Consider the following 144179-nt stretch of genomic DNA (forward strand, 5'->3'; position numbering starts at 1 on the left):
AGATGCTCTAACACAAAGTAGCTCCATTAAATCTCTATTGCCTTCCACAGGGTATCACAAATTTAAATTGGCTGAAGACTTTGCTCTTGAGAGCCATTGGAGGGAACCATGGAAAAGGTACAAGTTTTATCAGCTTTTGTAACAGAATGCCAAAAGAGGAGTGGAAATAGCAGTGGGCTTTCCCAGGAATAGAGGCAGCCCTTTAGGGAGCAGGGAAAAAAATAGCTGAAGTGTTACAGCTCACAAAAGTTTGAGCACTTTGAGGTAGGTCTGGGCAGACTCAACAAATTAATGATAACATCCACTCTCATCCCTGTCCCAGTGTGTTTTAATCCAAAAGCTGAGGAGCAAGGCTTTCTACCTCATGCTCGACACTGCTAGACTCACCCTCTGTGCAACACCTGCATCAGCATGACCAGCCTCCCCAGGAGATAGAGCCACAGGGAGACAGAGACTCCAAGGGAGGAAGGACAGAGTGATTCCTCCTCTCAGGGTGTGACAGTCACACTTCACTGTGACCCCTCTCCCCACGCCACCAGAAGAGACAGTCACACACTGGCAGCTGTGACTTGCTGTTGAGCATCCCAGGGGAGACATGGTTTCTCCAACCCCTTGAAAGTTTCCCTTACCTTGTTGTCTCATCATCTCCTCTCTGGCTGCATTCTTTCTCTCCTGCTTTGCTCATTACTTCTTCAGGCCTGGAGTCTCCTACTAGCATACATAAAAGCTCAGCTGATTTGGTTTGCCTGTAGCCTTTTATAAGGGCTGTGCACACCTGGAGCTTGTTTGTGTAAAGGGGGGGGGAGGGGGGTGTGTGTGCACTCATGCATGCAGCAGCCTTTCCGTGCATCCATAGAGTACATCCACAGAACACTGAGGAGCGCTGTCTGTGTTTCTGTGTATACCCACGTGTCACTATTCCTAGTTTTATACAGGTGATTAAGTAGCTTATATCCATCGGTTCGTGCAGCTCACTTAAACCTTAAATCTGCATATCACAAATACATTTATCTCGCTTCTGTGTTGACGGATCTGTATCTTTTCTTACGTTTGCATTAACATGTAGGAGCTTTGTTTTAAAAGCCAATCTACTTAGGATAATATATGTTAACCTTGCAACAGTCAGACAGCACAGCAAGTATTTGGTCACATAATTTCATGCAGCCTGTGTTTGATTGCTTACATATACATACTGTCACTGTGTGCACTTCACTGCATTGCCTTGGATGCTCGTGCTGAAACCCATCTGTATGGCTCACATCTGTGCATGTCGTGGTTTTCCAAGTGCAGACAGTGCTGAAATGGCTTAGGGCCAGATCTTCAGTGTTCCTCCACCAAGTCAAGCACAACTTTTTCAATATTCTTCAAGTGAGCATGTAGCTCAGTCCTTTCCCTGTGGAGCTCAAGTTTTGCCACTGTATTTCTACCCACTAAGGGGACATCTGCCAACAGTGGGGCTGTGCCTGTGCAAGTGCACTAGTGATGATGGCAAGGGACGGTGTGTGTGGATATGGTCACTCGGGCGATGCCCGTTGTCCCAGTCTGTGGGGACGTCGGCGGAGGTGCGGCGATGGGCAGCCGAATGTTCCAGCATCCTTCCGGCTGGGTGCAGCGGGCGAGCGCGCAGAGCCATCGGGTGTGCGGGAAGGCACTTCCCTCTAGTGGGCAAAAGCACTCCAGAGCCTGGGATTTTCTTGCAGCTGTGAAATATTTTCTTTAGCTCAGGCGGCAAAGCCTTGTGTTTTTAGTGCTGAAGGTCACAGGTTAGATCCCAGCTGAGGACCTCAGAGCCTCCGCGAGCCTTCGTGACAGACGGCTGCGGGGCGGACCAGTTTCATCAGCACGAAGGCACATACGAGCCTTCCACAAATGCACTCGGCTCTGCCTCAACATCGGATCCTGGGGTACCACACCAGCCCCTTGGCTGGGGACAGCATTGGATGAGATGTGCCACATCAGTGCCTTGGCTGGGGACAACAGCAGGTGAGATGTGCCCCTCCATCCCCAGCTGCTGGGCGGACAGCCTCCACACGCCACTGCCTGCTGGAGCCTTTACAAAGCAGAAATCTCATTCCCTCAAATCAGGCTGAGATGTGAAATCTCGAAACACTGATTTGATGGAGAATTCCAGGATATTTTTGATCTAGAAAGATCAAAACAAGCTTATTGAAAAATTCTATTTCATAATGTCAAAATGTTTCGTTTTGAGAATGTCAAAACACTGCAATCTAAATGTTTCATCAAGCCGCATGTATGTGTGGAATATTGCTATTATTTCCATTCAATTTTAGGGTTTTTTTTCTAATATTTTCCTTAAACTGAAGGAAAATCAAATAGGAGGGCAAAAATGTCAAATCAAAATATTTTCTTTTGATTGCTAATTGTTTCAGCTTTTTTCTACTGTAAGTGGCTCTTCCCTTGAAAATATTTTTGAACAGTTTTTAATCAAACTACCCTTTCAGAAGAAAATTTTAAATCCTCGTACGCTCCATACGATTCTGTTGCTCAGTTCTCCTCAGCTAGTTCTATGGGTTGCGCCTTTTTATCTTTGTTGAATTAAAATCTCATGTTTCCTGGCTCACAAATTACTGGGCTGGATAGGCCATCATGTTTGGAAGATTTAATCAGAAGGGTAAGAGTCCTCCTTCACCCAGTCCCTCTGCTGTTTCAGATGGAGGCAGGTGGGAGTAATGAATGCTGATTGAACCTCGGCTGGGAATGAGTCAAGGGAAAAAAAAAATAAAAAAGAAATCCCCATCACTCTTGTGTGATTCAATTACCTCCGAGAACTTTTATTCTCTTGGGGATTTATTCATACGTTCATGATGAATTCAATCTGTGAGGAAATGTAAGGGACAGTGACAGGACCCGGGCGATGCTGCTGTGACGTGAGGACACAGCGGTGGAAGGGAGCCAGGTGGCCGGAGGGAGTCTGCGAAAGTCCTTCTTCTCAAGGTGACACCAGGGACTCAGGCAGAGGGAAGGGGCTGAGAAGGCTCCGTGGACCCTGGGCGCAAGGACCAAGCAAGTGGTGGCAAGCAAGGGGGTGTCGGGGGTGCGGGAGACAGAGGCAGCTGGCTGGAGAAGCAGTGGGAAGGCGAGGAGGCCAGGGAATGCAACTGCAAGGGGTGCTGCCATTTTCAGATGCTTATTTTAAGCTCCAGAATGCAAAGCCTGGTCAAAATATTGTCAGATTTGTGTCAAATTTTATTACAAATCAAAACATAATCCTGGCCAGGGGAAGGAGAGATGAGCGGAGAGACAGGTTCTAATAACTTAATTTAACAAACAAGACATTTTTTCTTTTTTAAAAATAAAATCTGTATTTTCAGGAAAGCTGAGTGATGGTTGGTGAGGCTTTACCCTTGCTTTTCATTCACATTTAAACAGAGAGAGAACTGCTTGGAAAAAAATCTGATCTTTTTCCCCTGAAAGATTCTTCTTTTTGCTAAATAAAATTTGGTTGGATTTCTAGAGCACTTTTATTTGTGTTAATAATTAATTCTTTAACATCACAACTTTAAACTGCCAACCCTCTTTAATTATAGCAAAAATTTCATCTTTTACCAGATCGGTTGCAGAAGGGCTTCCCATCACAATCCCTGTCCAAACATAATCACAGGGGAATACGCCACCTCACTTGGTCAGAACAGGCAGAGATAATTCCCTGAAATTTTAACATTTGTTTTTGTTATACATCAAAATGCAAATGCAAAATTACCCCAGATCAAAAATGTCAAAATATTATTGGCAAGCATCACGATGCTTGATTTTTATGAACATCTTCAACTCCAACAACATTGAGCTATTATAATGAAAAGCGAACAGACAGAAAACATCAAACAATATTTGTTCGTTGTTTCAATATAAGCCATGTGTTTAAAGAGTATGACTTCAGCAGTATCATCAAAATGAATATTTTTACTACAGCCAAAAAAAAATAGTTCCACTTCCACAAAATGAAAAGTGAAATTATGTGTTTATGTTTTCTTCTGTTGAAAATGTGATGGAAATGGAAGCATTAGTGAGCCACGCTTTTGCTTCAATGGAATTATATTTTTGTTTCAATAGAACAATGAAAACAACCCAATATTTTTAATTCTAGACTGAACCTATCCTCCTAACACTCAAGCAATCTTGCTGGAGGTTCTGTGCAGGGGAGGGGAGGTGGGCTGGGGGATGAAGCAGCAGGCACCACGATCCAGCAGAGCGGGGTTTGAACTTTGTGCTCGGCATGTTATTTCCTGGCAAGTCGCATGACTCCAATAGATGTTCAAAGACAGAAATGATGATATGTTGTCTAACCAGCTTTGCAGATCCCGCTGTTACCAGTAGTGGGACTCCAAAGGGGTCCGCAAATGGGACGGGAGGCCCCTGTTTTACTCTCCGTCTCTGCTGAGAGCTCACCACAGCAGCTGGCGACGGACCATCTCTCACCTGCCTTGCTGTCTGTTCCAGCGACAGCGCTTACTTGTTGTTCCTTAAATTGTTGAATTCAATCAAAGCACAGACTGACTCGCAAAGACAGACAATAAAATATTTATAGGTTCCTTCCCTGGGAAATAGGTTGGCCCAGGGAAGAGCCACCCATGTGATGAGCTGAGCAAACCAGAGAGCGAGCTGTGCGAGGACCACAACAAGACTGGTTCAATTTACACAGGAAAAATATAACAGAACAAAGTCGACCTTAAAATTAATCCTTTAACAACATGATGTTTGGGCAGAAGAAAAGTAAGGCTTTCAGAACAGGAACAGGAGAATGGTCTGAAGTTGAAGGAACGCCATTTGAATGAACAGAGGCTTTGTCCTCTGAGGGTGGCAAAGAAAGGTCTGAAAACACTGGCGGTGGGTGGGGACAGCTCAGTTTTGCAAAGTCTCTCTAGATTTTGAAACCTGACATAGTTCCAAATTGCTTGAAAATACCAAGCGTCTGCAAATTCTCTGCATAGTAAAAGTGTTTAAAAAAAAAAAAAAGAAAGAAAGAAAAAACCCAACACTCAAGCAAGTAACATACCTGAAGTTGGATGGCCATCTTATATCCATAAAATGTCTTGTTTCCATTCTTCAATGAGCAAATCTGTGCACTAACAATGCTATTCAAAGTGGAAAGGTTCTAAAAAATGAACAAAAATGTGATACAGTGAAAATGTTGAAAGAGCCAGTTTGCCATTGTTTAGTTTCCCCTGATTTTCCCATATCAGGTTCTCTTTCCAAAATAACATGTTAGCAAAGCAACATGACTTCAGAAAAGGTTTCAGCTTAATCCCAGATCCAGCAAAGCCTGGGTCGCTCGCGTTTGTTCTAGTCAGCCCTGATGAGGATTAGTGAGGTACCTTCTGACCACGCGATGCAGGTCTACCATGGTTAAATTTATGGGGTTAGACACCTTCCTCACTCCTTCCAAGTGAGGAAGAATTGTAGCCGTCTCCTTCACGTGCTGTTCAGGAGAGCATCACAAGGAGCTCACTGGCATCAGGCTTAGACCTTAGAGGCTGTTTGGGAGAACAAGCGCCCAGCAGGGAGGTGCATTTCCATCACCTGTAATTCCAGTCACCAGCTCAAGGCCAAAACAAAAGCGCTGCAGATGGCAGGTGGAGGCTGGACGAAATGAAAAAAGGAACCAGCAGGAAAGGCAAGAAGGGAATCTTAAGGAGTTAAAGGGAAAAGAGAAATAAACCACCAAGATTTGAAAGGCGGATTGAAGTTGATGTGAAAGGAAAAACCCAGCCTAACCCAGCTGGCCCATGGGTGCTGCGAATGCCAGGGGACTGGTCCTGAGGCACCTGTGCCCAGCCTGACGTGCCTCCCTGGTGCCGGCTCAGTCGCACCCTCCTCACACCCCTGTCTCCAAAAAGGCAAACGCTGTCCCTTGATACACTGGCTAGCGGAGACAGAGGAGTCTGATACCAGCAGTCATTGCATTTTTCTCTTTTATTTTTCATATGGGGGAAACATCCTTAAAAGGCAAAACTTTATTCTATTACTGCTCTTACTAATATTATCTTTTTTGTTTTGGTTTGGTTGTTTTCCCAAGGTTTTTTATTAGTATTGTTATTATGCGTGAGCAGAACTGCCAAGGGAGAAGCTGAGCAATTCTCTCAGAACTGCAGATGAAAGTAATGGGCTTCTTAAAGACTTTATTTACATTATTGAACACAGGGAGAACAGAGAGAGCAAGTCAGACAAGCTCACATATTATAAAGACAGCTTGCCTATCCCTTCAGCATTAACCAGGGGCCGGTCAGATCTGCAGCTCAGCCCCTCCCAGGCGCTTTCCCCTGGTGGCTTTGGGGATGGAGCCCAGGTCAACCCCCACCCCCCCCACCCACCCACCCCGGGTCCCCAGGGCAGAGGCACCTCTTCCCCTCCTGTGCCTGGGCACACCTTGTCACTGCAGGTTTTTGTGCCTGAATTTCAGTGTCGGCAGCTTTCCTGGTGATCAGGGGAGGCAGAGAAGCTGGATGGACATCACTGGCTTCCTTGTCTCTCCATCTTTCCAGCCCTTCCTCCATCCTTTCCCAGCTCTGCAACAGGAAGCTGCAATTTCAAATTCTAAAAATCTGGAATTTTCACTCTTAGAATGATTGTAAAAAAAAAATTGCTTTTCTATATCTCCTAGGACTCCAGCAGCCCCCACAAACACAGAAAAAAAATCATAAACTTGTCATCAGAACTTTTCTGAGTGTGATTTATCATAATCTGGAATTATGGCATTTTAATTTCATTTTAAGTGGTTTTAGCTAGCTCTGTGAACTCTATTTTGAATATCTGTGTAGTGCCTGAAATAGGAGATTTAAAAGCACTTCAGGAAAGTTAATGAATTGCGCTTGCTGAGAACTATGTCAGGAAGCAGTGTGTTATAATTTATATTCATCAGATAAGGAAACCAAGACCTGGTTTGGTTAAAATTCTTCTTCAAATATATACTTTGAAACTGCAGCAGAAGGAATAGATCTAGATGTCCTGTCCACAGTCATTTTTTTTCCCTCACTAATCCAGAATCAAAAGTGCTACTGGATGTAGAAGATATTTTCTGCTGTAACATTGTCTGCCCTTAAATTCTTCTGGATTATCCTCTGTTTTTTCCCTTGCCACAAGCTGCTCTTCCTGCAGATATTACCATGAACACAACAGTCCCAGCCGTCACAGGATATTAAAAAGGAAAAAAAAAAAAAAAAAATCAAAAGACTGCTCTTCTCTGATATGCACTGAAATTCTCAGATGATGTCCTGGCTTTTTAGGACATGGCTCACCGCACTGAAAATTCACAGACTGGCTGAAGATTTTAAGAAGAGGCGATGTCCAGCGGAGAGCCACCCGCTGATTCCTGCCTTATGCTGCAGCGAGAGCCAAACTTGGCCAGATGGCTCGTCTCTGCCAGGGACCCTGCGCTGGCAATGCTGGTGCAGCGCTTGGCTCGTTGCTGGCAGATGGGCACAAAAGCTGGAAATACAATTAAAGTGCAAAAAGGGTGAATAGTTGGTTGACACAGCGGATTTCATTCATCTCATGGGTAAAGCAGCCCAGTTAGAGGTTGATCTCAATGCCCATTACATATTAATATGCATTTTATATTCAGGGTACGTTTACTGAATTTTGGTAGCACTGAAATATTACAAGCAGTCCTGTGGCCTGACCTCCTGATATGGTAAAAAAAAATTTAAAAACCCCAATAAGCCATGTTTTCTGTGCTCATGATTTAGTCTAAGAGCAGGGCTCAACAGACATCAAGAAACTGATTTTATTTCATAGAAATGTACCTGTCTTTCCTACCATAGAGAAGTTCTTCCCTTCTGTGTTTATTTTCAAATGTGTCTAATAACACTTTTTGGTTGAAAAATAGAAAACTGTCAAAAATGAAAATATTTTTCAGTAAAGAGACAGTTTTCACGACTTTTTTACATGAAGCAAAAACATTATTCCTTTTAAGATTGCCAAAATTTCCATTTTCTCGCTTTGAAACAAAACCTTCCAGATTTCCCCTTTAAAATTACTTGTCTGTTACAAACTGAAGTAGTTTTTTAGAAAATGCCCAAATCAAAACATGGTATTTCAAAATTGTTTAAATTATATTTTTCAGAGCTCAGTTTTGTGAATGTTTTCATGATTCCAGCTTCTCGTTCTGACTGAGGATGAGGCAGAGTAATGTGAAAAAAAAAAAAAAAAAAAACCACCAACAACAACAACAACAAAAAAAACCAACAAAAAGGGTTTGAAAGACAAGGAAACCATCTTCTCCCTGTTCCACTGAAATGTTGTGCTTCCTATAATACTAAGTGACTGATTAATCCTTCACACAGAGGACAGGAACAGCCTTCTTGGGCTCCCAGGCTTTGAAAGTCAAATCCAATATTTTTGGAGGTTGGGATGTGCAGCTATAATTGCAGAGAGCTGGGCTGCTGCTACCACCGGCTCCCACGTGAAAACAGTGACAGGAACCAGCTCTTGCTGTAATTGTGTTCCTTCAGTTAATTCTGTCCCATTAAGCTTAAAAAGCACAATCACACCACATCTTGGCTCTTCCCCCGGTGGCAGTGCTTAAGGATGCTGAAGGCTCCACCGAAGGAGAGGAGCGCGTTTGCTGGACATAGGTCCCCCAGAATGGAAGTGTCAAGGCTTTCCTGCCCCGCAGAGCCAACCCTGTCAACTGGTGACTGCTTTTTGTTGTTGTTGTTTTTCCAGAAAAGATCTTCCCTCATTAACATTTGCCCTCACTGTAGTTCTTTTATGCTTTCAGCTTCTTCCTCAACCGCTGGATATTTAACCCCTGTCTGCTGGAGTATATTGCCTTTTCAGCAAGAACAGGTTATTGCAATCGAAACAGAGGGATTTGTTAAAGTGTGGAGATAACCCTGTAATTCATCCTTTGTAATTTCCCTAAACCGGACAGTGGGCCGATAACCATGTGCTGCCTGCTCAACCCTTTCAAATGAACTGGCCATTTATTCCCCAAGTTAAACAGAAAACAATTTACGGAGTCTGCAGCCCGCTATGCGGCTAAAATGTTCCAGACGGAGAATGTGTTAGTCACATCTATGGCTGAGTTAATTTACAATTTAGGATCCTGGGAAGGACAGACATTGAGCCGAGCTGTACCCTGTCAATCAGTCTCACAGACCAAGCTCCCTCATAAGAGTGCCCTCAAGAGATGTTTTAAGTGCTTTCAATACCAATAGGCCATGTTCATCTCTCACTTATGTCAGCCTCTCCATTGGCATCAAAGGAACTGCTCTTGATTTACACCCACGGAAGTAAAATCAAGCTCTTCAAGCACACCACCATGTCCTGATAAAAGCATTGCAAACCTTGTACCGAGAGCTTTTCTCCAACCAGTGCTCCAGCAAGACTGAGCCTCCCCTCTCCTCAGTCCTGCTCAGCGAATCCAGGAGAGGTGATGCCAAATATTTCCCCACCAGTACAAGCAAGACCTGGCAATTCCCTCGCTCAGCTTGGCACCAGCCATGGTATTACATTGAAAAACAGTGTACAATTATTTAAACACAAAGCTTTTCTATTCCAGCAGAAGTGGCTGCAATTGCCATCCATGGCATGGGGCAGTCTGTGGCGGGGGATCAGTGCCCTGCTTCTAAAACACAAGCGTCCACCAGAGTTCATGCACAGGAGTCACGCTGCAGAGCCAGGGGCTGGACACAGGTACTCGGGCCCTGGTCGAGCAAGTTGTGCTGCCTCCACATCTGCTGGGAGCTGTCAGATGTCCTGCAGGCTCTTGCTCCTCTGCTGAATTGCGCTAAACCCGGGGAGAAAGCAAAGCTTTAAAGATTTGCAAAAGCCCTTTCCCTGCTCCCACCTCCACCTCCAGCTCCATCAGAGAAAAAAGCACTCAAAGGCAGAAGCCACAGCCTCACACTTTCATGAACACGCTTTCTGTAGATAATTATAGGGACTGCCATATTGAAAGCACTTAAAACATCTCATTCTTTTAATTCATTAATTATATTGCAATTACGCAATTCTCAGGCACTCGCTGGCACTTTGGAAATCAGCCATTCTTGGGAGATATAGCTGGGTTAGGAACATGTGAAAGGGGAGAGGAGAAATGTGAGAGAAGGGGTGGTGGGAGAAGTCAGGGGCTCTGGCAAGGCTAAATGAGTTTGCACAGCAGGTAACTGGAACCCGGTCCAGCCAAAAACCCCTTCCCGTGGTGTCTGCTGGCCTTGCACCCATGCGCTGCTGCTGCTGCTAGTAGTATTGTTATTCTAGACATGCTGCCGCAGATGTCTGCTTAGGATGGATTTATTTCCCCTTCTTACACCAAAGTCCCAGCTTTACACACCTGAGGAGCTTTTTCTGATACTGTCAATAATGTTATTGACTTGGCCTTACAGGGTACTCCGTGGACTGGATGCCCTGGCACTTACAGGGACCTTGAAAGGTTATTGCAAAATGTCAATGTAGATGGTCTCTGTAAGATCCCCCTTCTATTTAAAGTCCTTTGCTCCTGTACTTGAAGGACGCAATGCAGGAAAAGGATATTCCAGGGCAGTCCTGAAGTTTCCCAGCTGACTGACCACTTTATGGAGGCCTTTATTCTTAATCACCGTTGTCAGTTCCTCCCCAAACTAGGGATGGGCAAGCAAAATGTTTAAAATCATTTTATCTGCCACCACACAAACTCTCAGTGTGGCTTACTTCCTCGAAGCACTAGGCAAATATTAATAAGACAGGGAGAGCAAGCCATTCCCTTGCTCCTGAGAGCAGCAAGGTCCCACTATGACACCCACCGCAGATGTAGGGCTGCAGACACAGCCCCCTCATGCTTGCACTGCAAGCATTGCCTCCGCCTTGCATGGATGGGCGCCACTGTTGCAGCTGGAAGCCCCAGGATGTGTCCCAGCTCCGGATCAGGAGCAAACTTGGCTCTGAACCCCACAATTTTCATTAATACTCTGCAGCAGGTGCTTAGTGTGGGCAGGCTGGAAGCCAGGAGAACAGGGAGCATCAAAAAGCTCCCCCTGCCTCACCGCACAGGCACAGCCTGGCAGTCCCCAGTGCCAAAGCCCAGGGGTGATCTCAAGCGTGCATCCCACCAGGAATTCAGGCCAAAGCATCCCCCTTCAGAGGACAAGCAAGACCTACATACAGCTTAAATGAGTGGAATTAGCAGGAGAGCATTTGCCCGTGTGGCTTGCTCCTAGAGGGTTTTGGTCAGGCTTGCTAGTTCATGCAGAAAAGATAAAAAAATGCCCTTTTTTCTGCAGGTGTTTCAGGGAAAGCAGCAGCAGGCAGCAGGCTGCCTGGGATGTAAATGCTCTGTACTGCGGCAGTGCATGGGCAGAGCAGGGAAACGCTGCAGGCAGGAGGGTCACTGATGGCCAGTCCCTGAATATACTGGGAATTTGCATTCCCCATAATTCTCATTTGTTTCATGTGATTTTCGGAGAAAGGGAGACATGCACGGCAGAGTTGAGAGAGTCTATTTGGCAAGGGCTGATCATGTCTCTCTTTCTTTCTCTCCTGCTCTCTCGGGATGTTCGGCCTCTGTCTGAATTGGCTAATTTTGTATTCACCAACCACTCTGTTGGCTGTAGGGAAAGAGAAAAAAATGAGAAGAAGGGGAAAAAAATAAAAGAAAACCCTGATAGGAAAACCTGAATGCAGCAAACAAAGAAAGGGGGAGAAAAAGCTCTGCTTCTATTTCATCTTCAGGACGAAAAAAACAAAACCAGGAGAGAAAAAAGGTGCTGGGACTTACCAGCAATGAGGACTTGGATCTGCTGTGATTCAAAGCCAGTATTTTTCTCCTGCGCATCTCAACCTGACCATGCCTAAGTGTGAAATAGAAAGGTGCAGATATAGGTGTGATGTGTGACATACATGTTTAGACAAGATGGCTTCTGCATTTGAAGCCAGATGAGAACAGTCTTAAGGATAAAAATATATATGTGTCTATTTCTCAGGAACTGAAGCATTAGGACTCCTGTTAATTGCTATTTTGGTCTTATTAGAGAAAGAAACATTCACTAAGCATATTCACATTGCAAATGGGATTCATAACAATTTGTTTGAGTCTGAAACCACTTGTACCTCCTCCTGGAGCAGAGCCAATGCCTATATTTAAACCAAAAGGCTGAGGAGAGCTGACATTGAGGCTGGTGCTGTGTTGGTGTGTTTATTTATAGGCAGCTGTGTGCGGTTTGCGTGCAACAGGAACGTCGGTGCAGGAGGGGAAGCGCAGAGCGTTTGCGGGCGGCTGCGTGCCGGCGTGTCGCTGAAGGTTTGCTGCACGTGTGCACCTGGCTCGGCCGGTGCGTGAAGGATTTCTACTTGCCCGTGAAGCTGCAGCTCTGAGGGGTGGGTGTGGATTTCTGCGTGTGCACGGGCTGGGCAGATCTATAGCCGAGCATCTGCATTTTTTGCATGTGACAGGGGAAGGCACAAGGCAGGCACAGGAACACGCTTGCAGGAGCCTGCTTCTGCTGTCACTGCTGCCTTGCGTGCAGCCAGCCACGGCCTTTGACAAGGGAGATGCTGACACCTGCCCGCTGCAATGACACATCCGTCCAGACACTGAGCAGAACAGTGACACGGCACCCTGGGGTGGGCAAAGTTGCCATGGGCAGAAAGAGCCAGCTCCAAGGCTCCGCATTCAGTGTCAAAGCTGCCTGAGAGCAGCACAATACCTGCCCTGCAAAGCACTGCTCTACGTGAGTTGTACCTGCCCCTTGCGGGTCTAATTCCTGGCCAAGTCAGACTGCAGTTCTCTAGGGGATAGTCTGTTTTTCTGTTTTATTTCTTTCTTCTCTTCTTTTTTGAATTTAATTTTCTTTTTCCCAAAGTCATGCCTGGGAGTCAGGAGCAGGAGCCTGCAGGACGGCAGGGCAGGCACAAGGCTAAAACCCTGCGATTACTTCATAAGATACTTCACTGAAAACACAGAAAGCTCAAAGGCTTCTCTTCTGCTATTGCACTCTGATCACTCTTACAGAGGGATATTTTCCCTCCAGCCCTTCCGGGGGTGGGTGATCTCCAGTGGAGAACTTAGATGAAGGCATCAAAACAACAAAGCTGCTAGAGGATGTGGCAAGGAAAAGGAGTGGCATCAATCTGACGAAGTACATCTGAACCCGCGTGTGACCCGGAGTGACTTTCCAATGATTGCGACTTGTAACATCCGTTACAAAGGATGGCCTCAGCTGAGCTGAGAAGGAGCATAAACTGAGATAGATTTGATCATATCAAACTGTTGGTCTCACATAATACGCTGCTTTTCCTAAGTTGAGGGTGACCCATAAAAACTGGCCACAGTAGGAGGGGCAGGGACTCCAAAATAATGATGGTGGTGAAACAAGCTGCTGCTGGAAGGGCCCATGCAGTGGCTCAAGTGTGGGAGCCAGTCGGCTGATTGCCATCTGAAAGTGTTTCAAAGATAAGATGGGTTTACACCTAAAAAGACTGGCTGTCTTTTTCTGAGAGTGTTTTGTTCACTTAATGTCTTTAATTATTTCTTTTCCTCGGGCAACCAGAAAGCCTGAGGATCAACAAGTCTCTGTTCTCAGCAGTGCTCAGGCAAGCACAGGGAGAGTTTCCATTTGTCATTTTTTTTTTTCTTTTTTTGAGTCTCTGAACAGATGCATCTCTATCAAATTTGGTTAGGTTTTTCTGACAAAAAAAAAATGTCGCTTTTTTTCTTTTTTTCCCTGTGGAAAGTGCTGAAGATTATTTTTCAATGTTGTTTAAATATTTCAGAAGAGAGAAAGAAAACGAGAAAAGCAGCTGGAGAGGAAAAGCCACACTATTTTCTTGCCATGTCAGTTAGTTAAAATCTGAGCTGAAATCTGTCCTAAGCAGAGCCTGGAGACTACTAAATCTATGGCTCTTTCTGCCTCTATCAGCCCTGCATTGTAGGTGGGATATAACCAGTTTCATAAAGAAAGAGGTAGAAATGTTAAAAAACCTGAAATTTTAAAGAGACTTGCATTAAAAATTCAAATTTGGATTAATAAGTCCACTTGTATAAAAGACATGAGAGTTTTGCCTCTTTTTAACCCATAGCTCTGCTATTCCTGGAATAGATTTTATTCTCACCCTCCTCAGCTGGGGCTGCTCCCCAAGGTGGGACACATGGCAATGTCCGCGCCAGCGGAGGAGAGGGCTCAGCAGCCAGAAGGGATGCAGTCCCCAACGGGCTGCTGGTGCTCACCGCACCCGGGGCGGAGGGCAAGGATCTCTGTCCCAGTATCATCCGCTCAGCAGGACACGTGTAAACAGAGGGCAAAACCCCTGGTGGGGATTCAAGGAGAAAGACCGTACAGCGAGGCTGAGCGTGGAGATTCATGGCGATTTATCCTTCTCGAGCAACCTTCAGGAAGCCCAGTCAGTTCATTAAACCCACCCTCTGCACGCACACACACGGGGTCATGCAAGCCCCGGGCACGCCGGCTTGCTGGCAAGCACCAGGCTGAAAGCATGGTGCATTTCTTGTGTTAGAGAGCATTCCTTGCCCTCTGGATGTGCCCCCCATCGTCTCCCACCACCTCCCCAGCCAGGGAGAGGCCTTGGGGGATCACTGCCTCTACCCAGGGATGCAGCAACCCCAGGAAACTCCGTCAGTCGGCAGCTCCAGCGGTGGCAGCCGTGGCTCTGCCGCAGGTTGTGGGTGCTTAAATTATAACTAACTTACATTCAGCCAAATCATGAGGCATTTAGCGAGGCCTTATGCATGCAGGAATAAACTGGAGAATTACTATGGAAGGAATTTGGTACCAACCTGAACAATGCAATCCCTCTGTAGGATTTCTACCAGAAAGCCATTTGGCTTCCAGAAAGTGCCCTGTCCTGGCCACAGGCACCTTGCACACAGGGCTCACAATGGTGACAACAGAAAAGTGCACACTAACTCACCCTGTAAATCTGCTTTTACCACTATTAAGCTATTTCAAAGAGCCTAGTCTCACAGACTGGTAACTCAGTTTCCCCATAAAGAACTCTGAAGAGAGAAAAAAGCTTGCAAACATAGACAGCCCTGGGGTGAAGAATAAATCCATGTCATACAGACATGGCCTGGCACATGAATGATTATTATCCTTGCAGATACACAGACATGCTGCTTCTTTAAACCATTTTTTTTTACATGCAACTAGCCTGTGGAAATCTACTGCACTTGCTAAAAGAAGGCAACACTTCCAAAGGGGGTAATTCAACACCTCTAGAGTTATAATTGTTTCCAAATGCAACATCTTTATCCTATAACACAAATAAACACTTGCTGGTAATGGTGTGCTTTGTTAATTACAATGATTCTTAAAATCTGCCCTAAATATGCATTATATTACAGCAACAATATTATAAATGAGCATCGAGTGACATTCATATCACCTATTAATAGCTGGAGGGTTTTGGCAGGTGGGATTCTGGGATTTATGCAAATGAGGAATGTGTTCTATTATAATTTCAGTGGATCTCCTCTGTAAACTTCTGCTGTGCTGAATTAATGTCTACAGTGCATTTCCTTTTTTTTTTTTTTTTTTTAAGAAGGAAGCCACTTACATATATTATAGGGAGATAATGAATTATTATTATTCAAAATGTAGGTTTGTTGCACTCATTTGCATATAATGTTTAATTTTTATGGAATATTTCATTCTAATGCATGCAAAAATTATCAAAAAAACTCTCCAAATATGCTAATGTAAATTCTATTGCAACTACATTGCAGCCTTTATTTCTGGAACTTTATTATAAAACATTAAAAAACGAAAGCTCAACATTAGGATAATCTTTTAAAAATATGGCAATTGTTCTGATTTAAGTGCTGGGTGAAACTCCCCACACACCTCCAATTACTGAAAAGCCTTGGACAAAAGTACCTGTGTTCGGGTGTGATACAAATCCCCATGAAATCAAGAAAAAGTCATACAGGCCTGTAACTGGCTTCCCCCCCCAAAAAAAAAAAAAAAAAAAATTTGCAGCAGGAGGTGTGTTGTGAGCCACGGCTGAGCATCTCGCTGGGCTGTCCTTCCCGTGTGGGGGTGCTCGGGAAAGCCCTGGACCCAACCTGCCCCGAGGGCCACGAGCTGCTCCCTGCTAGGAGCAGTCTTTTCCACTGTGTCAAAGGAATTTCACCATATACCTCAAGACAGACAATTAGGACACGCTTCTTAGCTAAAGATACTTTTATATGCCCCAGCCTTATTGTCAGAAAATCCTCTGTGGTTCCCTGCTAGTCATCCCTTAACATCTCCTGCTAACAGACCTCCAACAGCCGATGCTGTAAGGTCCCCATTGCTATTGCTGCATCTGCACTGCTGCGGCCAGACGCTGTTAAACACAAGCAGGCTCCAGGGCAAGTGCGGAATGAACCCTACCTGCACTGCTTGGGGCCGTATCCAGACGGTGCACGTCTCCTCCCGGCTCTGAGTGGCACCCTTGACACCCTGCAAGGCAAAGGCAAGAGCAGAGTTCAGGATTCCCACCCGGCATCGGTTATGGTACACTCTTCCTGCTCTTCTGCCTCATACCAAATCTTTCTTCCAAATCTTCCTGTCAATTACCATGACTGCAATAAGTACCCTGCTCTGGATTTACACACGCACACACAGAGGCACACATTCATCTGAGGAAAGCTGTAACGATCCCTGTCAGTCCATATATAAATGTCTTCTCCATTTTTTTTTTCCATAGAGTTCACTGACAGGTCTGTGTTTGGAAAGCCTATCTTTAGACATCTGCTGCTGGAAACCTTCTTTCTCTGTATATAATTAAAGACATTATTTTACAGCATTCACATTTTTACAATCTGGCATCATTTCTGTACATAAAAGCTTTGGTACTTCCATCTCTCCCTTATTGCATTACGCTTGTTTAAGTTCAGTAGTTCTTATTCTGGGAATAATACCGGCGGCTATTCTGCAGCCACAATTATTAAGCTAGGGCCTATAAAAGGAGATGAGTTTTGGATTGCACCTATAAATGATGATATGTGGGTTTCTAATGCTTTTTGGTGACTAGAAGTCCTACATTAGAGGAGCTCCACAGGAAACAAACCGTGCCCATGCTCTGGGTTGCTAGTGAAGGTCAGAAAAGGTTCCTCCTGGGCACACCTGTAAGAGAGGAACGGGAGACAACAACCCCCACCTGAAAACAGTCCTGCCTGCTCCAGACATTCCAGGAGGATGAGGGAACAAGACATGGGAAATTAAGTATGCTACAGAGGTCTAAGCAGGAAACAACACTCGTGTTAGACTTGTAAACAAGAGCGTGGGAGTGGGACTAGAGACTGCCACGCATGACAATGGCTGCCAGCAGGGCGAGTGTAAGTGTTAAACAAACAAGGAACTATAATGATATTTGTTCGAGTTCAGGATATGGATTCTATTCATGTCACTGATATCAGCTGTCATGAACAGATATCTTCATTTATTTGGAAAGGGTATATGCCTAAAGCATGCTAAATATACCTGGGAGTGGCAAAACACACAGGATAGACGTGAAAGGGTTGTGGGGTTCATTTTCTGATAAAGGGAATGCTTTCAGTACTTGGCTGAGCAGAATATTTTCGTATGGATTTTTTTTTTTTTTTAGTTGTGTATGAAAAACCAAAAAGTTTATGTTGAAAGACACTTAAAAAATTAAAGAGCTGAAAATGAACCTTTCTCCAACTTTCTTCCTAAGTGAGACTTTCTCTTCCAGGCCCCCTTGCCGCCCTAGCGCTGGGCACTGTCCTGGGGCGCTGGCTTCCAGCCCTCTGCTTCCCAGGGGGAGCAAAACACCTGGAGAGGAGCAGTGCTGGCCACATGCAGGATTCCTCCACCCCAGCACTATTCCCTTAATCAATCATTAATGGTTCCTCCCCAGCTGAGCAGAGCTGGCTGGGAGAGCTGAGCACAGCTAGATGGCTGAGGCTCCTGCCCCGTCCTTTGTTTTGAGAGCATCAGCACTCTCAAGTGCTTTGAACAGATAATCCTGTTTGCTTTAACCTTGCTGTAAGCGCTCGGTAGCTGCCTTGTTTTTTCTCCATGCTGACTGTTTCTGGCCTGGTACTCCAGGCCTGTTATTACATCCCTGAACTCTCTGTTCAGAGCCAAACACGCCTGGAAATAGGGGGAGAACTGGGGGTGCCTCGCTGACAAGGTGGGGGGATGGCTACCAGCCTTGCCATGCCAGGGAGCATCAGTGTTAAAGTGATTAATTCCTCTTATCCATTACTCTAAATTAGCTAAACAAATCCCTCGCTAGGGCTGTCATACTGATGTTCATCATGCAAATTGTTTCTAATGAGTGGGGCACCGCGGCTGGTGGTGAGCTCGTAAGTCGATGGTTCTGACACATGGTTCCCGCATCTGGCGGACAGGGTGAGCTGGGAGGCAGCGGGGCAGGAGGCAAATGCCCCTGTGCAGCCCAGGATGAGCTTGGCTTAAAACACCTCCACGTGCAAAAGAGAGAGAATAGCTCGCAGCCAGTGAGATGTAGAAAGTTTTATGGAGAGAAGGGTGGGGGCTGTTTTTTTCCAAATGGAAATGACTTAGCTGTGCCTTGCTAGCTAAACCCAAAGCACAGTGCCCTCGGTTTCATTTGATTTCACCTCCCTGAGTGCAAAATCCTAGCAACAAAATCTGTCTAACCTTCTCCAGAAGATTCAGTGAAAGGAGTTTTTCAGTAAATACAAACAGCTTTTTCAGCTGAATGTATTTCTGTGTTTTCTATAGAAAACAGTGATTTCTATATTAATTGTTGGGTTTTTCAAACTACAAGCTTTTCAGCTAACAAAAGAAAACATCTTGGTATTCACTTTTTACTTTTTTTTTTTTTTTAATATTATTACTTCCTATTGGAAAACAAACACATAAAACCTTTGCTCCCAACCACGTCTGCTCCTCCACTGACTTCTTGAAGAAGTCACTGGTTTGACCTGCACTCCACTGAACAACCCTGGAAGGATCACAGCAGCTTCTCAGTCTTCCTTTTTTCTCCCCTCAGTGGACTCACATACATATTCTTAGTACAACTTCAACCTCTGGCAGGATTCAAACATATGCTTCAGGTCAAACATGTGATAAGCTTTTTGTTTCATAAGTAATGATTTCAGGAGATGCTTTTGTGGCCTCATGCTGAGATCACTGGGTGGGGTTAGCAGAAGATTTTCAAAGGATGCAGATAAGCACCAAGTGGGAATTTCAGATGCCCAAGAACATCTGCTTGTGATGCACCCTAGGCATGCTGCCAGCTTAAGCACCTTTGAACGTCTTAGTGGGTGTCCATTGGCATTTTTGGCACTTACTGTCTTTGACTCTCTACCCTGAGTGTATTAAAATACCCTATTGGATTAACAATTATTCTTGAAGTCATATTATTTCTTTTCTGGAGTATCCAGGCAGCAACAGACAATTTATGAAAATGTTTGCAAATTTTTAATGTTTCACTCACTTCAGCATGAAGACTTATATCAGGAAATATGTTATTCATTATTCATTAATCTTTTTCCTTTCCCCCTCCTGCCTTTCCTGTTCAGAAGCGTCATGTGTTGCACTTGACCAACCATAATGAATAATGAATTACTAGCAAACAGTCTAAAGCAAACAGTAAAAGCTGATAGGTTGAAAAATTATTTGTCCAACCTATTTGGTGAATACTTACAAATAATAAACCCATTTGTATAAATCAGAATCAGCTCATGACAAATTTGCTAACTGGACTAAGGCTCTGGTTCAACAGTGTTCAGCACGTGCTGGAGTCAACAGGGTTTTCATTTGTGCATATAATTAAGTGGTTAAAATATCAAGTAACTTGTTGATTCAGAGCCTGGTGTCTTAATGAAATTGCCTACAACAAACAGTCCCATACTTCTTAATGAACCCAATCCCCAATGTTTAATCTTTGGAAGGATATTAAGAGAGGGGGAAAAAAAAAAAAAAAAGCGACAACAAAACAAAACCCAAACCTCAGAAGACCCCCACAACATTCCTGTATTTGTTTTTCATATCACTCAAAGGCTTGCCTGCTCTAGTGCAACACTCACACTCTCTGCGTTGACAACTGGGGCAGCCTAGATCATGTTTTCCACCCAGCATATTTGTGATGCTGCTTGAAACTCATGAAATGTCTCTTTGGACTGGTAAAACACAGATCTGAGCTTGTTTAGCCCTGGGGCGCTGAAGCCAGGTTCCTGGTAACAGTAATTCCTGGTTCTTCAGTTACACGGGCAGCCTGTCCTGGAAAAAGAGACTAGAAAGCTCCTTTATGAGAAGTCAACGCACGAATCCATCAGCCCTGGGGGAGTTGATGGTTCAGAGGAAACACTCAGGGTGCTTTGTCCAGCATATCAACTTCAGCATTTGATCTGAACCCCCAGAGTTTTCTGGCCCTTGAGAATGTGCTTAAGCCCACAGAGTAGCCAGAGCCTTGTAGGAACTTCCATTTCACGGTATCATCTTAAGGGAGATTTAGCTGTAGTTTTAAAATTGTCGATGTGGTTTGCAATACAAGAAAGCAAGGAAGACAATGAGCTTTACTTTGGTTTAGATACTTCAAACAGGCAGCTGCTGGGTTTTTTTAAATACTCTTTCCTGAATAATTGCTTTTTAAAAAGGGTGAATATTAACTTTTTTAAAGTGAGAAACTATGACCAGCATTTTTATTAACTGATGTACCTGTTCCTGTGTGATCCTGTTACCGCGAGTACTAGTGTTATATTTATTAATCAATCTGTCAGAAATGGTTATGTCAGCAAAGACAATGCAGATTCCTCTGGATGATACCCATCTTCTAAAGTTTTGAACTCCACTATTCAAATTTTAGAAGAAATAATCAACCTTCTGGAGCAAATATCATCATTGTTAGCTATTCATTTGTTAGAACTCCATGGAAAGATCTGACTGACTGTAGTGGATTTCAATGGACACAAATATAAAACTGCTAGAAATCGCTGATGTAACTCCAGATATTCCTTTGCACCCAGGGAAGCCAAACAGCTTTCCTTGACCACAGTTCAGAAGAAAAATCGCATTTTGTTACATTTTTCTCTTACAAGAAATTTTGATTACAAAAGCATTAGTGAAAAACCTATGGGAATATATAAATATATATATATATTGCCACACACACACATATGTAAATGTGTGCAGAAGTTTTTCTTCTGACTACCTGGAGGCTTTTCAGCAAGCTAGCAAGAACAGCCAAGTCTGGACAAAACAGGAGCCCACTGGGACGAGCCTGAGATCTGTTCCTGTGCCAGGATCAGCCACTGCAGCTCGGGGAGGAATCCAAAGAGAAATTCATGTCCTTATGAAGCTGTGATTAAATATTCAGTACCACCAGTGGGAAAACCAAAACAAGATAGCAAAACATCATTTCTTTTCTCAGTCTGTTCAAATACAGAAATCTTTGGTGGCAAGGTAGAATGACTTATGGATTCTTTGGAAATGGAGTATGTTCTTCTTACATAAGATGCAGGGAGCAGAAGGATTATGTCTGTTATAAAATAATGGCTTCACACTTGATAATGGCCCAGCAGGTTCCTGAAGATCTCGTGAAAGCTGGAGGGGCCCTTTACGTTCCTTCCGTTGCAGATGAAAAGTCACACTCCCCATGGGGAGGCCATGTTTACCTAGGAAATGTGGCTCTGGAAGCCAACAGATGGCAGCCGTAGCGCTTCTCTGCCAAGGCAGCGTTGCGAACACCATCACCTCTGCCAGCTGGTAGCCAGGCGTTAGAGGCAGATGTAACCAATTAGCAGAGATACCCACGCCTCAGCCACTGGCTGGATTTGCGATGCGTGAGATTGATGCATGACAATGAAGGAAGACTTGTCCAAAGTCCTTCACGGGCCACCGGCAATACTCCTACAGAGGGAACCACAAGCTGCTTGAAGAGGCCAGTGCAGCTGGACCAAACCTGCTTTTCATTCAAAACAGGCATTTGCTTAATCCCAGCTTTTTCATTTAAACCTGTCATATAACCGAAGTTTTTGTGCAAGGTGGAATTTCTGGTCAGAAACAGATGCTGAATGCCAGAAATGGTTAAGCTGGAGAGGTAGGAGGCGCAGTTTCAAATCCAGGACTTCAGTTTGGGGGTTCATTCCAATGGTCTCAACAGTGGGTTGACTATTAATGGCTATTTCTATAGAATGTTAGACCTTTCACCAGAGAGAAATTGGTCTACAGCGGCAACACAACATCAGTGCCCATGGCGTTCCAGGGCATATCCCAACATCAGCACTATAGTCGCGTTGGACACTTAGGTTCCTTCAGAGATCTCTTTCTATGGCAACAACACAGAAGTTCTGAACTTATGAAAGCCCTCTCTCCTGGCAACAGCTCTGAGACAGAGCCTCTGAAAAACCATGGAAGCCAACTTGCCAACTGAGCAAATCCTTAAGCATCTATGACATCATAGCATTTCTGATATTTGGGCAGAGAGACGAGGTGACACCAATTACTGGACTATCATACAAAAGAAAGAGCAGGTCATCATGCCACACTGCGACAGAGAGTTGTGGCCATGAACTGCGAGCTCTCGGGGGCAACAGAAGCCCTTACTGTCTTTGTGCATCATAAAGCACAAAACGGAGCCCACTCCCAGTCGGTCCGTTAGCTGCCACAGTGAAATAACAACATTCAGATGGGGAACTGGGTGCAGAACAGAGCTCAGTTTCTGTCAGCTGCATGGATGTGAAAAAAGCACCTGAAAACCCTGTGGGAGTTGTAACCTGCATTGGTAACCACACAGTGCCCATGCGGGGGAAATTGCTATGGTGGTCACCCCACTGAACTCTAAAGGACGAACTGAAGAACTACTCACATAGAAAATGCATATGCATACCATTCCAAGAACGTTGCTGCCCAAGCTGTAAAGAAACCAGAGCCTGAAAGACGTTTATAATAGCAAATACTTACAGGAAAATTCATTGCAGTAACATCTTCTACCTTCTCAAAGTTTAGTGGCAAACAAAGCATTCATGGAGTTCAAGAAGGGTCTGGCAAATTCCAGCCACCTGGTGTAAGAGGCCCTGCTGAGGCTGAGCAGCTGGCACTGGTTGGGGTAATTGCCAGGAGGAGGGCAGGATTGGGCCACTGCCTGTGGGACTGCCGGGGCACCAGGGGCTGGGCTTCCTCAGGGTGTTTATCGGGTGTGCATCAGTAGTTCCTGAAGAGGCCAATTACCTAAAGAAAGAGAAAGGGTTTCTAAATACTGCTAGTCATTGAGCTAAGAGATCTTCAGGAAGGATTAGAAAAGATGAGGGATTATCCAGGAAAGCAACTGATCTTGTTGAAAGCCTGTGTTTTCAGGGTGCAAAATAACTCTCCGACTCATTTAGGAGTGAAAGCTTTTCTTTGGGGTATATTGCCCATGAATCAGGAAATTTTTGTTCTGCCAGTGCATGTACACCACCTGGCACAGTGGGTTCTGTGCTGTGTTTGAGAGGGTTAGAGTAATAAAAATTTGTTTTACATTATGTTCTATTTTATAAGGGTTTTTTTTTTAACAGATACAAAAAATCAATTAAATTCAATGTAAGTGGAAGAGATCTACATCTGACCTCTCTCTACTGCAATGTAGAACTGGTTAATCCATTGGAGTCAAAGGGAATAACCTTGTGAAGTAAATGGGCTCAGAATATGACCTGACATTAGCGTGCTGGGGGTTGGGATTGTTCTGGAATGACATCAATGTACTAAAGAAAACAGTGCCAATTAAGTACTCTGAATCAATTTACATGCCCATGGTGTTACCTTTGACTTATGCTTTCAACAGTACCCTTGAGATGACTGTTTTCCCTTGTGATGGACAATTTCCAAGCATATTTATTTGGATATGATGAACTTGAATATCATGAGGAGGTGGAGCTGTTGCATGCTATAGTAGATGCTTTCCAGCCAACAAGTTTAATTTTTCTCTCCCTCTGTCTCTCATACTTCCTTCCAGTAAATGCAATTCCTTGTATGGCCATTACAGTATAAGTTTAAGCCATAAGCCATTCAATGTCATGATAACGTGACTTTACTGAAAAACAGGAAACCTGAGAATTTCCCAACAACCTGCCTGGATTTAGATTAGAGCCCACCACCATCGCTAACACAATATTCCAGCTGCACTAAACCATTTCAGCAGGAGTGCAGCCTGCTAGATACCTCCAGAGGGTTTTTTTCATCATTTTGTGCTTGTATGGCCATGTATCATTGGGGGTGTAACATCCAGCTTTAAGGCAGACCTGGAGCTAGCCGGGCTGCTCTAGTAGGAGCCACACAAGTGCTTTATGTTGCCCTTTTGCTATCCTTTCTGAGTGAGACTAACATGGACCTCTTGCTTCTGTACAGGAGGGAAAGATGCAGATACACAGAGATCAAGCAAGTAGAGTGTGAAAAGGAGCTCGAGAAGTAGTGTAGGAGGAAAAGGAAAACCAAAGACTGGGTGAATTAGCTCCCAGATGATTTTGAAGGGTTGCCACCTCCATCCCACTTCCATGCCCAGAATTCACTGGGTGGTCAGAGCCGGCATGGGTGAATTGCCATGGGCCTGTACTGGGGAAGGGAAATTGGGAGGGCTCAACCTCAGCACATCCACACGTATGGTCTTAAGGGAAAAGCTTGTGGGCATTTTGGGAAGAGTGTGGAAAAAAGGCATCCCAAGTGAGGTGGAAAGCTGAGGCTCCCTCTTACAATCCCTATTCCAGGCCCCTCAGGAGAGTCATTACCTCCAATTTAGTTTCCTGAATGTCAGCAGAAAGGCTGTAATCATTTGTTTGGCAGAGGCAGGGCAGGCCAGGATGTTGGTGGGACCTGTCAGGGTGTCACTTCATCTCTCACACACTTTGTTAGAGGCTGACAGCCGCTTGCCATTACCATTGCAGAGCCAATTATCCCTGCGTTACAGGAACATGCCCCAGTTGGCACCCCCCCTTCCTCACCCACTTGCCCTTCCGCCATGGATCATTAAAACAATTTTGCACACACAAAAACACACACACACACACACAGACAGCTGCTCAGCTCAGTGGATTAAGCCAGTCCCAGCTGTGGGTTCCTCAAACCTGTCACCATGGGCAGGAGTACTGTAGAGTGGCAGGGAAAGATGTACTTTTTTTCTGTTTTAGAAATCATGAGATATTAAAGGCTTGTGTTTCCCCCTGGGTTTAATTACACTGAATGCATTTAAACTCCTCTAATAGGTAGTAAATCTCTGAAAATCTGCAGAACAGAAGAGGGTTCATCACCTTCACACAAGCTATGGGGAACGTAGCTCTTCATCCCAAAGGGATTTCTCTAGCATATAGAGGGGGGAGTGGTGTGTTCTACCAACCTGTGGGCCTTGATCCTCTTTGTTCTACATCAGGATGTTGGAAGAGGCTTGAAGTTCCCTGTCACTCCTTTGCTTCCTTGGCTACTTGCCCCCAGCCCCGAGAGGCTTGGGCAGCCAGGGCTTTCCTGTTCACGGCCACACCACAACCCTCAGCTTTGGGCAGCGGTGTTGGGGGTCTGTCACCCACTCGCACTTTATGCCTGCCCAGCAGCCGGAGGGATGAGCTCTGCTCCCATGCCCGATGTTGCTTTTCTGCCTCCGTGCCTTGTTTCCACTGAGTACACATGGCTGATGTCACCCTGCCTGCTGTGAGGTTGAGATTGCTGTTCAGGACAAACCTTGCTCTACTTATTTGTAAACTCCCTGGCCTCTGGGAGTATTAGCCAGACTATCTTCTCCTTCACCCTATCCAACTGTACCATCTTTCTCTCTGTTTTTTCCCCTCTTTCATTTTTTTTTTGCCTTGCCACTTTTGTAAAACAACTTAAATGTCATCTTTCTGCAATTACCCACAGAAGAGAGAAATGAATAGGAACATTCCCACAGGGGTCCCTGTCTTAAATGAGGCTTTTGTTGTTATAAATTGTTACTCAAAGCAGTACAAGCCTTTGGAATCACTCACACGTTCCTGGTAACTTGATGCATGGGGCTTTGAATTCAGAGAGCTTGTTTGGAGTCTGCCAGCTTTTCTGGAGGTATGAAATCTGAAAGCGTAACTCACAGCAACAGCAGCAGCCCCTTTTCCTTGATGCTGTCTGCCAGCTCGCCGGCCACAAGAGACTTTGAGTTGTGCCCACCACAGCCTCCTTGTCTCTGCAGCCCCGCTGCATCTTGCCTTCCTTGCATCTGCCTCAAGTGACTGAATCAGGGAGAAAACGCTCTAGAGGGGCTTGACAATTTTCGTTGCTGCCTTTGAATCCCAGCTCCCCTGGTTTAGGAAGGATGTTCCCCACCCCAAAAGGTGCAGTATTGCCTAGTGATTAAAGCAAAAGGACTTGGCTTGAGGAAGGTCCAGTTATACTTTTGCTGCTCTGCAGATGTTTTAAGCCTCCTTTGGTGAAGGGCTGCACCACCCGTCCCAGCATCTCAGTTTCCCCATCAGAGACAGTGGACAGTATTCCCAATGCATGGGGGGAGGTATCAGGGAGATTAACACGGAATTATTTAAATCCCCCTCTTGAAGTCTGGAAGAAACCTAAGTGTTGGCTAAACTCCACAGTGAGCTGCAATCCTTGCTTGCAGCACCTGGACAGAAAGTCTCATGGGAGGGCTAAGCTTTGTAATTGCATGGCTGAGGAAGAGAGCTTCTGAGCTTATTTTTTTCCCCTTCCTGGAAGATTTAGGCATGGAAGCATAAACACTGAACTTCAAGCAAGACTGTGGAGAGAAATCTCAACAGCTGCACAAAGCTGAGCTGTCACACTCCTGCACGAGCTCCCCCATGCATTGCTCTGGACCTCAGGATGCTCAGTACAGCAAACCAAGACCCATAGATCATGTAAGCCCACATCAGGGACCAGGGGGTCCCCTGAGAACGTGGGCAAGAATATTTGCCTACTGCTGCCAGATCATGTAATTTTTTTCTACTCCTGAGGAAGGAACGGATAGGGCATGGGTGCAAAGCACTGATATAGCCAGAGCCGCAACGCCAAGTTAAGCTGCCAGCCTGAATTAAACTGTGTAATGAGGGTGTCATTCACTTTTATAAAGCTTAGGGAGGTGAGAGGGAAGGGAGACAGCCTGACTGTCATGCCACACGTACAGGCACACACCCATTTCTCCTTCCTCTCTTTGTCCCTCTCCCCACTGCAGAAAGAAAGAAACAAAGCTGACTGCATCTTCCCAAACAGATCACAAAATCAGCATCCTTTGAAATGGGGCTAAAAAAAGATATTAAACTTTAAATACCATTTCTTTCCATGCTGCTAAGCAGCTTATTTATCACAGCATGAGCCCACCTTAAGAGCTGTGACGACAGAAAGCTCTGCTGGTAATTACTGCAGGGAGCCAGCAGGCATGAATGAGTCACCACAATGCCAGTGTGCAGCAGACAAGGTAAGGGGAGACAGACAGACGGGGAACAAGGGCCAGCCAAGCATGGTGCCTTGAAACCCTCTTGGGAAGATATGCTAGTACATCTTCTTTGCCCCTTGCCAGGAACCAGCTCACCAAACAGACTGGTGCCACTGGAGTTTTCTCAAAGGAGCATCCTTTGAGATATAGGTCGGTTCCTTGGGTATGTGATGCTGACTTCCCAGAGGAAAATGAAGTCTTCTCGTAAAGAAGGTCCTCAGCTGCCTTGGTCTGTGCATGCATCCAAGCTGTGCCCTTCAGAAATGGTCCTGAGCAAAGATACCCTTGGTTTGTTGCTGGCTGTCTTCCCTGCTAGCAGGCATGCTGCCTTCATCAGCAAGATCTGTCCTCACATCCCTGCACGTCGGGGGGAATGGAGCCACTTCAGTGAGATGAGTGACATCGGAGTGAATCTAAGGCGACAAGCTGGGTCCGCTGGGAAGGGAAGGCAGCTCAGCACCAACAAACCTTCACAACTCCTGCCCAGACATTAGAATATGTCCCCTTCTCCTGCGCAGTGCTTCAGGGGTCTGACAGCAGGGTCAGCCCATGCCTCGCAGCAGAAATAGTAGCTCTAGAAAGGCGACATCATCTCCCCTTGCATCCTGGCAGATGGCAGTAGGTGCCATCCTTCCACCATCCTCCCCCAGGGGAATTCGTGGCAGATGTCATCCCCTTTTTTTTCTGTAATTGGCTGCTATTCCCAGAGCAACTTCCCAGGTATTTTTAAGAGGACTTTACTATTGCAAAAAATCAATCAAAACATTATCAGCATTTGGTGATGGATGCTGCACAACCATGCACAGTGCTAAAACGTCCAGGGCCAAATTGCTGATCTAAACAGCCAAGACACGTTGCAGAGGAGAGAAGAGACACAGCAGGGAGAACTGAGTTTCCCACATTCACCTCCCCGTTTGGCGGCTGTGGTGGGGGCAGGACTCAGATCTCCTGTCTCCCGTCCACCAGGTTTCCTGGATCCAGTAATGAACTGTTTCTCAAGATGGTAATTAAATGGCACACAGGCCCTGAGCAGTGTCTGATTTAGCTTCACACCTGTTGGGCTTAGTCACCAGCACACACTCATCTCCCAAGAACAGTGCCTGTTACCTGCGCCCTGATGCATCCAATGTGGTTTTAAAATATCGCTGGGTTTCTGACTGAGCTCCTCTGGGATTTCTCCAGATCCATCTCTCCTGCCGATTGCGCTTAAATGATTGTGTTCTCTGAAGGCTGAAAACTTTGTGGCTTTTCATATCTCCTCATGAGGGAGCTCTGGGCTCCTGTCCTCCTCACAGGTCCAGATCCATGTCACACCCTTCTGCAAGCTTTGGCATTATCTCTCTGCTCTGGCTACTCCCAGGAGCAGGTCTTTAGGCTGTGAAGACACAGAGGCAGTCTTTGGCAGCCAACCCAGCAGCAGCAGATGGAAGTATGAAGTGCAGGAGGAAAGCTACAAATGGCCCGATATGAAAAACCTGACACTTCTGGGCTTGCACATCATGGTCTCTTTCAAGCTGTGCGATAGTGCTGACTTCTGAAAAGGGCTATTTTAGGCAACGTCTCATGGTATTTGGCCCTCTCCACAGACTGGCCATCACCTGTGTGTAGAGATCACAGTTCACACAACAGTAGCTTCATCACCGCTCATGTCCTTCGCTCCAGTGATGAGTTACACACAGCATCACACAGAGCATCATTCTGAGCAGCAAGGACAGCTGAGGTGGCCCTGTGTGCATCTTTTCCCAGGAATGATTCAAAGTAGTTTTCTAGTGCATAAAAAGGTCTGAGGCCCACAGGTTACTCCCTGTCCTTTTGCACAGCCATGACCTTCAGGAGGTTCAGACAAGTGCAGAGCCATGTGGCTGCTCAGCTGGACTTGTTAATGGCCGTCCTGCTTCCAACAGAGAGGCCTGAGGGGAAGATGGCTTTGACTCCAGAAGGGAAAGGGCTATTTCCATGGACAGTTATGAAGATGGTGGCTTCGTGCCATCCCTTCAACCTGAGGTCTATGCTGGAAACTTCCAGCAGCCCCAGCAGGAAGAACTTGGGTCTGGCAGTGATAGTAATGAGGTCCAGCTGGCTCCTTGGCCAGCAGCTCTCTGATGCTATGGCAATAACAGTGCCAAGAGCTGGTCGGGGCTGGATGAGTGAGGAGGATGAGAGGTGGGGAGGCATGAGCACAGCACCCACCAGCCTCAGAGATGCTCCATCACTACAGTGGGATGGCTCTGTGGCGTTGGGATGCAAGAAAGCTGCACCCAGAAGTCCTGGGGGCAAACACAAGTTCCCCCGTGGCCTCTAGAGTTGATCTGGGTTTGGAGATGACCTCTGTGATCACAGTTTAGTCCTTTCCCAGTTCAGCCTCTACAGAAGGTCGCAAGCCCTGATCCTGAGGGGCACCCCCGTAATTTCTGCTGTTTCAGATCATATGAGATCATCACATAGCGTCCATCTGCCGTCCCCGCTCGCGGGTGTGATGGGGCAGGGCAGGGCAGCGAGACTGGCCTGTGCGTTCCAGACCTGCCCATCCAGGTGGCCAAGGACAGGCACAGGACAGGGGAACCTTCACGTTTCAGGGGGACAAGGCGCTTAGGGAGGCTGCAGGGGCAGGAGGCGAGGGGGCTTCCCCCGCTGGTGTCCCCGGGACCCTGCGGCGCAGCTGCTGCTGCAGTTTTGCCAGGAGCCACCGGGGGGCAGCTGAGGGCGGGAGCCGACCCCGACGCTCCCCGCAAAGGGGGGTGCGGGGGGCTGCGGGGGGCTGCCCAGGAGCAGGCTGCAGCACCGCGGGGGGGGCTGCTGCCGGGCGCAGGTCGGCAGGGAGCTGGGGAAGTGCAGGCTGAAACGGTTCAAGCTCTCCGTTAAGGAACGGGATTTTATGTCCGTGCGGTGAGGAAACCAGTTAGAGGCATGATTTAATCAGTGGGCTTTAGCGGGAGCATTAAGGGACCTGGAGGTGGCATCAATAAGGCGCTGCCGTGGTGGCCAGGGTGGGATGGCCACCTCCCAAGCACAGCCTCTCCGGGAGGCTTCAGCCCCCAGCCAGGTCAGGGCTGAAGCTGGGACAGGGCAAATTGCAGCTACAGCTGACACGAGCCGGGTTTGGAAATAAATCAGGTGGATCTGATAGATCCCTCAGGACACCAGGGTCAATCCTTCCTTCCCCACTGATATTGGACAGGGCATCACGGGGGGTGTCACGCCAGTGACTGCGGGGCCTGCTTTTCTCTGCTTGAAAGGCGCTTTGATAAAAGCATCTAGGGCACAATATTCATCTGTGGTTCATGACCATCACTGCCTCTGCCCTCAGCACCGCTGCAGAGCCCAGCAGGACCGGCCCAGCTGCTGCTGGAGCGCAGGGCAGCCACCGGGATGGCTTCACCCCGAACAATTCCTAATTGAACACTTTGGATTGACCTCTTGGGTTGTGTTTACCCCTTGAAGGTGCCTTCAGAATTTCTGTCTCCCGAAACACGGAGGGTGGTGGGGCAGGACATTATGACAGGAACGATGGCTTGGAGACATCACAATCCATGTCTCTGAGCAAGGCGTAACGTAGTCCCAATCTGCTTGCTTGCAATGCAGATCGCTGAGCTATTTTATTGCAAGGGGGAAAGGCAGTGAAAGTCTCTGGTGAACTGATTTTTCCCTGCTTTAATTCCTTCTGCAATTTTACTTATTCCTCCCATTGTCTCTCAAAAATCCAAATGGCATAAGTGCAAACTCCTTCCCCGCCCCCCCCCCCCCCCCCCCCCCCCATGAAGCAAAAGCTGTATTTCAGTGATCGGTGAAACAATGCTTTGCACAGATCATCTGCAAAGTGCTTAAGGACCCAGCAGGAGGAGAGGTGCTGCATGAAAGTAAAATATTACGGCACCAAGATAAAAAAGAAGGGAAAAAAAAAAAAAAGAAAAAGAAAAAAGAAGAAGACTTTGCCATTTGGAAAGAAGTCAGTGCAACCTTTCTTTTCCCTGGGAGACACCAAGTCCCAGCTTAGAGGCAGGAAGTTGAGTGCTCTGTCTATGGCAGCACTCAGAACCAAATAGCATTTGCTTGCTGTGAACTCACTTTAGTTGAAAAATGTAAGGTTGCCGAGGGAAAGAAGTCTAAAAGGAAGATAAATGCTGAGGCAGATGATTTAAAATTCTTGGGCTGGGGTTACAGCCACTAGGAAATGCTACTCCTGCGAGCAAAGACTTGGATTTAGTTCTGTTACTGATACATCTTGCATGGCCATGAGTATGTTGTCATCACTAAAATGGGCATCATACCACTTCTTTCAGGAGTCTGTAGAAAATAAATACTTTGTAAGCCATGATGTACTCACATGCTACAACAATATGAACTACGTAAATACCTAAAATAGATCCATTCCTGTCAGCAAATATCCAGACATTCTGAAATCATTCTCATCAGCTCAATTTCCAAAGATAGATGGTTCCAGACTAACCTCATTTCTCCGAGGAAATGATTATTTTTTTTTTGAAAGAGAGAAAGAACAGTAATGTATTTAACTAATCTTGATTTCCATGTAATATTTTGACGGAGCCATATCAGTTTCATTAGTTTTGCTGAGAATTAACATCAGACTTGTAAACTAGTCTCTGCTAGTGATTGAAGGAGAGATAACAACAAGTAAAACTGAAAGAGGAGTTGGTTTTTTTGGACATTAATAAAGATTTCTTTGCGAATGACCACGGATTGCAATTTTTCAGCTCTGATCAAAGATTTCTTTTTTGGGAGTCCAGAGGCAAGGTTTCACAGAGGCAGGCAGGTATTGCGCATACGAAGATGTGGATGATCTCAAAGGGTGGAGTAAGGGGCCGGCATGTGATGCTGTAATTCAGTTACATGTGTTGGGACTGGGAACACATCCTCTGCAAATGTCAGGAGAGGAGAAACATCAAGGTGTACAAGCTGATCAAAGGAGGGCTGTGAATCACCAATGAGTTTTGTCCATGAAAATGTCAAACGATATCCTAGGATGTACCAGGCAAAGAATTCCCCAAGAGATAGGGAGATATTAATACCATTATGCAAAACCTTAAAGTTCTTTTACCAGGAACACTGCATGACAGCTTTGGTCACCCAAGGTCAGAAAAGATAAACACAACATGGATGGATGCAGAGTGACCATTTGAAAGGCTCACGTTCCCTTCACTCAGCTTTAGAAATGTGACCAGAAGAGTTTGGCTTGTTTGGGATGCAATGGCTGAGGGGAGGTGGTATATCTCTCTTGGGCAAGGGAGCTAAAGACACAGTAACCAGTGAACAGTAAAAAAACCACCAGTATCAGCATGAGTAAAGCAGGGAAACTGGAGTGAGGTGCCTGATAATCAGACCAGTGATGTTAAAAGCACCAAGCGATTCTTACCCTACTTCAGCAGCTTATGGATGAGAGTGCAACTAACCCTAAGCAAAGGTGTCTTTTCCAGTTTATCCCCTAAGAAAATTAAGACTTCTCATTCAGCTACATGATTTTCCATGCTCCCTGCTGAAGCAAAAGGAAAACAGGGGTACTGCCTGCTCCAGTGTCAGCCCTCTGCAGCCCAAGGGATGAAGCAACTCTGAACATACCTGAATATCTCTCTTGCCTTTATTTTTCAATGAGTTGGCCTAGACTGGTCTCCCTTATCACCTGTGTGTCCAAATAAGCAATCTTTCTATAAATCCTTTCATAAACATGTAATCTGTACTGCATCAAAGTCTCCTTTTGTATAATCCCTAAAAGGGACTTTCACATGAGAAAAATATGGTCCATTCTCTTGACATTCAGTGCTGCATGGGTAGTCTTCTCAATCTCACTAATGCCCAATAAGTAAAGGATATTTTTGACAAGTCCTGACTAGTCTGAGATACACAGAAAAGTAATAAAACATATTTCAAAAAGAGATCTGTTATATTTTCAGATCACAGTAAATCTTAACATAAGCCACGTACAATACCAAGCAGCTGTTTCTTCTGCGCCATACAAATGCAGACAAGCTTCATCTCCTACCCAGCAACCCCCAGCCCGGCTGCATCAGAGAGATGCTGGGAGAAATCTCCCTCTGTTCAGCGCTTTGGAAAGGAACAGCCACAAGGGCTATGGAGCTGCAGTGTGTGGCTTGGAAAAATGAGAGGTCTGCAAAGCAGAATTTTAACTCCCAGAAAAAGAGCTCAGACCCACAGCAGGGTCCTGGAGGAAGACATCAATAACAAGGCAACATGCAGCTCCCAAGCCAAAGGCAACCACTGTAATTAAGATGGACTATTTGCCTGCTGCTTGGAAGAAGATGGCTCAGGCAGTGGGTGAGCACAAGCTCCTTGGAGGCTGGTGCGACCCCAGGGGACATTTCATCTGGGGCTCCCCAGACGGAAGCAGAATGGTTTCCGGGGCAGAACGGGTGCGTAGTGCTTTTTCCCTGCTGATTCAGCATCCCCAGCCCTGCCAAGCATTTGAGCTTTCAAGCCATTTACATCCAAAGGCAATTGGAGGAATCGTGTGACAAGCTTCATCCCGAGATGCTGGCAGATACCCAAGACTGACTTTGTTACTCAAAGATTATGTTTACAGTGAAATGATTTAGGGATTGAGGGATTATCCAACATGGGCCCACAGCCCAACACCTCCAGAAGTACCAAATACCTAATGATTCCTGACAGCAGGAATCAATCTCCAGGAGCTGAGATTCTCTCTCTCTCTCTTTTTTTATTTTTTTTTTATTCCTGGGATAAAACAAAACTGTTCTGTTCAAACAGCATTGTCTACAAATCATTAATAATGGCAATTGGCTGATTTACATCTGGCATTACAGAGGTCAGAACAATAAAACACAACTCTATTTTGCAGCTAACACACACTCCCTGCTATCCTTTATAAGGGCTGTCAAAAGCCAGTGCATGAGGAGAAAGCAAGGGGGGACTGCAAGGAGCCAGATGGGGAGGACCAGGAATTATTAGTGTTGGGGGGATATTGCAGGAGAAAATAAATGGTGCATTTCTAACAGGTTGGGGGGATTTTTCTGTTGTTGCTTTTTTAAAAGTTTTATGGCAAAAAGAACAGGGCTCTGGATTGTTTGGGAGAGGACCACTGTGTTATTCCTATCAGAGAGCAGGATTTTGCTTTGCTGTTTGAAGCCAGCTATGTTATTGTGTATTTCCCAGCGGAATCCCCCAGTCCTGTTAAGGAGATCTGATACCAAGTGTCTTTAGACCAACGTTTGCATGAGTCCAGTAACTGGAGAATTTCTTAATGAAAACTATTTAGCAGCAATGGTTTGTAGTGCTACCAGACCTTTGGGGTTTGACTTGTTGTTTGGTTCCGTATGTGAGTCGCTGCCTCTAGTTAAATGGGAGCACTCTAGTCCTCTCCTAACACCCCACTAGCACAGTGTTTCTTCCAAGGATGTGAAAATATGAAAACAAAGCAGCGAGCAGATGACCACACCAAAGGCTAAACTTCCCTCTGCTCAGAAACCAGTTTTTATTGGGTTTTTAATGCATGTGGTCTGATTTATTTTTGGGTTTGGAAAAATCTGACCTTAAATAGATGTACTTGAGCCAGGAGATATCAGGGACAGAGCCTGAAAGCTGACTAAGGGACAGATCCTACAAGCTGGTGCACACAGCTGCACTCCAGCTGACTGCAAGAAAAGCAGACATCCCCGTACAGTTTGTTTGTTCAGATTATTAGACAGCATAATTGGTGGCCAGTGCTAGATCTTGAGCTGTTTCTTCATTGTAGAAAATCACAGTTAATAAATTACTTTCTCAGTCATACTCCTGACATTTTTTTAAAATACCATAATGACTATTGTGTCCTTTCTATATGCAAAGACCTTCCTTCCCAAAAGCAAAAATATACTCAAAACCTAAGCAAACACACATAAAAAAATTGCACTGCAAAAATCTTCTTCATCTTCCATGTATCATTCTGATCAAACCCCTGGTAAAATGCTAGACAGCAGGTCACAGCCATTTTCTTAAACTCTGGGGGCATCAAATTTTCCTGTCCATCCTTCAGCCTTTCAGGCTGCTTCCCTTAATGATGATATTGATTTTGATTTTAGTTTCATCTAGTTTTAGTCCATCCCAGTGATGGACTCCCACTGCTCCCAACAGGAGATTATGCTATACTCCGGCAGACCTCACTGATAGGAATCTTTTCCTGACATCAACTTAAGTTTTCTTTTTTGTTTTGTTTAAACTTTTTGTGCTTTGATTGGATGAAGTACTTAAAGGCAGGAGTTAGGGGTTACAGAGAGAGGAGGCGAGGCCAGACGAGGTAAATTGCCAACCTTCTAAAAAAATGTGCAAAAGTTTCCTCCCAAGACCTGATTTCTGTTGCAGCCATAGATTTTATAGAAAATATATTTGCTCAGAATGCTTTGTAAGGAAAAGAAAGGAAAAGAATCACTGTTTAGGGGAACCTGAGCCCAACAGGAGACATATTGAATACTTTCTGCATGGGAAAAAAGCATGTCATTAAGACACGAGTTTTGGGTTAAATTTCTATATACATTTTGCAAAGAATTTTAAAATCATGTAGACTTGGCTATGAGTGTTTATTTGGGTCATTTTGCTATTGCACCCTCCTATATTCCTGTACTGCTTTAAATGCCAGATCAGTCAGATGAAAACCACCTAGGCCACTATCCTGTCTCTAGAAGTTAATAATAAAGATGCCAGGGAAGAGCACAGGAACTACTGCTGTTCCCACGGGTCATCCTAAGCAATTATTTCTTGTTTTCATGCATGCATTTCCCAGCCTGGGAGTCCTTGTAATCCCCTTTCCTACTCCTGGTTAGGCTGGGTTAGATCAGTGCAAGGCAGGCTGAAGATCAGGAGATAAACCAGTTCAGAAATCTTCTATATTGCCCATTTTAAAGCCGACTGGAGTTGCCGATATTGTGCCCAAAGAAATATAATATCTGAGTTATTTTGTGATCCTGGACAGCTATAAACTCACATCAAAAGAAGTCAGACATAAAGATCTCCACACTGTGATCTACTGAACTATGTGAGCTACTGGAAAAATCTGTGAAGAAAATTGTTTGGGAGGAGTAAACAGTACTTAGGACGTGGAAACAGCAGAGGAGGAAAAGAAAAATGTAGTTGGGCAGGAGGAAAGATATGAAAATCCTTGAAGTTGAACTCGAGATCCACTCAGGACAGAAATCACATCTCTTTTTAAGGCCAAAGAAGGCCATTAGGATGATTGCAGCCTGACTTGCTGCAAAACACAAACAGCAGGAGCTCACCCAGCCATTCTCTCATCAAGCTTAAGAACTTGTGATTTTAATTCAAAAGTACAGCCTTTGGAAAAGTTAGTCAGCTTCACAAAAGAGGCTGACTCACCATACCTCTTAGGAACCTGCTCTGACGACTAATTGCTCTTATTGTTAAAAACGAGCCTTTAATTTGCAACATCAACACTGACAACCTCAAATTCCAGCCACCTCATCTTGGTCTTTTATCTGCTAGAAGGAACTGAAGAAGTGGGTGTGTGCAAAAGGAAGAGAGAAAAAGAGATGCTAAATCTTTCTATGAAATGTTTTTGGTGTAAATAGTAGACTGAGGGAAAGGTAATCCACCGCCACATGCAAAAAAATGCAAAAATGCAGCATGGTGACCAAGGCAGGTACATTATTAGGGCATTACTGAAAGAGGAAGGAGAGATCTAGATTTAGGATCATTTGGATTTCCTGCTCTTTTTGACCTTTTGGGGAATGGGAAGTCAAAACCAATCTCTATCTTGTGTTCCTTAGGGAGCAGGGAGGGTTTGGAAGGAGAGTGCTGATGAGAAAGGTACTGAGATGCAGGGAAAGCCCTGGCAAGAAGGTGGGGATTGAAAGCAGCAGCAAGCCAAGGGGCGATGGCACAGGAACAGGGACCAGGGGCAAACGAACGGTCAGATGAAGAGATTTGGTCTGAAGAGGTGAATCAAAGCATGGTGAAGGAGTTGGAAGCATGAACAAGGAGCCAGAAGAAGGCTAGATAAGATTATGTGGCATCTTCTGACTAATTCTATGCTTCTAGCTAACAGACCTAAATCCTGACAGCTTAACTTGAAAGCAGCAAATTTCAATCTTGTTTTGCACAACAATAACAGAGGAATATGATTCAGACAAACATGGCTTTTGCCTTTTGCAAGAACTAACAAATAAGACCAAATTTAAAAAGTAAAATTTAATTAAAACACTGTAAAGCAAGGGCTTCCCCCCCCCTTCTACGCAGTTTATTACTCATCTGTGTAAAAATACTGCTACTAATGAAAGACATTGCCCGTATACTCTGCACTTTGCATGACAAATTCTTAAGTCACAAAGAGTCTGTTAAGAACAGGTGAATTCTGGCAAGACATACGCTAAATCCACACAAATCAAGAAACTTGATTCCCTTGACAAGCACTTCTGTATCCAGCCATAACTGTGTCCCTTCTAAAAACCCTTTAATATGACCCAGCATATAATTTTGGTGGCCGGTATGTATCAACAGCTGATAAGATCAGAAATCCTTGTTGACTGGAGGGAGTTGAGGTTCATGCCCCAGGTCACTGAAAGGTAATTTCCTTTAGCTTTGCAATAAACTCTCTGTATTGACCTAAGACCTCCAACATTACGAGTGGTTAACAGCATCCATAAAAATAAAATGTGGGTACAAAATATCTGAATTTGAGTAGATTTGCTGGAATTTTATTAATTTATGAAAGTTGAAGGTTATGCCATATGTCACTAGAAAGTAATTTTCTCTGAATGTGCAATAAGGGCTTAGATTTGATTTATGACCTAAATATTGCAAGATATTAATACATCTCCATGCCAGATGATAATGTACATGTAAGGAAATGTACCTTTCCTACCCTAAAATTGCAAAAAAATTCTTTAATTTACTAGGATAAACTCAATCAATGGCATTCATTAATTTTTGAACACTGAGTACTTACGTGGAATGTCCCCATCTCTCAAACAGATAGCTGTGTTATTCCTGTATGAAATACATCCAAAATGTTTCCAAAAACTGCTTCAGAGACTATATATGTGGTACCCACGTGTATATCTACTAAGGTTGTCCAGACTTGACATACTTCTAGAAACAGACAATGTTTGGGACCCTTGGGATCCAATTTAGATGCTGTTGGGGATTACAGTTGCAAACAAATAAAAGGGAAACATATATTCAGAATCTAGTTACAGAAGCTAACAAACACATCAGGCAGGTTGGAGGGAAGGGCTCCTTTACAACTCCAGGGCAGAAATTCATGAGAATGCTCTGCAGCTATTTTAAAATTTACCAATGTGTTTTTGTGAAATGCAAAGATATCCCAAACTTTGTTATCTAGGGACAAGAGGTAGTTCACTATTTTCTGCTGTTTGCTCATAACTGCATTAAGTCCAGTGATTTCCTGGAGAGATGTTAATGTCTTATTTATATACTGGGTAAACAATACGTACTTTTCTACCTCCAGAATAAAAGCTATGCACCAGAAATTCTCATATTCCCTGGCTATCAGTGCATAAAATCAATCTCTATGCCAATTCCTCTTGGAACTGCAAGTACAGACTAAATAATAAGGGTTTGTTTCAAATAAGAATTTCCATCCCTTAGGAAACTCCAGTCTTTCAAAAGGTAGTTTCATCTTGAACCAGGAGATGTTAATATGACAGTCACCTGACCTAAGGGAGGACCACAGTGTGTGATGGGAATTGAAGTCCAGGTGAGGAATGCAAATCATTCCCAGATCCTCCCGCAAAATCCATTTTAATGTTGTTCCAGTACAAAACACAGTAATTTTGATTTTGCAGGTGGCCGCTTTCATTTTAAATTCACCTCTTTTCTGCTCAGTGGCATTAACTCGTCCTAAACGTGACGTTAGCACAAATGGAAAATGCGGTACAGGGAAATGATACAATTTCAAAGGTTAGGTGGGCATTGTTCAAATGCATGCTGCTGCGCGAGTCAAGTTTTGCTTCACGGTTTATTTATGCCCTGTATTGGGTTTCCGTGGCCAGATTTTGGTGGTGGTGGTGGCGGTGTGTGTGTGCGTGCGCTACAAGGGTGGCTTCTGTGAGAAGCTGCTAGAAGCTCCCCCTATGCCTGATGGAGCCCATGCCATCGGCTCCAAGAGGGTCCTGCTGCTGGCCAAGGGCAAGCCCATCAGTGATGGAGAGGGTCCTGCTGCTGGCCAAGGGCAAGCCCATCAGTGATGGTGGCAGTCCCTTGGGCGTAATGTATTTAAGAAGGGGCAAAGCCGCGGTGCAACTGCAGCCAAGGACAGCATTAAGAATATGAGAGCAACAGCCCTGCAGGCCCCCAGTGGGTGCAGGAGGCGGCAGGAGTGTGACGCAGTGACCGCAGCGCCAACCCAGTGCCCTGTGCTGGTCGTGGGAGGAGGGAGAGAAATGGGGAGTGAAGTTGAGCTGGGGAAGATGGGAGGGGTGGAGGAAGGTGGTTTTACATTTGGTTTTATTTCTCATTACCCTGCTCTGATTTGATCGGTAATAAATTAAACTAATTTCCCAAAGTCAAGTCTGTTTTTCCTGTGTTGGTAATTATGATCTCTCCCTGTCCTTCTCTTGACAATATCCTTATCCCATGAGCCTTTCGTTACATTTTCTCTCCCCTGCGCAGCTGAGCAGGGGAGGGACATTGCGGCTGTGGTGGACGCCAGGTGTCCAGCCAGGGCCAGCCCACTGCGTGTCCTCAGGTGCCTTTGCTCTCTCAGCAGGGCCCATCAGAGCCACCCTCGTGCCTCCCCAGCAGCCGCTCCAGTTTCCAGCGCGAGGCTTTCAGCAAGGCCGATGTTCACCTCTCTGCCTGTTGCATTTTCTCCCTGCACCCTCGCAGGGAGCCGTCTAAAAGGCCGTCAGGCTCTGGGAGCTCAGAAAATGCTTTGCACGGATTAAGTTTACAGCGAAGGCATGGACCAAAGGCCTTAAATGCCTTGTGATTGCCTGCCGGGAAGCCGATGGACATGTGAACAGCGGGGGTCCCGTCAAATGACAGAGGAGATGGGTTATTATTTCACCTACCCTTCCCTGCCATCCCAGACCTGTTATTTCAGGGCAGAACAGTCAGCAGAGGAAGCGGAGCCTGACTCCCAGCTCCGTTAGCATTTCAGATGCAAGACACCAGGTGGCTGGAGTGACGAGAGGCTGTCACAAGCTGAAATGTTTGCTGTATTGAATGAGAAATAACGCTGAGAGAAAAGTCTCTCCCTGCCAAGGTCCATCTCAGACCCATTGAAGGTGGCGGCGGGGGGGAGTTACACAGGTCAGCAGCCCAGTTCGCTCCTGCTTTCTGGTTGTGGTGTGGTCAGAGGCGTACGCTACCAGCCCAGGCTGAGAAGCGTGGGACAAGATGTTGCAGTTGCTGCTGAATTGAGAAACAGCATTAGCAGAAGTGAGTGACTGACGGCTGATTTGTCCTGAGCATGTCGGAAGAATGAGCCTCCTCCTGTAAATTGTTTCTCCCTGCCTCCACCAAGAGAGGGCTACTGTTCTGGTGAAGTGACAGATGTGGCTAGCGGTCATACAACTAAGCAAAAATGCTCCCAGTTTCAGGAATATATGATGATGTGTTCTAATATCCAAGGGTAATTTCTTGCTATTTATTCTCCCTTGCCCCTGGCACATCTGTTATCTGTTCCTAGTTTTCCTCTTGGGTAGCAGACTCCAGTCCTTTCCGTAGTCCTTACAAGTCATAAACAGAACAGTACAGTATTTCTGCAGAAATACACACAAGTACAGAGGTATTCATGCAATACTGCATGTGTCAGTAAGATCCCAGAGCCATTGCTGAGGGCTGGATCATCACCGTTACGCAGACACAACTGTGACCGTAATGCGAGGGTAAATGAGAATCCAGTTTCACAGAAATTTCAAGCAGTATTTTTTTCACTTAGGAAAAGGGACACACAATTGTATTTTGTCATTTCCCTGACACTACTCATCTTAAGCTGGGAGTGGGTCATGTATATGCTAGGTGCTGTACATAAAGAATGAAAATCAGACACTGTTTCAAAGACCTCTCCATCTAGGTATAAAGCAAGGAATGCATAAGAGAGACAGCAAGGTTAGGAAATAATAAGATTATGTGGGTCAGAGTGAGAGATCAGAGCCGTGGGTTTTGCAGATATCATAACGGTGAGTTTGATTTTGGAAGCATTTGGGGGGAGCATGATGAGATAGCCTTGTAGATGTTTAAAAAAGCATGAGGAATAGTATGGGATAAACACAAGGATAACTTATTTGAAGGTGGAAGAAGTGGGCAAGCGAGGACTGGCACCAGGGGCCAGCTGACGGTGAGTCTCAACCTTTCCGAGCTGAATAACAGATGAGGGAGAGAGTGGGTAAAGATGGACCATGAAAGCAAGTATGTACAACCTATGTTTGAAGTAACAGCGAAAGGGTGCCGTCAGAGGGGAGGATGCTGAGGGATGACACGCTGACAGCAGTGGGCTGGGAGAGGGATCCTGAAAAGATGTTTGAGTGGAGCCAGGCTGGATTTATTAATACCAGAGGAAAGGGCAGTCCCTGAAGTCATTATGAGATATGAAGTGAGAGGCTAGACAAAAATTTTGGCTCCAAGGCAGGAGAAGAAAGGTCACATCTATTTAGAAATGTTACAATGGAAAAGGCTTCTAGAGGCGCAGCCTGGATGTGAGGCTTTGGACTGTAATCTGGGCTGATGCCCAAGGTCACGGGGCCAGCACAGGAATATACACATGCAGGAAATGAGAGGCAGCAGGAAAGCAGTGGGGTAAAAGTTAAAGTCTTTACACCAGCCTTTACAACCCTAAAGTGATTGTTAGGCAGCCCCAAGGAGGTGTCACAGATTTCCTGGTAAAGGGATAGGAATAGAGAAACCATTGTTATCCCAGAGAAATAATGCAGGTGGTGTTTATCCAGCGTAGAAATGACAGCCTGATGCCTTACTAGAAATTGCATAGCACTGATTTGTCTTTGGATAATTGTTCATCTTATGTGTTGCAAGTTACTTGTTGGCTAACATCCAGGACTCCTCAGACTAGCTTTGGCATCCCCTGTCTAAGCTGTGACTATTTTCATATTCCACATGTCTCAGCCTTCACATGGGCACATGGCATGTAGAGGGTTTGCTTCTGCAAGTGGTAGGTGCATCTAAAACAGGGATGCCACGGCAATATTGCCAAGAGATGCCGTTCTGCACCAGGTCCCCATGAGCCAACCTGGACCTGGCTGTGGTGATGGATTTTGCTCTCTGCAAATGCTGATAGCTGTCATTACACTGCTTGATGAACCGTGCTTTTTATTTTTCTATTTTTCATTATTCAGTATTTGTTTATAATAGGAACAGATTTTTATTATTTTTCTTTCTGCAGGCAGAGAAATAGATTTCCACAGCATGGAGTATAACACCTCCATAAACACAGGAGCAGGACAGCCTGTTTGGTTCCCCTTTAGCCCTGGATAGAAACCTTACGACCACACTTTTTCCAAGGGACGAGTCCATGTCTTCATGTTCATGTAGTAAAGGTCACACAACCTGGCCTTTCAACAGGTGAACCTCTCTGTGGATCCTGATCAGATCCTTCCCAACCATATTTCTTAAAAACATCAACAGAGCAGATGGCAGCCAGAGTTTGCAGCCTTCCACCCCAGCTTTCAGAGCCTCTGGCAAATAACCGTGAGCTGTAACTTCGAAACAGCTTCGCTTGACAATGAAAGTCACACTTTGTTTTGAAAATACCCTAAGCTTAGAGAAAAAAAGCTACAATAAAAACTCCGTGCCCATAATGTCTATCCTTTGCATTTACTTTGCCTTGGTGTCATCTGCTCTCCTGGGGAACCACTACGGCACACGTGCTGCAGCCCCCGGCTTTATGCTTTTGACAGCTTTGTCCTCTTCTTTGTGGGGCCGGTCCTTTAACAGATCACTGTCTTTTGATCTCACTCCTCTCAGCTTTGTCAAAACAGCCTTGTCAAAACAACCCTGTCACTGGGATTGGGAATGAGGAGCCCTTCACAGCTATAACCCTCCCAGTTACGTTTGAGAGTTTACATCTTATCTGGGCCACTCTTTCATATCTCCTGTCTGTCTTTTTCTCTCTTTTGCTAAAATGATGAATTCCAGCAGGGTGACTTTAAAGAGGTACACCGAGGGGCATGTAGTATTAATGAGTCATATTGCAAATATATCCTTATTTTCCCTAAATTTTATCCCCGCAGTGTCTGACCACCTCATGGGACCAAAGCATGACAGGCAAGTGTGAAACTAAAGGCATGTGGAAACTATGCAGCTTTTGTTAAAAGTCAGAAAGGTTGTCTGTGAAACTTGACTGATAGGTTTTATTGGTCCTAGACCAATGCATCTTAAATAAGCTTAACTAAAGTTTATGCTAAAAGCATCCAATTTTCATGTAGCTGAAATAATCAGGATGAGCCACTACTATCCAAGGGTATGACTCCCTTTTAGGCAAGGGGCATTTCAAGAAAATGGAAAGGGAGGAAAGTGATTAGAGAACTTTTAAGCTCAGCGAGCAGGCTTCTGAAGGAAACACTTTGGGATTTAGCCTCTTATCTGCAGTTTTCCACTTTCACTAACACTTAAGAGAGATAGGATAACTAATTTCTTCTTTGTTTCCATTATAAGGAGCACATTTTTCCAATATAACCCCTGGAAAAGGTATCATCAATCATTGCTCTTTTAATCTGGGAGTTCTGACTTCCAAGAGTTTGATGAATAGGTCCAGAAGTTACTGTGGTTTGTGACCTTCCTTTCTGGACAAATGGAAGGAGAAATTCTGAATCTCTTATACTTTATACCTCTGTGACTTTGATTGGGAGTCATGATGTAGAGATTTAGGAAAAAACCCAAACAACTTGGCATGGTATTGGCATGGAGGAGAAGAATGTTTGGCTGAAAACTAACATTTGACACCAAAAAAAGTAAAATATAAACTCCACAGCATGTCCCCCACAAAATTTGTGACTTAGAGCTACCTGATAGGATTTTTTTAAAAAATTAGTTTGAACCACTTTGTACAGGATTTTATATAAAATTCAGTTTGCTATCTACTAACAGACACGTCCAATATCTTAATAACTGATGCTAAGAAGCAGCGAGGTAGCCTGACTCCTTGGCTGCACAGATCCAGAGGGCTAACCCTGCAGGGTGCCTTAGTCCACCAGCACTAAGCACCCGCACACTGGGGCTGGGACACCTGTAGCACCGAGGTGTGTCAGCAACTGAGACCCAGGTGGGACAACCAGTAAAACCAACTGGTATGTTACCACTTTAACATCAGTGGATCTTAGAGAGCGCAGATATGTCTGAACAGCTGCTTGATTTTGGGCACAACAGGAGGTATTAGTAAGGGTAAAAATATTCCAGCATCCCAGGCTTCAGACTTTGCGTCTTTGATGGCAGAAGATGCCTCCGACCTGCAGCAACCGTCACATGCGAGTGTGATCCCGTTGTAATTCTTCAGGCTTGAATCAATCATGCCAGCAAAATCAGTGCTTCTTTGATCAGAACAGCTCACTGTCCCGCATGGCTGGAGGTATAAAATCACCAACCCTCCTGTTCAAAGTAGAATGGGCATTCATAAATCAGGCTGGCAGACCATAAATTCATTTACCCAACAGAGACACGGTCAAAAGCACCTCAATGGGCTTTTAAAGGCCTTTGTGCAAAGCTGGAAATAAACAATGGGTGGAGGGGGCATGAGGAGAAGAAAGTGGCATCTGTATCCTCTGCTGGGGGAGGTACTGGTGGTCTGGGGTAGGGTGGCCTTTCCTCACTGCTTGGTGCCGAGGGGCTTTGGGAGCCAGGACACAAGTGTCTCACAGCTAAAGCAGAGATGGGGTCAGAGCAGGGACTTCTGAGTCCCTTGGCAAAAGGCTTAAGTAGATCTGTCAGAATCCTGCTTGGCACGGCTGGTACCAGCTGTCCCTCCTGCCCGCTTCTGCTGGTCCTCAAAAGCAAAATAGGAACCAGTCTCTCAGCCAAGTCCCAGTCAGACAGGGGACCTGGAGGTATCCTCAGTGAGGGCTGTCTCAGGCTGAGCATCAGGAACTCTCCCTGGCTGTGTTTCTAGGCCACGCCACTTTCTTTGCATCTGGATTTAGTGTTGTGGGAGTGGAGAAAGACAGTCAGACATCCAGATTCAAGTCTCAGCCCAGTCTATAAAAACAAAGTCACTTAAAAAGCCTGCATGCAGCCATGCAAAACACAGCAAATGAAACCTCTCAAGTGTATCAGAACAAACCTGAGACACAAAGTTTCCATGGCTTTTTTACCTTCCCTGCTATCCGACTTCATCTGGCTTGAGAAATATATATATTTAAACAATACCACAGGTATTGTGGTACTTTTGTGCCAGTTTCTTCTAATAAAATAGCTCTGCTGAAATAATGCAGTGCCTGAGAGATGGGGTGTAATATGGTTAAATGCTTTTACAATCCCCCATTAAAGTGGATATAAATTCATAAAATATTTATAGCATTTGAAAAGCGTTCATTCACAGATCCATCCAGAATGCGAAGCAGGCCCAGAGCAGCGAGTGCTGAAGACAGATGTTGATACCATGATGTTCCTCTTGCATCGAAAGAAGATGGACTTAGGTGAAATCACATTGCTGAGAGTTGGGATGTTTGAGATCAAATCCCGTGCTGCAGTTTGTTTTAATCCAGTTACCAAACCAAGTAGTGCTCCGCTTTCCTGTGGTGTATGATGGGAATAACAATCACAAGCCGCAAGGATACCACATTTCTACTGTTCCCATCATGAGTCAGGGGCATTAATGAGCCTTTGGAGTGGGGAAAAAAGAGCTATGGTTTAAGTTTAAGTGATGAGAGAGGGGTTGGTTGCTTTTGAGTGGGTGCTGAGATGACCTGATCCCTTTCTTGCTCGAAAGCCGTCTGGCTGAATGGCTTCCTGTCCGTGGCCAAGGTAATAGCAAAGCTGGCTGCATCCCCCTCTTTGGAAGTTACAGCCCAGTCCCCTGGGTATCAAAATCAGCTGGCACTCCTCCAAAGACTGACTTTTTAAAAGGGGAAAAAAAACACCCACAAAAAACCAATGATGTATCTCTGGAGTTGTTTTCCACCTGAGCAAAGCATGTGTCTGCGTTCTTGCATCAGGTCCTGTGTCTGCAGTCACAGACTGCTTGATGCGATGTCTGGGGAAAGATGAAAGCCCTGGAAAGTTTAAGGGCTATGAAAACAGCTCCAGGATTAGAAGAGGTGGCTATGACAGGGACTAGGATGAACTGCCCGAGCAGAATTAAGTCAAGACCTAGTGTTAATTCAGCAGCTTTAAACTCTCTGACAGACCCAGGGACAAGGTTTTGACAGAAGTAGTCTACAGCTCCAGAGGAATAATCACCTTGACAAGTGATGGGAACAAGGAAATCTTCCACTGGCAAGGAAGAGATGGGAAATGACCTCAAACACAGCACCCCTGTGTGGCTGTGTCTGAGGTGTCACACCAGAGGGGACTTCTGTACATCACACAGGGCAGTCCCAGACTCATCTCTGTCACTAGGTCTTGGAGAAACTCCTTTGGAGGGAAGCACACAGGAGAATTTAAGATCTGTGGATCCCCAGGACTGCCACAGCACTGCCTAAACTAACCAGCTGCAACAAGGCTTTTACCATCCCATCCCAGTTAACTTCAATAAGTAGTTCCCATGCCTGGCCCTGGCACAGCCACCAATCTCCCACAAGGTTTCAAAAGTTTACCTACTGTCCATTCTGTTTCTCCATCCTCTTCAGGCCAGTCCACCTGCTTCTTGCTGCTGCATCCAGGTTCTTCCTTCTCCTAGCTCCTCTTCCAGCCAGCCTCTCCTCACCCAGGCCCCTTTCTTGTCTCCCACATGCAGGACACTTGCTCTCCTCCCTCTGCTTCTTCCAGGTCTGCCTTCATCCAGAGCACCTCTTCCACCCCCTTAGAGCTATTTAACTCCTTAGCGGGAACCAGCCACAGCTGCACCTTATCCACATCAACCAGCCCACCGCCCCTGAAGCCAGCCCACAGCTGTACATTATCAATGTTAATTAACCTGCCTTCGTTCCTCTGTAATTCCTCTACACAGGACCGTTATCCCAGGGTTGAAATCCTGCAGCAAACATCCCAGCTGCTTCCAGAATAAGTCTGGGGAAACAACCCAGGACAAAACGTTCTCTGCCCTCCTGTGGCAGTCTGTTTTGAGCAGTCATCATCTTGATGCCTCCTGCAGGTATTGGAAAGCTCCTAGTGATTCCTGTTGATTAGAGACCCCAATTCTCGTTCACACCGGTTTTACCTTCATGTCACTCAATTGACTCGATGTCAAAGGAGATGGGAACCTAGGTTCCTATTTCTCATTTTGCAAGAACAACTAAATTAACCCTGGGGTCAAAGCCAAATGCCAGCCTTTCTGAACTCCTCCAGGATTCAGTGGCTGTGCAGCAGTATTGCTGTAAAAGTACCCAAGCTCACTTTAAACCAGCAGAACTCTGAGCAGAGTGGGCAAATTTATTTTCCTTTTTTTTTTTCCCCCAGGGCTTTGTGGTCCTCATCAACCTCCAACCTGCTGTTATCTAACTCTAGAAGGCTTGTTTCCCCTGTATACAGACCTTTAATATAGACATCCTCTCAGCTGGATGCTGTGGTCAGGACTTTACCCGCTATAAACTAGGAATAATTTCACCCAAGCTGAGGAGTTTCTCCAAGTTTCATTGAAAAAGCAGCTTCTTACTTCCCAGCCTGCACTCAGCTGTGGTGTTGCTATTCTGGATACGCAATTACTGTATCACATCTCAGAGACTGCTGCACATCAGAACTGAATCTCTCACTGGTGCGTAAATTAGAGTAAAACAGAGCTTTGGGATCCATTAGGGGAAAAGTGTCAATCTAAGGTTATTTTTTGCTTAGGTTTGCTTCCAATTTTCTTCACCTTGTTCTATCCTCCAGCACAGCAGCAAGTTGTGTATGTTTATTAAATGCACTAAATATTACCTTATAAATATGTATTTACTTAGTTTGCTTTAATAAATATATATTTACAAAGACATATTTATACATACATTTATAAATATTAGTATAAATAAATATCTATTTATACATTAGCATTTTAAAGAAATGCATCTATTAAATGAATTAAATACAATTAAAAGCTTACTATTTTCCATCATATTGGCAGCCGATCTGTCTGTCTCCCAGCTCTGAACTGCTATCCCAACTTGCCTGTGTGCTAAACCCTCAGATCCCACACTCTGGAGAGTTTCTCTCATGCTGTACAACAGTGTATCTGTCTGAGAGGGAGCAGGAAAGTCGGTCTGATTTATCGCTGATGGGGAGCAATAAATTTTCTTTAGGGGAAACACAAGGATGTAGATCATAGATGTGGGAACTCTGGATCAATATTTTTTTCTTTTCTCTTATATAGGGTGTAAGTAGCCACTGATCCGCTCTCACCGGAGCGAGCAAAGTGAATCATCTCGCAGTGTTATCTTCTTCAAGTCTGCACTACTACAGAAAGACAAGTCCAAGAAGCGCAATGATTTTTGTTTTTTCTTTTTCCCTAACCTTTACAGTGGGTTTTCTTAGGCCCACTAAATACTTAGCAAATATGACCTGTTCTCTGTACAGGAAACCATCCCTGTGGCTGGTGTAGCTGCTCCTTCTACCTAGTATGTGAAGAACAGCATTACAATCACTCTATCATCATCTCTTCAAAGATGAAGATGAAACAGCATGTTCCCAGCAGCTGAAAGAGGTGCTCTAGTTAGAACCTGAGTGTGTGAACTCAGGAGGAGTGGGAATCCCCTGCAGTCTTCCCCAAAAAGACAAGTTCCCCGAATGTCCTTGCTGGAGAATAGCGAGTCCTCAGTGCCGTGGGCCAAGCGATGTACTCTTTGCAATAATACATTGTATTCATATAATTCACACAACTTTATTCAAGACTTTTTCACTGCCTTTGTCTTCAGGATTACTAGACCACTAAGGGATTAGATGAGCGATAGCAGAGATAACAGAGGAAACATACCAGGAACCTTTTATTTAGAATAGCTGTGATCATGCCTTTTAGATCCTGGACATCTCCCGTCCGAGGATTTAAGACCTCTTACCAATGCCTATTACCTGGTAAAGAAGATGTGTTGCATTATAATCATCAGAATCCTCTTGTTTGGTTAATATCACAGATTAAACCCACGCCTGAGCCTGGAATTAGAACCTGCAACAGACTCCTGCTCCCTGTCCCCAAAATTACTTTCCTGCAGCCCATCTTCTCTGCCTCTCTGCCCTGTAATGCAAGAAAAGCGGCAGGCATGTGGCTTTCCCCCTAGTCCTGTGGCAAATCACCACGGAGCCATGGGGTAACCTGCTCCGTGCTGTCAAGGGCAGGCTTGGGTAGTTGTGCTTTCTAGTGTTAATGGATGCTGCCTTTGAAGGACCATATACACTTTTCCTACACAGCAAATGCAGAATAACCTCTCTTTTTCCCCTCCTTCTCCTCCTTTTCTCACTTACAGATGCTGACTGCACAGCTGGTAAAATAGATAGGTCTTTCTAACCCTTTCATGCATGCTCAGTGAGTCCAGGTAGCTTTATAAATATGGTAATGGTTTCCAGAGCATGTCTGGACTGGAAATAAGACAGAAAGCCACAGAAGCTGGACTTGGAGAGATAACTGCAGAAGCAGCTCCGCTGCAGGAGAGACTAAATTGGCACTCCAGGTCAAATTAACTGCCTCCTCCCTCCCTGCCACAAGTACGAGGAAAGCTCTTGTGCTCACCTGTTTGCTGATTACATCCATGAAGAAAGCAGCAGCTCTTGTTTAGTTTGTTACCAGAAGGCCCAAGCTTGTGATAAAATGTATTGATTTATACAATGGGGGATCCTGCCCGGCACTTCAATGCAGTTGTCCTGCTGAGAAAATTACAGATAAACTCCTAATTTATTCTCCCTTTAAGGGAGGGGGGAGGAGGGAAGAGAAAGGGAAAAAAGTGCCCCAGACTCAACAACCACCTTCTGATACATGTCCATGAAAAGGTCAGCTTTTACTAGTCTTCTTCTGAAGGCTGATTCCCTGGAGGTATCATCCTGGGGTTGCTCCCATCAAGGACTGGACCATAGTAAACGGTGCCCCCAGCAGAGCTTTCCTACAGAGGCTGGCTCATGCTGGCATCTCGCTCAGGTGAGTGGGACACCATCCCCTGGGCTTATGGTGGCAAGGACATGGCTGTCTGTGCCCAACGCCACACTCAGGCATTTCCAGGACTCTGAAAAAGTCACCACCTTTTCTATAGTGGAGAATAATCAATCGCAACTGATGGTTTAGCCAAGGGGAGAGTCAAAGAGGAAAGCTTTGAATTCTGGGGCAGGTTAGAGCAGTTTAAGACAAGGGAGTCTTAAAAAAACCAACAAAACAAGGGAGTGGCAAGAGGAAGGAGATGGATCTCAGCTTCACAAGCGATGCCTTTGACAAATGTTTGAGAGCTAACCTTGCCTTAAAAAATTAATATTGCCCAGAGCCCAGAAGTAAAATGAAGCACTACATCTAACCTGCCAGGCTTGTAGCGCTGGCATCGTGTGTGTTTCTCTCCTCTTAGGCACTTGTTTGTGCTGGGATTTCAGGATGACTGACAGCAGAAATGCTCACTGAGGGAAGGACGCTGCTCCACAGCCCTGGCTTCCCTTGTCACTTCTGGCAGCACCAAAGCTTGTTGACCAGTAATGGGTTTAGAAGGTGAAGGATGCCGTGCTGTGAGGGAAGAGATGTTCAAACGCATCCAGTGGGACAATAATGCAGGTCCCGTAAACTGGTTTTGGGACTTCCAGCATCATCAAAGGAGCCCTACGCTGGAAATGAAGGGTTGACGTGGATTAGCAAGCAAGTTCAAGGTGAATTCACCTTGCTCCTGTGACACTTACATGTATATCTACTCTGCTTCTTCCTTTCGATGTCTGATCTGGCCAGGTCCCTTCTCTTTTTCAAATATACTTTGTTTCTTTCCCATTTTGAGAAAAACTGAGCTCTTAAGTTGCTGGTGTCAATGCTGTTGGCACTTTGCTGTGTCTTCTTGATTTCTGCAACATTCTTTATACAAAAAGCTGACCAAAATATGTATGTTGTCCCTGTTCTGACAACGGAGCAAAAGTTTATGTATCTGAGTACCTGCCTGAAAGCACAGACAGCCCTCCTGGCCATTCCACTGGGGCTTGGTGGTTCCAGCTATTAAGAAGGCTCTGAGTCTTTCCAAGCTTGAATGGCCTGGCATGGCATCTCCCAGGAATTTTAATTCTGTTGCTCTGGCAAATGCACACAAGCAACGTTTTCCCTACACATGCATTTATCTAGAGGCAAAAAAAAACCCGAGAGAAAAAGATGGAAAAAATACAGCAGAAAAGAAAGAACTTGGAATTTCCTGAGATTTTCCTTGATAATATAGGTATAGAGTACAGACCTTCTCAAGCTTTTAGATTTATTTCCTAAGGTTCAAAAAAACAGCTGGAAGCCCTACTCTGTGCAATATTGCTCTAACCTTCCCTTTGTTTCTGACAGTGATGAATTTTATCCTCTGCACTTAAAAAATCTTGCCCTCAGGCATGCTCTCCCTGGATAACCAAGAGAAAAATCAACCAGATGTCACCTTTCTGTCCACAGCCCTTGCTTTGGAGGACCTCCAGCCCAGCCCCAGCCGCTGTTCTGCACCCTAATCCTTCCTTCATGCAGCTCTTGCCTAAGAAGGAGAAGGAAAGCACTAAGGAGAGAAGATGAAGGAAATATTCCAGAATAGATGGTCAGCTTTCTCCTCTTCCCAGCCCAAAGTGAGCCTGTGCTCTCTATATCATTGAACTTGATGACAGCGGAATTGTCCCGGTGCCAAAAGCTCTACTCCCATATAGGCATCATCAGAAGGAAACCAGGGCTGGATGCCGATGATGTTTTTGTCTCTCTCGGTACATGTGGCTCAGGTGGGAGGGCTGGCACGGGTTTCCTGCCACCATATATCTGTCAGTGCCTGCCCAAGACTTTCCACACATCCTGCATCCTGGTGTCTCATTCCAGTTGTGTTTTCCATATAGATATGCCACTGTTTTCCACCCTGATGGTTGGGAGAATAGGCTCAGCAGAAGCATCATGATGCCTGTTCAGGGCTTTCCTCCTGCCAAAGTTAACAACTTTCCCCTCCTCAGCCTTGACATTTTTTCATTTTTGTGTGCTCCTTCAAACAATTTGTTGGCCTTGATTTTTTTCTTCCTGAATCCATGACAGCTATCTTTAATTAAATCGCAGTTCCTTGGGTGGTTTCCCTCTATCATTGCTGATTAGCATAGCCAGTATCTATAACACCCCACAACACACACACTGCTGGAATCAAGATTTACAGGTCTTGCGTTTCCAAAATCTCTTCTCCATCTCTCTCTAAATACAAGTGTTACCATTAATAATGACAAAAGCATGGAGCTTCTCATTCCTTTGAGGCCCCAAGGGCTTTCCAGACCATGAAGGGAGCTAGGCTACCCACCCAGCACCTTGCAGAGCGCTGCTCTCTGTGTGGAGAAATGCAGCATGTGACATGTGGTGGGAGCATTGCATGACAAGAAAGGGCTTCTTGTTCAAAAGCTAGGGGATCCCAATGCTGTGATCCCCCTGCGAACACACCTAGCCAGCTTGTGCCGCTGGGTGAAGCTTGTGTCAGGTATATGAGGCAAAATATGAAAAGCAGTGGATCCTGCGCTTGCTCTCACCAGCTGCTTTTGTACAAAAGAAGAGAGGATTACCATCAAGATTTGGCAGAGCCACCCTGGCTAACACGGCTGCCGTCCCTCTTCAGGTGTCCCAGGTGCCCCCAGTCCTGACTGAATGCAGCCATTCACTGCACATTTTTCCCCTGAAAGGCCAACCCTTTTCTGATTCAGCCTGGCTCCACCTCATACCCTGCTGCAACTGTTTGCTTAATGCTGTGTCTGAAGGAAAAGCATCAATTACTGAATCACCCACCTCACCTCCCACAGCACCACGGGCTTTGTAGCCTGCCCTCAGCCCTCCATCAGCTGTGCCTGATGCTAATTAGGTTATAGCATGACTGTGGCTGAGGGCATTATGAAGGACATTATCGCTGTATTTTAACCCCATCGGTATTTCTCTTGATACATTTCTTTCCCTCTTCCACTCCTTTCCTTGTGTTCCTTCCTTTGATGACTTAATTCTAGGGCTCCACAGGATTGGGTTTTAGAAGGTTTTTCTTTTCTGCAGACACACGTTGCTTTGCCACAGTCTGATTTACTTCAGAAATTTTTCTCCTACTTCCATCACATTTGTTTTCTTTCAAAAGATGTAACTGCCAAAATGGAATCAAATTTGATGTGATTTCTATTTAAAATAGTTTGATTGCAGAGGAAAAAGGAGGTTAAGGATACAAGGAAATGGCCTTAAGTTACACCAGGGGAGGTTTAGATTGGATATTAGGGAGAAAATTTTCACTGAAAGGGTGGTCAAGCACTGGCACAGGCTTCCCAGGGGTCACCATCCCTGGGGGTGTTTAAAAAATGCCTAGATGTGGTGCTCAGGGACATGGTTTAGTGATAGACTTGGTAGTCCTGGGTTAACAGTTGGACTTGATGATCTTAAAGGTCCTTTCCAACCTAAATGATTCTATAATTCTATGTTTAAATGTCAATGAATACATTGTTCTAGCTTTTATGAGAATTTCAACTAATTGTTGCATATATGCATATTTTTATATATAAAAAAATATCAGCCCCCAGAATGCTCACAGATCTCTTTGACAAACCTGACAGTGGGTGAGAAACAACAAAAAAATACTTCTAGTTTAGAGGTGAGGTCTGCGGGGTCCATGTGTGGTCCCCTGGTTGTTCTCTGTTTGTGAGGCTGTACAGGATCAGGGAAATGAGGACATCTTCCCTGGGCAGAGGCTCGTGCCGATGCAGAACGGGGCACACACACCCTGGATGGGGCAGGGGAGGCAGCAGCCCTGCCTGTGTCACCTTAAAGCAGCTGAGGAGTGCCAGCCCCAGCCCGGGTGATGTGCCCCAGGTGAAAGGGGAAGTCTGGAAACTCAGATCACTTCCCAGAATGTGTTGCACTGCTTTAAGCCACGTACTCCTTTGTCTTCCATGTACATCTCAGTAGCATCTCTCACTGTGGCAGCATTCAGCAGCTTAGCTGGGTCTGAGCACAGCCAGCCCTGCCTCTGCGCTGGAGGAGCACAGCCCGGATCACGCAGAGATTCGCTATCTGTGTTTGCAGCATCACTCTCACAGCCACCTTCGTCTCTGCTATTTCCTGGGGACCTGACTAACGCCTTCGCTGGCCTCTTGATCCCTGTGTGTTTGAAACACTTCTTGTCATTTAGCTTTCTGTTCACCGCCACCACCTTCTCCTGCTCTGCTTTTGCTTTTCCCCTTACACTGTTTCATGCTGTTTATTGCAGAAACCTCCTTATCTGCTCAATCGGTGATATCAGTTCACGCCTCTTTGTTCTGTTCATCCATAGGAAAAAGATGTGGTAAAAATCATAAGCCGTGGAAATCATGAAGTTTGGCCTGTTAAGGTGTCTGCGAGTTGAGGGGGGGAGCAGGGTGTGTGTGTGTGGAGACCACAGTTTTTCTCTTCCCAGTGAAGCCACCTTGAAATTAAAGGCTGAACAAACCATCCGATGGCTCTGAGCTCCAGACTCACTAATTCAAAATATCCTTGATATTACAATAACAAGAATCAAGCCTATCTAGCATGCTGCCAGCACTTTCACCCTCTCCAGTTTCATTAGGAAGCAGGGAGGAGCAAAAACTATTTCAGATACTCAAAAACAACAACAAAAGTATGAATCTAAAAATGCACAAAGGTTTGGCATTTAAATACCACAGCTGTAGCCTTCTTAGAAATACCAGAGATACATAATAAATTATAGATTGGGCTGAGCAGCAAAATTCAACCCCCCTGCCTGTCCTTTAGTGAAGTTCTGGTCTGACCCAGGGGTTTGGTTCAGGTCCATCTCTAATTCTGAGTTCACTCCCTCTGTGATCCCTGACTTTTCCTGCACTCACCCAGGTTTAACTGTGAATGTTAATGAACTGGGAGGCATTGTCAGGCAACGGGAGGCAATGCCAGGGTTCAAACATCTGACACTTGAGCTCCGGGTAGGGTTACAGTTCCTGAGGCTTGGTATGGGCTTTTTCACTTTTTTGGTGGTGTTTTGGTGTCTCTCTCCTGCTCCAGTAATAGCATTGTCAACACTCCTTAACATGAGGGGTTAAAATTTTAAGGTGTCCCTGTGCAGTGGTGCTGGTCAGCATTCAGCAGTCTTGAAGCTAATGATGCAGGGAAAACCAGTGAAGATGTTCATGCCCAGCAGTCTCAATTCCAACCCCCCATTTTTTACTCTGTCACCACAGCTTGCTTATTTATTTATTTTGCAGAGACAGCATGACCTCATGATGTCTCCTGCATCTCAGTGTCTTGTCCATGTTTTCTTTCCTTAGAAGTATCTCAGTGGTCACAGGACAGATTAGTGGGAAGGGACCTCAGGTGATTCTCTAGTCCAGCCCCCCCTCACCCCCAGCGATCCAGCCCTCCTGCTCAAAGAGACATTTTAATCCAACAGAAAAGACATCTATTCTTCCTCTGACGATGCTGGCTTTTTTTTCTCCTACCTGTCTTACACCATTGTGTCCTCCAGCTGCAGTTGTTCCCTCTAGCACGGGGCCACACTGTCATCATCTCCTCCTTGTCTGAAATTCAGCCTTCCCACAGCCCTGGGAAGCCTCATAAAGGCTGGCTGGGGCTGGGCTGAGGGTAGGAAGGTGAGCAGCAGCTTCTGGGGTTTGGGATTTATGGCAGGGGAAGGATGCTTGTCAGCAGAAGGAGAAGGTTATCAGCCCTGAGAAGCACTGTCTAAGTGAAAATTGAAACTGTCAGACTGCCTGTGCTCCCTGCTATGTTTCTGCTCTGGGATTTTTAATTATTATTTCTCATTGGATGTTTTTATCCCTCCTCTCTTAGTTTCATTTGAAAAATGTTGTCTGCAGATACAAAAGCAGGATAAATCACTTATGACCTTCAAAGATGCCACCTTGTGTTTTCCTACTACTACTGCTCTTAGGCCAGCCCTGAGCAAAGCCATGTACTTGTTGCCCCCAGCACCCTGCGCTCACTGACTTTTGGACTTCATTTTTGTTTGAAAAAGGGTTTGCATACCCTTCTGCTAGCACTAACTGGTACCCTTCTGCCAGCACTGGTAATTTTTGCACAGCCAGGATGAGACTTAACTTGGAATAAAAATGTTTTCATCTCACCTTTCCCCCTTACAGCTCTCCTCTGCTTCCTCCTGGGGCAGAGGGGGGGCTCAGGACACCCTGAGACCACGGCACAGCCTCTTTCTCTGCCCTCCAGCCCAGACATGGCTGATCAGTCTGGCAGCGGAGGGGATGTGGTAGGCAGTTACCATGCAGAGGAGAGGATGCAGAGCCACACAGCAGCCACAGCATTTGCATCTTCTTCTTTGAGCTGTGCCCAGCCTTAAACCACTGAGCCTTAGCATCACTTCTTCCTCACCCTGATGCCAGAGCTTTGTCCCTTCTTGCTGGGTCCTGATGCTTAAGCATCGATCTTGCATGAGCAAAAGCCACAGGATGCAGGTGGGCTGGGCTGCGATTCAGGACACCAGCACGTCCAGCCTACACATGCCACCTACCAAGGCCCCTCCAAAATCCCTTCTGCACCACTTAGGTGATGTTCTGCCCGTCAGAGCACAGGGCTGCTCAGTGCCTAGGGCAGCGGAGGCAGCAGCAGAGAGCCAGCGAACAGAGCTGAGACGCGGGCCAGCCAAGGGCTGCTCCATCTCGGCAGAGCTGCCTATAGATCCTGCCTCCGGGAGCCCTCATTTGTTAGGCAAATGGAAAAATGCAAACAGCCTGACCTTCCCAGGACCCCTGACAACAGCCACAGTCCCAGACTAGCAGGTGAACTTAATCTTCCTTTGATAGGGCACGGCAGGAGAACGGCATGCTCCCCAGAACTGCAGCGCTGCTCCGATCAGACAGCCACGGTCCCACCAGGAGGACTTCCACCCTCCAGCAGATTAGCTTTGCTCAGCACTCTTTGGGACAGAGATATAGATAAATAGAAAGGGAAGTTTGTTATAGCTGGGAAGACACACTGTTTTACTCTTCCCTTTGTTTTAAAGATAATATTCACATAGAGACCTCCTGCGATGTTGGAGTTCGGGGTTGTTGGGTGGTGGAGATTTTTTTCTTTCGGAGACAGTCATTTTGTGAAAAGCTTTGACAAAACAGATGAAAAAAAAATATCTGGAAAAACAGAAGAAAATAGGGTTTGAGATGGAAGTGAGGATGTGAAGGGCAGCCCAGGTGCCTCGTAAGCTGCTCCAGCCCTTTGATACAGACTTCCCCAGAAGCACCTCACAGTACAGCGAAGTTGCTTGGTGGACTAAATATGCAGTGTCTGGAATTGCAGAGCTAGAGACGGAAACCCCTACCAAGGGCTTCAAAGGCCTCAAACAGATTTTGTAGGATGATCTCTGAGCCTGATTTAACTTGTAAGCATCCACATATGAAGCATGAGAGACTTACTACTTGCAGGCTGAGGTTCAATGTACTAAAAGCGTAGGACATCCCCGCCATGGCTGAAATGCTCGTCTTTTGCCCAGCATCTTCCCATAGCCATTCAAATCCCAATTCAAATTGATGGAACTGAAGGATGAGCTATGGAAAGGTAGGTCGCCAGTGGTCCCTGGCAAAGCCACTGCCAATGTCAATAACGAGTAACAAGCCACACATGGTGTTCTCTCCTCGTGGCTGCCTTTTGTGGGCAGCCTGGTCCTGCCCAGCATTGTTGGAACCTTCTGTTCGGCAGGAACCAAACACCTGCAAGCACTTCCAGCGCAGAGGAGCAGCCTGCCATAGCCCTGGCCCAGAGGACCAAGGACCTGCAGTGAAAAGTGAGAAGTGAGACGGTCAGACATCCCATTGTTTCCCCTGGGGTCTGCTGAGACTTATCCTAACAGAGTTGTGGGGTGGGCATTTTTTATTCATTTTGCATTTCCACTTCCCATTAAGCCTCCTCAGCCCTTTTATTAAGGTTTATTTTTACCTCAGTGCAAGAGGTTAGGAGCACGCAGCTCTGGCTTTGACTGCTTGGCATTTTGTGAAGATTGTATCATGTGGTACTTCATACCTAGCCAAAAATAACTCCCTGTGCACAGGAGCTGCTTACCTACCTGCAGAGACCACTTATTCCTGAGTCTTTTGGTTTTGTTTTGGGGGGATTGCTGGGAATGATGGGGTGAGGGGAGAGGGTGAAGAGTCGCTGAATTTGAAGCCTGAGGGAAGGGGAAAAGCAGCATAACATGTTTCTGCTTTTTCAAATAAATGGTCCTCATGTTTTCTTCCCTCCCCCTCTGCTATGTGAGAGAAGCAAGGAAAAGGGAAAATCCACACCAAGCAGAGCTAGTGTTTGAAACGAAAAGGTATGGGAAGTGCTGGAGAAAATAAAAGATTTGTTTTAGTGATAAGCAATCATTGGAGGGCATTAGGAGTGCCCTAAGGAAAATCAGATTTATTTACTGTGACACGCTGCCAGTGAGGGCTCCCACTGAGCTCAGCATGAGGTCCTCCTGTCCTCAGCAGGAGGGACAGGGACCCAGTGGCTCCCAGTGGTGGGCTTTGTCACAGCAGCATTGCCTCTCAGAAACAGAGCGAGAGCAGAAAATGTGGAGCTGTACCCTGTCCCTGGTGCCTGTGTCACTGCTGCTGTGGGACTGATGCCCAGGGAGGCCTCAGCCACAGCCCTGACACAGCCATGCTCCGCTCGCCTCCCCCCTCCTCCAGGGCAGATGCAGCCCTGGCGGCAGCAGCTGTCCCCAGCCTCTGCACAGGGACACGCGGGCTCAGAGCAGGGATCAGCCGTTCAACAAAAATTCAAGTGACAAAAATTATTCCATCGTGCCTGCTAACCCCCGGCTCATCCAGAATCACCGCACGAGGAGACCTGGCTGTTCCCTGAGAGCCCGCCCACGAGCCAGCTGTGCTGTACCACTGGATGCTAAATGACATATGATACAATTTTCACTCCAAACCAAGCTGTCCGGGATAACAAACCCAAACCACAGCCGAAATGAATCAGCTGGAATACATTCATTTCAAACTATTTTTTCCTTTTTTTTTCCTGAATCTTGACTTTTCTTTTAGTGAAAATGAATGACATCTCAAACTTGTTTTTTCTCCCATGAATATAAAAATAAATACTGACAGCCTTATTTTCTGCAAGCGATCTCTTTTTGTGTTTGGGGTTGGTTCATTTATTTATTTTTTAACAGGAAAAAAATAGTAAAGTGATTCTCCCCTTTATTAATAGTTCTTTGCCTAACAATCAGATAAAGGAAGGAAAAGTTTATTAAATCTGAAAATACCCAGTTAACCACATTACATTTAGTAGCAGTTGGTGTCCAGATTCTACCCTTTTGGTTATTCAAAATCCATGTTACTGAAGCCCAGAGGAGGGACCAAACTCCTCCCTGAAGGTGATAGATGAAACCTTTCCACACCTATCCTGCACCCTATGTTGCCTGAGTGAGGAGATCCCATCCTGCTGGGCTAACACATGCACCCAGCTTCTTGGAGTGTAGTGAACAGAATAGCAGAAGTGACAGAGCTGGAGGTAATACTGCTCCAAACAGATAGCTGGGGGATTTGTTTTCTATATTAAAGTATTGATTTTTCATAAACTAAGAGCACAAAAGGCCATGGAAAACAATCAGCTCCCAGTACAGGAATCTGAAAAATTAGACAGCGCTCTAAGCCCTTGTGGCTGTACTTTGTGCCGAGACTTTCAGTTAAAAAAGCCTTATTTATAGGCAGTGGATTTCAAAAAAAATCAGAGGTGTGGCTCTAAGGCACTGAAAGTTTGTTTCCTCTCAGACGGGATGCCATGAACCTCCCATTCAGGCAGGCAACATCAGCAGAATCAGACTCACAAAATTTCTTGTATGCTTATGGCTATGCTAAATAGATCCTCAAAACTGCCTTTCATTTCAGCATTTCAGCTGCTGCATTACCATCCTGTGATGGGAAATGAGATATGCAAAGCGGCAGAGACAACACACTATTTCCTTTTCTTTGCTTTCTGTCTGCCTCTCTATAGAAATTCTCACTTCAATCAGAAGTGGAGCTACAGAAGTTCAAACCTGAATTAAGGTGTCACCTGGTTTCCAGTGAAAGTGATGAATCACTGGAAAATCCTTTTCAAGGAATGTGGTTAGATTGCTCATCCCGAGACTGGTGTTAAAGACTGCATGTCCCTGCTTAAACCATAACTCAATTGAGGTTCATGCAGAAACCATTAAGTGGAAGAAATCTATGGCCTTGGTTATACAAAAAAGCAGAGCAGTAAATCTTACTTGTCTCATGTTCAAAATTTACAAAGCCATTATGTTCAGAATTTGTTAGATTTCAGGTTTTAGTTCTAGATCATTTTTATTTCAACAAAAGGAAAGAGAACAGTAAGGATTTTGGTATTGTGCTTAAATGTAAATTAAGGCACTGTTAAACTGCGGTGGAAATCATGTCTGGACCTAGACCTGGGTGCTGCTTAGCCTTGTTATCAGCATGGGACTGGAAGCCTGGCTCCATATCTAGGAGGTATTTGTGCAGGAATTAACTTCTTAGAGTTTTACACCAAGAAGGGATCAAATCCCCAAAACAAACGTAAAGACTCTCTAGACACAGCTGGCAGATTGAATGGGCTGTGCTCCCCGGTTTCTTTGTAAGCAAACAAGACCCACCAACAAGGAACAAAGGAACAAGCAAAAATGAAATGTGTGGGTTCATTCCACAAATATCTGTGTCACCTGTCATATCATGTCCCACAGGGTGCTAGCAGGGTTTGTGCATCCAACAGGAACATTTCCAGCAGCAGCAAAGGGACACGTGTAGTCAGGTGGACATCTCGAACATGCCAGGAACAGCTCTAGCACACGTGTGCACTTGAAGGCCCTGAAGGTGCCTGAGAAGGTAGCCAGTGTCCAGCATTGCACAGATTTACCTCAAAAATTGAGCAACCCTGATGGGCTCCGGGCACACCAGGCTCCCTGCACCAGAGCACCTCCGGTTTATCCACACATGCGCAGCAGGTGTTTCTCCAGGACATCTGGATATTTGTCATCCCTGTTAAAATTTGTTTATTTCCACTTAGTCCTTCCCTTTGGACACAACTTCCAAGTGGGGGGAGGGGGAAGGAACATTTGTAGGGGAACTAAGATGCCTGTCAGCCTGATATACTGCTGCCCCCATCACACACCAGGTTTGCTTTTTGGGGCAGGAGACAAAACTTGGGTGGGAGATACCTGAAATCCTGTTTCTGTAACCAGGATCCAATTTGTATGGAAATGGTTTGTTTGGTTTGGGAGGACAGATCAGAGAAATAGTTCAGGTGGCAGAACCAGTGACCCTGGTAAACTTTCACTCTTGAGCTTTATGGCTGTGTCTTTTTCTATTAGATGTGATTTTAAATAAACATGAAGGGACCAGACAGGCCACAGATGCAGGTTTCTAAGCAACACAAATAAATCCACATCTGCGTTTATAGGTGGAGGCAGGACATCTCCGGACAGTCTTCAGTGAGGCTTTTTTTCTTCTCTTTCCTTTCAGAGACACCGAGTTTAAGTGCAGATGACCAGAAAGAAAGATAATAAGCAAATAGCCTTCTTTCCTGGAGAATGACAATTGTAAGGGACTGTGTGAATGAGGGGCAGCAGGAAAGGTGTCCCCATTCCTTGGCCTGACGTGATGTGGCTGCAGATCTGTCTGTTGTCCTCACATGTGGACATTTTGGCACCTGCCATTGTCTGCCCAGGCCACAGATGTCACTGTGAGGAAGGTGGTGGAAGGCAGAGAGGTACATACCGCAGTCACGCACAAGTGCAAAGGTGGGTGTGAGAAAAAGAAGTGCAGCCCCAGCCGCGCAGAGCCTTAAGGCAGATGACAAACAATTGCACAGGTCAGGATATAAGGCAGGACACAAACACTGTCTCCCGCTCTGAAAAGGCACCTTTTTGCTTGTTTGCTTCTGCCATGTTCAGAGAGACACTCACTCGGAAGTGCTGGGAGATTTAACTCTGTGCAGATGGGAGGAAATTATTTTCAAACTGCCTGTTTGTAAGCTAGCTCGAAAATGACAGCACTGCCACTGCTTCTTTTGTTCTAAACACCCAATTAAACTGGCTGTTTACACCTTCCTGCCAGATTCCTGTCTCCCAGCCGAAGAGAACTGAGCAGCTAATGAGGCACAGCACAGAAACGGGCAGGGGAAAAGCAGGAGGTTTCCCAAGAATCACAGGCTCTGCCCACTGTGGCGGCGAAGCAGGGGGAGATCGGGCTGTGCCAGGGTGGGATCCTTCCCAGCCCCTGGGGACAGGGGGGCACACGGGGGGGTGGCCATGCCACCAGGCAGGCTGTGGCCAATGGGCAGGCAAGCCCAGACTCCTGCTTTAGGAGACTGAAATAGAAACAGCCTTGCCTACATCCTTCCTGGACCATGGCACAGCCAGTTTCTCACTACTGGATGTTACTATTTCAGGATGGAGTTTATGAGGTTTTTCTGCATGCTGTAGGAAGAGTATGGAGGAGAAAATAAGAAGAAACTGAGCGGTGCTGAAGTCCAGGTGGAGGTGGTCATCAGAGTGTTGTGGGATGAAAGAAGCAACATTTGGAGTAGGTTTCAAAAGTTTCCCTCCATTCTCAGAATAGCCACTGTAAATCAGTGACCTAGGGCTTCTCCCAGAGTATTTCCCCAGGAAAAGAAGCAAGTCAGCAAGTAAGAGGAGGAGGGGAAATGAGTGAGAGATTCCCTGTATGTGGCTCAGAATTTTTTTTCAGCTGAGGGAGGCAGATTTTACTCTAGCAGTAGAGTTGGCCATCGGAGCAGCCAAACTGCCCAGGCAAAACAGTTGCTCTGATGCTGATGGAGGTCACTGACAGGTTGCTGTCCAGGATATGTGGTCAGTGTTCCTATGCCCTAAGTCTGGCACGAATGGAGGCAGGTGTGTCTGTCTTCTGCAACTTGATGACGGCGGTGACCACTTGAGAAAAAACTGTGCTCACCAACCCCTGGAGAAAGACTCCTGATGGAGGTCAGAAATTACATTGCCCAAATTTGTGAACTTTTGAAGTGGGAAGCTCAGCATTCCTTGTTTGCTGAGGATGATAAGGTGAGGCCGTCTTCTGTCATTCTAAGCAGGACAAGCTATGTTTTCAGGGTACCGACTTAAACTACTTGCAACTTGTGCTACAGTACGCTGCCTGTTGTAATGCAAATGCATGCTTGCTTGCTAGCTTTCTTAGTATCCAGTGGAGAAGGCAGAATTTATGTTGATCTCCTTATAACATTCTGGGAAAGGCAGAGCCTTGTGTTATGCATTGCAATGCCCACTGCCCTTGTGATTTACTAGGAACAAATGTGAATGTTGCATCCCCTTTCCCAAGGATCCTGTTTTAGCTTTGGTGTAATGACCCAAGATGTGTTTGCTCCCCTTTTAGAGAGAGCTGGAGATCTGCAAACAAGGTAAAAACAGTCCTGAAGGGAAAGTTCTGCTCAGCAAACTTTCAGATGAGCCCTCAAAGCTACAGCCTCTCTGTGTGTGGTGAGGATCTCAGATGCTGTCTCATCCTGAGGCTATGTGAGTCTGATTAGCTTTGATTGCGTATACTGCAGGCATTATCGATCAGCCAGGTGATTGATGTGTTGGTTGCTGTCAGTGCCTCATCTTTGATGTAATTGCATGAATTATCTGCCAAGGCCAAGCACTTTGTCCTCAAAAGTGTTAACTATATAATATATACATGTGTCTGTATTTATAAAATTTCTTTCTCAACAGAGATTAGATTATTTCCAAAGGTTCTGTATGCCTCCCCTGGATTGCGGGGAAATTCAGCTCCATAAATCAGTGGGTTGACACAGGTGGCAAACCGGAAGGGTGCGTGGTATGTGATGAATCCTTCCCACTTTGACACATTCCTTCTGCGGCTGTGAGTGGCAGAAGCTTCATTGACATTGGCTTCACCCTCCACGCAGCCTGGTGTTTTGGGTGCTGGGGACCAGAACAGTCCCTAGCAGTAAGGCTTGTGACCCTCCTCTGAGCAACTCAGCGCAGTGTTTATCCTTGGGAGCGATGGCAGTATGTATATAAATATATAGATATTATAGCTGAAGTGGCACCAGATGGATAATTGCAGCCCCTGAGTGCCTAATCTGCTCTCCAGGACATGGGCAGTTTTCTGAGCCAACAAAACTTAATTGAACTTTCCGTTCCAGCTGGAAAAGGTTATGGATCTAGCGAGTGCAAACGGAAGGCAGGATGAAAAGGTCAGATGTTCTGTTCTCTTTGTAATGGATTGACCGGGGACATGTTTTTATCTTTCTCACAACCGCTGGATTGTAAAACTTAATTAGCAAGTCACTTCTCTCCCCTGTCTGAAGGCATGTGTACGATGATTACAGATAGATCACATTTTATGGACATGTCATGTTTTCATTTGAGAGTAACAGCCTGCATGAGGGACGTTTTTGCCACATATTTACATCAATAGTTCAGAGAAGGGCCAGTAGGCCAAAATGTCTGATCCCTGACATCAGACATGCCAGTTCAGCTACAGCATCAGCTGATGGAACTGCAGCTGCTTTAACGGGGCTTTCACCTCCGGAGTTGGGAGCTGAGGGAGGTGCTGCAAACACAGGCAGAACCAAGAGATGGAGAGGAATGGACATACAGACAAGGAACAATATGGCATGATGAGAGAGAGAGCACAAAGAGAGAGGCAGAAAAAGGAAAGGGGATTTGTGTATGGTAAAGAAAAATGTGTAAGCGTACAATGAGAAACACAGGAATGACTGCACCGAAAGGGCAGATCTACTGCCCATACAGCCTGATGGGAGAAGGATAATTTCCCAGCTGGGAAGTGTGGTCTTAGCATCTGAAAACATATATTTCATGTCTCCAAAGCAGTGAGAAAATGAAGATAATTGTTAGTTTCAGATTAGACATGAAGGAAAAACATCCAACAGTAAGAACAGTTAAGGACTGGAATAGATTGCTGTGAGATTGGAACCACCAGAGGTTTTTCAGAACAGGTTAAACAAACAACTGTCAAAAAAAGTTTAGATGTAGCTGATGAGCCTTGGGGCAGGGGTGGACCAGGTGACCTCCTGAGGTCCCTTATTTTCAAATTTATTTTCTATGATTTTATGTAGTTCCACTTTCTTGGTACTGAAGCTTATCTCCAGAGCATCAAAAATAGTCTCTGTGAGTCAAGAACTCCAGGTGGAACAAAATATGAATTGGTCATGCACACAGAGTTACGATTCAAACCATGGAAGTTCTTTCCATTTAAATTTCATTTGAGAAAGGAAGGAAAAGTTTTTAAAGACATTTTAATAATTCAGTGAGATAATTTTGAAGTCTAGAATTTCTCTCTCCATCCATTAAGATTTTTCTTTATTGACATTTTACCTACATACACAAGACTATAGCTTCTTCACGTTTTAGCATAACTCATAAGGAACCCTGCCGTTTTTCTGGAAAGCCTGAACCACAAACGGAAGGATAAAGACAGCTGCACATAAAACTAAGTGAAAGAACAGAATACACCAGGGTGAAAGGGAACCTCTTACAGTCTGTCACATCCTGGGGATTAACATTTTATTTTTAAACCCCATTGCAACAGTCTATTTATCTCTAAAGCCATCGTGTGTTTAGATTCCAAGTGTTGCTACAGTCAGATTCTTCTTTCTCTCTCTGTGTTTCAGACTTTTCTAGTGGTCGCCTGTTGTCCTCATCAGATGTGCCCAGACTCATGTACCCCAAGCCCCTCCTTCCCTCTTCACACCTCCAGCAGCCCTCACATTCACAATATTGGGAAAAGAGCCTGGAATAGTGCTGTATCTTGGATTGTGCATTTCGATAGGGCCACACATGATACCAAACGCTGGTGGAAAGCACAGTCTCTGGCTGGCAGCTTTGAGTGGGAATTTCTCCACTGTGTGACTCCCAGGCGGTAGGAAGCCATCTCCACTGCTGCAGCACGTCAGTGCTCAGCACACCAAGCAATGTGCACAGGAGAGATGTCTTTGGCTTCAGAGGCAGGGTGAATTCAGGTTTGCCAGAGCAGCACTTTAGTTTTTTGCATTCCTAAAGCTTTGGGACCGGGGCTTTTGATTTGAACTTTTCCCTTCTTAAAGAGCAAGTTAACCATTTTATAAGTGTGTTATTGCATTCATGAGCCCCTTCCTTATGAAAAGAGGATGGGTTGCTGTATGGATGGCAGAGAGAATCCAGGAAATAAAGGTAAAAATTCCTGCTGAGAACCTCCTCGTGCTGTCAGGCCAGCTCAGGAGGGAAGTGGTGAAGCTGTCAACGTAACTGCACAGGGAAGATAAAGAGACAGGAGATGCAGGCTGAGCATATCTACAACACATCAAACAACACCAAGTCAATCAAAGCATCATTAATCCATTGGACTATGAACCTTTCCCTTGGATCCTGCCACATCTATCAGTCGGGGGCCAGCAGTAGAAGAGCAGCATAGGGGGTACTGGGCGCCAGCAACCCCTCCAAGCTTGCTGCTCTGCCTGGAAACGAGGACAGAGAGCTCAGTAGATTCAGGGCACCAAGGAGAATTGCTTAAAATGGATTTTTAGAAGTGATGGCTTTGCTGCTGAGTGAATCAAGCCACAAACAGATGCTGTGTTAGTCTAAAAGCCTCCAGCACTGCCTTCCCCCTCTCCTGCCTTCTCCATCCCAGCAATATTCCCTGGTTAGGAATGTGCACCATAGGGAAAGAACTGAAACAGCAAAACAAAACAGCCCCAACCCTCATCTTTACTTGAAATTTGAGAGAAACCGTCAAGGATCAGACATGCCAGTCCTAAAGAAATGAGCAAATATCAGTGGTTTTTCACTAAAACCTCTCCCTTTGGATCACTTCCTTTAATAACTTCAGATGAGAACTGTGGTCTTGTGCATGTCAAGAGAAAGGCTGCCCATGCCTCCCAGACAGCTGCATTTTCATCCCTCCATGAGGGAGCTGGGATGACAGTTTCCAAGAGAAGACGTTGTATTATATGTAGGAAAGAACAGTGATGACTTGATCATGGTCATTGAGTACTTACATGGAGAAAAGATTTGTAGGCAAAATTATCTTAAATTGAAATGAAAATGTTCTAACAAAGCCCCATGGATGCAAACTTGCAAGACGTGTTCAGACTTAGATGGAGGTGTGACTCTAAATAGCAGTGGTAATTAATCACTGTGACTGCTAAATGCTGTGGATTCCCTGCCACTTAAAGCCCTTAAAGAGACATCCCTGCTTGATTTAAAGAGGTGTTACAGTGTAAATGGAAAGAAAGGGATTGATATAAATTAGTGGGTGAGAGACAAGACATTAGGTTAAAGGAGAAGTTCCCAGACAGCAATATGTACATCAATGGTGATGTGAAATCTACTTCGAAATGGCATGTGAACGTTTCCAGGACAGTGTAATGCCACCTGCTGCACACACTCAGGCTGCAACACGGAACCAGAACCTACGATACCAAAAGGGCCAGTGATGGTGATGACTGAAATAAATGTAGGATTCCACAAATCAAATCATTGTTATCATCATCATTATTATCATTCTCATCTTCATTATCAATATTCCTTTGGCGATTAAAATATTTTAATCACTTTAGCCACAGTTTAGCTAGTTAATTGCTTGGAGATTATCCTGCCCAGTAATCTTTATCGCTTAAAGACGTGTCATAAAGAGAGCAAAAAGGAAAAGGAGAGGAAAGAAAGGAAGAAAGGTAGAAAGGTAGAAAGGAAGAAAGAAAACACAAACCATAGAAGGACTGAACCTAAGAAAGGAAACCATCTAATGGTCAGAGGTAGCTTGTGATACTGGTGGGCACATATTCTGAAGGTTTGAGCAGGGGAAGACCCAAGTCTCCTATTCCATATTTTGAGGTAATGGAAGAATTTTCCTTTTGGAAAGTCCTACATTTAACTTTTTTTTTTTTTTTTAATGGTGAAAGTTGATGAAAATACATGTTCTGTTCAGTCTATATTTATTTTGGCTTTGACTCTGACACTTTTTTTTTCCTTCACGTAATCTTTATGACTGAATTTCTTTTTAAAGCAGGTGCAAATTTCTTTAAAAAGTCTTGTAGAGGAGAAGTTTTGACAACCTTTAAAATATGTTTTGGGTTGTGGTTGTTGTTGTTCTTGTGGCTGCTGCTGCTGTTGGGAACATATTTTAAATTGACCTTATCCATAAAAGTGACATTTACATGGCATAATTCTGTGCTATGTAGAGATACTGAAACAAACTGAATACAGGCAGCAACATAGCTATTTAGTATACAACTCAGAGTTGATCTAGCCTTCTGAGATTGTATTTAATTCATACAATATTGATGCTGATCTGTAAGAATAAGTTACTCTCATGTATTGTAACCTACAATATGCGCGTGGGCAGTTGGCAGGAAGTGACTGACATGCTTTAAGTTCAGTACATCAGTTGTTGCAGGAACTTTAACTTTTGTTCCTCTAACCACACCTTTAAACTGGTGAGGTCCCTCAGATGGATAATAATTTCTGTAATTGCAGCTTCCAGGCTCTGCCACGGCTTTGCCATGTTCTCAGCCTTTGCCTTTGGACAAAATTCCTTGATCTTTTTGTGCAAACATTTCTCAGTTTGTAAACTGGGAATAATAATTCATTATTCACCTCTATAAGAGCTATGTGAATCTTCACCCAACCAGCGTTAGTAAAGTGCTTGGAGATCTCTGGATGAAAGCCGCTGCATAAATGAATAGTATTATTGCTGGACTAGCAAATGTTATTTCTCTTCTAAAAAAATAAAAATGTAGGTAGGTAGAAAATAGCCAATCTAAATATTTATAAAATTTCTGCTTCCTCATAAATATAGAAGTTCCATAATCCTCACTGGAGCTGTTGGTTATTTATCTGCATTTGAATTTTAATGAATAAAAAAGCCATTTTTTTGTCACAATTCTTACAGACCTAGCTCCCTGCAAAACTGCTTTCCATTTCAAAGAGTTTATTTTTTGTTGACTTTTAGCACTGGGACAAGATTGACTGACAAGCCTAGACAAGAAAATCCCACTACTAACCCACAAACTGAAGTGGTGAGCCAAACTGGTCCTTCTGACCCCACCACAGTGCTTGAGCTGTGCCGCAAAGGAAAGCTCCCTGACTCATCCTAGCTGAGGACCTACAAAAGCTGTATTGTGGATTTGTTGCTTCGGATGAGGATGCTCCTTTCTGCTAGAATGGAGAATGTAACACACGAACTCTCAGCTGAACGCTGGGAGAGCTAGGGCTCAGCTCCAGGTTCTCACGTGGACTTCTACTGTCCCCTCTCCTGGTACCTCTTGCCCCCTCCAGATTTTCTGGTGCATGTCTTGCCCACCCTGAAGTTTTGACAGGTTAGACATCTGGGTAGGAGCTACCTGTGTCCACCAGGCACATGAGCTCAGCTCTACAAAAAACATGCAGTGAGTCTGGGGAAGCTTTGTGCCTTGCTGTATGCATGAACTGTAGTTGATGTCTGCATATGCAATAAAATACACCGCTCCTGTGTGCCTGTGTGTCATGTGTACATCCTATGCTCATCCATGTGCACAGAATAAGTCCAGCACAGACCCATGACCGTCCTTACACTTCATTTGCATTCACCTGTCTGTAAACAAAAGGATTGACCTTTTCCTATAACAGAAAATAATATCTGATTATACCACAGATGTGCTAATGTGGGGCATCTTACAGTCAGCGAGGGATGTATAAATATCTACACAGACAACACAGAGGGTATCAAACATCCATAAAGAAAAAATAATTGGAGATGAGACTGTACCTGGCTTCCAATGGCACTCTTCAGAAAAAAAAATCAGACGCACATTCTGGACTTCTGGCAACTAGCAGTGCAATGCATGCTAATGTCAGTCACGATGACAGAAAGCGGGAGCAGCACGTACTTTTAGGCAGACATTTCAAACCAGGAAGCAAGTCCAAATAACGCATACTCTATTTTTTCTAGACTAATAACAACACTAGAGGAAACACGGCCAGAAATTAGGCCTATCTAGCTTTAGTCACAAGCAAATCCTAGAAGACTAACCTTTCACTGGTGTGGAGAGATATAATGTCTTTGAAGTCAGAGGACTCTTGCAGGGCTTAATGGCTACCACTCCAATGTGAAATTCACTTGTGCTTCCATTATCTCTTCTCATAACACTCTTTAGTTACAAAAAGCAACAATAATTTCCAGATGAAGCTTTACAGTGTCCCGGTACATATGATAAGTATTGTCCTCACCACACAGGAGAAGCACAGAGAGATGAAATGACTTGCTGCAAAATGTGCAGGGAGTCATTGCTCAAGCTGGTTTAAAAACCAGTTCTCCTGATAGCTCATTCTCTGTTTCAATAACCAGAGTACTCTCCTGGCTACAGAGCGTAACCGTGTGACCAGGGTAATATTTGAAGTGATGTCTCTGAGATGACTCTGTACATGGCATTATCCATTCCAGGTGAGATCAAGTCCCTTACCTCTTGTTCTCTCTGAGTCCAGTGCTGCAGAGCGCACATCGGCCAAGCACAGGATCTATTCCATCAGAACGACCTTCCCCAAGGATTTCTGCCTCATTTTCTCTGCAACAGTCTTTATATGCAGAGTACTAAGCTGATCTGCCTCTTCCTTCTTGCTTGTGTTCAAGGTATGAGACAGTTTCCCAAGCAAAGCTACGGGTGCATTACAAAAATGAGTCCTCAAACTGAGGGTATAGCAAAGAAAAAAAGTTTCTGATTTTTGGGTTTTGCTGATGACTGGAAGCAGTTTTAATATGTGGTGGTTCCACCTACACAGCAGCTCTACCAGGAGCAAGACAAAATTCTTGGCAATTGATTTATTTTTCGTAATGGAAGACAACTATCTAAAAGGGGAGAAAATATGGTGATCCAGGTTTCTGTTGTGGAAAATAGATCTGATGTAACCCTTAAAGCTGTGGTATCACTGAAAACTCTGACCTTCAAACCAGAGTGAAGGTAACTGCTGCTGTAACTTGTTGCCTCTTCCTTCTCACCATTCACATGGCAGTGCTGCTCTATTTGCAAGTGCTTAGTGGGTTATGAGAACAAACACTAATAGTTTTGGCTACTGTCCAATGGCACTAGTTGCTACACAAGTCTGAAGACAACTACCAGTCCAGAAGATACATGCCATGCAGCAAGGAAGAGGCGCTGACACTCCCAGGAGACTGCTGACCTGGCGTAGCTACACAGACCATTTTTAAAAATCGCTTTCCCACTCTCAGAAACCAACAAAGGAACTCCACTCTTTCAGCTGTGAGACAATGGCATTGCCTGGGGCTGTGAAATACCACTTGAGCTCTCCCCTTGTCACCCTGCCTGTGTTCACAAAGCTGGTAGGAATCTCAGTCCCTATTTGCCCAGTGTGGTCAGCTTTGGCCAACAGGATCCAAAGTCAGCAGGAAGGGACAATCCAATTGCATGAACCTGTTTTCTTAGGAAATCTGTTTAAAAATAAGAAAGGAAGAGGGCTCATTTTCATTCAGATACCAATGTGCCACCACACAAGCAATCTAGCAAGCTGTAGCAAGGCTTTACCATGGGTCAGATTCTACTGTCCCTAAGTCCAGCTGCTGCCACAACAGGTTGTTCTCCACTGTCCACATTGTTTCTCCAGTTTCCAGTGGTCACACCACACTCTTCCTTCTCCCTGCTTCATCCAGGACCCCCTTCCACACAGACTCCCCATGCTCCTCAACGCTATTTAACCATTTTGTGGGGAAAAAGCTACAGCTGCACATCATCCATGTTAATTAACCCACTGCCGTTGAGGCAAGGCCACAGCTGTATATTATCAATGTCAATCAACCCACCTCTACATACATCAACTCGAAACCTCAGTTCTTTTTCACCCAAGAGAGTTTTCTTTGTCCAGAAAGTTTGCAGCTCACCCCCAGCCACTGGCTGAAGCCGGGGTTGACCCCGGCTGGTGCTCCTGTCCCAGTGGTGCGTGGCCCTGGGGGTGCTGGAGCCCAGCTCTGCAGGGCTGGCGTCGCTTCCTACCCGGGCCGTGGGCCTGTAGCCTGATAGAAGGGATGGTACTTCATGTCTGCTCATTGCCTGTATTTGATTTCTTCTCTTCTCGGTCCAGAAGCTTGAACAAGGCTCAGTCAAGATTTCTAAGGGCTCCTTTATCATTGTGCCCAACAACAGAAAGTGACTTTGAACACGAAGGACTTCCAGAGCTGTGCAATAGCTCTTGCATCCAGACTTGCAGAAATCTGTGATGAATAGCAGATGATTGCTCTTTTGGAAGGACTGGGCTTGCTTCAAGTTTAATCAGTAAACAGCTTCTGATTATTTTTTTCTGTTCTGTAAATATCCCTTGGTGTTTTTGCGGTGACCGTGGCCTACTGCCTCTCTCACACCGTGAACTCGGCCAAATGCGTGATACCCTCCCCCACCCGCACACGCCCCCTGAATTACTCTGAGAAATAAATGCAGCAAACATTGCCCTGCAATTCAGAGCTGTCATCCGGGGTGACCAATGACTCCTGGAGTTTGTTGGACAGAGAGGCGGAATTTGTCCTTCAGAGACAGTGACCTTTCCTTCCCATGTGAAGAACTAATAACACTTCCCAAACAAGCTGCAGCAGAAAGCTATTGCAAGCAGATGGGCACATGCAGACAGATTTTTACATGCCCTGAGATCGTCCCTCCCTCTCTTACGATAAAGGGGATTAAACTGAATGAGTATCTGGCTATCGTGGTGATTTTGACAAACTATCACTGAGTCAGTGTTTCAGATATAACTTCATATTGTCATAGTGCTAGATATGACATTTTTTTCGTACCTCAAAGCAGAGCTGACTTTATGTTATACTGCTCGGAAAAAATTCTTAGTAACTCTTTTTATCAGACACCTTCTACACTCCAGCTGTTGGCACTCAGGCAGATAATGGTCATGTATTTGTCTAGCTCCAATAGTAACATACAGAATGTAAGATCCCAAATAGGATCAAATACAGGTGCAGGCACGAACACTGACGCTGGGCAGTGGCTCCTGATGGGTATGCATCTCCCTCAATATGTGCTGTTGCAAATTCAAGCAGTCATGCTGGGAGAATAAATATCTCATTACAAGCCATAAACCACCAAAGTCTCAGTGTCTCAACCTCAGGGTCTTGTGCTGCATAAATGATCCCTGAGATTTTGCCCAAAAGGGAGACCAAGGGCAGGTTCTCTATACAGTGAGGCTGTAGAAGATTTAAGCCATTTGAGATATTTTCCAGCCCTGTTTTCTCTGATATTCATAGTGGAAGAATTCCAGTTCAGGAGTATGGATTTCCCGGTAACCCACAATCCCCGTGCCGACTTTCCGAGAGGACCACAGGACACATCCTTTCAGCAATGCTTCTGCATGAATTTGACCCCTTTCTGAGTCACTTACGCCTGACTGTGGCAGCAGAAGGAGGAGGCCTGTTTCTGCAGCCTGCTGTAGACAGTTTGATTTAATGTCTGATTGCATTTAATTTGTGGCAGCAGCCCAGATGCTATGGCCATAGGTGCCTAGAAAATCATTAAGCAAATGCAGTAAGACACATGGAAACCTAAATCAGAGCCCAAGGACACCTGCATCTTGTGATATTGTCTCATAGCTCCAGGACATTTGACCTTAGCCTTTATTCCATGGTCATGAGCTTTTAGCAAGCAATTGGAGAGGGACCAAAAATTTGCAGAAGGGATGTTTTCTGCAGAAAATAGACTGACCTATTTTTTATGCTAACAGTGTGCTTCTTCCTTGAGTTGAAGCTTAAGCTGTGGGTTTTTACACAGCTGTGAGGTGACAGCCTTTACTCCTCAGGTAAATCTTAACAATGGAAGAATTGTACTTTTTGGGCTGTAGAGGTGGAATTGACCTAAAGGTGAAAGGCAAGGTCTTTACACATGTTGAGCAGCATTTTGCCCCATTGGATAATATTTTAGAAGGCCTGAAGGCAGAAAAGCAAGTCTCAGTGTGAACAGACCAGGGCCTGAAAGAAAAAGCTGTTCTTATTGCTAAGATCTAGGAAACATGGTTGCAAAAGGCTCCGCTGGAAAGAAATGGACAAACTAAAATTAGTTCCAAGCAAGCAAATAGAAACATTCCACTTTGAAAACGTAAGAAACCACCCACATTTCAGATCTGAAACGTTTCTTTCATCCCACTTTATTTCAAACTGAACCATAAAGCAGAAGAGTAAGACGTTTATAAAACATGCTTTTATGGCCCAGTCTGGTTTTTTTCCCCTCAAAAAAAGTGTCACCTGGTTGGAGCTGGAATCTTTTCTGCAGGAATGCAATGCAGGATTTGAACACTGAACATCCTGTAAGGCTGACAGGTATGCCTCATTTGAACGGTCTGGACCCTAGTTGTGACATGAAATTGTGCAAAAAAACACCCAAAATCCCCCCAAAACCAACAAAAATGATGCAGGAAGAGAGTATCCACAGGCTGTTTGGTTGTATTAATCAGGCTGCTGGGGTCTGCCACCGGGGTAGGGTTGTGTTCCTGAGGATTGCTCTTATTATCATACTGATTCCTTTCTTCTTTTAATGTTTGCTGCAAATCAAAAACTGAAGCGAAGTTAGCTCCCTTTCAGTTTTCATCATTCCTCAGTGCCAAACAAATTTGTTTCCAAATGGGAATGAAGATTGACAGGGCTCCTTGCTTTCTCCAAACAGTTTTCTTATTTCTAGAAACAACAACTTGGGCCTTTCTCAGTCAGAGGCAAAAAGCCCTTGTGGAACAGCAGGTTTTGGTGTCTCTCTGCTTCCACATTCACTCTGGAACTCAGCATCTCGCTCAGGACAAACCTTCTGGGGGACCTGAAGGGCTTGTGGTCCAGCTCAGTTGTGGACTAACCAGATCAGTTCTTGGAGTGGAGAAATGAGGCACTTCCATGTGTGGACAGAAGGGTGAATCTGCTTGAATTTGAGTGTTTTCCCTGCAGAGTATGAATGTTTCTGTCCATGGTTAACCATACCGAGGTACAAAACCCAGGCATGACCCAGATACTCCCCAGAGGTCAGACCCAATGGTATGTAGCTCTAAATACATAACTCCAGCAAATTTTGTGAAGTGTGTGACTCCTGCTGCATTGGAAACACAGCTGAAGGTGTGGAAATAGTTTTTTCACGTATATGGAAGAGGACTAAGCAGAGCAGGGAACTGCCTGTTCCCCTGCAGCCCTTTTCCATGGCAGGGAACCCCATCAGGAGCCCCACAGCAAACAAGACCTCCTCAGCACACCCAAAGGAACCAGAAGCAGCTGTATTGCAACGGTGTAAAGCTTCAAAGGCTGCAGGCCACCTGCCAAGGCACCTTCAACAGACATTTCCCTGCTGGGATATTCGCTTACTTGAGGTCTCACTTGCAAACCCACATTGCCTGTGACATTTCCAGTTACACGCATCCTGCCCCCCGGCAGAAGGACCAGGAGCACGAACAGGTTAAGGCACCCAGCTGTCTGCTGGCAGAAGAACATTCTGAACCGAACCGCTGCGGGGATGGCGAAACAGCTCCTGTCTCCCGTTCCCAGCCTCTCTTTAATGTAACGGGAGACTTAAATACGACTGAGTTAATCTTTGAGGAAAACAGAAAATACTGTTACAATAAAGGTTGTAACATGGTTACAAATGAGAGCTACTGCTCCCTCTGCATTTTGAATTCCTGGGATAATTCTGCGGAGCTTCATTACCGGAGTATAATTGTGTTATAGAACTCTAAATCACCCTGCTACACTTAACTGGCAATAACATTAAGATAGCGCAGATATTCATTTTAATTAAAACATAGCCTCAAACTATTTCCCTGCTCTAAGAGGCAAAACTTTTTCCTCCTTTTTTTTTCCCCAACACCAGAAACTTTCATTTGTTCTCAGTGTGTCTCTGCTTACCAGAGGGTCCAGAACCAAAATGCAATTAAGAAACACCTTTCTGCAAGCCATCTCTTTCCTGCGAGCACCTTTGTCTTGTATGAGTGACTCTGCTGCAGAGAGCAGGGTGGCTTTTCTTGGTTCTCTCAGAGCAACCTGCATTTGCCTCATTCCAGCTGAGCACAGATGATCTAAACTGTATTTTGTCTGATTTATGCTAGTTCTAGTTAGCTGCTGCATTTCAGAGCAGACCACCTGGCCAGCCCTTGCAGCCTATGGAGGCTAGCACAACTGGAAAAATTCAGCTGCAGAGAAGACCTGATCTGCGAGCAGCGGCAGTGGGAGAGCCTCTGTTAATAAATCTTGATCTCCATCTCAGTGTAGCCTGTCAAACACCTCAACAGACATGCAGCCCCAGGCCCTTCCTAGCCCAGCATGTATCCGAAACCAGGACCTGGAGAAATGTGGGTTTGGAAAGGTCTTTTGGAGGAGACAGCCAGTCATGAGATGAGCAAAGATGCAAGTGAGCTGAAATACCTTGAGATATCAAGCACCAAGATCTCAAAAACACAGTAGAGAAACATATGCAAAGCTGGCATGTGTGAGCCTGCTCTACCAAACTGTTCAAATTCCTGCCAGATGTGCACCAGCTCCATTCCCAGTTCTCACGTGCATGTAAACTTCAGCACAGCTCCTCTGGCTCCAGTGAGGAGAGAACTCTTGGAGGTTCCACCTGAAGCCAGTTTCAACATAAACTCTTCTAGCGCAGCATAACCAACACAGATCCTGGCTAAGCTGGGATACAGCTGTGCTCTCCAAGATCGGATAAAAGGTGTCTCAGCCCAGATCTGCCACCAAGCCCTGCAGAGGCTCACCATAGCCATGACCTTGGTAAGCAGTGCGTGTTTGCCCTCTGGAGCAATGGCTCACACAAGAGCTGTGGGTTGTTGCTGAGTTCCTCTGGTGCCAAAAGATTCCTCTATGTCTATCGTGACTGCTCGCTCTCTCAGACCAATGCCATGGCTTCCACTATGTATTTAAATCTGTCTTTACAGTTGAACATCTTTGCATTATAAATGGCTTGCCTAAGCATCAGCTTCCTCAATAAGAAACAAACTGAAATGAGGAAACAGCCAGAGACATTTTGGGGGGGAGTGGGGGGCTAGGGGGCACAGGGGGGTAGTGATATCATATTGGTTTTATGGAGAGAATATTAACTTGGTTTTGAAATGTACTGAAAATAACAGTTTACAAATCTTGGGAGAACCAAGACTACTTGCGTTGTTTTCTCAGTTGCAGAATGAATGATATTAGAGATGAGAAATTACAATCTTATGATGCCTTAAGGTTTCCATGCAAGGTTTTCAAACATTTTTAATTTCTCCAATTTAACTTAATTTAAATTTTACTTAGAGGTAATTGGGATGAATTAATATAGTTACAATTATACAGAAATCAATCCATTAATGTCTGGAAAATCTTGTTAATATGGTAGCAATTTCATGGATACAAAACAAAAATCTACCCACTTAAAATAGTCTACGTAGTTCAATTTTAGATAATAACAATAAAACCCTTCTGAATTGATATTAAAAAATATCTTTTTTTACCCAGTAATTGTTCTGGCTGCTTTTCATTGTTATTGCAGTCATACCTAACAAACACCAGTAATCATTTTAGCTTAGGGTCATTCTTTTCATGTTTTTTTGTATCACCTCAGACTGTGGTATTCAGTTGTTGAACTCCAGAATGTTCCTGCTATATGGATAAATTAACAAGTAAAGCAGTGGGCTGCAGTACTCTTTATTTACCAGTCAATATTGGTAAATAATATATCATTGGTATATTATTGCCAGATCACAAAAATACTGTTGGCATTTTATTCATTTTGAAGATGATGATAATCAGTACAGGGTCTAAATTAAAAAATAAGGTGGAAATGCTAGAGGTCCTGTTTTCATTTAGCCTGAGGTGACCTCTTTGACACATCCTCCAACTCAAGTTAGCATCCTTTCCAGGTAGTAGCTTCTGGCAACAGTGGCAAGGTTTATAGAGAAATATCCATAGTGTGAAATGTATTGTGCTGATTGGCAAGAAAACTGCAAAATTAAAAGAATATAGCGGAAATTTACCTTATGGACTGGAAATGATTGGATATTGTCTGATTATGAGGAACCCATTTTTATGAAGATGAAAACTCGGTTGACTGCTCAAGGGTAAAGATGCCGTAATGTGTTAAAAAATATTAATGAGAAACTTAGAATGTATGTTGGGTCCTATTAGGTTAATAATGCATGGAAATTTATCAGAAATGCAAGCCTTTACTAGAGGCTTTCCAAGTAAGAAATTCTGGCCCAAAGAAACTTATAAAGAGATGCTCAAAACTGCACCTTGGTTTTCTCTGAAGTGCCCATCACCTGGATTTGAGTGACATATAACAAGGGTTTGTGAAATACCAAATATCTCAATCTAAATTATGCCTGGCATGTTTAAGATTTGATAAGAAATAATAGGCAAACCTGATAAGATTCACTTTGGATGGCTATCTAAAATTTTTCCAAACTATCTTAACACCTTATATTAAAAAAGAGGGCAAGGACTATATACCTTTTAAGTGCAGCATCTCTTGAACAATTGCTCATCCTTATATGTATGATGGGAAAATCATAAATACTGGCATTTTTGTGGAGATGGATATACAGGCATGTGTGGGGCATTTCAGCAGTTCCTTTCCAGAGAAGAGAAAAACAGGAAAAAATTTGTCACGTTTTCCAAAATTCAGTTGAGGCTTCTAGACCTACTTGTATCAGGTATGCAAACTGTTCCTCACATCAACAGACAGGAGTTGCATTAGGATACTCAAAAATCAGAATTTCAGTTCCAGCAAAATTATTTCATTCTTCAAAACAAAACCCCACGCAGACAAAAACAATCTATTTAGTTTATCACAATAAGTAGATTTTTTCCCACAGAAGCAAACCCACAAATAGATGGTATTTTATTCATTTGAAAGCAATTGAGCCTAGGGACTAATCAGCTGAGGATGAAATAGAAGAGTAATCATTCTGAAGCAATTGTAATGGAGAAACAACATTATAACTGTGCCATTTGCTGAGCCAGACTCCTCTGAGAACTGAAAGTTCAAGGAAATATGCTTTTTTTTTTTTTTTTTTGCCTTTTTTTTTGGCCAAACATGTTGGTTTTGGTAAGTAGATATTTATATGGAAAAAGCTTACTGCATTTCTGAAAATTTCTGATCAGCTCAGCCCACAAATGAACTCTGACTGGCAATTAGCTCAGAGTGAAATGAAATCTGAACTGCACTTGGATTTTTTGAGGTTCTGACAAGTGTGACTTATGTGCAAAGGAGAGGATTACAAAATGCATTATGGTTTGTAACATACAAAGTTATAACACTGTGGAAAGCCAGTCATTCCCCCTCGCTGACCACCACCATCTGAAAAAAGCACAGACTTGCTGGTTAGTGTGGTTCCAAGTGTTGATTCACTGATGCCTTTTCCCTACCCCCCCCCCCCCTCCACCTCCCATCATTTTTCTTCTGCTCCATCCAAAGACTGAAGGATCACGGAGGCTGAACAGTATAAAAGCGCAGACACACATCTCTTGACCTGCCTGGGTGGCCATGGAAATTCTCCTTGTGGAGATGGGGCTGTTGCTCACAGCCTGTTCTGCGCTCTCGTTCACTCTAATACCACTCTTTTGGGCCTTATTAACACTTGAGATGACTCAGTTATTTCCTGGCTCTATTCACAGATCGTGGGCCTTTCAGCTCCTTTTAGGAGCCCTCTGTTCTTTTTTTAACTACGTTTCACAGTCTGGGGGATGACAAGGTCCCTGCGCCTCACAGCAGGACTAGTTCTGCTCTTTTCTGTAAGGCTTCTTCCAGGAGAAGCTGATCCCTGCGGCGGGGAATGGGCGCATCAAGGTGCGGTTAGTCGAGGTGTTTGCAGCGATCATCTATTTTTCTGAAGTGCAAGACCCCTTGTGAGCTCCAGACAAAAAAAAGCGAGTGTGTCTGAGCACAGAAACACAGACACACATGACCTCAAGATCCCAAATGATTTGCACATTTCAGTAACCTACTTTCATGAACAAATATGAACATTGGAATTCTTCTTTTTATTTCTTTTTTTTTTTTTTTTTTGAATGAACAATATGGCTGTCTGGAAGCAATATTAATCAATAACTAATTTCATAGTTGGACAACTGTTTTTAATGACTTTGTACTTTTGATGCATTGTTACAAAAGACTTCGGATCATTCCCATAAGAACTTGTCAAGGAAAGGGCAAATTCATTTACTTGTCATCATGTGAGAGCCAAAAGGCTCATTAGGCTAATTAGGAAGAGAATCATTTGGGTTTTCGCTCACTCAAACACAGCAAAAACCTCTCGTTCCTGCTTCAGTGAAAGGAATTTGCTGTACCTATCAAAATAAGGGTGCTGTGAGTGGAGACAGGGCAGGTTGAAGCTATCACAAGTTGGATTCTGGAGTTGAGATGAAATAACTCGTTGCTCGTGTCCAAAGTGACACCTGCCATAGGAAGCTGTCAGGCTTTGGCAAGGATTATCTGGCCCCTGAACCCCTATTTCCAACTGATGGAGAAACCCTCCTGCGGTACAGCTGTGGCACAGCCAGCTGTGCAGAGCCCTCTCACCAGCGCATCAGCACAGAGCAGCCACCGCCAGCCAGCACCAGACCCAGCGCAAACGTGGACCAAGAAACTCCTGTGGGTGATGAGCTGCTGACCACAAAACACTCTCTCTGCCAGGGCAGCCTGAGTTTATTTTGTACCAAATCTCCCAGTTTCCAAACAGATGCAGGTTTTTTCCTTACCCTCTTTTCTCTCTCTGTCCTTCAGGCACACAACTTGCTGTAGTTCCGTACCACTAGCCCCCGAGAGCGGCTGCGTTTCGGTGGGGGGGAGCACAGCCAGTGCAGCCCTGCCCCTGCTTTTGCTCTTGTTAGCCAAAAATAACCAGCAGGGGTGTGCATCCAGCACAGACAGAACATAGTGGAGGATGCATAACGTCAACAGTGAGTTGCATTCCTCCGATGCCATGCTTTGCTGAAGTGATTTTCTATTGTCACCGGTGTCCCTCAGGCCATTTTCTTCCTTTTTCTTCCATTTCAGAATTTGGATTCCCTTGGAATTTATTAAATAGCATCTTTGTAGAGCAGATGATTTAATTATGTTGTGACACACGCCCAAAGTTTTCAAACAGGATCACGAGATACAGAGTTGGTGTATTCTTTCTTCACCTGAGCACGCTTGATGGAGTGGAACACAAATAACCAATGCTTTTATTTTGCAGGTAGAAAGAATTTGTTTGAGAAGGCTCCCTAACCTGGGTTTACTAGCAAGTTATCAATGCCAGCTTGAAGATTCTTAACCAAAATTCTACTAGACTGGGCTAAATAGCCCATTTTTAATTCCAAGAGGAGGGAGGCTAGTAATAAGAGTGGGTAATACAGTTTTGGTTTCCACTACTCTCACATCTGCTAGGCACTCTTCTCTGCTTTCCACCTGGCACCCCCCTCTAGTGACCCATGGTTGTGCTTTTGATTGACATTCTTCAATTTTCCTGGTGCCCAGAGAACCACCCTCCCTACCAAGCACAATGCTGGTATATAAGCCCAGGCAGGCAGCCTTCAGGCTGGGGAAGAGCTGTTATATGGGCAAAAAAAATAATGAAGGGATGCTCCATGTTTGTTCCTCTTCCAATTCCACTCATAAAAAGTGATTTTGATGTTTCAGCAAACACTCCTCTGTTGCCTGCTACAATACTTGCTTGCATTTCTCCTCAGGATCATGGTAAGAGAGGAAGGCAACGTTCCTTGTGAAAATACCTAATTCACAAATATATGGAATCTGGGGCAAGCGATAGCAGTACTTCTCAGTTCAAACTCAGCATGTGAAGAATTTCAGCCAGGACAAAAATACAAATTTAAAATTAAGAAACAAAAAGAAAGGTCAAAACATTTTTCCACATTTCTGTTCCTTAACAAAATGCTTCCACTAAAATGCTTCCACTTTTCCTTCTGAAATAGTGCTTTATTTTTGAAACTGGCCTCTATCCTCTGTTACTTAGAAAAGAAAACAACAACAACAACAAAAGATGGAAATTAATGCCTTAAAATAAAGTAAACTTGCAGTTTTGAGTCAAAACCTCTTGTTGAATAACCTTGAAGCACTTTTTTACTCTACAATTTTGCATCAGTTTGACCACTGAACCAAGTGAGTCATTATTTGCAAAGCTCGAGATGCTAGTGAGTGCTGACGCTGCTGACTGTATCAGGGATGCGAGCACAGCATCCTGTATCCATCAGATTAAAAGAAAATGCATTCTGTCTATTTTTCACCCCCACCCCCTTCCCACTGGTTAAATGAATGAAATTAACTCCACGGCTTTATTGTCTGAGGCCAAGAAAAGTTAATGGAACCGCAAGAACCGAGACTGATAAATGTCCTTGTGATGCCTTGCAGGGAAACCCAGCAACAAAGGCAGCTTGCAAGGAGGGCTGGCTTCAGCAAAGAGCCAGGCTGCGGCAGGCACCAGGACCACTGCTAGCCATGGCACATACCGCGGACCACTGACAGCCATGGCACAAGCAGGGGACACCCCAGCCCTCTGCCAGCACCGCAGCTGAGTCACCCTGCTGGAATCATGCAGCAACAGGATCCTGGGGTGGGTCTTGGTCCATCACCAAAACCTCTTTTATCCCCTATATCTATTTCCATGCCTGCTTACTGGTGAGGGCAGTTCCAGTATTTAAGAATCAGACTGGGTGGATCCCAGTCAAGTCACTAGCAAAGGGGAGCATTCCCCTTTACAAATAGAGTACTGTTGTCACTAGCCCCATTCCATTTATCATCCTAGAGAAGGCCATAGCATGCAATACCATTTGACCATGAAAATGAAATAATTTTCACCCCAGAAGCCACTGAGAGGCAGAGGCAAGGGTTGGTAGTTATGCCCACCACATCATGTTTAGAGAAACCCAGCCCTAAAGACCATCACACAAACTAGGGTTTCATGCAAACTATGTAAATCCTCATTCTTTCCTTTTCCATTCCTTTAAATGCAGCAAAATGCTCAGCCACTCCTTTGCATATGCAAATTTAGCATCCTTACCTGTTTTTTCCTTTCCCTCCTTGTACTTTATTTCCCTAAGAAAACTTGAACATGAGCTAGTAGGAAAAAAAACAAAAAGGCTTTAAAACAGGGTGATGAAAAATAAGTTCCTGCTGTTAAAATTTGAGCATAAGATATCTGTGTGGAAATAAAAGTAACATTTACCCCCTGTGTGCATTCACACTCTCCAGATCACTTTCTCTCACTTACTTTCTTCAGCTCTTGTTTTACATAAACTTTTTATTGGTGATAGACTGAACAATAAAGCTTGTAACAAAGCAATCAATACGCATTACTCAGCATGAGTTAGACACAATATTGGAGACTCCACAGCCGAGTAAGGCGGGGAATAATCTTGTTCCTTATCCTTTTTAAGCAGGAAAAAGAAAAGCAGGACTGGATTTTACATCAATTCCCATCTTTCTCTTTGCTTGTTTCAGTGGTTATTTATACTTGCAAACTTTTCTTACAGGATCAGAACACGTTAGGGTGAGATGGCTCACCATTAAAGGACTTTTCAAACCCTCTGTTGAAATAACTGTTGTATTTTACCCACTTCCAGGAATGGATCAGAGCAGTTTTTGGTATCTGGGTAAGCCTGCTGTGTTGGTATTGTTTAGGGTTTTTACAATACAGCTGGGCCATTGGAGGGAGTTATGTTCTTTTGTTGTGTCAACAGTGGTAACTGCACTAAGGATGATGTGAACTGTCTTCTTAGTTTAGGACTTCTTCAAACCAGAATAAGGGCTGAACATATATTGGTCTCCATCTCCTCATTTTGACTAGTAACAATTAAATTCCAGCTTCCATTAAAAAAAGAAACATCCCTAAGCCCAGAAATTGTGAGGAACACCTTGAAAATGTGGTGATGTCTGCTTGAGCCTGCAGACAGCCCAGAGCAATAGTTCTGAGTCAGCTGAGCTGCTCCATCCATTGCAAAGGTTTGTAACCTCTGGGACCAGACTGGCTCCTCTGAGCATCCCAGCCCCCATGTAGGCGGCAGACTGCCAGGGGTGGTATCACTAGAAAAATGTAAGGTCAGCTCCTCCGCTGCTGGAGTGAGATGAAGTCTAACTCTCAAAGTTTTGCTGAGGCATAGGAAACAGTGCTTTTGTGAGGCTGCACACCCCCTGGGTCCAAAAAGGGCAGGAACCCAGCGGGTACCTCTGTCCTTCCCATCTCTTCCAGTCCTGCTCCTTCCTGCTGCCAGCCCTTTGACGTAACAGCAGCCCCTGGCTGGGTGTTTGTGTAGCATTTCACACAATGGGCATTGTAGGACAGGGTTAAAATTTCAGTTCCTGTTTTCCCTCGCACTTCCCTAACAAAGCTGGACGATGCTGTGCAGACAGTGTCATTTGGAGATCGCTGAATCCCAGGCAAAGCCAGATGCTTCCCAGAGCATGCCTTGCTCTGAGCAGGACTAGCAAGAGTAGCATGTGTATATGGGGGGAGGATGTTGCTGCCAATGTGAAATAACTGTGTCAACAGCATTTCTGAAGGATATTTTTAGCTTACAGATTCAGTATCTTTTGTAGGCTACAGTCAGACTGACACAATAGACTCTTAATGACTTCTTGGGGACTTCATTGTCTTTTTCTATACACAGCTTATTAATGTGCCCTCTCTGCTACTCATGGATGCAAGAGCCAATAATGACTTCAAAGAGGTCATTGTGGTCCAGAGCATCTGTACATAGGAATAAAAAATAAGCTGAATAAATACTCACCCACTAATCCATGGCACAATAGATTGTAATCAGTCTATCAGGGTAAAGATTATTTTTTTATAGCGTCTTTTCATCCAAGGCATTTTCAGAACATCTTTTCATCCTAGCACTCTGTAGACATTATAAATTGATCATCTTAAGTCCTTTGACAGAGCAGAGAGGAGCAGAAGTGCCTTTAGTGGCTGGAAGCTGGGACTAGCTTGTGGCAAGCAGAAAAGCAGATAAAAGTCTGATTTGTCTTTTCCCCAAGAGGTTCTGTAATAATCCCACAAAGCAGCGCTCTCTGGGCATCTGAGAGAGTGGGCACATTCCTAAGAAAGCCATGTGTAAGAGGGACAGTGCTCTGAACAGCAGGCAGAGAGCATCTCTGGCAACTTTCAGAGCAGTCCCTTGATTAATGTGGAGCCACTGGCACAGGGATGGACCAAAATTACATGAATAAATTGCGTTTGCCTGGATTTACATCACTGCTGTAGTGGCTGATTCAGCTAGGGGTTTCCCAGAGACAGAGGAGTTTTGGTCTGCTGGAATCCCCTTGTCTCCTAATGCCTATTTAACACTCTGATGACAAAAGTCAGTGGTCCCCAAAAGCAGTGGAGGATAGTGCTTTTGACATCTCCCTTCAAAACTTATTTGCTCTTCAACTGTGTGTGTTGGGTTTAAGCTGTGAATGCTACCAAAGGAATTAAACGCTGCTGCTCAGCCATGTAGACCTCTTTGGGGTTTTATATTATAGGATTAATGAAATCTTGGAATGACAAATCCTTGCTGAGTAAATGACCAGAAAAGGTTATTATTCAGTGAGTATATAAAAGATTAAGGTGGGGAGGAGTGACCCTCCTTAAGGTGGAGAAGGAAGCAGACACCTTTGCTTGCTGAAGCTCCTGTGTCCCCTGTTGTAGAAACAGGGAAAGGCGCTGAGCTCTGGATGTCCTGGAAAGGTAAATCTTCCCAATGCTAGATCACAGGAAGCAAGGTTCACAACTGTGTGCATCTCCTTGCCCCCACTGCCTGCTTCTGTGGAGCTTCAGCTGATTCCACGACACCACACTAGAAGGATTTTGCAGAGTACCTGCAAGCTGTGTACAACAGGGAGCCAATCTCTTCATGCAGTCTGAACAAGGCACTTAAAATTTTGTTTCCCATTTTGTGACAATCTTTGATAAACTTTCCAATCTGGGCTTGACCTCTGATGTGGTGGGATGAAGCAGGTTTTACTCATCTTCAGCTTGGCCTCTGAACATGATTTCTGGAGCGATCTGAGTCACAGAAAGCATTCAGTTTCCATTGGAGGTGGCAAAACTATAATGTGTCAAATTCCTTAATTTTAAGTTGTCCAGCATAAGAAGGGAAAATTCACTTGAGTCAAAGCACATGGCAGATATTCCTTTGGAAATCCACGTCGGAGAAGTGAAAAAGTTTCTAACCCTTACTGTCACCCTGTCCTTGTTGCAGGCTGATTTTTGATGCATGAATGCCACTTCACCCAGGAAAGGATTCCTTACAGCACACAGCAATAGGAAGCCACCACGTACATCTGACCGTGGGCATCTATATCCAGAAAGACGTGCTTAAATGTGTAGATGAAATTCTGGAAAGCTCATAGACTCTGATTTCTGGCAGTTTGTCTCTCCATGAGAAGATGTACAAGCTGCTGACAGAAGTCTTTGCACAGAATGATCTAACTACTACTGTGATCATCTTGACTATTGCCGTTCATTCCGTGGTAGTAATTAATCACAGTTCCTCCATAATTTCAGCCCGGGGAAACGACCATGCTCTGAAGTTGCTAGGACAGGGAATCTAGCAAGCCCTGTAAGCTGCAAGGAGAGTTTGCTCTATTTTGTTGCTCAGGTACATTAGGGAGATTATCCCTGTCTGATTTTTTTTTTTTTTTTTTCAAAGCTAAAACACCCAGCTGTTGTAGTGTTCCTGCTCCATAGAGGGCAGGTGAAATTCAAACCCTAGGAAAGGAGGAGATTTGCCATCGACTTTGGGACTTTTTATGTTCTCCCGTCTCTGCAGCAGACTCCAATTTTGAGTTTTTCTGATAGACCAATTGTACAAATGGCTCAAGTGTATTAGGAAAATCTTCCCATCAACCTTCTCTAATCCTACCCCCTAATATTATCTTGGCACTGTCCCTACCCATAATCATCAATGTATTTATCCCTCCCATTGTGCCATTATACACCATGCAGCTAAACCTCAGCAGATTCTCCAGCCCTGCCTGACTCCTGCGTAAAACTACCTTTCCTTGGAAAAACAAGCTAAAACCTAATCCAAGGCAAAAGATAAAGGAGGGAGCAGCAATCAAAAGAATGGAGTGTCCTGCCCTCCCTTCCCACACCCATTGCCTAAGTCACAACACAACTTGTAAGATTGTACAGTGTCCAAACTACTTTTGTGAAAATAGCAGACAATTCTGTAAAAATAGAGCAAACTTCACCCCTGCTGAGTGCATCAGAAGAGACCACATCACAAAAAAAAGTCAATGTTTTTGCTTTAGCAGTGGTTTTCTCCAGGCTACTGTATTGCAGAAGAGCACAGCAGTATCCTCCAGCTCTTGTCTTAAATACCATTGCAAATCAATTACCTTTCAGGCCATAAACTTCACTTAAAGAGACAGAACATGACGAGACATCTCCAGGTAACAAAAACAATTATACTGATGCCTGAGCATCTGAAGTCTCTTCTGTGTGTGTGTGTGTGTGACTTGTGACTGGGGTGGGGGGCAGAAGAAAGTTGTCTCACACTCTATGGTTTGTAAACAAAACACAAACATATTGATAGCAAAGTTAATCTCCAGAGTACAGGCAGCCAGCCACTGTGGGGAAAAGGATGCCTGAAGGACAGGCAATAAGCATTCCCACAGAAAAACCAGGAGCGAAAAAACCAGCTGCCCCCAAGCACCACCCTTTAGAAACCAGACATTTCCCATTCTAAGACAATTCATAAAAACCCAATACAAATCATCCAGTTTATTCTTTCATATGAATTAATATTTAATGCCCAAATAATGAATCTTTCAATAAATATTTAATGCCCAGACACCAACATATATGGCAGAGCAGACCAGAGCCTCTAGTAATTTAAAGGAACGGAGTTTGTACAACAGTGGCTGTCGAGAGGGATGGATGATGTAAATTGGGATGTGGCAGAAAGAAAAGGGCCCTGTCACAGTGAGGGTGTTTGGGTCCTTAGGAGCTCTTCACACAGCAAGCAGGAAAGTGGCTTCTGTGGAAGTAAGCCTAGCACAGCTTCTAGCAACTTTGTGCTTTTTTGTCTTATGCCCAAGAGTTGCTACCTGCAGGCTAGGTTCTTGGTGAAAAGCATATTTGTCATGTCCAAGCAGCAGGTGCAAGCCTGACTGGTAACTTCTCAGGAAGCATCTGTCCATGAGCAGACCTACGCAGAGATTTAACACTATCCTCTCTGCACCTGTCTTTCCAACCCTGACAGGCCTTTTCCCATAGGTCAGATCCCTGTATTCCCACTGCTGTAACATCCATGCTTTCTGTATCCTCTCCCTACTGCTGCTGGAGAATGTGGCCCAACAAGCATGTTCTGCAGATCCTTGCAGATTCTTCTTGCGGATAGAGCATCCAACCTTTCCAGGACTTGCTCTGTGAACTGTCACTGTGCTAAACAGGCACCCATTCTCCTTGATGCTGCATTAACCCAGGGTGAAATCCTCCAGCACAGCAGTGCACTCTGATGGCTGGACTAAGTATGGACGATGAAATAGCACAGCAACCTCAGGGCAACTGGGCAATGGGGAAATGCAATTATTTCCCCAGCTTTTGGTAGAGAAGATCTATAGCTCAGTGTTTCTTGCTAAGGAGGATCTTGAGTATAGAAATAACCCTTGAAAAAGCCATTTTTTGGAAGAAATTTTGTCTTGCATGGAAGAGAGCAATCTGCCTTCTCTCTGCAGTGGGGTAAGACATGACCTAAGGTGGTGTCATTTGAAGAGAAACCGTTCCCAAAGCCTCATTCTGCAAATAATCTATGCTAGAAGCAGCAGGTGCCTGGAAGACAGCGACCTGCCACTGTACTTTCTTCTCCTCATCTTCTAAGGTGGACCTTCTAACAGATCCGCAGGTTCAAAAGCTGCACATGAGTGCTGTCAAAATTCAAGCAAACTCCAAACCCCCTGAATTAGCCCACTCTCACCAGAACATCTGCTTTCAGGTCAGGTCAGAGTAAGCCCTTACATGCCCACATCAATCCAGGCCCATAGACTTATCCAGTGATCTGGGGTTGCTACTTGCTTAGCAACAGTTGTGTGATTCTGTGTGATCCAGCATGCTTGAAGACGCTTCAGTTCCCCGAACACAGCACCACACATCATCATTCACAGTGGGATGCAGCTGACATGTGCCCCCATTTCTGTGAGGATCTGTATTGTTCTGCTAGTGTATTTCCACTTGCTTCTCTCACTACATCCTCCCCCGTGGAGAATTTACTTTCTTTCCGTGAGAGGTGGTTTCCTCAGTATTTCATTAGGTAATGCTCCAGGTGGTAAAGAAACACCTTGACTGATTAAGTCCCCAGCTGCCAAAGTGGGAATATTGAGTTGCCCATGGATGCTGAGCATTCTTTGTGATTCAGAGGATAGATTTCACTAGCAGGGCAGTTTGTGTTTCCCCAAGCAGTTTTGAACCTCAGTTGAAAAATCAGTGAATGGCCAGGGTACGGCTGGCTGGTGAGAGCAGAAAGGGTAAATGCTGCATTGGAGTGCTGGTTTAGACTTCTTTCTTAGTGCCCACAGTGTGCAATTAAACATGAAAATGTGTGCTCAGACACCACACATTAAGAGTTATCACTTTTCAGCTGAGGTTCCATGCCTGATGTGATAAGGACTCCTTCACCATGGTAAATGTAAGGTAACTCAACCCAACTTATCCCCTAATCAAAGAGCTGCCTTGCACTGCATTTGCAGTGGGCTCTCAAGTCACACGTAGTTCCTGCCGAAGAGCTAATGTGATAACTTAGTGGCCACAACCTGACCCTGTATCTGAGCCTCATTCTCTTTCCATCTGGGGAAGAAACACAAATAGAAAAGTAAAATCCATAGCTGCCTTGGAACCCAAACATAAAAGCTCATTAAGCAGCTGGTGATATATTATTGCAAGCTGGATAGGAAAGTCCTCCAATGCACAGTCCTTCCTTCCTTAACACCTAGAAGTAGTTGAAGCTATTTAACATGACCACCTGCATGGCTAATGCTTTCTGACTCAGACTCTTCCTCTGCAGTATAAAGGTCCCTAGCTCTTACCCAGTAGGCCATAAGGGAGTCAAATAGGAAAACAGAGAAGCAGCAAACTTCTAGGACTGTGTTTGCATCTCACCCCATCCCATATTGCAGTAAATTTGTGTAATCTAGGGCCACAATGCTGAAGGTGACTGCACTGGGATATTGGCCAGTGCTGATGGACAGTCAGACTTAACGAAAACTTGCAACAGTGGGGTAAAGGAAATAGATTCATTGGGGAAAATCAAATTATGTTCTCTATCTAGAGAGGATGAACTGAAACTAAAAACTGATGCTAAAAAAACTGAGCAGAATTTGCTGCCTGAATACCAGGAAGCTTTTTGCAACCATTTGGAAATTAACTGAAGCAAACCAGCTCGATGTACAACTTCAGGGAAGCAAGCTCAAGCATGTGCAAGGCTTCTCCTTGACTAAGGGTCCACTAGAGATCAATTAAACCAATTCCCTGCTTTCGAAGCAATGGAGGCCATTTATTCCCTGTAGCAGACAAATGCTGCCCTGGCAGAAGATAACTAAGTGGATTTAGTGCATGCTTTCCCTCCTGATCCTTTCACCAGCCCTGTACTATCCCTGCACTCTGGCCAGACAGAAAGCTTCAGTCTTCTGTACTGTCAGCTCATCTCCCCTTTTATTAGCCTGTATCAGACTGTGCCATCTATCCTTGTCCATTAAGAGCACAGAGGACTTCAGTGTCCTGCACTCGTGCCTGCTGCATGCTCTGACCCTCACAGAGCTATAGTGCTGTCCACTCCTTCCCTTTTTTGCCATCTCCCTGCATGCTCTGTCCTTCTGAGTTTTCCAGCTGACAGGCTGGAGAGCCCCTCCAGCTATGGCTCTGTCCCCAGGGCAGTCCTCAATATCCAACCGAAATACTTCGGAAGCAGATACTTTTAGATGCTATAAATTGGTGCTACAGTGGGGCTTTGCTGATTTACATCAGTTGTGGATGTCATGATAAGTTTGGATCCTGGTATAACTGTTTAAAATGCCTGCCATCTGTCTATTTGCCGGGTTTTGTTTCACCCCATTATGTAGGGCCCAGCATACAAATATCAGTTTGGGATTCAGATCCAAAGTGAGTGAGAGTGGGAAGAGGTACCTCTGTGTGTGGCACAGGGCTGCTCTTCTGCATCTGTCTCATTCCCTACTACTCAGTCTATCATGGAAACATGAGACACAAATGGCTCTATTTGCTGGCTTCCCAAAGTCATGCAACAGCCTCAGTGGGAATTATCTTCAGTGGTGGAAGGGGACAATTACCCAGCTAATGAAGCACATTTTCCTTTTTCTTCTCCACCATAAAGCTGCATGGAACCTGACTCTCCATCCAGGCGCGCAGAGAAAGTGCCGAGCGCTTGCAGAATGGGCCCCCAATCAGCAGTGGCAAATGCACTTAACATGCCTGCTGGAAAATGAAATGACTGATACCATGTAATTAGGCCTTAATTATTTATCATTTTTGTTTAATTATTGCCACTTGGAAGTTAACAGGTTATAAAACTCTTGGGCTGTATTTATTAAATGTTGGTAGATTATTAGCAACTAAGTGCCATTTCTGAACGTTAATGAAATATCTCTGAAAAGCCCATGGCCAGAGGCACTACAGCACTGCACAGCCATCGCACAGGGGAGCTACAGGAGCTCAAGACTAATTATGCCTCACAGGCAGGGTCATGGGCAGCCAGAGAAGGGCAAAAGTCAAAAGTACCATCACTAGCTTGCACCCAGACAGGCATCTTCCTTGTTCGCCTTCGCCTGATGTCATCCATCATACAGGGGGGGAAATGCTCCTGCTGCTGAGCACACGCCCATGCTTGGATCTACCCTGAGCTGCTTTCACATCGTTGTAGTGGTGGGATAGGGCTGTGCTATTGCTACTGTTCAAAAAGTTAGTTTGGGATAAAGTAATCTGCACCTCTCTCTGCATTCTGGGCAAGGGAAGCGGTGACCAACAGAAAAAGACAAGATAAAATAAACATCCTCAAAATATAACGGTAAGTTTTGCAAGAGAGACCTTATGTGGGCTGAAACCTGAACACTGCTGCTTGTCATTGGTTTTAAAATCTTGAAAACTGAACTCAAAACACAGTGACAATGCTCCAGGAGCAATGAAACACCTGTTGTAATTCAAAATGCGTCTCTAAAAAAGGAAGTAATTATTTCTCCCTGTTTAAAGCGCTAAAACAAGGAACAGTTTTTCCTCTTCCTATGGACACAAACATGCAAAGCTCCATTCTGTGAAAGCTGAAGCTTATTCAAACTTAAGCACAATCTACAAGTACCATAGGCATTCTCGCTGATCCAAACCCATAATACCGACCAAAGCCACAAAGGAAGACTGCTGTAGAGCAAGGCTCTGACCTTATTTCCCCTTCCTTAGGCTCATATCTTAATCAAGGATTCAGTCTGCCTCTGCTGAACATAACCCTAAGCCTCTCTGCTTGCCTGAAAGTGAGACATCCCTCAGAGCTGCACCAGAGCTGGTTTCCCAGTTGTTCTGTACCTTTTCAGAAAACACAGTTTTGGCAGGGATGTCTCTGCACTGATCCTGTCCTCAGTTTTCTTCCTGCACCGTCTCCACCCATGGCCCACGAACAAACTAGTGCCAAGGGATTTGCCTGCAAACGCCAGCACTACACCTGCCCTGCTTCAGCCAGCTGGCAGTTCTTAAATTATAAATGGAAGGATATTTCATCAGAGCATTAAAGGGTAAGAAGTGTCATTTTGTACTAACCAAAACTTTCAGGAAGAAGACAGGCTGTAAATTATTTAGGGAAAAAGTCACATTTTATTCTGCTGGAGAGTGTGATGGGGAAAAGGAGGTACACTTTCTTCCCTCTGTCTGCAGGGACAAAAACCACAGAGGAGGAAGAGCTTCTTGTTCACCTAAATGGCTCCCGGTGACCTCCCAGTTCTCCCTGGTACTATGGCACTTTACCAAGCCATTATTCCTGGGTGTAAAGAGAAAAGGACGTCTGGTCTTCCTTTCCCTTGGAAGGATGGCCCCAAGGAGTTGCAGAGAGGTTTTCTTGCCCCTGCTGTGAAAAGAGGCTCTGGTTCCAAGGAAACATGGCTAATTGCCTGACCTGGAGCACTTCTGCCAGGGCAGAGTTCAAACTCCCCTCTCCGGAGCGTTGTGGCCTCCTTCTAGCTGGTTCAGTCACTTTGCACTTGGGTAGCCACAAATATTCTTCCTTCTCAGAGATACACTAAAACGCTCTTCAAGACACCTGCCTAAGTCAAAATATCCCACCCGATTCCAAAGTGTCATTTTTGCGGAAGCAACTGTAACATTTCTGTTCAAAGTGATTTCACAAACAGGGACGAGATTCCTCTTTCATCCCTCCCTCCCTCCCCTGTACCTGCCCCCAGCCTGTGCGAGGGGACAGCCCCCTGCCCCCTCCTGCGGGTCCTCCGAGACCCCTGCCTCTCCTGCCTGGGAAACACCTGCACATCCCCGGAAGGTGCCAACCGCATAAACATGAAAACCTTGTTCCATTTTCCCCCCACACTCCCCAAGGAGAGCTAAACACAGATTATTTTTAAACCCAACCATCAGATTAGCATCTAATTTCACCATTTCTACACTGCCGATGAAAGATGGGCTGGGGAGAAAAACGTTCCATTTTTTCCCATTTCAAGCCCGCACCAGGCTAATTAAGAAGCCGAGGTTAAAAAGCTCATCATAAACTGAACAAGTTCCAACCCAATTTCATTAGGATGCCAGGGCTTCATTGATTTAGGCAGGATTAGCTATTGTGAAATGGAAATGATGCCATTAGACACAGCTCCCCTTGCCTCCTGCTCCCCCCACACCCCCTGCCCCCCCCACATCCACCCCGTGCCGAGCCCGGCTGGCACGCTCAGCCGAGGCACAAAGCTGGCTCATTTCATTATGGAGAGTTTAAGCAAAAGAGCCAATCAGCATTTATTCGTCTGGCTGCAGCTGGAGTCAGCTCGTCAAACAAATTAACAGGATTTTCATGGAGGGTTTTGGCCAACACACTACATTTCACTTGAAGTTGACTAAACAAACCTGGGCTGCGTTTCATCAGAGGAGAAAGTAGGCAGGATGGGAAGGGATGGTGTGAGGGTGCTTGCTGGGCAGAGGGCATCTTTCCCATCCTGCTGGGCAGGGGCTGGGATGCTGCTGCGGTTCTTGGACCCTGCCCTGGTGTGGGCTGGTGGGGAGGGAAGGCTGTGGGGCCAGGAGCAAGGCCAGCTCTCCTCCGGAGTGACAGCAGCTGCTCAACTGTCTACTTGTGAGTGGCAGGGAGGGATGTGACCACTGCACTGAGGTTCTTATCACTGCTTTCTGTATCTCCCCTGGCTCTCCACCCTCCTTCTGCCCTTCCACACCCACTTCATCTTCTCCTTTCTCCCCACATGTGTTTTTGTCCTGGAGGGGATGCAGCCTTCCCACAGCATGACCCTTGTGTCTTCTTCACTGCAAACACAAGTGGCAGCAACAGGAATAAGGACAGACCCCAGCACGGAAGAGCCAGGATGCACCAAGCTTGCCCCTGTCTGGCTGCGAGGGGAGGCAAAGGGAAGGCAATTTGCTGAGGAGGGAGAAGAATGCTTTAGAGGGGAAAGCAGAGAAGGAAGGGGCACAGGCTGAAGGGGGGAGAAAAGGGAGAAGTGAACTCATATGCAAAGTTTCCCAAATTGTGAGAAAGTGAGTGCAAAATATTCCCGGAAAATGCAAACAAGATCTTGGCCCAGGGGTTAGCCACACTCCTACAGAGAGGGAAGTTCACATAGCACAAAACCATGCTATCACAGCTATATAGATATACACACACACGCACTTCGGCCAACAGTTTGTACATCTATTGAATAAAGCACAATAAAATTGGTCCATGAAGGAGAGTCCTGCTATGTCAGCTTCAGTTCCAAAAAAAAAAAAAAAAAAGGGGTGGGGGTGGTAAAATACCACAACATGATCCTGTTCATTTTTACTGCTGGGCTGTTGGCTGCAATCCAGCGCACAAAAGTATGAACACTGAGAAATGCACTGCAGCCCAGACCTGCAGCTGTGGCTGAGCAGGTGGGAGAGTACCAACAAGATCTCTTAGATCTAATTAGATCCAACAAATTTGTCTGTTCTAAAGCTTCTCTCAATCTGCTTTGAAAAAGTCAGAGTTCAAGCCCTCCAAAAACCGGATGATTTGTTATTCATTTATTGTGCCTAGAATTGCTGGAGAACCTGATAACTACAGTACCTAGGTTTATTACTTAAATACGCTCTAAGGTTTTCATTCAGTTAGTCCCCAGAAGGAAAGAATGGCCACAGCTCCTCATGTTAATTGGCTTCTGGGGCAAGAATAGAAAATTATTTTTGGGAGGGTGTCCATTTTTATCTAAATCCTGGAAAAAATCAATCCCTCCTGACCAAAAGGGACTTGAAGAAAGTGAACACTCCCCATGATGTCAATTATCCTCCACCAATTATCTCAGGAGACCCATTTCTCACAAGCACTTTCAATTTAATATCAACAGACCTGTTCTTTTTCCATGAGACAGCTCAAGAACGTGGACACAATTAGTGAAACCCAAAAGGCAGCTCAGGGAAATACACCCAGCATATGGGCGACATTCACAGTTCAGTGCCTCAAGGAGGTTATAGAGACAGGCTCCCTTTTTTTAGGTTAGTTATTTCCCCATGCAACAAAAGCATCAACTGCCACCAGAGAATGAGACCTTCACCCAGTCAGCCAGGCCAGGAAAGGGTGGGGTTTTTTTCCTTCTCCAGTGCAAGCTGAGACCAGCTGGCTACATATGTTATGCAATATTTAGGAACCGGGTACAGGTGAATGATTGACTGACAGGATTTCTCCAAACCATTGTATACTTGTGCAGGACATCAGAATAAATGAGTCAAAACAGATGGACAATATAGCAGGACAGATTAAACCTTTGCATAACTCAGATATGAAGGAGCCTGGATCAGAAAAATAATTTACTATCCGCACATCAAAGCAGCGGCATGTCCTCCTGCAGAGGCTTTTGCCCTCCCTTGCAAAGACAGAGTGATTTCCTTGTTCCATGTCTAAACCATGAGTCTTTAGCAGTGTTATTTCCAGAGCTCCAGGAATGAATGCATCCTCTGTTGCTGTGCAGCGGTATTCTCCAAGGATATACTTTGCAAGATATTTTCTTACATCTCATTTTCTATTCTGAATGTCTTCAGGTGTTTGTAAGTTTCTAAAAATAAAATAATAATATGAAACATGTTAGAGAATCTGAGCCTTGGGTTTCCTTTCCTAGGGTGGGTTTCTAGAGCTCTTTGTTGCCCTTTTCTTTCCATAAACTTGTCTGAATACAGTTTTTCTGTGTAATAATTTCTCAGCTTTCCCAGGACTCTTCTAGGTAGAGAGAAAATGTGAACTATAAGTGTAAGGTGGTGTCAGATTCGCTGGATTCCTGTTGCTGGTTTTCACATTGATCTGTGCTTTTCAAATGGATCTCTTTTTCCTCGCTCCTCTCGCAGCCTCCTGTTTAATTTATAGCTTAGACTTTGTGGGTCAGGAATTTTATCTAACCAGGTGTTTTATACATGGCCTAGCCCAACAAGGCCTCAACCTTGGTTGTGGCCTCTAGACACTATCACACTACAGATACTAAATACTAAATACTTTCCTGCATGCTGCAGGGTGTCGAATAGGACATCTGTCTTGGCTCATTAAATGCAGCACTCCTCTGTTTTTCCAGGGAAAGTTTCACCTTGAGAGAGACCTCCCCACTCCTACAGTGAGGCAGAATAAAGGAGGAAAACGTAGCCAAGGCTGAGCTATGGACACTTCCCATGTGAAGGAAAAACCATGATATGGCACCTCTGTCCATTCACCCCCTCTCCTTTTGCCCTTCCCCTTTCCCTAAACAACCATGCTTCTGAAGGGGGAATTATCTCCTTCAAATCAAAGCAGAGGGTAACCTGACTATTTCTTGCCGAGAAGTAATAATTAAGGCACTAGAAGGATGCAATCTGCATACATTATTGCAAGTTATGCCAACAGAATGTCAACATTTGTGTCATAAGTAATCTTGAGCAGCAATTACTCTGCGCATTGGCCTGGAATCCATAGGCAGAGCCAGTGGTGCTAATTATAGGGGAGCTTCTCCTCCACTGGAGGATGGACAGAGGATTACAAAAAAAAAAATGAGTGTGCAAAAGGAAAAGATCAACTAACTGGCTACTACACAGCTGAGAGCCTAATATCCTAAAAGGGAATCACCTGCCTCTTGCCACTGAAGAGAAGAACATGAGGTTAAAATAAATCAGTGATGTGCTTTCTCCCAGCTTGGCTTGCTGGCAATGTTTTCCTGGCAGGATGCAAACTGGGAGGGAAGATCCTGCAAAAAAAAGTCACTGCAAATACTACAGCTCATGATTAAGAGGTCCTGATTCTTCATCCATCGGAGAAGACACCTTGGCAGTGGGGAAACAATGCATCTGTTGGATTCTGCAGGATTTCTCAGTCGGGGAAGGGTGAGCATTAGGCTCCGGGTGTGTTACAGTCTAAGACTCTACTATAAATAAACATGCAATAAGAGTCAGATTTGAGGCTTCCTTTAATTTCCTTGCATATCGGTACTAATTTTTTATATCACTCAAAACACTGCCTGGCAACGCTCTAAACACAATGCTATACTGGTATCATAGAAAATAAGATGCTCGGAGAGTTCACAACAAAACATTTCCATCTTTAATTCACCCTGCCTACCCTTTCTTCAGGGAAGGGAGAAGAGAGAGAAATCCTGTGATGTTTACTGGGGAATGTCTAACTAACTTCAGCTTTGAAGTAGGGCTGTTAACCTGACCAGTGTATAGCTCTGTTTCTTTCCCAAAGAAAAAGAATGTCTTTTGCAGCTCTCCAAGGGTAACCCTGAGAACTATGCCTCTCCATTGTGCTTCCAGTCACTCCTAACTGCACATGCTCATGCTCACCTGCAGCAAAGGAGACAGGGCTTGCACCAGAATTTTCCATATTGCCCTTTTCCCAGCCTAGAAACTTGAAATTTGATCTGAAAATGTGTCTTAAGAACAATCCCTGAAAAGCTGCCATCAGGGAACACCAGCTGGTGTGAAATAAAGAGAAGCCTTTATCATCTTCGTCATTGCTGAGGGACAGTTGAAAAATGCAATCTGTGATGGTTGAAATGTAACTTGATAACTTTGGAGACAATAACTGTCAATGTCTAGCAATTTTGGAGTTGGTTTTTTTTTTTTTCCACTTTTTCTTTTAATTAGACCTGGAAGAAAAAGCATAAGGAAGGTTTTTTCCTCATACTGCTAACTTCCCAAACCCTAAAAAATCCTGGGCACTCTTCATATGATTTTTATTTCCAGGATGAACATTCATATATTTTGTACTCTGCCACACTTTGCTTCTATATGCTGCTCTTCCTTGGCTTTTTATCTATAAATGCATATCTATAAGCTATGGCCAGCACTTTGGTTAGAACCAGTCCTTCATGTGCCCACTCCATACTGACTCCCACCACTTTGTTAACTTGCCCCACCTTGCCTACTGGGGAAACAGTGTGTCACTTATTGTCTCTTTTCACTCCATGCCTTCCATGGATTTGCCTACTATCTTGCCGATATGCAGAAATCTTCCAGACATCCTCCCTGCTATCATTCACTTTCCTCATCCACATCTGGAAGATTTATGACCTAAACCTCCGTCTGTCTCCTGACAGCATATGCCCACTGCTGCGCCCCCCCACAAGGATGCCGGCAGGGATACTTTCCCTTGTACCAAAACCCCATAGGTTTATGGAGCAGGATCAGGCTGATGAAGAGTATCTTCTTGAGTTATCACCCACTGGATGTGTGTCAGAGCCTCCGCAGCCCACTCTGAAGGGTCTCCAAACCCCGGCACAGCGAGCTCACTGCATTTCACATGTGCCTGCAAACTAGAGCTTTCTTGCCAGGTACAGCACCGCTCGGAGGCCCTCGCCTCCCCAAGGCCTGGAGCTCACCAAAGTTGCATTTTGTCTTAATACTCTGTCATTAAGTGGAGTTAAAAATAAAGCCTGTCAGAGCCTCACAGCCTGCAGGGAAAAGGATATTAATTACAGCAGGCATAGAGTGGAGAGGAGCTGCCTTGAGTGAGAAGTCTCCCCGCTGAGCTGTCACCTTCCCCGTGTCACCAGCGGAGCTCTGCTCCAGCTCTTACCCAGAGCAGAGGTTGGCCCCACTACCTGCAAAACTGCAGGACAGGAGGAGCCAGCAAAGGGATTTTATTGCTGGCTCTGACACGCTCACTGGCACCAGCTTCCCTCCCTGCAAACCAAACCTCTGCACAGCTTAACACAGGATGCGGCTGAGGGATGAAGAAAGGGCAGCAGTGGCAGCTACGACAGAAGAGGCGATTCAGGGACCCGAAACGAGATGCATTGCTAAAGCCTTCCATGCCTGGGAGCTCAGTTACAGGGGAAAAGTGGGTCATTAAGGACTGAGTAGACAATAGACTCAGCAGAAAGTGGCCCCCAATATATATGAAAAGATTCAGCTGCCAAGGGATACTAATATTTTGATCCTTATCTTCATCTCCATCTCTTAGCTTCTTAGCAAAGGAGATATATAGTGTTACATTTCCTTTTCTTCTAATCAATAGAGACATGAAAATATCCCTTCAGACATCAAGTTTATCCCTAACTGCTCAACTCTTTGCATAATATTTAGGACAGATAAATTCAGTATCAAAGTATATATTTATAAGTCTATGCCTATTGCATGTTTGGAAGGAAGATGCCTTCTCTGATAAGACGTTACTTAGTGGGGTCATAGAGGGGACCAGCTCCCCAGCTGGTGAAGTGGTTTTGTAGGAGGAAGGGTAATGGTGATGGGGAGCAGCTGAGCCAGCCAGAGCACCCTGTGTTTTTGAGAACATGCCTCCATGATTTAAATAACCCCTAAACTTTGCTGGAGGGGACAACAGAGGGAGAAAAATAATAAAATGAAAGAACAACAAGACCAGGAGCCAAATATTGTGAATTGCCATTTGAATCTTTATCTGGGTGAATCAATCAAGCTGACAGTGCAAGCCCTCTAATGGGAAGGCTCCCAATGCCATCAGCTGAAGGGTAACGGCAGGGGGACGGTGCCATACCGATCCTGCTGTGCCAGGATGCGCTGGCATCTTCTTCTTAGTCAACGCCTGACTTTGCCCAACAAATCCATTGACAGAGAGCAGCTCTGTGTGCCAGTGTCTGACAAACTTGGCAAGGGCTCTCCCTCTGCTAGAGAAGACTTGAGAGTTCACTTAGAGGGCACTACACCATCCCATCCCCATCTGCAAGAGAGCCCTCCACTGCTCTTTTCAGAGCACTGTTGAAGAGAGAGGGAAATGAAAGAGAAGAAAAGAGTTAAGGCACACAGGCTGGTCCTTGAAACCAGCAGGAAAGAGGCAGTGAAAGAGCTTAATTAATGGCACATCAGAGTTCCCCAAGATGTGTGTCTAACGAGGCCTTTGCCTGGCACTTTAGCTTTGCTTGTGAAAAGTTAATGTAGGCAAAATATAAGCAGAAGGCTGTGTGAAAACATGAGCCAGCATGAGCAGATACATCCTGATTTAATTCTCTCCTTTGGATGACAGCCCTCTGTGCCTCCTCCCCACTACCCCCTACTCAGGGACACACTTATTACAGCTATTTAAGAGAGAAGAAACAACTGGTCAAAAATATAAGGAGAGATCCACTTTTATCATGAACAGCAAATGAATAAAGCAGGGTCAGAGTGTTGACTTAGAAAATTACAGTCTTCCTGGCTCCTGAATAAATCCAGACATGGTACCCTATGCCACTCAGCTTTTACAGAATTTAATTTAGAGCAATTGATTTATTTGCTGTGGACAGGTGGACTCTATAAAGAATTTTTAGGGCAGAATTTACGGTGGGCTTTATCATGCAGTGAGCAAGAGAGCAACAGGAGTCTGACATACCTTTCCTGACTCCCGTGGGCTGCCTCTTCAAAGTCAGCAAGAGGCAGCTGCAACAAAATACCAGACCAGCCAACACGGCAGTGGAGCAGAGCCAAGAGAATCTTCAGGGGAGGGAGGCCAGGGTCTGTAGGAGCTGCCTGGGGATATACACAACACAAGCATTCACAAGATCTTGAGACCAAGTGGATCCATTCGTTCCACTGGCCCTGCCCTAAGGGTCTGGGCTTTCTTTGCCCAAAAACTTCACATCTTCTAAAGGGGTGATGGTGTCCGATTGAGCTGGGTACTCGGATGAAGATGGAAGCCAGAGCCAGGGCAGTGTTTGTCAGCTGGGTGGGACACATCCTTAGGAGGACCTTTCCTTAGAAACTTTTCCATCCTTGTCACCTTCACTTGAGCTTTGGGGCTTGAACTGTCAGTTCTGGGAAGTCTTCCCTGTCCATGTGCCACAGCTACAGCCAGCAGGTGCCTACAAGCTGAAACCACCTTGGTATTAAAAAAAGCAAGGCAGGCAGGGGGAGCTTTAGGCAGGAAGGTGCTCTTAGGAATTCATGAGTTCAACAACTGCTGGTTTCAAGGGCAAGCAGTCCCATCTGAGAGGCTTTTGGTTTCAGAGAGCTAGGGGTGCTTCAGCTTCTACACCTTTCTGGGTTTACCTGGAGCTTCCTGGCACACAGTAGCAAGGCTCGTCCGACTCCTATGCCATGGGTTTTGTGGCTCCTTAAGGAAGCAGGTAACAGAGACAAATGACCTTGGAAATTCCTCCCAGCTGAAAGGGTTAAAGGGAATAATCAATAAGCAGCAATACCCTGATTTCTGGGCTTGACTGACTGTGAGCAGCACAGCCAATGCTGGGTGTGGGACAGCCACAGCTGTGAAAGCAGCAGTGGTTTTGTGTGATGGGTGAGCAGCAGAGCCCCAGCACATAAGGGTGCGTGCTGTCATCTCCCTGAAACCTAAGGCAAGAACCTGACTGTGCCAGGCAGTTTGAGGTGGCAGCACTACTCTCTCAGCTCTACTCGGTTGCATCAGGGCTAGAGGAGAGCATTCACGTCCTGTCCCAGACTGCTAGATCACTGGTAGATCTCCAAGCACTTCACCAAGGTCACTATTACTTTGTTCTTGCTAAAGTAACCAAGACACAGAGAAATATCATCCAGCAGCTTATTTGGCTTAACAGTTTGAGGAGGAACAAAAATGAGGTGCTTCAGATTCCAGACCTCTCATTTTCTATACCACAGAGTATCTAAAACCAAAAAAACTGGAACTATGAAAGCTAGAGACAGAAAATTAAGTTTTTACTAATTCTAAGGTTTAACAAATGGAAACAACAGGAAAAAAAAAAAAAAAAAACAACAAAAAAACCACCAACAACAAACCCCCAGACATGCCAAGGACTGAAACACAAGAAGGCTCAGACAGCACCTATCTTTCTTCAAGGAGCTGAAGGTGCTAGTGAGTGAGTCCCTGTGCAGAGATTTAAGGAGTGAAAGCCAAGCAGAAACGCAGCTGCAAAACACTTCCCTTCTTCTGGGGACACAAGCAGCTTCCATGACCAACCCATTCCCAGGCCAGTGAGGTGGTCTCCTATGTGAACCCCAAAACTTGAGCCTGCCCCTACAAGTGAGCATAAGTTGTGAGCAAGTCTCTGACAACCAGGGTGGACAATGTGCCTTTCACTGCTAAGAGGGGACCACCCTTAAACACTGGTGCCTGCAGGTCCCAGAGCCAGACCCCCCCCCCTTACCACAGAGAACCCCAGTTTCAAGAGGAACTGGTTTCCAGCCCAGATTTTAGCCTTCCCTAGCCTGAGGGTCTTGGCTTCATTTGGTTTAAACAAGATTTAGGCAGAACAGAAATTTTGGCTGCGAAGTAGCGGTGTTTGTGAGCTCAGTAGTATGTGGGGTGAGCGAATGTGACATGCGGAGCCCAGCCGAGTACAGGAGACACAAAGCATCTGTGTGAGCTCTTCAGGAGTGCAACAAATGAAAAACTAAGCACTAATGTGACCTCAGAGCAGACTATTCACGGGTGTATTTCAATTACAATAGGCTATTAGAAAGTGACAATGTTCTCTTATTTACAATAAGTTTCATCAATTTATAACTCTTTTCCTTATTTAAGAAAAATACAATACAAGCTCCATCTGGCTCTATTTAGACTCCAGGCCTCTATGTTTGTACAGCCAGGAGCCATTAATTATTGTGTCAAGACCAGATTTTAGGGCCTTGGACATACAAAATTAAAAGGAGGCAGGGGAGGGAGAGGGCACAAACAGGAGCCTTGAAAAAGTTTAATTAGTTGTGTAGTAAATGATGGACCTGGGCATTAAGCACCCAGGTTTATGGGGTCCAGGGTGCTTTTCTGGCTCATTTGCAAAGCTAAAGCCACGAGGACACAAGTACATGGTGAGGGGGGGGTGGGGGGGTGCAGAAGTGGGGCACAACAGGATTTTCCTCTGTGATTCTGGGAGATTCACTCAAAGCCAGACACATCTTTCTCCAGAGAGCAATGCTGAAGCCTCAGACATTTGCCTGGCACATATTTCTAATTCAGGGACCAAAAGGTTTTCCAGGTCGACCCTTTCTGCTGCACTCAAATGCCACGTCTGTTGCATGTGAGTGAGGAGAAGGTAGATCTTCCTGAAAGAGCAGGTATCCACCCACCCCAGGCTCCACGCACACGTCTGAGCGGAGCAGTCACAGCCCTGCTCAGTCAGAGAGCATGGTCTAGGTGAGATTTGATGCCAGAGCCTTAAGAGCAGGAATTAGAGGGCACTGGGCCAACACTTCAAGCAGAGGAGAGGAGGAAGGTGAAGGAAGAAACACTTGGACGTCCCCTCTCTCCCTTACTAAAGGGAGACTCACAGGACCCAAACTTTAGTTTTACACTTTCCTCTTATGATTTATCCATTAAGAGGTGTCAGACTAGTACAGCTAGAAAACAAATATGCCTCTAATTCTTGTGTTAGAGGCCTAGGGTCTAAAGGTCCAGCCTTAAATAGGAGCCACCAAGACTTATAAAACGTTGTTACACCAACAGACAGCAAAACAAGCTGGCAGACTGATGTAGCTGGAGTGCAAATCAGTTCAAGCCTCACACAGGGCACCAAATATCACAGTACAAGCAAAACTAACAAGCTGCAACAAGGCCTTACCTTGGGTCAGATTCTACTGTCCAAGTCATTTCTCTACATGACTCCTTGTCTCTACTATATCCAGGTTCTACCTTCTCTAAACTCCTCCTTCATCCAGCTTCCTTCTCTCATACTCCTCAGAGCTATTTAACCACCTTGCAGGGACAAGCTACAGCTGCACATCGTCCATGTCAATCAACCCACTGCCTTCGCAGCAAGGCCACAGCCGCATATTATCAATGTTAATCAACCCACTGCCTTCATTCCTCTACAGTGAACAAGTTCTGGTCATCCCCTCACTGTCAGCTAGAGGAGGAGGAATGGGCTGCGTCCAGCTTCCCTGGACCTCGAGGTGAAGGCAGCTGTTGCTAATCTGTACTCCTGCTTCCTTAGCTGCACATCAAATGTACATATTCTCTCAGGTGCATATTAAATGCAGCTGAGCTTCGAAGGGGGTGTTATTAGCATGGTCAGCCATGCAGTTTTCTCATTTTAATAACAATCTGGTGACTCATCCATCCCATTAATTTAACATTAAAAAAAAAGTATGGGTCAGATCCTTTTCATTTACCTAAGTTAAATTAAAAAAAAAAAAAAAAAGAGAGAAAAGAAAGAAAAGAAAGAAATTTTTGCTTGAATTTAACCCGAAAAATCCTACTACCATACAAAAAATGCATTTTCATCCACAGCTATCATTTTACCAGTTTGTAATATTATGATAATTGCATTCCATGTTCAAAACTGGGATACTAAGAAGCGTGAAATTGAATACTAAAGACCTTCTTCCCACTATTGATCTGTATTCCAGCAACATGGAGGGACCCTCAGCCCTGGACCAAGACCCTTTTGTGCTGGGAATGTCTAAGTACAGAACAAAAAGGCAATGCCTGTTTCAAGGACTTACAGGCTACACATTGAGCAATGATCCAGCAATGAGGATCACCATTATCTAGCTAACTGCAGGCATTGACCATATAATGAGCACATACTCATACACTGGACTTTTCTAAATGCATATTTTTTCAGAATCAAATAGCATAAAAACTGTATTATGAATGGTGTCAATGTGCAATGCATTTTTGGTCCCTTAGAATTTTATTCCCAAATTCTTTGCTCAAAGAGAAAGCTGTAGCAATGGAAATACTTTCAAGTGTGTTTTTTAATGAGAGTAAGAATACTTGGGTGAAATGTTTTGAACTGCAGTCCTAGAAGCTATGAAACCTCACAGGTCAGGTTAGTGGAAACTATTATTTTGTCCCTTGTTCAGATGTGTGAGTTGTCTTTGCTTAAATCACTCCAAAATACTATAGCCCTGGACTTTGCAGTGAAGGAAGTTAAACATCTGGATTAGGTTTTACATAGTGGTAGAAGAGTGTCTACTTTGAGCTGCCAGTGCCACTGGAGAGAGACCCTGTCATTGCAAGAGTGGAAAGTCCCCTTCCTCAGATCCTGCAGCCACAGTGAAGAGAGAGAAGGTGAAAGGGAAGTTGTCGCATGTCCCCATTCCCAGACACTCCCTTCTCTCTCCAGAGGAGAACTCTGCAAGAACATCCCACCACAGCACAGATCCATCCCAAGGCCACCTCCGAAGACTGAACAGCAATAACTCAACCTGACCAGAAGTAACTCCTGTGTGTAAGAGCAAAGCACACTCTAGAGTCTCATGAAAAACTAAAAAAATAACATTTGTGTAGGACTACATGTGACAAAGGCTTCATGCCAGAATAAACCCTTCCTCCCTTCAGTTTTCTCGGCCCCAGGACATATCTAGCTACTGCATCACATATCAAAAGGGGAGGCAGGTCAGTCTGCAAGAGGAGGAGTTTCACACTGGAGCAGTCAACCCTGTACCACGCCGTCCCTAACCCCTTGATGAATCGCTGTTTTGCAGAGAGGAATGTACACTGAAACCACTGCAAAGCCCCTCTGATCAGCCTTCTCCTTCCTGCGCTTTGGTATGAGGTTCTGTGGCTGTGCCCAGGGAAGAACCAGAGCCCAAAACCTATCTAGAGAAGGATGTTTTCTAAAAGTTTCCTGCAAAGCAGAAGTGTGTAAGCCCTTCCACATCACTCTGTTGTTTTTCTGTTCTATTAACTGAATAAAAGCAGCTGTGAATTGTGTCCAGCATGAGCAGGTAAACCCAAAAGCAAGTAACGCAGCAGCTACATTAGGTCAGGCAACAAGGGTAATTGTGGAAAATGCCAAAGAGGGCAGAGACGCCTTGGGTCAGAGGTACACCCTTAGATGTCTGGGTGTACACAGCCTGTCGCCCCGGCAGGCTGCATGCTGGCTCTGTGGCCAAGTCTTTCTGCTTAATCTGCCCACGTGGGAAGCTGTACAGAGGGGTCAGAGGTGCTGAGGGGATGCTGGGCAGCCATTGGGATCTGTCTCCAGCCTTCTGCAATGGAAGGGAGGGTTCTTGCGGGAAGAAAAGTCAGGTGGATTGACTTTTGAAACATATTTTCTGCTAAACAGTTTAGTTTTTTCAAATCAGACATTTGGGAATGTTCTGTGGTTGGTATGGACGTTTCTTCTCTATGCCTGCTTGCAGTCAGGGAAAATGGGACAGGGCTCCTGCTGAGGTCGTCCCTTTTCATTTTTACCTTCCCGTACAGCAGAATGGACTAGTGGTAAGAGAAAAATACATATTAGGTGCCTTTGGATTGAGTCCTATTTCTGCCTCAGGTGAACTCTGTTCCCTTCTTAGCATGCATGATTTAACTTTTTAATGCCTCTGTCTCTCCATTCTAGAAAATGATGGAAATAACTCTTACAAAATGCATCAGAATTTTCAAACAGAAAATGCAAAGCCTTCTTTGTCTGGGTAGGTACAGCTATTTTCCGCAACGGTACTGTAAGCCAGCATGTAATTCTGGTACCCTGTTCCAATATTGCTTTGCCTCTTCATGTGTTGATATGCTGTGACAGCTTGTTTTATGTTTATAGGGCAGGTGTTTTGTTACTACATGACTCAATCAGCATGTGGTTATAGCAAACAATGTGCTGAGATACTGTTCTCTAGTGACAAAAACAGCTCCTCTTCCTCTGTGAGCTCACAGACCTTTGCTTTGGACTTGGACACTTTGCAGCAAGGTGGTGAACCCCTGAGCTGCACGGGCAAACGGCAAGAGGCAAAGCCAGTGGCCAGGGTTGGCATGGATGGGTCCACGTGTGCCAGACCACCATCACCACGGGGTCTTCTGACGGACTTACCTGCCACGGTCCCAGAGCAGCCCCACAGCTCTGGCTGGATCTCTTGAGTTTTCAGCTCTCGTGAGCTGAAGCACCAGTCTCTGATGCAAAGTGCAAGTGGATGAAAATTTCTGGTGCCAGTCAGCTTGCCCCAGTACAAACTGGATGTGGAAAACACAGGCACAGAGGCAATGCTGGGGATGGCGTGGAGCAGAATGAGTTGGAGAAAATGGAAAGCTATGGAGCAATGACACAGGCATTTCCAGCGACACCGTGACTGGACAATACTTACTGGGAAGACATTTTGATAATCAGATTTACAGGATTTGGTGGTTCTGTAAGTGAGACCCTTCCAGAGAGGTTTTGGTTTGGGTAAGATTTCCAAGAAGTGAAATTTCCCTACTAGATCTTTCTGAGGCACATTCTGTCCATAGTTACGACTGTTTAACTCCTTAAATTCAGTAAATTTCGCTCAGAGTTGATTGAACGTAACAAAGAACACATTTTGGCCTGTCAACTTTTACACATGTACAGGTTGGTGAGAGGTAAAGCCCACCTGCCAAGTCGCTGTTATAAATGTTGATTTAGAGCTTTCTTTGCTATATACCATTTGGATTCTGCTTCATTTGCTTCCCACTTGTAAATGAGATTTCACATATTGTCCTTTAAGTTATACCTCCAGAACATTTTCTTTTATTACTGATGCTTCTGGGGATTCTCACTGAGCATGAGAAAGTCGACTTACAGAGAACATGGGGCTTCTCCACTTCAGTGTTTAAAATCCTCTGACAGTCCCCCCAGCCACCACTTTCCTTTTTTTCTGTGCTCAGGCTTTTGAGCTATAGAAGTGATCAATTGCTTAGATTATTGTAATGGTTTGCAGAGGGAAGGGGGAGGGGGCATGAGAGGATGGAATTAAAAAGTGTCCCTCCAAGCTGGGAACTTGGTATTAAAAATCTCAGTCAAATCCATTCTGAAACCACTGAGCTAATAAATCTCACAAACACAGCTTTACAGTGGAGAGTCTAACTCAGTTGTAAGTATGTACTGCAGGTATTACTGCAACATGACTAATGGTGAGTGAATACTGCAGAAAGATGCCTGTGTATATTCATTTGAAGTCCTGAACAAATTTGCTTTGAATCTCCTGGTCTGTTTCTATGGCTGCTATCCACAAATACTCTAGCAAATGAGCTTTACTAGTGTGAATACTCATCAAAAGTCAATTTGGAACTCAAATAGCTTAATATTTTCCAAAAGCATATTCCAAATTACACACATGAACATGCAGTTCAAAATGGATGCTGGTTCTGATGTGATTAGTTACACAACTTGCCCGATCGGGGACCAGAAATAATACAATACAGCTCACGGAACTGTCTGTGCAGCCGGGATTTCAAACTTTGAATGCTGGATATTTTCAATGAACTGTTTGTGAACAGCCTAGTGGCCTTCACTCCCACCCTCTGAAGACATTTGTAAAAAGCCATTTTTAGCAATGAATAACAGTTGGGAATTTTGCAATTTCTGAGTGGCCAACTTGCAGGAAGGAGAGGAAGACTGGGTTTTTCTAATTAATCACTGCTCATCTGTCTAGCTCTGAGTGTCAGGAAGCTCAATACTCTAGCTGTATAGACAGAAAACCAGTAGTAAGTCACATTTTCTTCTGAAAATTCATGTTCATTGTGTGCTGCGGATTGGCACGTGGAGACATTTACCCCATCTCTGATGGGAACATGAAGGACTCACCTTGCAACCTTTCCTTGAAAGAAACAGCCGACCATGAATCACGTAACTAAACAGGCAATCCCTGCCCATGTCACTCGAATTTTGAATTTTGGGGCCATTGTGCCTTCAGGCTAAGGCTGCTGCCCTCTGGGTATATGGGCATACAGGGGCAGTTAGTGGCAAGTGGTTTTTAATGCTGGCACATCTCCTCAGGTCGCCTTTGCGTTGTTTTCTCTGCAGATGCTACTCCTTACGTCATGTGCTATCACACCTAGAAATTACAGTATGAAACTAATGGATGGAAATGAAATATCGATGACTGCAGATTTACCAGGCGACCTTCTCTTCTGCAGAGGGTTTCAGTATCCTTGTGCAAAAAGACACTAGTCAGGGAGGATGCGCTCCTCCACATTTCACTGCGACAGGGTGCAGAGGAGAGCTTTTAAACATTATCGGAAGGCATTTGCTGCTGTTATTAGATGTGAATCAATCCCAGTTCTCAGTGTCACCAGTATGGATTTGCCATACCATGAGGGAAATCCTTACCTGCCTTTCAGTGACAGCTTGACCAAGGCTGGTGCCTGCGGCCTACCATCCATGTTTTCTCTTCTGTCTCAGAACAGGCTTAAAGCCCTTGAACTCCCTGAGAATGGCATGTGTCAGGCAAGAGAGAAAAGACAGATAACAAACACAGACAGCCACAGTCCTAACTGGATCGAACTCGGGGAGAAATGATGTCATTACTGGCCTCCATAGTTTTCCAAGAGGAAACTTCCATCGTTTACCCTAAGCTGCAGCTCCAGCTGCATTAAACACTGTTTTCCAGCTAATAAAATGAGGCACAATTTTTTACATGCTGTTTGTGGTGACAGCGTAATCAGTCTTGCTGGGAGCCAGCCTCCAACCAGCCAGGAGCTGCAGAGAGCCCTGTATGAGGCACCCAGCCTCCCAAGTTTTAGGTTTATTTATTTACAATTTGATTTTTCTGAGTAAAACTCTCTCTCTCTCGATTCTCCCCCCTTTATCCATTCATTTATTTATTTACTTGTTGAACCCAGATTTATTTTGCTCCCCAGTGATTTCAGGTAAACAAAAGGAGATCCACTTCTGGCAAAAGGCTGTTAATGGCCTCACTGAGGGAGAAGCAAATACAACTTTCCTAAACAAAGCTGCAGGGAGCATTGCCGCAGCCCAGTGGGGTCTCTGGGGCAAAGCAGGTTTGTTAGCGAAAGAGCACGCACAGAGTTGGTGAGGTTGGGGTTTTTCCTTTTTCTTCTCTTTTGTTCCAAGAAATACTTGCAGGAAGCAACTCAATGGGAATGTGAAAATAAACCAGAAGTTCTGCTTCTGGTGAATTTAAATCGAGGAGAGGGAGTGATTCTGCACTCACCCCCATATGGAGTAACGTGGGGTAGCCCCACTGTAAATCAAAGCCAAGTGAAGTGGCTTCTTGTTTCCTACATTTTCCCCCCTCTATCACTCTCTTTTAGCCTCTGCTTATTTTACTTCCTTTCCTCTCATCCTAGATTTGCATCCTTTCTCCATTCCAGCTCCTTTTTTCCCAAAGAAGTAAAAAATGAAAACCTGTGGTGTGCTCTACTGTCCTGACACAGTCTGTCTCAAATAAAAGGAACAGGGGAGGAGATCCAGAGCAGAAATCTAGAAAGCAGCTGCGCCGTACTGCTGAATTAAGTTTCTTGTGTTCACCTGCATCCAGTGAAGCCTGATCCAAAGATCACTGATGTCAGTAGAAAGCTTTCCATTGACTTATGAGGGCTGTGAATGAGGACTTTGGATTTGGGTTGTGATAATGACCAGACACCTTATCTGGTAAAGAAAACATCAATAAAACCCTGGGCAGTCAAAGTCTGTCATTATCACCTCCAGCCTCCCATCTGTGTTGACGCTTGCCCTCTCTCAGACAGGCTAAAGAAAATGCAGATATTTCTCCCTCCAGGAACCTTGTGCTAGGATCCACGAGACATGATTTTCTCTCTTGAAATTCAATTTCTGAGCCCCTTACTGTCTCAAATGACCAAATGGAAAAGACAGTAATTGCTGAGAAACTTATTGACTTTTCTTTTTTAATTAATCCTAAGTGGAAGAAAACCTGCAGTTCCCTGTCCAGACAGTGTATGTGAGAGAGGAGGAGGGAAGAGACGGGGGGGCGGGGAGAGAATCATAATTAAAACAACTCAAATTAATCTTGGTGAGTACTCCCGCCACTTCAGTGCTCTGAGTATAAGGGGAAAGGGTTGTTTTGCTCCAGCATCTTTTGTTTCAAGTGTCAGCTCAAACCAGGACCACCAGGCAGCGGTCCTGTCCCATCCAAAGGGAGGCTCCTCTGGTCACCGCAGCCTCTGCACCTTCCAGCCACTGCAACAGGCCAAAGCGCCTACATTTCCTCTCTCTGCGCCTGAACGTGCATCATATTCAGCAAAACGATAATTAAAAACCATTCCTCTAGGGAAGGGGGTGATGGCAGAGCTGCTTTCCACCCACAGATGAGCTTCCTGGGTGATCCTGGGTGAGAAAGGATGGATGAACCCTCTTGGCTCATCTTGTTAATGTAGCCTGAGCCGATTCCTGTTAGCACCGCACCGAGCAATCCTGGCTCGGTGATGTTTATAAAAGCTTAAGGTTTCCAGGGAGGCAGGTTTTAGATGTGCTGCATTTCTCCAGCCAGAATAGCATGGCAAGACGAGGCTCAGCTGCCCCCAGCCCCCCTCTCTGTGGTCAGTGTGACACGTTCACAGCCCACCTGAGCAAACACTGGACCTGTAAGGTCTGATTGACGAACCAGCTGGTGAGGATGACAATGGGGGAGAAGAGGTGGGCAAGAAACTTCTGTGGACGCTACACATGCTGGGTCACCTGGCAGCACTCAGCTCTTCAGGAAAGTGTTGAGCTCTGAATTTTGACCTGTGAAATAGCCAAGCTGGGCCAAACCGCTTGCCTTTGAGTGATGTCTCACTGATGGCAGTGGAAGCTGACCTCATAAAAAAGCCAAGTTAAGCAGCAAAGAGAAACCTCTGCTCAGAAATGGCACCGATCCACGTGTGCCACAGAATAGCAAGCTCCTTCTCCCTGCCACTGCAGTGGAGAGCGACTGCACCCCCGCACACCCATGGCGAGCCTGGCCCCAAGTGCATTTCAGAACACAGTGTAATGACAAGCAGCAACTCAGCTGACAATTAAACCTCTCTGCTGGAGAAGGGGTCTTTTGCTATGTTCAGCCTCCTCCACAGAAAGAGCAGCCTCTTAGAGAAAGAAAAATAATGCAGAGGCTTCATCCTGGTGCTTGACTTGCTCTCCACAGCGCTGGGAAGGAGCAGGACTCGGCAGGAATTTGTATGCTTCACATTGCAAGTTTGTTTTATAAACCCCTGGCTTTGCTCCCCGGCTCGCAGAGCACCCCAAGCCAATTAGATCACATAACCAAATGAAGTCAATTGCAGGCGAGCACGAAAAGCTGCTGTTTGATCTGGGTTCAGAGAAACACCCTCCGTCTAGTAATAGAAGCTAATGAAGGCCGACAGCTCAGGAGGCAGGAGTGATGTAGCTGTGCGGGGCTGGGACTTCAAGGCCATCAGCAGCCTCGGTGCAAGCGGAAGCGTGACTGGACAGCGAATCTGTGACGCCGGCTGTGCCGAGCGAGCCAGATCTTCAGAGACTCCATCCAGACCATCTTTCCCACCCCTGTGCCCCCTTCCCCTGCAGCCTCCTCCCGGCACATGCATCTCAGTTCTCTCCCAGCTACTTTGTTTTATTTTAGTTTTCTTCCTGCTCGCTGAGAAGTTGCTGCTGGGATTAAAAAGGCATCGAACAAATCATCGGTATGAAAGAGACACGCTGAGAAGAGAGCAGATTAACCCACTCTGCAGAGAAAACTCCTCATTTCTAGAGTGTTTGTTTTGAAAATGTCACTTGCACGGGTCACAGAATTCATGAATAAAATCCCATCCTTATTTCCATTCAAAAAGGAATAAAGATTTATTACCCAGTCTCACCAGGAAAGCAGTATTGACCCACCGATGAGTCAAGGTCTACAGCATTGCATGCAGAAATATTTATTGCTTTTAATTACCATAAACTAGCAAGGAACTTGTTTTAATAGATTTTTATTATTATTATTTTATTGTAATGTGGAAAATGTAAGTGCAGAGAAAAGAAAGACTGAATCGCCAGCAAAGTCTCCTGAGAATATAGAGTGATGGAATGAAAGACAGCTTGATGCTGATGGGTTAAACAAAAGGTCACTGGCACTCAAGAGATCTTGGCAGCACATTGGTAAACCTGCTTTGAAGCATCATTAACCCCATTTCACTGATGAGAAAAACAGAGCTAGGGAGCAGCCCTAAAGGTCTCCAAAGACAGTATCTGGGATCCCCAGGGGAGGAGATGCAGTATCTAAGTATCAGAAAATTTTGTCTCACATGGTTGCTTCTACTTTGCAAACTGGCAAATTCGGAAAGGTTGGGGTACTCTGGCACTAGAAATGAACAGGGGGACAGCTGGCTGATGCCACCCTCTGACACCGCCTGCGGGACCCAGAGACGTGAGCTCCACAGGGTAACCCACGTGGTACCCATGGGGCACCCCTTGCTCGGAGGAAGGTGAGGACCACCACCTCATCTCCCCGTCACATTCATTAGGCAGGAGCATTTCTCAGGGAAAGCCTTTCTTGGAAGGCTGTGTTTGAATGCACATGTGCTGCAGGGCAGGAGGGAAGGCAGCAGACCCATGCTAGTCATCATGGTATGTGCTTTGCCTCCCCTTCCTGGCCAGTGGCAACGGGAACGTTTCAGTCGGAGAAATGCCAGGTAGGCTTGGTGCAATGGCAGGTGATTGACAGGCAGCCTGTGATAATGAAGTCCATTTTTATTTTTTATCTCTTGTCGAGGTACAAGGACTCGGCCAGTGTCCCAGGTAATGAGTGTTCCCTCTCCCTCTCCCTCGCTTAGATATGAAAGTGTGTGTAGCCATGTGTAGCTGTGTTAACACTACATTACTAAAACCAATCCCAGGAGCCTGTTACTGCTGCACACCTCACTGACTCCAGCACTTTCTCACGTTGATTTGCATTCATGCAGTTTGTGTAAACAACACTGTTCGGGGAATATAAATAACTGCAGCCAGGAATGCAGTGTGGCTGCTGGGCCTGAGGAGCTCAGCAGCATCCCTCCGCTGCTGCTGCAGGGCTGGAGCGCACTGACAGGGGCACTACCCAGCTCCGTTCCCCAAAACGGTGGGTGCTGCTGCACCCCAGCCTTTCTGCCTCCATCCCCAGTGCGAGAAGCCAAAGATGTCCCACTGGAGAATGGTTTTCAAGAGGTCTTTCCTGCCTGACACGAGAAACTGGTGAGAAAGCCTTAAAAACAAGCTCAGTTTTCGTGCGTTCACGTCGGTTGCACGTTGGGCCCTTTGGGGGGGTACTGTGGTATGGGCTGCCGTTACGGAGCTCTCTCCAGCTGTTGGTAAAGGCAGGCACTTCCAGAGAGTGATCCAAATCTTCAGTGGTCCAATTTACCTATGAGATGGCTGACTCCCCCCTATACATAGGGAGTGTGGGGTGATGCATCACTGCCCCATCGCATAACAAAGCCATATCCCTCACGCTCACGCCCCTCTCCTCCAAAGACAGTCTCAGGTTTTGCAATGTTTAGCCCCAAAATCAGTTTAAACAAGAACCCCAGCGTAAACCCTGTTCAGAGGTACCAGAAGAAAAAGTCTTCGGTATGAAATCAGGTAAAACTTTGCCTGTTTCAAACATGCTTTGACCCAAGCTCAGAGATCTGAAGCCCAAAGAAATGCTCACACGCACATGTTTGAAGTGCAGCTGCTATTGATCACCATGCCGTAGGGACAGCACACTCATGCTTGACCACCATAATTTCCTCATGATGTATTTGCTTCATCTCTCCTTGACTTCTGCAGGCAGGGGCAATGTCTTTAGAAGCACCACCTGGGAACTTCATGTTAATTAGTCATAAGCTTACATAAAACTCTCAGGTGGAGGCAACCAAACCAGATCAAGTTGGGTTGTTTTTTTTTTTTTCTCTCAGAGTAAGAACAAAAACAGCTAAGAGCACTAAATATTAAAGGGATTAAAACTGAAATTTTTCAATCTTTTAAGGATTCACATAAAGCCTGGTCTGGAGTTGCAATCTTACATCCAGATTTGGATCCATATCTGCTCCTAAACTTAGGCTAGAAGATGACATGTTTATAATTTTTTTCTCTTGAAATTTAATATTCCAAGAAAAAGTTGGCAGAGTCCTCACAGATTTCTGAAGTCTGCATCTTTGCTTTACATTTAGGTCTTTCTCAATCCTTTTATTTTTTTGCTTTTTCTTTAGCTGAGCTGAAGCAACTCAGATTAACAACACACACTCTATTTAATTGGCTTCATATGTTCTATTTTAACATTTGGATTAGAATAATATTTCAGAAAATGACTGCTATTATTTTTTTAACAGATGGTGAAAGATCCACTAACATAGGAAGTGAGTCACAAGTTGTACTGTAAATAATAAATAATAATAATAATAATAGTTCTGCTGACAGTGTAACAAGGGCTCCGATTTGCTATCACACAGGAAAGCTAATAAACCAAAGTGCAAAACGCTTCAGAAATCTTTTGTTTTAATTAACGATGAACAAATTCGTTCTGCCAAATGCTGAACCCACTGGAACACCAGTGGCTTTGCATTTTGCTTAAGAGACAATCTGAAACAGTAAAGAGGAGTTGGAGGGGACAGCCAAACTCTAATGAGAAAATACAGTGCATGCATCTCCAGATGGGCTTCTTTCAGGGCCATTTCACAAGTGGGGAAGCAAAAAAAAAAAAAAATATGCTGAAAAAATAATAGTGATTACAACATGAAACCATGCACACCTCCAGAGCGGTGGCCTTTGCTTAGCACCAGCCCTGCAGCACAGTTTATTCCCCTTTAAAACCTGCATGCGTAAGTGTCCTTTCTTATCATATTTGCTCATGGTTGGATGCTGCACATCATCCTGCAGCCACCTGAGGGGACCTGTACGTGTTCTTCCCACAGGGGCACCTCGCAGGCTCGGAGCAGCTGCACGTGTCTGCACGCTGCCAAGGGGCCGGGGGGATCGGGGTGGTCTCCCACAGGAAAATTCAGCCTGCTCACGGATGGACGCTTCCGAGGTCTGCACGGTGTGGGTGGGGATATCAGGTGGTGAGATAGTGGGTGGAAGCCTAAATTTCTGCCAGCTGGCAGTGGGTTTTTAACGGGCACAGTATGGTGTGGCTTTGGGCATCTTTGGGCACATGGGTGAAGTACAACAGGTTCAGAGCTAAAGATAGCACAGCCGTGGCCCTGCTGGAGGTGGAAAGGTCTGTCACGCAGAGCTCTGCTCTCCCTGAGGAATGCCTGTACACACATGGCTCCAGAGATGTTCAGCTATATCACTGAAGAGCATCTACTACACCATTTAGATCTAATGCTCCATACCAAACCTTTGTAGCCAAACACCGTAATAATTGATTCTGTAGACGACGAGGTTGAGGAATGGAGGTACGTGCACAAGACCTTGGCAGAAAAGAAGGTTTGCAGGCTAAGAACTCTGAGCCTAGGCCATGCCTTCATTTCTTCCATCTCTGTGATTATCATTGTAGTGAATACAATGTTCACAGCCTGTGAGAGTTTTGGTTGTCTGTTGCTAGCGGAGCAGGGACCGAACACACGTGGCACTGCCCACTCCTGGTTCTCGGTCACACTGTCACTCGTTGACAGTGGGCTTGAAAAAAAATTCTATGTTTTTTGAAAAAGCTGGGGTTTCTTTCTTGATGCAAATAGCAAAGCAAGGAAATGCAGGCCCAGATTTTAACAGCCCTGCCACCAGCTTTTCTTGGCAAAGGGCAGGTGTCAACTTCTATCCATGGTGGGGGGGTTGACATTATGACCCTCCTTCTCTCCTCAAGATCTTGCAACTTCAGAAACGACTTTGGGGGTGAAGTCAACATGAAAAGGGTTTCGCCAATTTCAATTTCTCCAGGCTTGCTTAGCTGCCAATGGTAGGAGTCACCAACAGCTTCTCACCCACTTTTCCTTGTCAGAGCTCACTCCATCCTTTATCATGCTGAGAAACTGGAAGAGAATGGAGACAGAGCAGAGATGCTCACTGTCCATGAGGAGCTGTATGGCTGAATTATTGCAAGCAGCCAAGGAAACTGTGAGCAAGCAATGTGCCACAAATATCTGCAGCTTCCCTTTCCAGACTACAGAGCAAAATGGAGCTCTACCGAGGATCGTTTCCTTTATTAGAAATGACTGATGTCTCTCACATTGCCAGAGGCTGGCAAAGGACCCCTCTCCAAGACAGGTTGTCTGACGTATAGCGGCTGCCTTCTTACCTTTTGTAGACAGAGGAACACAAATTATTTGCTCGCTCGATCTGTTGTGCACAGAAGCATCTGGACCTGTTCCACCATTTGCCTCTGTCCAGCTACCTTATGCCTACATAAAACTACCTCCTGCCATAGGACCTGAGTGACTCCCATGTAAAACTGACCAGAGGAAAGAGGTCCCAGCAGCCCTGGGAGATGGAGGGACAGAGGCAGCCCAGGTGAGTGAGTACAGCACCAAGCTGCTGAAGCCTCACCACCGCACAGGTATGCCAGGCCCTGGTTTGCTCTAGCCGTGGGGGATAACTCAACATCTGAACTCTAACAAATCCTCTGCAATTTCCTTTGCACATTCAGGTTTGGTGGACACCAAGGGCTCAAGCCCACAGTGAGCTTTTTATCTCTTTCAGTGACTGAGTGCTTTAGGTTTCCCCCATGGGAACTAACCCTGACTAGATACAGGTGTCATTGTCTACGTCTAAGTAAATCGTCTGGACTCCCTTCATTGTCAAGGGAGAGAAATAACACACCCAGGGTGTGATTCATCTGACTTATTAGATGTGTCCCTTATACACATCCAGGGGTACAAGTAGTTACCTGTCTTGCAGAGTTGCTGAGATGAAGAAGAACACACATCTGGAAAAATTTACCACGTTAAGCCTGTGCCGGATTTTGACACTTTCCCTGTCCTTACCCCAGAGCCTATCTCAGAAGGTATCTGCATTTCTGAATTCCTCTCATAATTAATTCATAGTTAATCTTGAATAGGTGTGATTTTAATAATCATTCAGTAGATCTAATACTGCAGAATTGCCGCACCATTGAACTTGAAATTACATGAAATGAGACAGCCATTTAAATAATGGCCTCTTCTGAGCTTGGGTGTTTGGGTTTTTTTGTTACAGAGACATCCAGGCGCAGGAAGTCGCTGTCATGATGTTGCACCATTTTTGCAGCCATGTAGCCAAGTCTTTAATATATTTTAGAGTTACAATCTACCTGGGTAGCTACTTGCCTATTTATCTGCAGTTTCACAAATGATAATAAGAAAGTGTCTATTCATTGCTTAGAGCTTTCTGTTGTAGAATTAAAAATATGATAGTGGCTGCTCTTCGTATTTATTAATCACCTATAATGAAGTAAAATATTGAGCTTTAAATGACTTTGTACATTACATAGTTAATGTTCATCTCAATTAGCTGTACTTCCCTCACATATCTTTTTAATGAAACTACGTGCTGCTGGTCCAAAGTTGGGGACAACATGCATACAATAAGCACTAACTCAGGCATTGTACATGACACGTAAAGTACTTTTGGCATAGCTTTACTCATTCAACTGAAGCCAAATCTGGAATAAGCCTTCTGCTCTCCTCAATTTTTTTAAACTTCTCACCATCAAAATGACTGATGGATTGCAATGAGTAAATAAGGAGAGATTTAATAGAAGCTATGATTGAGGGTAGATCTTTAGAGTGACTTAGCAACTGGGAAAATAACTAATCATGACTAGTAACCAAATAATGAGACGTCTGGAGACACAGAGGTGTTCAGGTTTCTTTAAAGCATCTTATGCTTCAGCCATACCTGAGCCCCTGGAAACAAGGAAACTGAGATTTGTCTTTTCAAGTTTACTTTTGCCCACACAATTCATATAAATGTCCATATGCACTAAAGGATGAGCAAAGGTACAAAATTTAGGAGTATCCTTAGGATGATTTTGCCTAGGTTGTCTGTAAGGATTTCAGTGCCATTTATCAATGGAGATAGATAGCCTAGTCAATTTTAATTTAAGTGCCTCCTGTATTGCAATGATTTGGTTCCACAAGTTTATAACACATCCCAGGCATTTTATTTGCTACAATGTCAGACAGTAGAACAACTTTTTTTTTTTTTTTTTATGGTACCAGTGATATATTCAAGCATACTATCCCATGGGATTTATACATCAATATTTTCATCCACCTCATTAGATTTCCCTCTTCTCTTTTTATTTTATATTCAGATTGTTTTCTGCCATCAAGTCCATCCATTGGGCTGTGGTTTGCCATAGGCTTTGAGTTCCTTTTGAAGTCTTGGTGGAACAAGGGTGAAAACCAGCAGAAAACACTGACTCTACAACCAGAAATGTCGTGTATGCAAGGAGAAGGAATAACAGGACCAATTTCTAGCCCCACAATATATACAACTCACAGTATGTGTCTAGGAGTGAAAAGATTTTCCAGCTGAATCAGACAAGGCTATATATCATTGTGAAAAGATTATAATTAAGGAGGGAGCTTCACAGTCCTACATTATTACAAGAACTCATGTGCTTCAGTTTGCAGTCGGCCATGAGAAGGTCAGTCCCGAACACTCTGAAGAGGAACTGGTGGAAGATACCGGATTGGAAAGATCCTGGGTCTGGGCTAGGAAAAGCAACTGCAGAAGAAGACATTCCTGTGTGCCTGCAGTGGGTGATGGCTGAGTGGTCCACTATTGCAAAAATGTAGTGTCCTGGCTATATTTGAATGTGTTTGGTGTCATCTGGGGCACTGGTTCTCATGAGCACCCATTCTTTTGGCAATTAATTGCTAGACCATTTAAAACATTTTTTTTTTCTAGGAGGACCTGCCATTCTCAAGACACTTGGAAGCGATGTCATCCAGCCAAGGAAGAGAAATTACAATGTTCTTCAGGAAAGCAGCACAGCTCAGTCACTGAGGTTTGCACACCCCACAATCAAAAGGCTGGTCTGTTTTATATTAACTTCAGACCCTAGGTAAGTTAGAAACCATCAGCATCTCCACGGTAGGAAAGGATTTATTACATGAAAGACAGTGAATTGAAGAGGTAGCTTCTCTCCTTGCTCCACATGCATCCTGTGCCTGGCAGCAGGAATAGCCCTGTCTCTACAGTCCAACTAACAAAGTAATCACCTTGCAGAGGTTCTGCAGACCTCAGGGGAAACAAAAAGATTGATGATCAACTTCAGGACTTTCATTTTACTCCAGCTGGCCCATGCCCAGCCCAGCTCCAGATCTGTTCCCTTCCTAGGTCTGCTTTATCCTTAAAGGAAAAAATAAAGACGGCATTTTTCAGAGCCCCACCTGGGTCTGACTCTAACAGACAGACTTACACCATCTCTCCCCCCAGGCTCGCTGGCACCCACCCACGCTCTGGGCCCTTGTGTGGTGTTTAGCAGGCTCTGCTATTGCCTACGGAATATGGCAGCAGGAGGAGGAACAGCACAGGAGAGCATTTTGACTTAGAGAGATTTTCATCTCCATGTGCCACCATCCGTGACCCCTTGTATGACAAGCCAAGGGGCTTTTCTGATTCCAATTCTGATTTGATAAGTGGAGGGAAGCATTGGTTTTTATAGCCCTGTTGAACATAAACATTGATTTTTAAGGCCTAATCGTCTGGTGCAGCTGAACAGCATCCAAGGATTTTTTTTTTTATTATTATTATTATTGTAGCTGAAATTGATCAGCTGGAGAAGGGAGGAATGAAAAGGAAGCAGAGAAACAGCTGCAACTTAGTTTTTTGTGTTGCCCAGGCAAGGATGCTGCCGCCTTGTCACTCACGCAGCCCCCACTCTGCTGGGATGCTGCCGGCAGCCAAGGATGTGCTGCTGAATGAGCCCTTGTCAGCTGCCACCCTCACTGGCTGGCTGGCTCATAGCTCCTATTTAGCTTCCTCGCTGGCTCCCTCATAAATATTCACACCACACAGCCAGCGGAAGACATTGTTTTTTCTTTAATTTCCATATTCAGCATGACATCAAAAATGAATCAGAGATGGGTTCAGCAGGGGCTGTGCATCCAGGCAAGAGGACAAGAGGAGCAAGGTATCTGTGTTGGGTGGAGGTGGGGGAGAGAAGGCAAGAGCATGCAGCAATGACGGAGACAGGGAACAAGGTGAGGAGCACGACAGAGGTAAAGAAAGAGAGCTGGGGATTAACTTGGTCGAGCAATCACAGCAAAATGAAGCTGTTCCCATTCATAACCCAGGCGATCCATGTCCTCATCAGGAGGTTTTCATAAGTGATTAATGGTTAATTTGTTAAAATTCAATGAAATCTTGTTTCCTCTCTTCAAATTAGAATTCAGAGAGAGAGGGAGAGAGAGACGGTCCCAGCCATCCCCTGCTGCTTCTCGACAGAATATAATTCATCTGCCAGAACCGGCTATTGCTTTCAAAGGATTACAAATAAAACAGAAACATAGCCCGGGGCAACAGCCATGGAGCTCTGGAAGGCTCAGCTGAGGGTAAGGGGCAGAGGGCAGACCTCGAACCCCGGAGTGTGTTGGCAGGCAATCTTTGGAATAAAGCCAGAACCAGCATGGCCGAATCACGGGCAGTTCAGTCCTACACTGAACCTTAATCTCCTGCCATGGGACATGATTTCTGCTGCTTGCGTTATGGTAAGGAAGGCCCAGGATGACCCACTAGCACTGAAAAGGCATGGGGGTAGGGGGGTGGGATATCTGTGTTTTGCATCCCTAAACATTTGGGAGACATGGGCACTTGTTTATGAAGCAGAATGGAAGGAGTATTTGGGGGGGGGGGGGGGGGGGGGACACACAACGGGACGACATGACACACATTGGAGGTTGAACTGCTTTTTGTTCCTTCCTGCTTTGTTTCATTAGTGAGACATTCTACTGATGGTATGTAACCACTGCTTATATAGAGAAAAATATATATAATTGGTTGTGAGCCATTACGGAGACAACCCTACTTCAGCTGTCAGACTAATTTGCTTCTATATAAAATCATTATCCTCATGAGATATTTCAGTGTATCTCAAGCCACTGAATCTGACATTAGATGTTATGTTCCAAATCACAGACCTTGCTCTTATTTGCCTGAGATGGAGAATGTCAAAGTTTCATAGCTTCCACTGAACGAACGGGATTTAGTCCACACTACTATGGTGGTAGGTATTGCAACGCAATTCAGTACCTTAGGGCCATCTCTTAGACAGGCATCCAGGCTGGAGAGAAAGCCAGTGAGAAACAGTAAACTCTCCACATCCCACAGTAGATGTTCTAGCAATTAATTAATACTTTTTTAAAAAACCCATACTTCATTTACCACTCAGTTCAGTTCTGTGTCAGTTACCAACTCTGTGATGTTACTGCAATGCCTGCTAGACTGAAGAAGACTGTTGCTGATTTTTCTAAGTATAAATGGAAGGGCTTTTGTCACTTAAGACTTTGAAATATTTTGAAAATATCTTCATTCTAATTTAAAAATAAATCTTAGGGGTTTTTTTTCAGGTTTTCTTCTGTGATGTTATGAAGTATACAGAAAATTTAATTGTTTCTATTCTATTGTTAAGCTGAAATGCATCAGTGCAAACTCCTAGTGAGCTTTCAGGATTCCCCCTTTTCCCAGGGACTGTGTTTCAGCAGAAGTTCAGCTACTAATTTGCACTAACTTATTTTCTGAACTGAAATCCGTTTATCTGAAAATTCTCAGCCCACTCCATTTGAAAGCTCTGCCCTACATGCATCTTTCTAAGGGAAAAATCATAGACCTTTAAATTATCATTCATTTTCAGATGGCACCTCCAGTTTAGTTCTCTGGCTCTGCCTACCATGTCACCAGTAAAAAATCCAATTCTTTTAACTAGGGTTGAATGCATGAATGTGATACACTTCTGCTGCTATGAAAAACACAAAAAGAGCATTAGTTCATTTGGTGAGCAACATGTAAGATCATTGCAGTGACACCAAGGCCTGTTTATGTGGTTTAGGTACTTTATAGCAAACATCAGCACTGAGGTTTATGTTTTTCTGCTGTGGAGAACCTAGCCTTTAATTGTGGTGGAAGAGGCATTCTAATTCTATTCTCTAATGATAAAAGATTAAAACTTTTTCTATGAAAATACTCTTATGAGTAAAATTTTTCAAGATTTTCCCCTGCAAATTATGAGATTATCTTTTTGATTTTTGTAGGGGAAGAAACAGCCTTCTTAATAAGTATATGGGTACTGGGCCACTTAAAGGTTAGCCGTGCATGAAATAAAAAGCTGAATTTATTAATACGTTGAAAAATTCTGATGTTTTATGGGGTTTTTGTTGGTGACTGAGAGTACTAATTGATTTTCATATGCATAATAGCTTAAGATAACACTGGTCTTCAGATTTATAGGGTGTTATCAATGCATAAAGCCCCAACACTTTGACTTAGCACAATTTTTGGACAAGGGTGCACTTCCACTACAAAGACAAGGTGAAAACATCGGATCCCCAGTTTACTGACTGCAGAAGTATACCCTGAAGAGTGTTAGTCTTCCAACCTACCGATGTCTTGCTGTCCTGCCTGATGATTTCCTGCACTGCTATATCCCGTAATTGCATTTTCCCAATTTTTCTTGTCTGTAATTTTGCTGTTTCTGCTAAGATCTACGACAAGAGGTTCCAATCAAGGTGGAGACCCTACTGTGCCAGACACAAAACAAAATCTTGTAAGACCCTGTCCTTGTCCTCAGTAGGTCGAGTGCGGCACCAGCAAAGCAGTCGGAAGGCAATCAGGAAGCGCAGAGACAGAGTGGGGCTCATTTACAGTTTTTGGTAGACCCCAGGCAAACCATTAAACTGTGTAACTTCTACCCTGCCCCTCTCTGGCGCTGTATTACACTGACCTGCACATGTGTGAGCAACGGCACAAGGAACAGAAACGCAGAATGGGGAAGGGGCTGGTGGGCGCCCAACACAGGTATTACATTGTGTGAGGCACAATGTGTTTGGTCTCTGAACTGCGGTTTAGAGGCCTAAAACTTCAAAGTTTGGAAATGTTGACCCTTCATCTTGTGAAATGTTCTGGCTTTTGTGTGTTTACAGCATCCACCTCAACTCTGCATTTAAATAAATGTTTGTATTTAATGATTGCTCCTTATCTCTTCCATACAGTGTTAATAAGAAATTGAAAATACTTCTGCTGTACTGCATGATCCATTGCACCTGGGCATCAACTTTCAAGAAGTGACATTTCCTGAATACTGCTCATTAAGATTCACAAGCACCTTGTGATACATATAAAGCTTCTGAGCCCCAGATTAAAGATGGGTACCTGAGTAAGAGGCATGTGGAGTGATTCTCCAAAAGGAGCACAGCAAGGAAATGTCAGAGCAATGAATGGCACGCAAACATTTTCTTTCCAGTTCCTTTTAGAAAATATTGCCATTGAATCCGTTGGGAAGTCATACACTGTATCAAATACTGAGCTCACTCAAACTGACATAGACATAGTGAATTCATTTGAGTTATGCTGATTTACACCAACACAATAGCCAGTCCATCATACTTATTCAAATTTAAATATTTTTCCCCTTCCTTGACTTAATCAGAGTTGTTTTCTCCCTGGAGCATCAATAATGAAATATTTGAAGTATTTATTTATTGTAAATTCTCACTTTAATCAAGTGATTCTTCAGTGGACCTCGTTTAGCCTTGAAGTAATTGTTTTACTGATGCTTCAGCATAAAGAGATTGGACAATTCCTGATTAATAAGTTTCAAAACGTACTGTCTAGAACACGCAAGGAGAGAATCACTCCTAGGAAATGGCCACATGGATGACAGAGTATCTGGGCTGTGGTGCAGATATGAGCATGCCAGAGGAGCTGGAATTAAAAGCTTGATCATCTTTCTCCTGTTTGTAGCAGGATCCACCTGACATTACAGCAGAGGTGGATTGTCAGTGAAAATTCTCCTGCTTCCTCTTAATGAGTTTTCCACTCATTAATATTTGCATTATTCAAATCGATGACAACAAGGTTAGAGGCTTCCCACTGGTTGTTGCAACAATTTGGATTGATTGACGAGTTTTCAGAGGAGAGTGAAAGGAGTGAGAAAGAGATGAGAAGCAGCAGCGCACAGCCCTTGGAAATAACAGCCAGTGGCAGAGATTGTTTTCTGTGTGGGAGACAAGTGCCCCAGAGAGGCTGAAAGAGATGAAAGGAGGGAGGTTAGAGGCTGTGTAGTAACTATGATTATTCCTGGTTAGGGCTAGGAAATCTAAGTGAATTGAGAGACATAAAAGAGGACCCAGCCAACACAGTGCACAAGCTGGTGCCACACAATTACAACAGAATGAGAGTCACCCAGAAGAGCTCCCTGGGCTCAAGCTGATCGCATGTATACATAAATCCAGGAGCCCCCGTGAGCCTGAAGTCCTTCTCTGCCCACACAGTGCCAAGCTGCTGAGCTGACACATTTGCACTTTCACCCAGCACTGTGTTTTCTACACACTCCTGCAAAAGTGCAGGTGTCCTGCAAAGGCAGCTCCATCCTTTGAGATGGAAGAGAAGAGGAGCTGAATATTGCCATTCCTCAATGATCTTCCTTTCGAGATTCTTGGCACTCCTCAAAATGGCCATGTAGAGGATAACATCAAAGCAAAGCCAAGTTTTGTGTTTCCAGTTGATTTTTCAGAGGCTTCTTTTGATGGTTTGATGATCTCCAATAAAACCTCATTGGAAGTTTCCTCTTTTATGCTGATAGTCCTGAACCTTTCTTATTTGCTGTAAATTTAGCTTTGGGACAGGATCTGTGAAACAACGGTGAGTCACGACCAAATGGCTAGTATCACCAGTGCCACATACTATCTTGGGGGAAGAAGGTGTAATACCTACAAAAAGCGTGTTAGCAGGGAACTGGCCATTTTAACAGATTTGGTAAAGTCCCTGGACAGAGTCAGATCAGCTGACAGTGTCCGATAACTCGTTTCCTTTGTGTGGGCAAGGGCATAAGGAAAGTGTCAGTCTCATCTTTGCTTAGCTGAATCACTGTCTTATCACAGCCTTTATAGCAGTCTGATAAGGTAAAACTGATGTGCCATATGGCCAAACTTTGCATTGCAACCATCGTCCCGTTCCCTGTTCCCATCTCTTCTCCCACTCAAGCAGAACAGAGCCCATGCATCATTAATTTATGTTGCCTGTCATTCTTATCTGTCCCTAGGCATTTAAGACAGCAACAGAAACAAACACTAAAACTAAAATCCCACGTAGGCACTGAGGTTCAGAGACACTGCCTTGCAGAAGGGGAGGCAAGCTTGCTGGCTCATTAAGACCGGGTATTTTCCTAATGGGAGTTTCCTCCATCTTTGCTTGCTTTTCCACCCAGCAGGATGCAATTTTTGCTGCCTCAGTACAGTCAGTCTGATTTTGAAGGCACTCTTACGTGCTACTTCACCACTTTCTGGTGGTTGAAGAAATTAGTGAGGAATAATGAGATGCTGCTAAGAATCTTCACCTTGACTAGTCTCACTCCACTGTCCCACTGTTCCCTGGCTTCCTGGAAGGGATGGATTTGAAAATGTTAGAAGGTAGGGGGCTGAGAAACACATGCTTGTTGCTGTTAGTATTATTATCTGAGGAAGCGTGAACACACAGATAGACAGCTCAGGCTGATAGACACACTGCAACTGGCCCTCAGATCTATAAAAGAAAAGCAAAGAGTCCATCACTTCCTGCCAGTCTGTTAAGCAGCAGGGGAATAGAAAGGACACAGAGAGGTCAATCTTTGCTCAACTCAAGAAATAATATGTAAAAGGATGAAGGAGATAGTTTCTAGCTTCAAACTGCAAGGACGTGACTGATGCCACCTGAGAAGGGAGTAGCGAAGGCTCAGTAATGCCAAGATAACACTCTGACTGAGACAGAAGACGAGCCTTTAAGCACATTTCTTCTGCAAGTCTGGCCAAAGCTCAGGGAACCAAGATAAGAGCCTGACCGGCACAGAGGCGACCAGTCTGCAGCCGCAGCGAGTCCACAATAGCAGTTCACTGAGGCAAAAGCGAAGTAGCTAAAGGCCGCAGAGATTTCAGATCATTATCTCTACTACAAGGCTGCTGTTGCTAAACCAGAACAGAGCTTTCTGCCAAGGTAAGAGCTGTTAAAAGCAGGAAAATATGCTCCCACCAGAAGCCTTTGCCTTGCATTCATATCTTGGTACTGTCATCCTGGAGGGTCCCAAATCACTGGAAAGTTTTAGTGGTCAGGAAAAGAGACCTCAGGCTCTCCCGGCCCCATGCAGTTGGGTCACTGTGGGCATGAGCTGCTGGTGGTGCTGGTTCCTGGAGCGCAGCACTGGCACCGTGAGCAGGCTGGGGTTACAGAGACAGCATGTGGGAGCTTTCACCCAGCCTCTTGAATCCATCTCCCTAAAACTCTTCAATGTAATCCAAAAGCATCCCGCTCCTACAGCTCCGGGTCCCTACCGACACCGTTAGCTCTGGAAGCCAAGAGCCTTACACACGACCCTGTGGGGGTGTCAGCGGCATGGGCACGGCATCGCCGGCGGGCAATTCGGGCTGTTGGTGTCTTCCCGTCAGCTGTCAGGGCACAGTCACAGGGGTCCTAGCTAAGGTGGGCTTTCAGGCAGCAACCAGAGACCTTCTAGGTGGGACTGTATCATTGACTGCACCGGCAAGACAACAGATGAGGAACACATGGGGAGGGGCCGGGAGGAGACGAGTGAGAGCATACAAATTAAAGAGCAGCATTTGAAATCTAATCAAATATTCCCTCAATTTACTCACCACCCCTGCAGTGCTGTGCAGCTTTATTAGGTTTTTATTCCGTATTCTCTTTTAAAGTGACATTTACATTAATTTACAGTACTAACATGAAACCCTATTTAAAAGCTGAGAGTTTTTGTAACTTTTTATTTTTCAGCAGCTGTCCCTGAGTTTCCAACTGACTAATAAGGAGTCTTTAGTTTTATTTCATGTCTTCAGGAGTGGGTCTGCAGTCTCTTCAAGGTGAGTTCCTGCTGCTTTTGTTAGATATGGAAGGGAGAGTATCTTGGTGGGTTCAGGTGGTAATTGGCTGCGAAGCAGAAATGTCCCACCCCTGCAGCCCTCCATACACTGATGTGCCTGCGACACCTGCAAGCAGCGCTGGAGTCTGTTCCAGCTTCAAAAGCAGGGACCAGCTGCATTTTGGGGGATGCGCTGTAATCAGAGTGTCACACAGATGGGTCTAATTTTGCTTTGAGCCAGTGGGGTTTTACTTCCCATCAACAGAGAGGGACCTGGCTGGAAAAATGGGGTGAGCACATGCACCCAGAACAGGCATCTGAAAGTTCATTTCCCATCATTTCCTTGGCTTGCTTGCTTTCTTTTCTGTTCTTTCCGGTTTTATTTTGATTTGGGTTGGGTTGGGTTGGGGTTTGGGGGAGATTGGGTTTTTTTGTTTTGTTTTTTTTCCCCCAGAAAATGTTAACGAGTTAGCAGCAGTGTTCAGTGCGTTACCCAGGAGCAGAAAAGTTGCTGGCACCTTCTTGCCTCAGCCAGGAGCGAGAGCAGAGGAGCTCTTGCATGGTCCTGGGACAGCACAGATGTGCAGCTTGCAGACACATATTCTCTCTGGTGATCCAATTTTTCCCTTTTTCCTACAATTTCTTTCCTCTTTTTATTTTTTTTTTTATTCCCTAATTAACACAGGTAATGAATTGCATATGGCCACAGCATTTACTTCTCTGTGTGAAATCTGTAGCAGCTGCATTGTTTATCAGTTCAATATGTTTACTACAGATGCCATTTCTGTGTGACAATTAAGTTGTTTAAAATCTCTTTTTCCCACCCGCTATGTCCTTCCCCAGCCTTCCCATCTTCTTTCCAACATGCATCATTGCAACCTGCCTCCTTTTCCAGACTGATGTCACACTCAAGCTGAAAGATCAAATCTGCTGGAGATCTGAACCTTGTGTGGCCATTCAAGCTGATGGAAAGTTCTGAGATATTACTGTATTTTCACTCCCACCAAACGCAAGGTGAACTGACCACCAAGGGTACGAATGAGAGAAAATTAGACCCAGAGCCTTTTGCATGAGACTAACAAAAATTGATTTACCTCCTTTCATTTAACCTGAGTGGATCCTACGCATCTTTGGAGAAATATTGTGCTCTTCAGACCTTTTCAAGCATAATGGCATCTGAAATGTACATACTTTACCAGTGCTATTGAACTGGACTGTGAAATAATCTTTGAACCACGTCAATATGGCGAAACACACAGAGGGGGCATGATTTACTGAGGCCATAATTAAACATTGAATTTGCCTCTCCTCTGGGCTCAGCTGAATTCCTGTCAGCAGCCTCTACAGCAAATTGTTGCAACCTAATGTCCTATGTGTTTGGATTTCGTTAATTTATTTCCCGCACCTCATTTTCCTGGAATGAGTGCAGTTATTTATGGCACAGCAGCAAACACTTTACATTTATGGGGGTTATGAATTTCAGTAATGGGTTTTGTGGCAATTTAATCTGTCCCAACTATGAGGCATTTTACAATGACAATTAAATTATTATTAAAAAAATAAACCTCAAATGACATTCTTATCGCTTATCAACATATCAAAAGTTTCACCATGTTGCATTTTTGGACTAGGTTATAAATATTCCTCTGTACTTTTTAGAGAATCCTTGCTATAAACTCTGAGTGAACTTAATTAATTTCCACAGCTTATTTGAAAGGAAAATTCTTTACACATTCCAGTGTCAGTGAATGAAACATTTTTTCTAAAAGTTGGTTTATTATATGCAAAAGCATATGCCAAATCTTAATATTTAAAGACTTAATTTGGTGTACTACATTGACTCCTGGAAAGGAAAGCACCCCATGGGGTGGGAGTGGTGAATTTGTGAATTTTCTTGTCCTAACCTCATGGGGGAAAAGGCTTTTATTTCCATCGGTCAGCACTGTCTATGAAAAATGATCAAAAAAGTGTCAAGTATGTTAATTTACACTCCATTAAATTAATTTTAATGCTGGCCTGCTGAGTAGCTAATTTTCGAAGCTAAATATCTTGGCTCTTTCAAAACATATTTTTTTTCTCCTCCAAAACACCCAGAATGCTCCACTCCTTTTGGGGGAGCTGGGGACTTACATCTTCTGCAAGATTCAATATAGATGCGCAACTCTGCCTGTGAGAGAGAGGACGTGAATTCCCCCTCTCCACCTCCTCTCCAGAGAGCAGCAAACGAAAACTTTTGTTACAAAAGACTCCTCAAAGTTATTTTCAAATCTCTTTCTGAAAAAAATGACCCCTAATGCACTGATTATGGTAATGCCTAGAGGCTCAGTGAGACCAGGACTATATTTTGCTAAGTGCTATATAAAATATCAGATGGTACCCATTCTAAAGAGCCTGCTATCTCAGAAGCCAAGGCAGACAAAAGGCTGGCTAAAAAGAGTGGAATTACACCTATCTGCAGATAAAGCAGGCTATTCTAAACATCACGGTGCTATCAGGAGGCTTGTGATCAATTCCTGGTTCCACTGCCACCTTCTCCAGCCCCCCACGAGCCACAGTTACGGTTTAGGCAAGCCAAGGGGTCTCTCCGTGCCTCTGTTCCCCCTCCGTGAAACAAGAGCTGCCCATCTCACGGAGGAGTTTTGAGGGTGAAACTCATGCCTGAGTGAAGGAAGCCGCACAGGTCATGTACAAAGCTCACCCTCAGCTGACCACATTTCTAGCCACAAGAGACTACTGCCTTTCAGATCTATACATGTACACGTGCGTTAAACGCTGTAAGCACTCTCACCCCCTGGGCAACAGCTAACTCTCAGCTGTGAAGCCTCAGCAAGATCATAGGACTAACCGAAGCCTTGTTCTCCTTCAGGAAAGCAGTCTGCACTGAATACAATTTTCTTCCTGCCTTCAAATACCCAACATCATCTCGGAACACCTGTATTCTCTGATTCTGGAAATTGTGGAAACTGCTTCCCATATGCATCACCATGGCTCCAAATTTTCCCCAAAATAGGTGACAGGCAGAAAAGAGCATCATGAGGTCCTCAGCTGAAGACCTCAGCTAGCAGTGGCTAATGATTTGCCTTGGTCTCTTCTATTTGACTAGAACAAGAGTGAACCCAGATTTGATACCAAATTGGCGCAGCTTCGATATTGCAAAGGATGAGAGCGTTTTAATCTGACATTCCCACCCCAGCATGTATCACAACCTGTGTATTTCAGGCAGCTGAACCTGGCTAAAGTGCAACCTAGTGTTGAACTAGAACCTCATTTCTTGAGCCTGTATCTTTTAGCATCCACTGAAGCATCCAGTACTCAATAGCCCACATGAACAGAGGAACTAGAAACTTAGCTTCCATTCACAGGGAATTAAAACCACGTGTGCTGTCAGTTTGCTGTTACCCGGGACCTGGGCAGAGTCCGTTGGAGACACTGCAGATCTTAGTATTGCTTTCAGCCCACCCTAATGATGCCTCACTCCACTGGGATATGTAACACAATCTTCAACGATTTGTCTTTAAGCAAAAAAACATTACCTGTAAAGAGAAAAATCCACCTGTACGAAAATGAGATTCCCTGCGGTAAGGGAATCATCCAGCCTGATAAATCAAACTGCACTCCTCAGCAGCTGAAAGTAAGTCTTCTAACTCATAAATCTATTGAAGTCATCCTGCAGGTGTTCCAAAGAAACATCCCAGCACCTGCCCAGGTCAAGAGGATTTTCCTCCTTAATTAACAAAGCTATTTTGTTTTCCCCTCTTTAATTCCAAAATGGTAAGTAATTGGGGAATCAGATTGCAGAGATCAAAAGGTCTGCATTGCCAGTAAGCAGCCCCTAGGTCAAATTCAGCCACGGAAGCCTTCCACTGGTGGCAAGAAAAGAAATGTTTATGAAACTACAGCCCCTATGGTTCAAGCTTATTTCTATTTCCCACTGTGCCTTTGGATTTAGCTACATTTTCTGCATTAAAAAAAGTTGTAAAAAAAATGTATAAATACCATCTAAGGGAATTAAAGCAAAACTTTATAAGTGTTGTGTTTACAAATGAAAACGTGGAGGCACCTTCAGAAGCTTTGTTCTCTTTTCACTTAAAGTTTTTTTCTTCTGCCTTCAGAAGGAAAAAAATTAGCAGGAGAGGGCTTCCTCCCTCAGGCTGCTTGGTGAACGGACGGTGTTTTCAAGACGGCCCCATGCAGTTCACTAGCAACAACTTCAATGCTCCTCACATTTCAGTGGCACCGCATGACAGTCTGGAAACTTGGGGTGAAAAGAAAAAAGCCTGTGAAATATGGTTTGGAGCAACATCTTTTTTTCCACTCTCAGGATATGAAAAGAAAAGCTGATGTTTTCTGTACGATTTTACTCTCTTCAATGAAGGTTTTTTTAAAATTAACGCTCTAGATAGATTTCTAAAAATGAATTAAGAGTTCTGCCAAAATGGTTACTGGGGCAAGGCATGCTTGTCCTTCAGAGGATTTGGGAAGGTGATGTGCCTCTCGCTATGAAGAATTCATGACAAGTTCTGAAGAACAGTCAGAAATCCACACTCTGGAGTACATCTTCACTGCAAGCAGAAAGCGACGGCATCTGCACAGAGATCTCAAGAGCAAGGGGTAAAAGAAGGAAAAACTTTCTGAATTCATGTAGTCGAACACTGAAAAATGGCCACAGTCTAGGCTGAACTGATTCCTTCTGAAATGCATCTGCACCAGGAGAACCAGAGCCGTGAATAATACATTATCTTTGGGTCAGCTGTGGATTGAGTTGAATTTGGGAAGGAGAAATCTCAGGTCACAGACAGGTGATCTCCAGCAGCCAAAGAGGCTCCCCTCCAGCCATCACTGCACTTAATGGGTCTGGAGACAATACATGACTGCTTCTCCCACAAACCAGTAAGCCTGATAAAACATTAACTGCTGACAAGAAAAGGGCTTTTGCTTTTTAAAGAAACAACACAGAATAAGCATTACATGACCTTAAAACTCAGCTGCTCAGAGACAGTGGCAGCACATGGATTTGGTGACAACAGATGCTCTAATTCTGCCTGTCTCCAACAAGATGACAATTGCTACAGTTTGCGTGCAACACGTTTCACTTCAGTAATCTGAATTTATGTGAATTGTGAATTATTAAAGGTAGTTGTCCGAGCTCTTCTTATTATTAACATACAGATAGACAACTCTAAAGTGTCATTCATCCAATTTTATGAAGCTTTGTTAGAGAAGCTGTCTGCCTCTCCCTTGACTACAGAGGAAGCTCAAGAAGCTGGATTAGGTAAACCACCAAATTTTTACATGACTGAAGCAAGAGGAATGAATCTCCTGCTTAAACAGCATGTCATGTGTGGCTCTGTCTTGTTCAGAAAGGAACTTCATGGAGAAAGCATGGCTCCTTAGAAAACCATGTCAGAACTGCCCCTGTCCTCTGGGAGAGCAGGAGTCCTCCACGTAACTAAAGCCCTGTGACAAGTCCCCTTTTAAACTATTTTCATTTATAGGATCAAGAGATCCCAGGACTGGATTCCCCTACCTTCAAATTTCTCAAATTAGGAACAGATTTTTATAGGGGTTTACTTCCAATTTTGGCATATAAATAAAATCTGGGTAGCTTTACGAGCTCAGCATCCCACAGAGAGCACTGTGACTCTCATAACCAGCTATCTGCAAGGATCCAGGACAGAAGGCATCCTCAACAACCCAGGTTCTTGCAGAGTTGTCTAAATAATAGCTGAGCTCTTTTGAAAACATAGCCTGTATTTTATAAAGCACAGCACTTTAATATCAGGAATTTATTAAGACCTGTTACACCTTTGTAAAATAGGGTCATATTTTTACTCTTCTAATTTTACATATAGATAAAATGAGATACAGAGAGGTGAAGCTGATGTGCTCAGGATCATAAAAGAACTATAAATTAGTGCTGAGTTTGGATGGGAAAGGTCAGGCATCACAACTCCCACTCCCTTCTTTAAACAGTGGACCCCTAAAGTCCTTAAAGAATCCTTCAAAGCGATTAGAAATCAGATTTTATCCAATTTCCCCTCAGTGATTCATCTCACAGGCTGTGTGACCTAAGAACTTCATTCAGGTTTTGGAAGAGACAGAATGAAACATTTATTAATAAATAAAAAGAGTTTGGAATATTTAGCAGGTCCAAAGTTTAAAGATTATAAAGATCTGAGGCTCTTTAATAAATATTAAATATACATTTTTCACCTCATTTTTGGCCAGACGCAAAGTGTGGTGTGGAATTGCAGAGACAACGAATTCTGAAGCCAAGAGACCTCTATCTTTGTTATGGGCTCTTTCTAATAAGAAATACTTCTATTCCCTTCAGTTCATGCAAATGTGCAGTTACTCTGATTAGCGTGAAGAGCACCAAATGGCAATGGAAATCAAGGAACCTAATTATTTCCAGCAGTCACTTCAAAGATGCTCCACTGAAATGAAAGACATGTCTTTCACCTCTTGGGCCCTATTATGTTCTAAACTTTGCCTAGCCCTGCTGACACGCCACCTCTGCTTCAGACGGATTTGATGAATCATGAAAACAGCATCATTTACAGTTCAAGGTACCAAAGCAATTTTCCATTGGCACCTTTATGCCCTTGCTGCTGCAAAAGAGAAGTGTATGAAAAAACTCTGGTGACTTTTCAGCAGTCAAGTGATTTCTGCAGGGGGGGTGGGGGTGGGGGGGGGGTGGGAAGACCAAAAAGCATAGCGAATATTCTCTTAGGGCAATGACATACTTGTAAACAACAGTGTGCATGTGGGTGCCCGTGCACACAGGCAGGCTTGGATGTTGGCTGTCTGCGGGAAAGTAGGTTTTCCTGTAGGAAACGTGCACAGGAAGGCAGGGAAAATACAGAGGAGGGTCTGCAGGGTTCGTGGCAGAGGCTGTAAGGCACCTCAGCATGTAGAGGGGCGAGTTCCAGCCTTGCTCTGAGTTATGCTGAAGGTTGTCCTCAGACAAGTCCCGGACAGCTGGGTTAACAGCTTGGTTGGGTGGTGAGGTCGGAGCAGCCCGCACGTGGCGAGCACTGCCGTGGGGAAACCAGCCTGCCTTGGCTGTGCTGGCTCAGCGGCAGAGCTTTAATCACGCCTTTGCTAATTACTGCACCCTAAGCCCTGATCCCATCTTACACAGAAGTTTCTGCCACTTGCTGGCCACCTGTGACGCTGGCTCAGGCAGGTGGGTGCCACCCTCCCTGTCCGCTCGCTGTTTCTGTGGCCACCAGAGGAGCGAAGGCCCCAGGGACCCCGCAGGAGCTTCCCCTGGTCTCCTCCGCTCCCCCATTTTTTCCCCATCTTCAGCACAGTCGCAGGGATGGTCCATTTAAACTGCACCAACCCTCATTGTTATTTCAGTCTTTCTGTCGCAGACAGTTGTTCTCATTATCTAGTCTAAGGAGGCTACCATTTTATGTAGAATTAATTTCCTTTCTGGAACTGTGTGAGCAGAGTTGAATATATATTTTCCCCCAAAATGTCACAAAGGGTTGGTTTTTTTTCTCTTAATTATACCCCAGGACATTTCATGATTGCTTGAGAAATGCTGCAAAAGCTTTATTGAATTTTTTTTTCTTTCTCTGGTAAAACCTTCACAAGATGGTGGTTTAGTATTGACAGGTGTGAAATTAAGGGAGTTTCACAGTTTTCTACGAGATGTGATCTCCATCAATGCGAATGCTAAATCTCAGAATATTTTAAACTGTCATTTTATCAAGGGCTGATATTTTCCAGTAAAAATACATAACATTTCACAGCAGTTTAATGTAGTGTGCCTTTAACAAAATTTCTGTGAAATACCTTCCGGCCTGACACCCTTGTTTGACTACTGAGGATCAGCTTTACCAGCCAGCTGAATTCACCCGTGAGTCCTCAACAAAGCAACAACTGGCAGACAGAAACCAATGTGAGCTCCGAGTCCTCTTCCCTCTGCCTCCAAGTTCCCACCTCTCTTGGAAGGTACTCCTGGATGAAAAGAGGTAGAATTTTCCTAATTTTAGAAAGTGCATGAAGTTTTTCATCAAAAATCCAATTTTCAACAGAAGACCTGGATTCTGTTCCCGATCCTGTCACAGACTGTGCTGTAACTTCAAATGAAACCATTAATCTCTCTCTGTTCCTGTTCCCCCAATAAAATGCCATAGCTGAGCTTCCTTTCGCCTCTTTCTTTGTCTTTATGATTTATTTGTTTTACTTCTCTGCCATGTTTTCACCGTGTGTTTGAGCTGGAGGCCGTAAATACTTTTCATAACAACAATATGTTCAGCCTCGGCTTTGAAGATCATATTAACAGATCCCGAACCAGCACAGTGACAAGTCCAGTGTGCTGCTTCTGCCTGGGACGGAGTCGGTGTTTCCCACAGCAGCCGGCACGGGGCTGGCTGGGATTTGTGCTGGAAGCAGCGCTGCTCACACAGGGATGGTTTAGGTCCTGCCCAGCAGAGCTCTGGGAGCCAGGGGCTTCTCTGCCCCTCCCCCCACCCCACAGCGAGCAGGCCGGGGGGCACAAGGGGCTTGGGGGGGACACGGCCGGGACAGCCGCCCCCCCTACCCCGAGGGCTGTGCCGTGCCATGCGGTGCCACGCTCGGCATGGGAAGCGGGGGGCAGAAGGAAGGGGGGGCGCTGGGATGGTGGCGTTTGCCTTCCCCAGTGCCCGCCAGGCGTGCTGGAGCCCTGCCGCCCTGGGGGTGGCTGCGCCCCTGCCTGCTGTGGGGAGTGGGGGGGTCCCCGGCTTCGCTTTGCTGCCCTGCGGCTTCTGCTTCACCTACTGCCCTGCCCGTGGCGCAGCCCACCAGTTTTCTCACTTTTACCCCTGTGATTCTCTGCCCCGTCCCACCGGCGGGTGAGCGGGGCTGAGCGGCCGGCTGGGGTTCAACCACGACATCTGATGAGGAGCCAGTTGAATTCAGTCATCTGAAATCACTTAACTTATTTTCTCATTTAAGTAATGTGCTTTCATTATATTAATAAAGTGGCTTTAAAAATGCATCTAAAGGGAAATATATGCAAGTGCTAGATTCGAATCCCAGGATCACTTTGAAATTTTGTAGGACATTTTTGTACGGCACCTAGCCCAAAAGGGTTGATTCCTTGATTAGAGCTGCCTAAAGTCTTTCTATTACTTTTGAATTTTAATCCTCATCCCTCCAGACTGCGATTTTTCTCCTATTCACTGCCCTTAAATCCAATCAAATTCCAGAATACATCAAACCCTGGGGTAGGTTTTTCTGAAACTTGGCTGAACACATTTTCTTATGTTGTAATATTTTTCCCTTCTTTCCCCCATTCCTATTTGCTTAAAAATAAATAGCATCTTTTCTGTAATTCCAGACAGAACACAGAGCGCTTGCCCTATTACACCGCAGCTGAATTCTAAGTATATAATTATACAGGGAGGATCTTTAGATAAACCAGCTTGAGGACTTTTGAACATTAAACTCAAATCAGATAACGGCTTTCATCCTGTGCACTGCATTACACAGTGTGCTGCAACTAAGTGGAAGGCTCAAGAAAAAAAAAAAAATAGCTTCCATGGGTATAAAGATGTCAAGGTAATAAAAAAAGCAGATGCAAAATCCTCCAAATACAAGAGGAATGGAAAAGATGAAACAGATAGACTATGCTGCTTGTTACCAGCAGCTTGTTAGAATCTCAGAGCGTTGGCCTGGCAGAGTCTACACCTGTCTTTTCATGTGCTGCTGAGGGCTAAAGAAAAAAAAAAAAGACCAAATATTCTTGGTGAATGTTGAGTCCCAGATCAAACTGCTAATAGAGTATTCTGTGTAAAACAAGCGAGGCAATTATTCCACTCAGCTGTGCTCTAGTAGGGCCTTAATTGGAAGACTGTTCAGTTTGAGCTCAGTGCTTTATTATACATATATATATTTAAAAAAAAAAAAAAAAAAAAAAAAAGGCCAAAATGGGGTGGGGGAACAGAGAAGCTGCTCATAGGAACTCATACGTAAAAAGGCTTAGCAGACTGATGCTGATGAAGAGAGCTTAAGCACACTGGACACTTGAAGTAAAACCAGGAGCAGAAGTCACGATTATACATGCAGCCAGCTACGCGGTGCAGGGGGGAGGCAGAGCGTTTGTTCTCACGGGGATGACATTTAGCCCAGGGAAGAGCAAGCAGCATACAGCTTGTACATCACAGAAAGAGTTCTGAAGGCTTACTGTGACCATGTAAGACAAACACAGCCTTTCTGCCGGCCACCTTTTATTGGCAGTGCAGAGAAAATCCCATCACTTCGTGTCAAGGCGGGACATTTTTACACTTTTTTGCTATAGTTGCCTTTAGAGTTGAGGGCTCACTTTGAGACACGGCACGCGTGTGCTAAAGCCGGTGCTCAGCAGAAGTCAGTAACTGTCTCTTCAAAAGTGCTTCAAAATGCATTCTTCAGGGCTGTCTGCTCTTCTTCCCCAAGAGGACCAGGTAGGGTGTGAACCTTCAGCTGGTTCTCTGGAGATAGCAGAAATCCATTGCAGTCAAAAAATGCATCCTCTAAGTCAGTTCAGAAACAGTTCATGGCAATAATTCCGTAAGAGTCTGACTAAGCCAAAGCTGTCTGTTGCCTTGGACTGCACAATTCCAGGTGAGACAGATCCCCCTCTGTCCTAACAAACGTTTACAGGAAGCATTTCGATTTCACAGCATCCTCTGGATAGCAGGTTTTCCTGAAGGCAGATAAGACGCCAAGTGCTTCAGCAGCACAGGGAAGGCAGTTCAAAGTAATCTCAACGATTTGCCCAGAACTCTTCCCAAAGCTAACTCTATTTCTTCAGTTCCCATTATTCTCAACTTTTGCCTCTATCCCTGCAATTCCTAACAGTGTCTTATTCATCGATGGTACTGATCTCTCCAGCTACCCTACGGAGATTCATTCTTGTGGGGTTTTAACCCTCACTGAGAACTGGAAAAATCCTGAAAACATTCAAAAATAACTTATTTTCCCAAGAACAAACCCACATGCTTCTGTAAAAAATTGCTTTAAACATATATTTATGAGCTACAGAAACCACTGGAGTGAGTGTCTCCTGCCCATGGCAAACCCCCCAGAGCAGCACCCTCCATCTCCACCAGCCACCCAGCCACCTCCTGCCTGCCAGGGAGAGCAGCATGTGCGAGGTGGCTGCAAGGCATCTCGTCACATCTCTAAAGGGTCAGGTGAAGTATGCTGGGAAGGACTATTCCTCCCGGCTGCTACAAGAGAGTGTCAGCAGCTGTCCATGATGAGAGTCAGGAATAAAGCCAGGGTAGGTGAAGCCCTGGTTCCTACGCTGACTTGCTGTTTCACCTAGAACTACCCATCCCCCTTCTCTCCTGCCTGTTCTCTTTTGCCTTTTGGATGGAGTCTGGTACACACAGTCACTGTAAAGAGCCTGGCCTTCCGGATGCCCATTGCAAGCCATACACTAGGCCAGTCACTCTTATTTCTCCATCATTGCTCTTTCAGGGTTAAAAACCTACAAAGCAGAATACACTGGGGTCTGCCTTCACATGGTGAGTGGGAATTAACAGCAGCATAGCTGGTTTATAGTAACAATAATAACATTTCACATAAGGTCTCCCATTTCACGCTGTCTTTACAACATAAGATGATCTCTCGAAGAAAGATGAAAATAATTATAATTACATCTGTGAAAACCTCAAAAGCCTAGAGGGGTTGAGGAATTATTTTCCCTAAGGTATGTGGAAAATCATTGGGAACACAATACCCATTCTTTAGGGAAGTAATGGTAGATTGGGGGACAGACAGGTTATTTGTTTTGTTTCATTTAATTTCGTTGCATTTTCACCTTGTAAGATGGCCACAAAGGTTTAAAATGTTGTAATATGACATATATGCACTGGAAAATGTTGTTTTATAGCTATTAATAATACCACCTGCAAGTGGGCAAGCAAAATTATGGCCTAAAGATAATCAGACCTCATGCTTCAGAGTATATGTTGATTGCTTCTTGGGGTCAGGAAGGAGCATATGACTGCCCATCCCCCAGTGCATAACTGGTTGTGTAGATTATGTTCTATTCCAATAAGACATTTACTTTATTATACAGCATCAGCTAAGAACTACCCTTAGATTATTTGGCTTCATAGCCCAATGATACAAGTTCTCTTCAAGTATAAAGAGAAAACTAGCTGGGGATGTCTCACAGTTATTTTACATGGGTGGACCTGGGCTACTGGATGAAAATCCTTTCCCTCCAGTCAATGCCCATTGTGGATGCCTGCCTGATGAAGCACTAGAAGAGAAGCAGCCAGACAAGACCCCTGCACCTGAAGGACTTCTGCACATCATCATCCACAGACTCAGAAGCAGCATTAGCCAAGCCCCCCAGCTCCAGCTTTGGCACTGGGGCAGGTTGCGGAGCTGCAACCATTCCCCCAGCCAACAGCCTGGGCAAGGAGCTGGAGAGGACTGAAATGTCGCCGCACTGCAGTTTGGTACTGCACTGGAGCACTGATCCAGGGGAGCTGAATTTGCCCTTATGTCATCACTGACCCGTTATATATTGTGAAGGAAAAAGTCTTTTTCCAGTGCATCTCTCATTTGCCACTTTGGGAATCAAGAACAAATAAAAATCTCTGTTGCCATTTTGTTGGGGGAAAACAGAGGCACAGAAAAAGGTGGTGATGCCCCTAAAGAATGGCAAAACTGAATGCAAAATCGTGTTTTTCTCTTTCCAGCACAGGACACTGCTTTCCATCACACTTCTAAATGGTTAATTCAGTTTCTGTAGTCTCCTCAAAGTCAAGCTTTCCCGCTGTTCTTTGTGGATGGCCCTCCCAATCAATTATGTCAGAACAATCACCAGTATGGTATAATAATGTATAATTTTTCATCTAAATTAAAATGTACTTAGGAGACCTTCATTTCCCTCACATTTCATTGCATTCATCAGAAATACAGCAGGAAAAAAAAAATACCTCTGAGCAAACACTGTGAGTTGTTTACAAATGCTTCAAGTGCAGTAAGGCACGGATTGCTGTTCTGCAAGTCCCTTCTCTTCCCATCGTGCAGGAGATTTTCCAGGAAGACTCCAGAGAAAGAGGTAGTGGCGTAGAAGGACCAAATCTGATCTTTAAGGAAAACAATTTCTGTCAAGAGATGGTATTCCATTTAAAAGTCTTGTGGTGTGCTGTAAAACAGTAATTGCTATCTATGTAGAGACATTCTCATTTCACGTCTGTCTTAGTGGATGAAACTGCAGATTAATTACTATCTTGTGTATGCATCAAAGACCAATGCTGTGCACCAAAAACATCCAGGGTGAAAATCAGGCCCTATTTATTTCAGTCAAGCTGTTTAAATATAGGTGAAAATCATAACAGCGTCACAAGTAGTTTAGAAAAAGCAGAACAATTCCACAGCATCACCAATAAATCTTCAGCTGACTCAGATATTTCCTTATCAAACACATTACAAGGCTATTCATATAGAGAAAGCTATAGATACGGGGGGTGGGTGTGTATTAATACATACAACAGAAGTTGGTTTCTGAAGTAATGAATAACACAACATTTCTATAGTCAGAACTATAAGCAAAAATCTTTTCCAGAGTAGCTCATTGCTTTAAAATATATTCTTACAGCAGAACTGTAGGTTAGCTATTAATCCAACCACCCAGCCAAAAATTGGTAATTTTGCTGCAGTTTATGTAATGCTTAAGTGCATGTACTGCAAATGCACATACACACCAACCCCAGAGCTTCTCCGCTTTGCTGGCCTCCTGAACCCTGCTATCCCATAGTCTGCTCCTTCTTTCCAAAAGGCTTCCCTACTTTTGCCTCTCCTTGCTTCTGATTTTGCATCTTACGTAAAAATGTGGGTTACCTCAGATGTGGACTGTCAGAAAAACCTGTTTTCAAGCATGATGTTTTTAGAGAGACACAAGTTATCTCAACTGCAAATGATTGTCCTAAAAAAATTGCGCTGCAACCCTACAAAGAAGGCTGCCGTATATCATGGTTTTCCTGGAGATGACACATTTTCTCTTCTAAAAAAATTTAGCCAGGTGATTTCTGAGGACTTCCTACCTTTTTCCAACCACTGACGAGCCTAAGCGACCAGACAGCTACAGTCAGGCTTTTGCTCACCCAGGAACCCCACATGTAACCAGCATAATGTTATTGCTGTCATTTTTCTCCAACCAACTTCTCACTATAAATGACTTAACAGTATCAGTGTGGGCTTACAGCAAAACAATATCACTCTAAATGCTTTGTCCAAAAGATACAGGGGGAAAAATTGCATTAGAGTTAGAAGAATCAATTAGGTTGTGAATGGGCGTGTGGAAATTTCAATTCTCTCTCTCACAACTACATAATGGAAGGAATGCTTTGATTCTAAAACCAGTGAAGTGGCTGCATATTTCAATCCTCAATTGTGTAGGAAAACACCAAATAATATATTAACATTTTTTCACCCATATAGAAAAGAAGCACTTTCCCCCCCCCCCTTTGAAAGTGAATAAGAAAATGGAAGTAAATTTGAGAATCTCCAACTCCCCCTGCTGAGTTAGTAGGACTAATTGTACAATCACACTACTCAGCAGTGTAAATAGGCAATTGGCCATGTGGGGCTGAAGACCTCTAATTTCTATTACAATAGCTTCCAGCACCCTCACTGGACATAGATTTCTTTTCAGATGTATCCAAACTAGCTGGTGCTTTTCACACACACACACACACACAGAAAAAAAGAAAAACAACCCAACAAACAAAACAGAAAAAAGAAGTAAAAAAGAGCCAAATAGAAAATACAATGTGCTTAAGGTCACATTGTAAGGGCAGAAGTAGAAACAATTTTTTTGAACCTTCCTCTCATCACTGGGCAATACCACCACGCAGCACACTCTGGCTAGGGCAGAAGAGCTGGGGAAAAAAAAATCAGAATAATTGCTTTGCCCATTTACATCTGCACTTTTTTCAGGGCTTTGTTAGAATTATACTAATGTGTATTTTTTAAAAAAAGGAAGAAAAAAGAAGGGAAAAGCACACAGTGTATTTGAGAAGAGATATGAACCATTATGTCTTTGTCTGTTTCACCTGAAATATTTATTTGTACATATTGACAATGAGCATTTACAGCTGTCTGCTGAGGAAATATTACCCTGAGCTGCTTAAACCACCGTGCTAATCGACAGTGAGGTAGATTGGCAGAGATTCCCTCTGGAAGCGCCTGGGAAGCCTTCTGCAGTGCTCTGTAGATCTCTTCCCAGAGAATAAAAACACCCCTTCCATCCCTCTGCTCCAGCGGAAAGGAATAGGGAAGAAAGATCATTTGGGGGCTGACAACCATCATTTTGCCCATCCATTCAAAAGCAGTTTGCAGCCACAGGTAATAAAGGAGACTTGCCCAAACCAGCAAGCCCCACGCAGGCCACCATTTGTTGCAGTTTGAGTTATGGTGGTCAGGAAATAACGCCACACAAATAAATTAGCAAGCAGCAAAAAGGCTTTACCCTTAGTCAGATTCTACTGTTCATGCTGGTTCTCCATCCTCCAAGGCCACAACCCTCCTTGTCTCTGCTTCATCCAGGTTGTT

General features: G+C 44.7%; 1 long non-coding RNA gene across 2 annotated transcripts; it reads right to left on the reverse strand.

Annotated features, from left to right (window-relative positions):
* Window positions 1–7356: 7356 nt before the first annotated feature.
* Window positions 7357–102457, reverse strand: LOC308069358. 2 transcript variants are annotated; one of them, XR_013930351.1, is made up of 3 exons: window positions 55954–102457; window positions 11714–23117; window positions 7357–7443 (listed from the first exon to the last, which is right to left on the reverse strand). It is a non-coding gene; the product is annotated as an uncharacterized lncRNA (long non-coding RNA). The 2 variants fall into 2 exon arrangements; XR_013930352.1 differs by lacking the exon at window positions 7357–7443 and having other exon boundaries at window positions 8671–23117.
* Window positions 102458–144179: the final 41722 nt, after the last annotated feature.

This window comes from Falco punctatus (assembly GCF_963210335.1).
Source record: "Falco punctatus genome assembly, chromosome: 9".
Taxonomy (NCBI): domain Eukaryota; kingdom Metazoa; phylum Chordata; class Aves; order Falconiformes; family Falconidae; genus Falco; species Falco punctatus.